General features: G+C 43.6%; 1 protein-coding gene across 4 annotated transcripts; it reads right to left on the bottom strand.

The window, feature by feature from the left end:
• Positions 1 to 10,102: 10,102 nt before the first annotated feature.
• Positions 10,103 to 75,035, bottom strand: LOC142776646 (uncharacterized). 4 transcript variants are annotated; one of them, XM_075880640.1, is made up of 11 exons: positions 74,749 to 75,035; positions 68,305 to 68,514; positions 62,228 to 64,169; positions 55,524 to 55,719; positions 54,178 to 54,242; positions 49,714 to 49,880; positions 26,603 to 26,794; positions 22,339 to 22,452; positions 19,340 to 19,449; positions 15,887 to 16,096; positions 10,103 to 11,742 (listed from the first exon to the last, which is right to left on the bottom strand). In XM_075880640.1, the coding sequence occupies exons 3-7, from the start codon at positions 62,317 to 62,319 to the stop codon at positions 26,736 to 26,738; spliced, it is 579 nt and encodes a 192-aa protein (XP_075736755.1). In that variant the 5' UTR covers positions 62,320 to 64,169; positions 68,305 to 68,514; positions 74,749 to 75,035; the 3' UTR covers positions 10,103 to 11,742; positions 15,887 to 16,096; positions 19,340 to 19,449; positions 22,339 to 22,452; positions 26,603 to 26,735. The 4 variants fall into 4 exon arrangements, with proteins under 4 accessions (XP_075736755.1, XP_075736753.1, XP_075736752.1 ...); XM_075880638.1 differs by lacking the exon at positions 22,339 to 22,452 and having other exon boundaries at positions 10,109 to 11,742; XM_075880637.1 differs by lacking the exons at positions 10,103 to 11,742; positions 15,887 to 16,096; positions 19,340 to 19,449; positions 22,339 to 22,452; positions 26,603 to 26,794 and adding an exon at positions 71,753 to 71,862 and having other exon boundaries at positions 45,478 to 49,880.
• Between the last annotated feature and the right edge of the window lie 37,881 nt (positions 75,036 to 112,916).

The following is a 112,916-nucleotide window of genomic DNA, read 5'->3' as shown; positions in this document are numbered from 1 at the left end:
TGATGTTGTGAGACGAATATGGAAAGGGGTCATGGTTCTTGGGCAGACGTTAGGCAATGCGGTCTTGTGCATGAGGTCAGAAGTTCAAGCAAGATGAGAAATTAAGCAACGTGGAATATGTAGGCTTGCTGTAGGAGCTCACGAGAATACACCAAATCAGGGAGTACAGGGTGATATGGGATGGACATCATTTGAGGGCAGGGAAGCAAGCAGCAAGATAAAATTTGAGAAGTGATTGAGAGAAATGGGGGAGGAGCGTTTGGCTAGGAAGGTTTTCAGCTACTTGTACATGAAGTATGTCGATACGAAATGAAGGAAGAGAACCAGGAAATTGACTGGTAAATACTTAGAAAACAGCAGGTGGCCAAACCAAAAAGAACTATCGGTTAAGATGAAAGTGCAGGAAACGGAGACTGACATGTGGAGAATTGGCATGATTAGGAAGTCCGCACTAGTGATCTACCGAACTTTTAAGCAAGAAATTACCAAAGAAAGGATCTATAATAATACTCAGGGTAGGTCTCTACTGTTTCAGGCCAGGACGGGAGTATTGCGAACCAAGACATATCGGGCCAAATACGAAGGGGTAAACACAGTACGCAGTGCGTGTGGAGAGGAAGAAGAAACTGCCGAACACATGATAATGTTCTGTAAAGGGCTTCACCCTATAATTCAGGATGATAGCGCAGACTTTTTCAAAGCATTGGGGTTTAGGGACACGGAGGGCAAAATAGACATTAAGCGGGTAGACTTAACTTGAAGTAGCTTATCTGATTGGTAGCTAAAGTCAAGGCACGAGTGAAAATTAAGCCCTTTACTTTAAAGTACCCGTCCAACTTTACTATTTAAAGAGAAAAAATAAATCTAGTGGTTAGTTCACTAAGCATTACGGCTGGGGGGCGTTAGCCACCGCCCGACCTAAAGGGTACAGCCACATCCATCCATCCATTTAGCCAAGAATATGCTATCTGGCCTCTGGCTCGTTGCTCCAGACCTAGTAGGTGTTCTGTGGCCTAGTAAGGTAGAGTTTCTGGCCCCACCGTTGAATTGTTTGCCCGGGTTGTGGCTTGCAAACGTTGCAGTTTTGGGCTTCCGTATTATCTAGTTCCGTCATCATGTCCTCCAAGTGGAGGACATGTCGCAGTGTGAGGAGGGAGTTACACAAGGCGCTGGTATAATTAGCTATCAGTCTTACCGGGCAGGCGGTTGAGAGTGCACCGAGGCAGCTGACGCACACCAGCACTATCCGCTTCCAGTGTAATACAGGCTAGGGAATCATAGAAACACACGGCAGAAATCAACTCTTGTGCCTCTCTCAGACACTCACAAGGCGGAACCTGCTTCGAACACTGTGGACCGAGCTAAGCAAAACCATGCGTAACGATAAATCATGGTCTCCTATTGCAGTAATGGCTACGGCATGCATGCAACTTAAAGCATTGTCACGCAACATGAATTCACAACACCATCGAAGAGAACCGAAGGCACGTGCTGATTATGTGCGGTACTAGCGCTAAATTCATGCAGACGTTTAGTTGACGCTGCAGTAGGCCTAGTTGAAGGAATAGCCACAGCTACTGCTGTGATGGAAAACGGGCTCATTAACATCTTCATGTAGATTAAAACGGCTTACCCTAAAATGGCTGGGAGTGTCACGCTATCCCTAGCAGTGGCACATGCAGTGGCGTATTTTACGATTACAGAAATGTTGTACCGATTTCCAAAGCACCTATCAATACTTCCGTCAAGGCGTAGCACCAAACACTTCATCGCACATTTTGGGAAACATTCCTTCACCTCCCGATCTGGTGGCTAGACATGACAACGCCCAAGAATAGGCATGTTAGTTTGTAAGTCGGAGGTATTTCCATCTGAACCCTGAAAAATTATTTCCCTAAACCCATGGAAAAAAAGAAAATCGAATTTACACCTGTCATCACATTGCACCCAATCAGAGGAATGGTATCAGATTGGCCTGGCGCTCAATACTCCCTTACGCTTAATCAGAGCTTGGTCTGGCACCAGCTCCAGACAAAACCATTTATAATCTCCTGTCTGGCACATCTGTTTTAGTCTGCTCTCTCTCAACCAGAGTGCACCACCTGTGGCTCACCCCTGGTGGATCTTTTTCACTGTTTGTGAATTGCACACAAAGCCCTTACTGGTAGATCCTATTCCCAATTCTTCACTATTCTCACGGGAGGCCACTCTTTGGGCAGCTTACATCACGACATGTGAGTGTCATGATGTCAGTACCGTCTTTTTTAGAGTCGGCGCCGTCTTTTCTTTCTCTTTTGCTCCTTCCCTGTCCTGTGTTTCTGGTGTTGCGCTGGAAAGAAGTGAAGATGGTAAAGAACACCAGATGTTTAAAACTTGCTTCTCATTATTATATCGTGGTTTTGGGAATTAAAACCCCAGATATATTAAAAGAAGATGCATGAAATGGGAAGGATGATATTGGAAACTGGCAAAAAAGGGATGACAGACTTCTGAAGCTATGCTGCCTTTGAGATTTTCAGCTGTTCACGCATTTCTCACATGTGGCTTCGATGCAGCTATGCACATATCACACAAGCGTACTGACTACACAGTTAGTACAACTACAACCGTCATGTACCCAGCCTTCATGTACCCTCTATGACATTTCAGAACATCTGAGTCAGTGTTAGCATCAGTTTATGTTCTTCATGCTGGTGAACCAGTGTGATGAGTTATTTCTACAGAATGAAGCCCTGTCTACCTGGAACAAGCTGCAAGATATATAACTAAAGGGCCCTTTTCAGGGCCAGTCAATCTCTGTCCGGCTTGGATGCACCAACTGATTCCCTTTATCATCAACCCTCAATAAAACTACCAAATGTTTGTACATGTACAAGCAGTCTCATTCAATATCCTAGGAAATGCTTGTCAAGCAATTTCAAGGAGAATTGTTTTTCTGATCTCATAGTAAGGCATTAGGACCACCTTAGTCACACCAAATGCCATTATTCAATGAGAGGAACAAGAGAAATATTTCACTGGGAACTATGAAGTAAACAAAAAAAACAAATGTTTTCAGATACTGCGAGATCATTTCATAAAAAAGCTCAGAAGTTACTATGTGTGGCCACATTTAATCTGTACAAGCATCGTGTGGTTACAAAATTCTGTACCAAACTTAGGTTCAGCTTTCTGGAATAGATCGCGCTGCACAAGCTAGCTCAGTGCATGCGCTTCTGTACCCTGCCAGAGAATATTTTTACCACCAGTATGTTGTAACGTGAAGCGAAATGGTGATTGTATACTCGGGCGCGTCCTGCAGGACCCCAATAAAGTTGTGTCACTTGATCGGTTGGTGTGCTGTAAGCAGAACATTTCTAAGAAAACTCGTATAGTTTGGAGGAGGAATTAAACAAGGAAATGTGTAGATAAAACACTGGATTCACTGGCATTATCCTCACCAAGTCTAACATTGTTTTTCTGGTGAAGCTTTGTGTCTGAACAGCGAGCAGGATAAGCTGGTGAAAACATGCAAAATGGGAAGTCTAGCACAGCAATCTGTGGAGTACTGCTCATTTCAATGAGCATTAATTTCTCAGGCTTTGCTCATTGTTAGCGCTAAGCCTATATTATGTCCACTGCAGGGTGGAAGCCCAACCAATGTTCCCTGTCCTGTATGAGTCAATTTCATATTATGGCTGATAATTTCTCGATCTCATCGGAACTAATCACCTGCCACCCTCTGCTACATTTCATGTGTCCTAATATAAATTAATTGATATTACTGACCTGTCATCCATCTTTTTTTTGTCACTGTCAACTAATGCATTCATTTTTTGATAAACTCTGCTTTCTTCCCATGTCTTAATATTATGCTAGTCTTTTTTCATTATTCTGAAACATTGTCTTTGCTCAGAAGCTAGAAGTTATCAGAAAGAACATAACGACATTCTACCTTCTGAGCATATGGCATCATCAATACGAAAATGTCATAAAAGTGAGAAAACATCCTATCAATATAATATGCCCTAAAATACTGCAGGAGGCAACAAATAAACTGGTATTTGTATAAAGGCAGTGACAAAAACTTTGACTACTGTCACTTATTCTGATTCTTGGGACATCTTTTTTAGCACATCATAACACATAATTACACATTTACACAATTTACACAGAGGAATTGCCACCACGTGCATTGAAGCCACCCTTCAGAATTCATGTGAGCACAAGGATGAGGTAAGCCTTAAAAACCAGATTAAAAGACTAAAGGATGCTGGATATCCCATTCATAACACCCGTGTGCTAAACCCTCCTGCAGAAAGTCAAGTTAAACAAAACAGGGCCAAAATAAAAACAGAATGACCAAAGATTTTTGCATGCTATACCGTACGTACATAAGGTGTTTCACAATATGAAGAAAATAGCGAGCCGATATGAATTTATCTTGTTATTTGCCATCCCTTGCAAGTTTTCAAAAGTGTGTGTACTAAACAGCAACAGGAATAGCCATTATTTCACCATTCGTCACGAGAATAGGTATACTGATTGCCAATATAATGTTGTGTGTGAGATACCGTTGACATGTGAAAACGTAAACATAAGACAAACTGGGCAATGCGCCGAAGATCGAGAAAGACAGCATGCTTAAGATGTTAAGAATGGCTATGGTAGTCGCATGGCTATACACTGTAAAGAATGTAAGTGCAGTTCTATGTTTCATAAAACACTGTTTTTGAAAAAAGCAAGAAGAAGAAATGAAAGAGTGACTGTGAAAGCATTTTCTTGTCAGGAAGGCTATGGATCAGTGCATCAGTATACCTTCACTCATCCATTCGGAGAGAGAGTATTCTTTTCTCAGTTAAGATTATATTATCATGGTCTCACATGTGTCGTTGTGCATGGGCACTGTTCTTGTACTCTGTATAAAAGTGGGCGTAGTATTTTCAATAAAATTCAGTTGGCAGTCAGCGCTCTTTCCTGTCCTTTTTGTCTCTTCCTGAAGTTCTCGCGCTGTTACTAGAGCATACACTGTAAAGAATGTAAGTGCAGTTCTATGTTTCATAAAACACTGTTTTTGAAAAAAGCAAGAAAAAGAAATGAAAGAGTGACTGTGAAAGCATTTTCTTCTCAGGAAGGTCATGCATCAGTGCATCAGTATACCTTCACTCATCCATTTGGAGAGAGAGTATTCTTTTCTCAGTTAAGATTATATTATCATGGTCTCACATGTGTCGTTGTGCATGGGCACTGTTCTTGTACTCTGTATAAAAGTGGGCGTAGTACCTTCAATAAAATTCAGTTGGCAGTCAGCGCTCTTTCCTAACCTTTTTGTCTCTTCCTGAAGTTCTCGCGCTGTTACTAGAGCACAAGCACGAGGAACAGACTTGCCCAGATTAAGCTATTGTTGACGAAAAGGCAGAGCATGAAAAAACTTCAGGGGCTCAGAACCTCCTCACTACCCGTCTAGTTACGGCCCTGGTCTATGTGTTCCGAGAGTGATGCACTAGTGGAGCTATCTAACTACCTAACGGTGAGGAGGGTTTGTGTATACTCGAGCTTGTTTCATGACATGGTGAGAGGTTGCAGGTTGTTGAAATAATATGCTGTGTGGGAGGTCAAGATTTTGATTGAGAGCGCTGAGTATGAGCCAGTGACATTGGGCGTTCAAGATTTTTTGCGATATTCACTCTAGCCTAGGACCTTGGTTGGTGGTTGACGTGTGCATTTTGTCACATTGTAGTCTGCCATCATAATTTTTTTGCCACTTGGCGTCGGCACTCTTGAGTTGTACCAAAGTAATTAAGCATCTAGGTACAAGTATCTTCTGTCAGTGTTTCAATGAAGAGCTGAATATGAGTAATAGCTTCCATCGATACTTCCGGCATTGGTGTACGCACATTTCTTTTGAAGTTCTCTTGAAAAAAGACATTAAAGGTATGTTTTTGTGACTTTTTAGTGTTGGCCAGAACTGCTGGTGTGTCCGAAGGGCTCTTCGATTGGTTGGGGTGTTGCCTTGTTCAGGGCCACAGAGCTTTCACACTTTTTTATATTTGCCTTCATAGGAACGCTCTTTGCATGCTTCTTCAGTACTTTGTATTATTCCTAAAGCATTGACTTCCAGATGTTCATTGTGGTGCTTTAATCTAGTGTTCAACTTCTCGCTAGCTTCATTTGCACGCAAAGCAAGAACTCAGGAGTATGGTAACTTTTGCTATGGGTTTTCCCTTCTTCAGTCTACTGTATTTTTTCCTGTGTTGTCTGAGCGCTGACAGCCTCATGCAACAAATTTTTTTGTGCACTCATTGTGTGCCAATGACTTATTTGCCTCCTCAGCTAAAGACTTCTTGTATTATAAGAGAAAGCTTTGTCTGTTCTGGTTTTGTCACTTGCTGATGGTGTATCTTCAGTATCTTTTCTCAGTGTACACTATACTTGAATGGAAGAGCAGCATGACTACCTTCAGCTGTTAGCAGGCTTTTACCTGCTGTAAAACTGATTGATGCTCCTTTCTCGGGCGTTCCATTTTGGATGGTTGGCATGTCATTGCTTCTTTTAAACTATAAATCTGCAGGTGCGCCTTTTCCTGGTTACACCTGGTATATTTCCCCAGTGGTGATGTGCTCCATATATATATATATATATATATATATATATATATATATATATATATATATATATATATATATATATATATATATATATATATATATATATATATATATATATATATATATATATATTGCTAACTTGAGAAACAAGGCCTCTTTACGTTAGGTGCACATCAGGTGGGAAGAGTACTTCCATTACTTGCCAAGATTGTAGCCCCTTCAGGTGGGAATCATATGCACTGTTGATGTGTCAAATTCACATAGCATAATTCCAAGGCACTCGATCAATATCCAAGGAAAAAAATTATGTTCTTTTGCGTGAGTTTCAGCAACTCATAGTAATTTGTATGTAAATGAATACTTCATCATTCTTGGCTGTCATGTTTTATGGAAGCACGTGTGCTTCGTTAATAACAAAAAACACGCACGCTCAAGCCACTGCAGTGGCGTGAGCGTGCGTGTTTTTTTTTGTTATTAACGATTTGCCCTATGCATTCACGCTCCTTCTTTTTTTGTGTGTCGTACTTCTCGTATCGCGCAGCCTACCGTTTTGGGCACACGTAAAAAAAGTACATAAAGAAGATGCGTTCCATGCCGAAATTCTCGTTCGCAACGAGCTGGGCACCGAAAGGGTGCCCTACGACGCCCACACACTCCGCAACACCTTACCAACCGTTCGCTGCAATGTTGTTGGGAATTCGTGTGGTCGTTGCATGAATATAGCGCGTGCGTGCGTGCGCACGCGCGTCTGTGTGTTAGATCACGCCAACTGCACATGTTGTATGATTCAGTCACCATAACGCAACTGACGACCCCCGCTCTTCCCACACGTCAAGCAGCAGCAAGTGCCGTTAACACGTACTTTGCTGTGAACGCAAAACAGATTCGAATAGGTCGCGTAGATAGCTAGCATGACACATTATACGATAAGATTTGCGTCAGATATTCGACGTCTACATGCACGCGTAAGACAGCGGTATCCGCAGCAGCTTCGTCATACGTACGGATGACACCGCATCGGACGTCACGTCTGACAGAGAAACTTGATCGGTAATTTTTTCTCACCTAAATAGTCTACCTTGCACAACTTCAACCAACGATTATGCATTTCAATGAGCTGTGCATGGTTTAATGACGAAAAGATAGTTCTAATATTGTGCCCGGCACATATATTACTCTCTCTCTAACTTGAAAAATCGGCACGTGAATTGGGGCCAGAACCGCGCCAAAAAGCAGCAGACGCAGAAATTGGCTCATATTCTAATATTATGACATCGTGATGTTGACTTTTCAGCTGACGCCGGCAATAACGGTCAAACGGCGGGCGAATAATGCCGGTCTTATTGGATGGCTCCGCCCATATTGGCTGCTACTTGTACAACCTGGCCCGATGTGTCCGTTCTAATTGGCCGGCACAGCCTATATGGGCGGAAAGTTCTGAAAGCTGGCCCAATATAAGCAATGTATTAGACTGGCACAGCCATCATTGGCGGAATGTTGTCAATGCTGGTCCAACATAGCCGTTCTATTCGGCTGGCACAACCAATATTGGGGGTACGTTGTCAGCGCTGGTCCAACGTCGCCGTTCAAGTTGGCTTGCACAGCCAATCTTGGCGGTACGTGGTAAAAACTGGGCCGTTCGTGGGCCAGGCAATGCCGATCTATTCCCAATATTGGGCCAACCTTCTGTGCTGCCTGGGTCACTTACTCTTCTGAAGGAGTAACCTTGAGCCCCCTTTACGTCCTTTACTTTTTACAATGCGTTAGGTTAAAGAGGCGATGGCCGCCATTGTAGCTTCAGTAGTAGAGCATGGGACGTGTTACTAGAAGGTCACAGGTTGTCTCGCAGAAGGTCAGCAAGTTGTCTATTTGTTTACAATTATGATAACTTCTTAAAACGTTCGCTATACTTTCGCCTGCAAGTTGTCTTTTAAGTTTCATCACAATTGTGTCTAATAAAAAAAACGAATCATTAAATATACATTTCTTAGTCGCACTCACACGCTCATGGTTGCTATGGCAGAGCAGCACTGATGCTATTACTTATCAGTGGAACAAAAGAATTTTACTGATGTAGGAAGTTGTTTGATCAGTACATACTGCGTTTTCTCGTACCAGCCGCAATGGAACGATCAATTATTTAAATTTCAGGTCAAGAACAGCTGGAAACAACACGAACAATAGATCTTATGATTTAGGGCCCCTGCTTATCAATAGCCTAATCCACAATGCTAAAACACACGGTGCGATTGCATCGCATAAATGGCCCTCATCACAAAGAGTATATGAAGAACATTTTAATGCAGATGTGTCAGAAATTTTTTTATATATTGAGGCTATAAAACAGTGAAGGAAAAGTTTGCTGCTGTTGTTTGTTTCCTGGCACGCAGCCAAAAGTAACCACAGTCGAAAGTGCGGGGGGGGGGGGTCTTACCGCCCTAGCTTCTCTTAGTGAAGGACTCGAGCCCCGCTTGCCTGGAGGGAGATACGTCTATGTTATGCTGATATCTAGTGTGCTTTCTGCTTGAGGTGCGCGCTGCAAGTTTCGAACTGCTTGCCGTTTTTCGAGTGACATTACACTTTGTTGCGGTAGCATTCATTACTTCGCCCCCCTGGAGAAATGAGGCACAGGAAACACTCGCCTACTTCTCTTAAGCAAATGTCAACGTCATGTTAGTTTACTGTATGGTTACCAGATGCAACATGAGGAAGCAACATGTATGTTTCCCAGCTGTTGTGGTTTGGCTGCCAGTTTCATGTCGCCTCAAAGTAACTGTCCTGATTGTGTCCCATCTGTGACCGTCCTGTATATATCCCACCTGTTCAGATTTCGCGGTCGCTTTTATGTTGTTTCAATATCTTCGTTCTGTGAGTGTCTTATAAGTGGTTACTTTTTATGGAAACCTCATGTTAGGCCCGCGTCCCCGTTCTCATGGTGTGGCATAATGCGGCTACTGTAAGTGAGATCTGCATAGACATACATACAAATTGCAAATTAATAATTTGTCATAAATTATACTACAGCCTAGAGCAGCTACACATCATATTTGAATATTTACAGATGATATTCGAAAAAACAACCGTGAGTGCCTGAAGAGAAATAAGATTGACAGATCAGTCTTTATCCCTCGAAGCTTGAACACAGCATTACCACTTCAAAAAATTTAATTTTTCAGCGTCTTTCAAGGTAAGAGAGACTACACTTTTTGCTCAAAATCGCACTGATCATGACAGTATTTTCTGATTAAGAGGCAATTTTCAAGGCATTTGAAACATTATAGGCTAATTAGAGAAGCTCTACATACCCACTTTAGCCTTGTGTTCTACGATATGCGAAGTTAATGACAGTGACAGGTTGCGCTTTATAGGCTAATAAAAATGAATGCAGCCTTACGGAGTTTGAAGAAGGAACAATCATAATTTCAAAACTCAGAAAACACGCACTATTGCATATTATTGCAAAAACCTTGAATGTCATTAACAACATCAACACACACTTCTCAGAGCTGCTAAAAAGTACCTCCATGCTAAAACAAAAAATTATTGCAGTAAACAAGAAATCTGACAAACACAACATCAATGCACTAGTAGAAACAGCTGGTTGGCTCTAAACTCCAATACATAGCCGGCCGCTTCGCCACAGTGGTCCAGTGGCTAAGATACTCGGCAGCTGACACGCAGGTCGTGAGATCGAATCCGTGCTTCGGCAGCTGCAATTTCGATGGAGGCGGAAGTGCTGTCGGCCCGCGAGCTCTGATTTGGGTGCATGGTAAATAATCCAAGGTGATCAAAACTTTCGGAGCCCTACACTACGGCTTTTCTCATAATCATATAGTGGTTTTGGGACGTTAAACCTTAGATATCAATCTAGCCGGCATCACTGGAAGCAATACTACAGCCCACAATCAGTAGACAGTTCACGTTACCCATGACTGCTGAACTAAAGACCATTGAATCAAACTCCAGCTGCGTTTTGCTGCAATTTTGATCGAGGAAGAAATGCTCGAGCCCTCTATGCTTAGACACGGGTGAAAATAAAGAATCCCAGATGGTCAGATTTTTTTAGTCCTTTACTATGGCACTCTAATAATCGTTTTGTCATCTTAACCCGCTAAACTCAGAAAAGATTATTCTCAATAACACAGTAAACTCAGCACATAATATTCTCATTGCACTTGACAAAAAATACAGCAAGAAGATATCACTCTCCAGTTAAAAAACATCATCATTCACCCCCGCAATCCTTGTATGGGCTCAAGTTACGGTACTTTATAATGCTTTTCACCAGTTATTAACAATGTTAAGCATAGGTATGTATAGCTGTGACATATAACGCTTGGTTAGGTATTGGCAAACTTAGTTATCACGAAGTCCCTACTGAAACGTTCCGTAAGATGCGGAGACCTCAAGTACGGAATTATTGGAATATGGAAGACGTATAATGCGGACTCCGCAACTTATGGAAAGACGTATCATGCGGAAAAACTGAAATGTGTGCATGTTATGTCTGAATCTAGTGCAAAGCAATATAATGTGTAAATTGAATAGACGTCCACATTTTGAGTACATGCAATACTGTGTACAAATCACAATATTTCTTAAATGTGCATGATGAGGGATTGAATCATCGGCATCTTTCTAATTGTCGTGATGCGGAAGCAAAATTACCTTTTAAATAAAATACATTACAAAACTACTAAATTAACATGCTAGCAATCATAAATGGTGGTTACATTGCAACACATTAATGCAGTGTTCTATGCAAGACTTAAAGAACTTATAAAGTTATTATTATCAATAGAGAAGCAATAATATACACATCAGCCCTGCTATAATTAATATATTTTTTTATTTGTCTGTATGCTCCAGCTGTGAATAGTGACATTGCAGTGTTGATCATACACAAATGAGGTGAGTGCACCGTAATTTCACGAGCTCCACCTAAGCCACAGGATGGTGGCACAAAACACAATATAACAGCAATTTTAGAACGAATTGTTTAAACATAAATAATAATCATAGCACTGTGAAAGTGTGGCGCTGTGTTTATCTCATGAATGCCTTGTGGAGATCGGCGAAATGCTGCTTGAGGCTCCGGCACCACTGTAAATTTCGAAGGTCACTGCCATAGAACCTATGTGTCCTTCATAGGCACCTGGAAATGAAAATAATTGGCACAAATAATGTAAGAGACACATGTTAGCACAATAGTTCACATGCACAAGAATTATAACACACAGAATGAACCTGAAAATGTAAGGCACACAATACTTCATGTTATGCATATGTGAATAATGGAAGAAATGAGTGTATAAATTAGTTCTGCCACATCAAAAAAAACAGCATGCTTATTACAGTGAAAATAACCAGGTTGTCACGATTTTCAATGGTAGAGAAAATTGATTAATATGTCCTTATAAAATTATGATTTAAATGCTTCCTGCACAGTAAAACTTTGGGAACTGCAAATGAAAGCTCTCAATGTACATTTATAGTGTGTGCAAGTACATCTGCTGCCTTTATACTATATAGTTTGTGCACAAAATTGGCATCTTGAACAATTTTGAGAGTTAAACCTATGCAACTTATGAATGTTAAAATCACCATGAAAGCAAGCAGGACCAGGCAGGTGCCACTAAAAATCTGTGCAAGCCAGATAACTATAACCGAACTGCACACATATAGGGGAACAAGAGTAACAGAAATTCTGCTGCTGACTCGCATGTCGCGGTATCAAACCCCGGCTCCATTTCCGATGGAGGCAGAAATGCTGTAGGCACGTGTGCTCAGATTTGGGTGTACGTTAAAGAACCCAAGTGGTCGAAGTTTCCAGTGCCCTCCACTACGGCGTCTGTCATAATCATATAGTGGTTTTCGGACGTGAAACCCCACATATAAATCAAGAATAACAGAAATAAACTGCCAGCAGAAAAGTTGGGTGCATGTGCTATTTGTAAGTGCTTACACCTTACTACTACAGCATGCTCATTCCATTTCAAATACCGATATCGAAAATAACTGCTCTATTAGGAATGTGAAAGGTAAGGTAGAACTGAACGACTCTACAAAAAGTGACCCTATTATGACATCACGTTTTATTGTAACAAAATTGACTAAGACTCTCAAATATCATTATGCAAGGAAAAATTCTTCAAACGAACAATCAAGTTTGAAGTCATAATTTTTAATATGGCTACTATGACTATAACCGAGAAATCGACCTCATAATGGTAATGTTAGTTTTTAAGGCCTATGTTCACTAGACAATGAACTATACCACAAAAAGCAAAGCGTTCAGGCAAAGCACCACACAAAAAAAGAAAGCAGTCCTTTTTGTTATTACCTACAATGCCTTTAAAATGGTATTTTTACCTCTACTTTCCACTTTTTATCTAAGTAACTGGTGTGAAACAAGTTAGCTGAAAATGCACTGTGCCTCCAAAACCTGTTGCTTGAATCTAAATTTTTAAAAAATGGTGAAGCTTGCACTAAATTAGGCTCCACAAGCCTTGGAACAGCGAGACTACATGACTCTTAAGACTACTTTGGTTACTTTTGTTTTGTTTCTGGGCCTAAGCATAAAGACAAGGGCTTAACTGAATTGCTGCTAACAAACAAATGCTTTTGAAATCGCCCGAGCGTCAAAGGATGCTCAGCCATTTGTTTTTTTTCGCACTGGGCTATTCTACACCAAACATACAAACCATACTGCCTGGCGACCATCACAGATGTACAGTTTAAAAAATGATGGTAATTTACTCTTCTGTAAATAGTTATTTGCAGAAAGGTTTTGAAGAGAAAAAAGTAGTGGCCACGTGGGTACCTTCAGAATTTCGCAGAAGGTCGTGCGGGTGTTATTTGTGAGAAAAATTTCAAAGTACTGCTTTTTCTTGCCATATCAAATTTAATCAACATATTAAGTAAAGGTGCTTCTTAAATTATTTGAAGCCGAGTAACATTAGTGCAATTTTTCCGCTACATAGGCTTTGAAGAATTCAGCCAAACTGTTTATCGTTTGCATTTCTTGTATGGCAATACAGCATTTTTTATGACTATTTGAGCCACAAATACTCACAGCACAGAAGTTATATTTCACGAAAAAATGTAATGTTAGGTCCACATTACAAATATCACTATATAATCGTTTTTGTCCACATTGAGATGCAATTTGAGCTGTGTGTTTGTCTAATTGAAAATTACTTTTATGTGTAAGTTGAAAGCAAATAAACAGTTCTTGTTACATGGCAAGTGGTATCATTACAATTTTCGTTTAATTGAGGAAAATGAATTTGGAAGTCTCCTATTGAGGGCCATGGGGAACTTCGGAACGGAAGCTGTCGTACATCAAATGCAGAAAACAGCCATGATAAGAAAACTTGAAAAATTCATTTCTACTTTAAGACAAAGTGTAATCATATAACTTGCTATATAAAGAGAACTGCTTCCTTGCTTTTGATGTGGCGAAAAAATTGCACTAATATTACTGCGCTTCATGCACTACACACAATCACCTTTACTTAATACCTAGACCGAATTTGGTGTAGAAGAGGCAGCATTTTTGAAACACTTTTTACTTTTTACAAACAACACCCAGACGACATCCTGGGAAGTCCAGAAGGCACCAACGTGGCCTAATATTTTGTTCTCAGCGATATACTTTAGCATTTTGCTGTTTTCAGAAAAAAACAGTAAATGAGCACAATATTTTTTTTTCAAAACACATTTAGGACGGTTGGCAAAATGGCTGGGATGTTTGATGCGTAATTGCCTCACTGCCAGCATTTATTCTTCCGAAGCTCAAGCTATCACCTCTCTGTTACTGCCTCCCTCACATACAATGCCTGCATAGGAAAGAAAAAGAAAGGCAGGTCCGACAAAGTTCACAAGGCAAGATATTTTCATGTTGAATAAATTCATTACCATAAACAGCAGCAAAATAACATTCATTTTAGTAGTCCAAGACACAATCTATATACCAGCATACTAAGAGCCAAGCACAAACTTTTCATTCGAACATGTGTGGTGATAGACAGGAAGCACTTATTGCAAGACTGATCAGTCTGTAATTAACTGAATGAAGTACAATGCACTTTTCAATCCAACACCACATAGGCATCTTTGCTATAGCAAAGCCATGTGTCATTGATTCATGCACTAGATGGGACAATGCAAATGTAACAAAAAAGGTGAAAAAAGAAAACAAAGAAAAAAAAAACAAAAGGGGGGATGCAAAGTAGGAGCAGTGTAGCACTACTTTTACTTTGCATTCCCCTTTTTCTTCTTCTTTTTTCTTCTTTTATATCATTAACTTTTTTTTGCTTCCCTTACCCCCAATCTCCGACAAGAGAACACTTTGTATCAGTGCAACCTAACTTGAAAAGAAGCAAGGGCTGCACTCTTCTGCGTTATAGGTTTTTTTTCAGACAAACATTTCCAAAAGGCACACACGCCTACACCAAAAGATGATGTCATTACGGACCCCTTTTTAACTAACACGCCAAGGATGACAAGGTGACTTCTAAAAAATAGGTCCTCCTATCACAACATCGGCCAGCCTGTCTGAAGCACTTCTACTGTTCACCCTGATTACCCCACTAGATGTTTCTATCTGTCGACTCACATCTTCATTTTGGATAACATAAGACGAGCTTACATTGATGAATACGCACGAAAGTTTAGTGATGTATCATGTATCAGATTGAGCAACTCTGTTAAAAAAATATTGATAGCTTGCTTCCAGGCTTTTTATACTGTAGCCTGAAACTTCGTAATGTCTTCTATGCACATGAACCAGATTGACCACGTAATGCACAACATGCTTAAGAATACTGCGAGGAACAAGATAACGACAAAACGACCAGCCACCCAAATTTTTCGCTGTACATGTTTATAAAATGTTCATGTACCCCAAACGAGGTGCTTATGATACAAGCCGAAAAAACCTACAAGTAGGGCCTTGGAGTCTTCTGGAACTAGACGGGTTGCATTTTTTCTGTAGAGGGCTTTACACCCATAAGTGAGGAACAAAACTCTTGTATAATGAAGAATGTTGGCAGCTACCAGTTATAGAAAAACCTAATGCAGCTAATCTTCCCCGACACATCTGTACATTTAGAGAGGTGACGTAGTTTCTGTGATTGTGGCAGTAACTCCAACAGGACCAGTGCGAAAATTGGCACTACTTGGCTAGACAAATGTCCAAACATGCCTGCCCGACTCCCTCTAGCCATCCTGGCTGAATCTGACACATGATTTTTTAACTGCTGGCTGGACAAAAACAAAACCACTGAAGCACTCACAATACACAGCGTGAAGTTCCTATGGAGTGGTCAACTTCGTCTTCTGCGATGAAAGAGCAGCACAGTGTACTGATAAGGCACTCCTTGCAATGGTTTTCAATGCCACACAGTGACCTTGCTGTTCCTGTCGAAGAGAGCTTCGGGAGCTTGGAGGGTGCTTGCTGTTTTGTGGGGGCTGCTGCCGCTCCTCGTTTTCTGCTCAAGGTCAACCTGCACAAAGTTGTAGACGAGGCTTTATGAGTTGTATATAATGATATACAACATTTCGCTGAACACACATTTCCTCGTGGCACACTGAGGATTTTCTTATAAAACTTTAGGCCTCGCATATGCAAACACCTACAATCGATCCGAAGATGCACTCGACTCTAAAGGAGAAAGTTTGTTATGCAGTGTATATAAAGAAAGGTCATTCAGCACAACCACAACTACAGTTGCACACGAAAACGACATTTTACACGATCCTGTTTATTTACACGGTCCATTTTATTTTATTTAGATCTAGACTGCATGAACTCTTGAACCGGGCACCATATAGGTTGATAGACACACACAGAGTTTGAGACAAACCTAGTTTCCCGTGGAGCATCCTCTTGCACTATAACAACACATCTCAATCTAGTTAGTTGGTCAGAACGAGGTGAAAACAGCTCGCACTTGAAAAGCACGGGCGGAAGGAATGACGCCTGCACCCTGTGCTCCCTGTACATTCTCGTTGAGGGTGCAGTTTTCACCTTATCCTTATGCAATTTCGCATTTATAACATTATTCGCTGCATATTCTCTGTGGCGTTAAAGTGTGTGATACCGTCAAGTGTATCCCATGTAATTTATAAACATAGAATACAAGATAGCTTGATTCAAAAATAACAAAGTGCATCCAGCGCCATGTCCTGTAGCCATTCTTAAGGCAAGTGGCAGAATGATTTATTCTTCAAAACATATCTTGCTTGTAACCACTACAAGAGCTAACTCGTACACTAGCACATTCTGTTTGCCTCTTCAGATTATAAGGTACCTTTTTTACACCAGAAAATCTTCAAGAAGAATAGAAGTGTTGTATTGTAAAGAAAGAAAAGTAGAAAAAAAAGATAACATGCCCTGTACAGGGACCAAGCCTGCGAACTTCGAATAACATGTCCGATGCTCTATCAACTGAGCTACCATGGCGGCTATCCCTCTTTTATTTTGTACGGTATATATGTGCATTTATACATGGAAGAGTCAGTCAGCGCTGCCTGTTACCATTATGGCGAGTGTGGGACACCTTTTTTTTGCCTACTGGCAATTACATTACGATTGCAATTACGTTATGATTACTTCCAATATCCCTATACTTCTTTGGCACCAATATGCATCTGTCAGTTCTCAGAAAATCTGCTAGTCACAGGAGGACGCAATAGTTCGCCCTCCCACCTAAATGCATGTACTTGAACACATGCACAACTGATCAAAAGAAAAAACAAGTCACACACCGCTAAGATTACTGAGATTCACTGTTTCAGATTCATGAGTAAAGGAAAGAACTATAAATTTAAGGGTTTGTTGTCTTTGTTGAACACATTATAATGAGAACTAGCAGAAAATGATGCCAAACAAACTATAGGGGAAGTTATCAAAAGTAACCTTAACAAAATTGTGAAAAGAAAAGTGAACAAAAACGTAACTTGGCAACGTTTTTTGACAATTGAATTGACATTACTTTATATAACATCCCTTTATTTTACTGGGTAATGTTGTCGAGTAATTCCCATTATTAGAGTGGTGAGTAGGCTGACAAAGAAAGTATATGGCATTGATACTTCTTTTGAACACCTAAAAGTTTGAGGACCTTAAAAGAGCGGAAGCTACTTTGAGTAGACCAGAATATTTAGTTGGAGCGAACAAAAAAGTACACACATTTTACCTGGCTTCTTAACCTATTTTGAGACATAAAATTGTATGCAGCCAGTAATGTTAAGTACCATTACTTTTGTCGCACTATGCACGGTAGCAGGTGTAGTTAGAGTGGTGATAGTGAAGGATTAATCAAGCACGCCACCAACTGCGTTCACATCAATGGTCGCGTATTTTAAAAATAAACCTGCTGTATAGTAAAAAAAATTTTAGAGCATTTATGATTTTATCCAAATCAAGTTAAACCGACTGGGTAAGCAAACCATTTGCATAAAATCAAAAGGCATAAAGTGATTCTTGTATTATAACTATGTGAACAATTTCAGCAATGCAGGGCAAAGTGACAACAGTTCTATTAAAAACCCCTCTCATTATAACATGCATGAAAAGCACCACACCAGAATATTTTATAGTGCATGTAATATCGAGACTACTAGACTGTCTATTGACCTTTTAGAAGAAGGGTATCTCTTTCACGTTCAAGGGGCAACCACTTAGCCTTTTCCTGAGCATTTCTGTGAATATTTCCTGAATTTCAGATATCATTAGGATTGATTTAGAGTGAACAGATTTTGCTTACGCATTGAAACCTAGTTCTGTATGTACCGTAACTGCAATTATGGGTGCCAAACCATCTCCAATTAATTTTTAACATTTAACTTAATTTTTAACTGCAGCAGCACAACTAGCTATGGGTGCCCAAAAAGTAGCTAGAAACAATACCTTTACCTCTTTGAGGCTTTTGGAAGTGTTCAGCTTCTCAGTGCTCACCTTACAACATTTTTTTTAAATACGTGTTTGTGTGCCCACTGCTCTTGCTCCTTGTACAGTGAGGAGGAACACATGGCAAGAAGAGACAAGAAAGAAGCATAGCGAAAAAAAGCGAAATAAGCGAGGACCTGTTTTATATCGTACAATGTGTGTAACATTACTATTGCGACAACATATAGACAAATTATCACGGCTACGCATCCATTGTAGAGTCATACACAGCTGCAACACCACGACTAAATTTCAACCTTGTATTGGTATAGTATCCTATATAGTGGCAAGCTAATGATATCTGCATTTGTTTGGCGCATACTAAGATGCAGTGAAATGTGATATGGTAATCTCATTTAGAATGCACGTCATGTGGCTTCATTGTATATGTGGCCACAAGTAACTCTGGTTGCAAAGACATATGGGAGAGCCTAAACAGACGTCACCGACCACTCCAATCTGAGTTTGCATTTGCTACTTGCCCATTATCATCCCAGCAACAAATGAATAATTGAATCTGCTACAGATATGTGCTAGCTTATGCTAAGGACCAAGTATGAAGGGTGTTTTGTCATTATTGAGATCAGTTATTTGTTCGAGAACACTTGCTGTCAAACACAAATACATTGCTGTCGAAGCATCAAGACTCAAATATAAAGCAAAAAGAAGTGTCTCTTTAAAAATTACAGGCCACAAGGCAAGATAAATATTTGATATACTTGGGATGTAAGGCACGCACAAGAGGTGCTGCCATATTATACTTTCCCTTGTGTTGAAACCTGCTTGCTTTACTCACCCAACACATCGGTAAAGATGCCGTGAAAACACTAAGGAGCTGATGCAGCAAGATTGAACACATGTCCAGGGATTCCACCATTCCTAGGCAGCCCTACAGCCTCCAAAGTCCTGCAACCATTTGTAAGATAAATATAGTTCTACCCAAAGTTCTTGGTTTACAGACACACATGCAAGACGCATAACCACTCTATAGGAAGTTTGCATGATAATGCGCTGGGTAGCAAAACGGATGCCAATATCAAGTATCCCGGCCTGCCGCTTCTTTCTTTCCGTTCATAATTAATCAATCCATGGTTAATAAATGTTCCCCCAATTTGAAGTGTACTGGCTGTCCGGTGAAGAATTGCAATGTACTTCGAACACAGCCCGATTCATGGCAAGTAAGCATGCAACAGGGTTTTGTCAGCTGTTCGAGAAAAGAGCATGAAGTTTAGCTAAAACCCATGTTTTTTATAAACACCATTCAATTTGATATAAAAGTTGTGAGCATAATGTAAAGGAACACGGATTCATGTTTATTCAATGATTTCTTATAATGTACTTATATGAATGCAACTAACTGAATATGAAACGATAATTTTTGCTCGAGAATTTAGAGTTATGAACACTATCGCACTTGCCAGCTGCAGCTTGTCCAAAACAGCGGCAAGATAGGCTAGTTTCTGTAGGTGAGCAGTAATGAGCAGTGCAAAGTAACAACAAGAAACACCAGTAACAACAGTATGGGGCAAGCACAGACTGCCAACTGTATACATTATTACACAAAAGTTTGCCTGAATATCAGTCAGACAACTTGTGCAAATGAAGGTCCAGTTGGGCATGAACAAGTTACGAAATCAACAATGCCTGCTTTCACTAACAGGACCCTCATTCACATAAAGTATGCACTGATAGGCCCCTACCGAGGTACGTCACAGCATGATGTCACTGGCACATGTAAAAGGTGTGGCTCGAAAAACACTCCCGCTGGTGGCTCAGCCCGGTACAGTCGTGCAGTATTCGGGGCAAGTTTTAATTTTTCAAAGCTTACACTTCACGTTACAATGTCGACATTAGCTGTAGTATGTGTCAGCAAACATCCAGCTGTGTGGTAAACTGTGTGGTAAAATATTTGCCACGCTGTCTGTTTATCTTGAAGTGAACACACGTGGTGGCCTGTGCGAGCAAAAGCGGCATAGTCTTCAAAAATGTGCACTGTTGATTGCGGCATGTAATGTGCATTGAAAAGCATTGAGAATATCAGTTCAACTGAGAATACTGTGTGTGGTGTGTGCAGTGTCAATAACAATGTGTCTTGTTTGCAAAGATGTTAGCACTCATGGCAGGGACCGGTAGATGAAAAAAACTTGATTCGACATTTTAGTCAAGGTAAATATGCACTTGATGCGACCATCTGCGAAGTGGGTACATCTCGGTGTTTGCGCTGTGTGCAGAAAAAAATTGCAAGGTCACCGGGCTGGAAGATACCAGTTGCTGAAGCTGCATGTATGAATCGCCCCGACGAGTACGCAAGCTCAATAGAGGTATAACTCGTTTTATCGAAGGCCTCATATGTCTTCATGTAATAAGCAGAGATTCTTGTTTCACATATACTCAGTACCTTTACCGCTCGAGATTCATGAAGTGACAATGCAAACAAGTTTGTTTGTTAGGTCCTAAGGGAGCAATGTAAATATGCAAATAAGTTGTAGGTGTCAGATGCAGCGATGTAACTGCACAAAAGATTACGTATATATTAGGCTACAGGTTTAGAATCGCATACATCTCAGTGGTCTATCAGGGACGTCACAAACAACTTCCTTGCCAACCAGCCCTTGCCCAGAGGTAGGGAATGGCTGGCACGGTGCTCGAAGTGACGTCACACTATTTGCAAACATAGAGAGGTTTCTTACTTAGGCAACATTTTGCACAATATAATTTTTAGATGCAAGACTGTACTCATCCACATTGATCACACTGATGTCTTTTGTTGTTACTTTGTGCTGTGAGTTACTAGGCATTTAGTCTCCATGATCTTTAAAAGCAAATTTCAGTGTTCTCTCTCATATTGCTGACAACTGTGTTGTTGCATAAATTGGGCAAAAAAGCAACACAGAAAGGCTGTCACAATAAATACACTAACATGGGTATTCTCCTGCAAACAAAATTCGGCACTGGTCCTGTCATTACCCGTCTTCCTTCTCTCTTTGCCTTGTTTGTGCTGAAACAGCCAAACACCTGATGAGTTAGATGAGAAATATTAACGCATTAAAACTATAAGTGCTTGTATCAGCAACCACACAACAGCGTGATAACCGCACCCCTGCCACACAGCAGCGAAACATAATTTGAACTTGCTGGCAGTGTATTATTTTATAAAAAGCAACTCTGGCAGATTACAAAATCGCACATTGTGCATGCAAGTTTTCTTCAAAGTCAGGCGTACAATGTAGGTGCTGGCCGGTACATTATTAGTTACAAGCAAAGGCGTCTTGCAGGTACACATGCAGATTGCACGAACACCTCACTCTCTCTACACTAGGCACGCACATTATAACTTTTAACAAGCACACGCCACTGTTTAGGGGCATAATAACGCTCTACCGTGAACGTATGCTAATCAACCCACTTAGGCGGTTGGCTAGGTGAATCGAGCCAAGTTACAAATTGTATCGCCCGCGAACGTAAACAAAATGCTGCTTTGCATCAAATGGCACTGCAGGCTTCGTTTAATCAACAACGTAGCAAGCGCCATGTGCGTCTTCCTCACTACATTTCACATATGAAAAAAATCGATCACCATACACATGCATGTTGCCGCAGTTGTCTCGAATTAGCTCCAGTGAGGTCGCGCCGATGCGCCATGGCCCTGCTGGCGTTAGCATTGTCAAAGCGAATCGGCAACCGCACTCCCAAAGGCGCGTAAGGTTGCCGTTTCACGACGCCTCGTTCGAGTGCAGCAACACACACTTGCACTGAGTGGCATACTTGGTCTACATAAAAAAGTGTCCCCCTTACATTTAGTTTCTTTCACACTGTCCTGAGGGAAGCGACCACAGGCGTCAGCCGTCACCTCGGAGTCCTTCGAGCGCCCGCCCAACCCGCCGATTCCTTGGACGACTCGCACTTGATCTGCACTCGAACAACCGCGGGAATAGGGCGCAATCTTAGCACATCACACGAACGAGGAACGGCGCTTCCTTGCGTAAATTTAACATTTCGTGCTCTCGTGTGTAGCAGCGCGAACACATAGACGCACCGAAATGGCATGCCCACGAAAACAAAGAAGACAAACAACATGTGGCTTTAGCTGTGAATGGATTTGACTTAGATATCTGTGTGAGGAAAATAAAAAAAAACATCTGTCGCTGCTATAAACTGAAAAAAATGTATGTTATCTGGCAAAATAACTTTAAAAGTGATAAACGGTTATTCAAACAACAAGTTACAACTTATGAATATTTTCCAGGTCTTTGTTTTGTTTTTGTTCTAGCAGACGACAGCTTCCTACTGCTTCTACGACAGACGTAGTGCGGTTTCACGTTCGGTGCGTGTCGCTGACGCAAAGCTCTACAGTAGTGATATCAGAGTTATCTATTCTCAATGAATCATAGGATGGCTACAAAGCAGTAACATTTTGACATAGTGCAGTGCGCAATCTTTCAAGGTATGACATTTCTTTGCTCTGAAGCAAATCGAAGCAAGCCGGCCGGCGCAATCAGCTGATGTCGCCACTACGCGAGGCATGGTCGTGCGCAATAGCGTCACGCCCCGCGCTCGATTTGTCTTCAAGCGATAGAGCTACTAAGTGGAATACAGCTAGATGCAGGGATTAATGGCGTATCACTCTAATTCCCTCTGGTGGCCGACTCAATTGCAAGAGAGCCCCGGGAAAAAACCTTCAACTGCTCAAGCTTGTGTGTGGGTGTAAAAATACTTGTTTTTATCCGCGGCGGGGCAGCACTCTATAGTTGAAAGACATGCGAAAAGCATGTGACGTATATACAATCCCAAAACATATGCACACAACACTAGATACGATCGCATATCGTACATAAATATGCCAACACATAGCGTGTAAAAAGCAAATTCATATACATTACTTAAACTCTCGTGCACTCCTTTGCGCGAATAGCTTAGCAAGCTAACGCACTCAGTTCACGTACGCGAGCACAACTGAATGGCGCAGGTTCGAGTCCCGCCAAGTCTAATTTTTTTTTGTTTTTTTTCAACGTTTTTATTGTACTGCTATCTTTTCTAATGCCTTAGGTTCTAAAACAAAATAAATGCAATATTGCGTTCAAGTACGTATGTGGGACTGTGTTTTTTGCGCAACAGTTATTAGTATTTTTATTTTCGGTATTATTTTTTTATTTATTTCATAATATAACAAAATTAAAGGTTAAGGGGAACATTGGGTCTGCTTGATTGTGAAGGGACTCGAGAAGTGAGAAAACTCAAACCAAAAAATTTATTTGAGAAAAAACTGAGCATTTCACAGCCGGACCAGTTTCTTCAAGGGTAGGCCCTAGGCATGCGCGAGACTTGCTATATGACTCATCTCAAGCTGTGGCAGTTGAGGGAAGGCAATATTCCGAGAAGCAGTTCCAAAATTTTGGTTGATGTTTTTTGATTCCTCCAAAATAAGGGCTGAACAATTGTGATCGAGCCAAACCAAGAATTGCGGGCACGAAGTCATGAGACAGAAAATGAATAATGTTGATTGTTTGAAAAATTGCCCTTAATTAAAGGAAGAGTTATGGAGTGCTACGTAGCTTAACTCGCAGTAGGAATTTTATATATACATATACATAGTTTAAAATGGACAATGTTGCACACACAGACATTGGTTAGATTTCTTTGCAGCACAGTTGAAGCATCTATGTAGAACTGAAGCATCAAGAGAAGCTCATGCGTCCTCACATTATTGCGCTTTACCTAGCTTGTATGCGTCCATGCCACCTTGATATGATATATTTTAAAGCATTTGTTTAACCTATAATCTTCTTATTCATTAAAGCTGGCCCATAAGTTGTGTCTTATGTAGCACTACAATGGAAGCGTAATCTGCATGGCGGTCTGAAACAATGCTTTTGAAAATCTCAAAACGACCCAGCTCTACACACGACCATCCGTGCATCAATGATAAGCACCATTATGTGTTTTTTACATATCAGTTGTGCTCTCATACCTAATTATTTTTCTGACCACTCCCTCTGCCCCTACCTCGTTTCTGTCGGGAAGCTGTGGGAAGTTGTGTATAGCTGTATTTATATTGTAGGAGCACATACTATCAATAAAAATTATTTTTAGGCTACAAGAAATTAGTTTTCATAGATTTTTATTTCTTTTGTCGGTGCTCAGGAGAGCTAAGCTCATGGTCGATATTTTAAAATGACACTTCTCTTTGCCAATGGTAATGAGAACAATTTCACTAATATTGACAAGTTCATTCACATTGAATTTAGTTCTCATTATTATTGTTTCTACCAAAAAACGAGCCCTTGAAGTTATGCTTTTTTGCGTGATTTGTTTTCGTGTGACAGCATGCAAGTAAAATGACTGTTATTGTCATTCCTTGTGAATGACACATTTTCTGTGTGACAGACTTTAGAACCTGATCAACTGCAGAAGTTGTATTCATTCTGGAAAAAGGCGAACAGCGGTGACTGACAACACAGACCAGCCTGCGTTATTTTTTTGTACTATATATGTCACTGTGCATTCATTTATAACTTTATAGAGCTCTGATTTCCTGCTGAAAATGTGACAACAACTGTAGAGTTTCCACATTTTTGCAACAATCCACATGCCTTTCATACACTATTGCACATTTTCGTAAGCACCTTACAAAATCTGTATATTTCCGTAAGACGTTACATTCTGCATTTTCCTTATGAAAGCTTCTGTACACTCCATACACTTTCCTTATCCTTCCATATCTTCTATCATGAACTATCCGTATGCTCCATAAGTTTCCTTATCTTTCCTTATCCTTCCATATACTCCATAAAAAGCCTTCCATATATGCCATACATTTTCCTTATCTTTCCGTATACTTCATAAAAAGCTTTCCGTATACGCCATACCATTTCCTTATCCTTCCTTATACTCCATAAGAAGCGTTCCGTAAATGCCATACAACTTCCGTTAATTTCCATAAAACTCCATATTTTTTCCGTATGTAGCATCAGGAAATGTTACGCAGTCCATATATTTTCCGTAAGATTTCATACGGAACGTTTCAGTAGGGGTATGACATTAGGAAATCACTTATTGATTGCACTTATGAAATGAACTTGCAGAAGACAATGAAATGCCTAAGGTTAGAAAAACCTTATTATTATAAAACATGCCGCAGTAAAAATAAAATGATTGTTGTGCTAGTTTTTTATCACAACAAAAAGATTTATCTTAGAAAGGCTATTTGCACATAAAAACAATACATGCGAGTCATGAAGGCAAATCAATCACTAGATCGTGAAAAAAAATAGGTATTAAAAACCTTAGTAAATAGCTCTCACATATTCAGAGATGTGCTTTGTAGATAAAATATTATTCAGCCCCAAAAACAGCGAATAACACGTTTGCGGATAAGCTGTGGCCAGGAGGACACAAAGAAAGTAATGCTGTCAGCTGCCCAATCAATTAGAATAATGCAATTTTCGTAACTGATGTAAGTGAGTATGTCTGCATTCAAAAGTTGGAGGCAGTCGTTTTCTACACAGTGCCACTTGAAACATTTTTTGAGCAAGATTATGGCCCTGGATTTCCCGTTCTAAAGTTTAATTTCGCTTTTGATGATTAGGCGGGCAAGGCAGTGAGAATGAGCAAATTATTACTTGCTCATATGACGAGCAGTCAGTTCTTGCTATCACCAGCCAATAGTTGAACGGTAACCAGTTTAATGTTTGATCATGCCATCGACCCATGGTCAGAAAATATGCATTACATCAAGGACTCTGTACTAGTGGTCATTGTTCTGCGAACAAAATCATGCAAGCCGCAACTAAACTCTGCTGCAGTATTCTGAGCACCGGGATGCTAGAACTCTTAAAAGTGAAATTATGTAAAATGTGACTGGCCTAAATATTTATGTATACATGGCCTTTTGCTGTGGTCACTAATGAGTTCAATATTGAATCTTACTCAACCGCACTGCTGACCGTGATAATTTTTGTCTGACATTGGTTCCCCCTGGATACATAACTATCTGCAAAGGTGACTTTTATCTACTTAACTTACAGCGCTCACTTTTTGAAAGGAAAAGAAAAAAGCTTACTTTTGAACACGCTGGCTCTGCGTGCTCCTTGGATTCAAGTACCGGGTGGCTGTGTGCAGTCCTCCCTCGACACTAAACAGAAGCCATGCACTGCTTCCGTACACCAGCAGCCAGCTTTTCTACGAGCCAGCATTCAGGACAGGCTTGTCCGGACGTCTTCCACAATGTCTTCGTACGACGAGCATATGTAGGCTGCGATGGAAGCGAGAAAAGAATTTAGTCACATGTGTCTCTTAGCAAATCTGAGTTTAGTGGCCTTTTGAAAATGGTGAAGAATAATGTGTCTTAAAATTAAGATGTATAAAACCCAGATATGTTACAATACAAAAAATTCGTAGGTCCCACGTACTGTGGGAATCAATAACATGCGAAGCTTGAAGGAGGAAGGTTGATATATCCCTTTAAAATGAGCACATTGTTGCGAGGCGGACGTAATTCACGCTGTGCATAACTTCTACGCCATGAATGAAAACCAGACATATCACGGGAAAAAGTTGCGCAATGTTCTTGGCGATTAGAGCTGCCACCTTTCTGCATTAGGCCGTCGCTCATGCAGATACTTGCCCGTAGCACACAAAAGTTTGCGTTTGCGAGTAGAAGAATGGTTGCATCATTTAAGCGTCTTTACACTGTGCAATTCAGCGCAGTTTGAATGGAAAGAAGACTTTTGTGATCTTTATGCTAAGTGACTTCTTTTACAAAAATCTTTCAAACTTGGGCGGAGCCAATTATTAAGCTAATGCCTTCTTCCTGAGTGATATGCCAAAAGCAAAGTGCTGCAGCTAATTAATGACGATAATTTCTTAACTCATTGATGAATTAGTTGTCTTCGGGTAATTCAGCCATAGTGCCTAGAGTATACGTACTAGTGTGCCGACCGCCGAGCACTACCAATGGGAGTCGCTTGCACTGCCAATGACGCATTCCTCCGGCGGCCACCAGACGGCGACGCACTTAGGGACCATGCTATCCGAGCGGCGGGGCACACCGAGAACGCGCGTCGCTTGCGCTTTGGATGCACTTCGGATGTGCGTTCGTTAACCCAGTCTCTTGCGGTGTAGTTGAGGGGCATTTCTGCTGTTACGCACATAGCGCATGCCTCCGCATGTTTTTGCCGTGTTTCTTTTCTGGGTGCATTGTTAACGCTGGCGTCTCTTCACGAAACCTGAATGTCGTCGCAAAAAAGGAGGCGCAAGGAGAGCTCCTTTTTTTTCATTATGTGTGTGTGTGGATATTCTCTAACAACGAGTGCGTCTTATTATTCAGTGCCCCTGCAGACCCAGAACTACAGTGAACTAGGATATTCTAGTTGAATATACTCAGATTGCTGAGCCGTGTAGGGTAAATACATAAAGTGAAAGGATCGAAGACTAACTGTGCCAGCTGTTGTTAGTGAAAAACATTTTAGTAATTGCTACTATTATAGCGCTCCTTCAGAATTCCAGTCGATGGTGTCATTAGTAAAAGTTTCCGTGAAAAGCTCACTCACACTTTGTACTATTGATTTTATTTGCAACTCTCGATTACTTTTCACGGCCAAAATTATTTCTCGCCTAAACCGGCGTCGGTAACACCCGTAATTCTACAAAATGAGCCTTTTATGTTAATTCGTTATTATTCATTGTTTTTCTTGCACCACTTGACAATGTCCGCATGGGTGCCATGTGTTTCAAAAAAATGTGTCCAAAATCCTCAACAATGAAAAAAATATAAGATCCTACGTACAGTGGGGATGGACGAAATGCGAAGCACGAATGGTAAATGATGATATATCACTTTAAATCAGAAAAACGTTATGAGGTGGAGGAAAATGATGGCGCACATGACTTCCGTCGCATGATTATCATGTTTGGATGTTTCGTTTAGCTTTGTCATCTATTCGGTCACGTGATACTAAATTTAGTATAAGTGGAGCTAGCGAAAACGGCCGCGAGCATGCTGTGAGCGTGGTATGTTGTCATGTTCTTAAATGACACGCATGTCAGGATTGTCACGTTTGCACCATTCATATATTTCGTAATTCATTGACATCACGTAACACCTAATTTGGTATATGTGGAGCTAGCAAAACAGCCGCGAGTGCATAATGAAGGGCCAAATAAAATTCAATGTAGCATTTACGCGCGCACACGCTGGGCACAGCGACACTACGTAAGCGAAACGCGAGCACTCTATAATCTGACGCCAGGTGCAACCAGCGTTCGTCGGCGCGGTTTGACGGCAACCGGCGCGAATTGTGACATGCTGCATTTCATGCCAATGCTTTACCCAGACAAAGCTGCGTCTCCCTCTTTTCCTGATGGAGGGACGCCGGACGTGCTGAAACGCACATGCGTCAAAGAAACACAGCGTGGCGCGCACCTGCAAGTATATGGAAGGACCGGCGCCTGGCGTGGCAACGCCGGTGTGACGCGGCGAAATGAACGCCGGTAAGCACGCACACCGCGTCACGTCGAAATGTATTGGCACCTTGACTGTGGCATGTAGTCGCGCTCTCACATGACACGCATCTCATGATTATCTTGTTTGTACTAACCACACACCTTCGTCATCTATTGGCGCCACGTAATATTAAATTTAGAATATGTGAAGCTAGTGAAACAGCCACGAGCGCATTAAAAGTGTGGCAAGTAGTCATGTTGTTGCATGACACGAATGTCGGGATTATCATGCTTGGATGTGTCATTTATGTATGTCGCTCATTTGTGTTGCGTAATACTGAGTTTGGTACATGTGAAGCTAGCGAAACGGCCGGGAGTGGATCAGGAGCGTAGCAAGTAGTGATGTTATTACATGACACGCATATAATGCTTATTACGTTTGCACTAGTCCAATATCTTTGTCATCTATTCATGTATTGTGCTATCAAATTCGGCATATGTAAACAGCCGCGAGCGCATCATGAGCTTGGCATGTAGTCATTTTGTTACATGACACGCATGTCATGATTTTCGTGTTAGGGTCTGGATTGATATGTGGGGTTGAACGTCTCAAAACCACCATATTATTATGAGAGATGCCGTAAGGGAGGGCTCCGGAAATTTCGACCACCTGGAGTTCTTTAACGTGCACCCAAATCTGTACACACAGGCCTACAACATTTCCGCCTCCATCGGAAATGCAGCCGCTGCAGCCGGGAATCGAACCCGCGAGATGCGGGTCAGCAGCCAAGTACCTTAGCCAATAGACCACCGCGGCGGGGCATGTTAGGGTCTGTCACTTGGGTTCACTGTGTAATAATGCTAAAACATGCCAGTTTTGCAAAATGCCATGTGAACGCAACCACCCCAAGATCTGCAGAACCATGGAATATAAATGATCACATTCATTACATACATGCCATGATTTTCATGTAACAACTAGTCAGGCATGTTCCTCATGCAGCCATGTCATGCCATACCAAGTTTGGTATGGACACCATTAGTGATACGGCCAGGAGAGCTAAGAGTCGTAGGTGGCTTCATAGATAGATATGCTCAAAGTCAACGACGTTCGCTAAGAAATGCTTCGCATTGAAACAAATCAATATGTGCTGTAGCACTCAGACCGTATTAATTATGAGTTTAAGCTATTTACATTTAATAAGTTCAGCTAGCGTCAACATCATTGGAGAATAAAGTTCATGCAAAGAACTCATCCTACCTTTCACCAATAGAAAATTCGCCTTATATTAAGTAAATAAAGTGCCATAATTAAGTCAACCAAATGCCGCGTGTTTCACTGTTGAGTTTTGTGGAACTTCAATAATGTTGACATTTTTCCTCAGAAACCACGGGCATTCATTTATTCATTGGTAACGTTGTTATCAAGCACTCGATATTATGTACCTTAATAATGATAACGGTGTGTACGTAGGTTTTTTAAAGTGCAACGAAAAACTATTGCTTTAATTACGCATCGCCTCCAAACCAGTGTTCTACAGTTCTAAGAGGGCTGGGAGAGCCCATTGGCCCCTGCCGGACGTGCGCGTTGGCAGAGAGACGGCCGCGGCCGTGGTAGAGACGCCGCCAACACCACTACTTTGGGGCTCTGGCTCTGGCTGCTCGGCCATTGGCTCGGCAGAGCACGGTCCCTGCGGCTATTGACATCTGGCGGCCTCCAGTGGAAGGCATTCTTCTCCGTGCCAACGCGATGGCTACACTTGGAACACTAGTAAGTATACTCTAGGCACTTTACTTAAGCAACCACTTCACAGATGTGCTTTATTTCAATTGCTTCATTGAAATGTTATATATCATCATACTGGCTTTGTAAGGTTTGTTCAACGAGTGCCCGACGCGCACTTCGAACATGTTTGCTTCCAAACACGTTGACGGTCATGCCGATTTCTCAAAACTCCTTCAGGTTCAATTTCCTAGAAAACGTCTTCTTCAATGCAGCTGGACTGGCTACCACTATACATAATGCCTCTTATACAGCAGATACCTTTTGAGCCTTTCATCGATCCTCTGAAGGTTTGCAATAGTATTGCGTCGAGGCTCGTATTGCTATCTGACTCATCGCACATGAAGGTACTGCTTGTTGCGTGTTGTGATGGGGTCTTTATTTGAGACGCTTTATTAGCCTTTCCAAAGCACATCGAAGAAGCGCGTCTTCCATGACAATGTGAGCAGCTCACCTTACGTCGTAAGTCTCTTGCTCGATGTCCACTTGTGATGCATCTGAACCAGCAGCCAGTCGTCGACAGAAGGCGAATTTTCTCCGAGTCAGGAAGCCATACGTCACCATTCAGCGCTGGGTGTGATTGCTGGCAAAAAAGGCGCGCCTTCTTTGTAACGGCGCTCTTGAGGACACCGCTGATGCTATTGGCTGATTCTTGCGGCTGCCAGAGGTATGTAGTTCATTCCTGTGCGACATCTTTCGTTGGTAGGTGGTCTTCTCTCTCCACTTGACCTCGATGCGTTGGTACTTGAGCAATTGTCGAAGTTCTGCCGAGCATGGCGGGTTGTCCGCACTGGACAATTCAAGCCACCGTCGTTTGTGATATTCTACCGTTATGTCGAGCGAATTCAATTTCACTAGCACCTTGCACAGCGTGGCAGAGTAGCCTAATTCCGAGACGCTGAGGCCTTTGAGCATTGTTATGATTACTTGAACAGTGTCGTGAAGGCTTTTCAGAGCTCTAGCACTCGCCGATGTAGTGAAGTGGACTGCAACGATTTTCGGGGTGCCTCCGCTTAATCATGCCCACGTCTCCGGAGCGCTTCTTTACAAATAAATGGCGTCCTCGTAACTGTTGTCTGTTGTGAGTATGCCGACCATCGCCTTGGACGCAAGGCCGTTGAGAAAAGATGAGGTCGTGAAATGGAAGCCATTTTGTGGGGACCCTTCGAATCTTAATAGGTCCAGCTTAGAAAGTCTTGAATCAGTTCGGCCAGAATTCGAACCTCATTAGGTCCAGCTTAGATTGCCTTGCACCGGTGCCACCGGAAATATGGGACGCGGCTGATTTACGTAGCAGAGAAAAGTCGGCTGGCAACTCATCGTTCGACATGGCTGGCCCGGGAGTTCGGACTTCTTGCTCCTCGATGTGATGTTTTAGAATACGGACGCTCCCCGCAATTTGGTCCTGGTACTCTTGCACAGAGTCTATGTCCGTCAGCATATCGTAATCTCTCACTTCGGCATGCAGTGCTTTGTTAGCCTCGGCGAGCTCGTTAACACTTTTATTAAGGTGTTGAAGGTTTCTGCGAAGCGCAGCCAAATCTAACTCAGTGGTGGACAGAAGCTGATCAACTGCATTAATTAACTTGCTCATGTGTCGATATCAACCTGCTCTCGCGTTTCGCAGACGTTCTGAGGTTATTTTAAAAACCGGGTAACGTTTTTGCACAAATGTCACATAGGAAGACTTCTATTGCAGATAACCGGGTTGAAGGGACAAATACGCCTGGACATCAAGACCAGACACTCATAAAAAATTGAGTGACGTTTTCGACGCTTAGGGAGAAAGGACGATGTCCCCAATGTTCGTGGCTAAATGGAAAAACGTTGCTCCTTTTTCCACGGATGAACGTGTTTCTTCCCATTAAATTAAAGATGGCTGATCCCGGGTTAGCAAAAAGTGTAGGCATAGCGAATACATCAATTCTCTACTGATAAAGAGCACACGGCACTGACAATGACAAAAACGGTCCCGCTAAGCTTGATATCGAACGAAATGGTTATAAAAACAAGCAGACGAACCTGTAGTGATGAAAACGTCGGGAAACAGAACGACGGATCTAGTAAACTTATTTCGGCAAGTGAGACGCCGTTTACTTTGAAAGACCCGTATACTACAAAAATCTCACTCGGTGAGTGCCCGCTAGGCTTGCTGAATTTATTTCTCGCACATTCTCCGAGTTTGCCGACGTTATCCACAAGGTAATGGGGCCAAAGGCCCCGAGATGTGCCTCCAAACCATAGCTGGATCGCAGCGAAACCATCTCGGCTCAGTAGCAGTGCAGTTTCGATCGATAGATGTTCAACGTTATATAAGTACCTGTAGGTGTAAGAGAGTCACAGCCGTGAAGTAGGCGGTAGCTGGCACTATCTATAGGGTCTAAACAATACTGAAAATAGGTTACTAGCGGCGATGCATTTTGAAATGCTCCCAGGCTCCCTGGCAGATATTTGGTGAGTCAGTCCATTCATTTATGATTATTGACACTGGACGCCTAAATTATGTTGACGCATTGCATGTAGCTCTACGTAGCCTAAGGACACACAGTACACATACATACATATAGAGTGAACCTAATGAACAAGAGTACGATCAACAATTCACCACAGCGGCACTAACTTGAACGTGTTCGCTCACACCTAACTACGAACGCGAACAAGTTTATATATTGTTACTGGGTTAGTGACTTCTGTGTAAACGCAATTACAGCGAAAGAACCTCAGGCGAGAATCAAAATGGCTGATTGGCACACTCGTGCGCCTGCCAGCTGATTCTGTCCTTCCTTTTCCTTTACTTCAAAACAGGACCCCCGGGCGTTGGAGCGCCGTCTCGGCGTGAGTCCGATGAAGTGCTACAGAAGTGGGGTTTCATGCGCGAAACATGAACAATGTCAACAAGTGACGAGCTTGGTGACGTATTGAAGTGCAATGGTTTTATCTCGTAGTGGACGTTGCTAGCTTGACGTAACACTAAGTAGCGTCCTGCGTATTGAGACAAAAGTTTTTCGGAGAGACCTATACGGAGACACGGTTTTCAGAGGAGGACCCGGTCACCTGGGGCAAACAGTATATTACGATGCCGGTGGTCGTAGTGAGCTTTTTGCATGTCCTGTGACCTGGTGAGACGAGACTGAACAACTTGACCAGCCATGTGAATCCGATCATCGGATTCGCGAGCGTACCCGCAAGCTGATGGCTTGAGAGGTAAGGTGGTTTCGAATAGCGATATGGGGTCGCGAACATACAAAAGATAAAAAGGTGAGAGTCCCGTGGTGTCATGTCGAGATGAATTATATGCGAAGGTCACACAGGCTAACCTGGTGTCCCAGTCATGATAATCCTCGGAGACGTACATCGAAAGCATCTTTGTGAGTGTGCGGTTGAGACGTTCAGTTAGGCCGGCCAATGATTTGTAGGTGGTAGGCAGTAGATAGCCTTGGCGCTGTGGCACACGATCGAAAGAGGTCGTCGACAACTTTGGACTAGAAAGAGCAGCCGCGGTTTGTAAGCAGCTGTCGGGGTGCACCGTGGTGTAAGATGACGTCATGAAGCAGAAAATCTGCGACGTCGTTGGCGGAACTGGTTGACATGGCGTTTGTTATCGCGTAACAGGTCACATAATCTGTGGCGACGGCGATCCAATTATTTCCCAGTGTAGTCGTCGGAAAAGGGCCAAGAAGGTCGAGTCACACGCGATGAAATGGTTCAGAGGGGACTTCGATTGGGTGAAGCTGTCCATCTGGCAGCAAAGAAGGTCTTTTCCGGCGCTGGCAAAGGTCGCAAGTGGTGACATATTGACGTACGGTGCGGTACAGTCCTGGCCAGATGAAACGACGTCGCACGCTGTCGAATGTGAGGGAAACACCGAGGTGTCCCGCTGTTGGTGCGTCATAAAGTTTTTTAAGTATGGCAGGCCGTAGATGATGGGAAATGACAAGCAGAAGCTCTGGGCCTTCAGTGCTGACGTTGCGGCGGTAGAGGATGCCGTCATTCAGCACGAACATACTGGATTCGGCGTCAAGGCTGTAAGACTGGATGGCATCGATGATGGTGCGCACTGACTCATCCCGTCGTTGTTTATTGCGCCTATCGCTGATATCAGTAAACGCCATCACGCTGCTCTCCAGGTCAGTCGCAACGGGATCCTCCTGATCCCGCTGCGAGAAAGACAGTCTGTCGGATGACGAGAAAGACAGTCTGCCTCCATGTGCAAACGGCCCGACTTATAGGCTGAGGCTAAACAATAATTCCTGAAGCCTCAAAGCCCAGCGACCAAGACGTCCAGTCGGGTCCTTTAGAGAAGTAGTCAGCCAGCAGAGGGCGTGATTGTGGTTAACGACGGAGAACAAGCGATCATATAAATATGGCCAGAACTTGGCGACGGCCCAAACTAAGGCTAAACACTATCTCTCTCTCGGTGATGAAATCATTCCTCTGAGGGGGAGAAAGCAGGCGACTGGCGTAAGCTATCACGCACTGTCTGCTGTGGTGCCGCTGAGCAAGAACAGTGCCAATACCATGGCCATTGGCGTCGGTGCGAGCTTCTGTGGCAGCAAAAAGATTAAAGTGGACAAGTATGGGGGGCGTAGTTAAGCAGCCGATGAGAGCGGTGAACGCTTGAGCCTGCTCAGGGCCCTATGAGAATGTGGCATCATTCTTCAGCAAATATGTGAGTGGCCTTGCAACGTAGGTGAAGTTTTTCACAAAACGACGAAAGTAGAAACATAAGCCGATGAAGCTCCGGGCGTCAAATGTAGAACAAGGCACCGGAAAGCTAAGGGCGGCGCGGACCTTTTCAGGATCTGGTTTTACGCCATCGGCATTTACAAGATGGCCCAGAATGATAATCTGACGGCAGCAAAATTTACAATTTTTGGAGTTTAAATGTAGCCCAGCTGTTCTGAAGACTGCGAGAATTGCAGCGAGAGAGGTAAGGTGGCTATCGAAAGTAGATTGAAAGACCATCACATTGTCTAGGTAACACAGACAAGTAGACCACTGATAACCATGCATGAGAGAGTCCATCATTCGTTCGAATGTGGCAGGGGCGTTACATAGTCCAAAAGGCATCACCTTAAACTGGTATAAACCATCCGCTGCAATGAAGGCCGTCTTCACGCGGTTCATTTCGTCGACAGAAATCTGCCAGTAGCCAGACCGAAGATCAACAGACGAGAAGTACGTAGCGCCGAGCAGGCAGTCCAACACGTCGTCGATGCGTGGTAGCGGGTATACGTCTTTTCGCGTGATCTTGTTCAGGTGGACATAGTCGACGCAGAAGTGCCAGGCACCGTCCTTTTTCTTTACAAGGACGACAGCGGAAGCCCAAGGACTACTTGATGGTTCTATGACACCTTTTTGAGCATTATGTCAACTTCCGCTTGGATAATTCTGCGCTCGGTGTGGGAGACACGGTAGGGACGTCGGCCAATGGGACTGGCGTCACCAGTGTTTATACGGTGCTGAAGGTCGATGTTTACCCTAGAGGTCTCTCGTCGAAATAAAAAATGTCGGTATTTGACAAGAGAAGGTGATAGAGGTCGTTGGCTTGCGCAGGATTGTGGTCGGATTCAATATTCTTCGAGAAACGACTCGGCATAGAACAGATGCTGTTAGCTACATGAGACTGAAGTAAATTAATCTCGGTGGTGAGAGCCGCTATTTCGCATTTGTCAGCATTGGATACGCTGGCTAAAAACACGCCACGAGGAAGCAATTGAGGCCAAAACCTGAAATTGAGAAGTGGGAGCGAGGTACAGTTGTCAGTGACAGTCACAAGCGTATGGGGAATGGCGATGTCGTGCTCCAAGAGGACGTCGTTGAGAGGAAGGAAAACATATTGACCACCGGGAACCTGTGACTGTGTGGTAAAAATGACGTCGCTCCTCAGGCAGCCACCCGAAGTGCGACTCAGGTCGCTGAATGAGAGCACAGGCACGGCGGGGCAGTGTGGTGTTCAGCGACTATCTGAGGCAGTTCTAGCTGAAGGACGCCGGTAGCACAATCAATAAGAGCAGAATGGTTCTACAAGAAGTCCAGGCCTAGAATAATGTTATAAGGGCAGTGGTCAATCACGGCTAAAATGACAGAAGCAGTGTGGTCCTTTACACTTAAGTGGCAGTGCACAGATCGAGAACCATCGGCATGCCGCCATCGGTCACACGGAGCATTTGTGCAGCTGCTGGTGTCAGAACTTTCTTTAAACGTGTGCTTAGGCTTGAACTCATGAGCGAATGCTTGCGCCGGTGTCTACAAGTGCTTGTTCAGGTCGCCATCTACTTCAACGTCTATTACACTTTGTCTAGTAAGAACGGAGAGAGGATTTGCTGCGGAAGTCCTCATTGCAGCACCACCTCCATGGGCTGCATTTCTCAGTTTTCCGAGACGATGCGGCCGGAAGCCACGGGGGACGAGAAGCGCCGTGGTTGCGGTGAACGGGACGATGGGCGACGTATTTGCGGCGAACAAGACTGGTGCCAACGTGGTGATCACGAGCGGCTGTACCAATTGTTCTTTGAATGGTCAAGAGCATGGGACTCTTCAGCAGGTGAAAATGTGCGGGTGGTACCACGGATACGGGTCATATTGGTCGTTGCACAAGGTGCCGAGGACCATGTGTTGCGGCAGTAACGAGCAATATGTCCAACGCGGTGGCAGTTGAAACATCAAGGACGGTCATCTGCAGTTGGCCACTCAGCCGGGTATCGAGTACGTCGAGAAAACCGTCGGCCGAAGGATGGCATCGCGTATGGGCGTTCGCTGACTCTGGGTGCGGTGACATGGCACACGGAATGCGCTCCGATGTTTTCAAGCTCCTGGCGCACGATGGCTTGAACAAGAGGAACAGTAACAGGAGTAATATCATTACTGCGCGAATCGAACGCCGAGGGCGCCATTGCTTCCATTTCGCGATGAACAATGCGTGTCAGGACTTCTGGCGGCGATGAACGTTGTGGTGGGGACTGGTCCTCGCAAGTCTATGTTGCAGCGGTGTTTGGAAGTCGGGCGAATGTTTGCAGATTGCTGCGACTTTTTACTTGCTCAAATTGACGACACTCTTTGATGATCGAGTCCACGAAGGAACAGTTTTTGCCCAGCAGGAGATTGAACGCGTCGTCGGCAATCCCTCTCAGGACATGCCCTACCTTGTTATCTTCTGTGATGTCGCTTTCAGCCTTTGAGCAGAGGGCCAGCACGTCTTGAACGTATCCGACGTATGATTCCGTTAGGGATTGGGCACGGCAGGTCAATTCCTTTTCGGTGGAGATCTTACGACTGGCGGTTTTGCCAAACACCTCTGGCATCTTTTCTTTGCAATGGTCCCAGCTTGTGAGTTCTTCTTCGTTGTTTTCGTACCACACCTTCGCCGTGCCTCTCAAGTAAAACGGCACATTAGCCAACTGAAGTGTGCGATCCCATCTGTTCGGCACACTCACTCACTTGAACATGGACAATTATTCGTTAAAGTCGACGCCATCGGTTCCGCAGAATGCGCCGGATCCTTGAGTGGCATGAAAACGTATGGTTGCGACGCCGTGTTCGTCGGAGACGCTGACGTTGACGCGGAAGGCTCAGCATTGGCCATGGCTGCAAAACAGATGCGGCGTCCGCTGCGGAGCTCCGTTGCCTGATGGTTACCCAGCATCTCCGCCAATATGTTACGGGGTCAGTGACTTCTGTATAGACGCAATTACAGAGGAACAACCTCAGAGTCACAACGGCTGATGGGCACACTCGCGCACCTGTCAGCTGATTCTGTCCTTCATCTTCCTCTACTTCCAAACTATATGGAGGAATTTCGACTGACCATAGTGGCACAAGTGACAGGTAAGCTTCGGTCAACTTTTTTTACGTTACGTGGCCGTACCACAACATTGGACGCACATAAATATATTGTCTCAGATTCTTAGACAATTGGAAGTTTATCAACGGTTGCACGTTGATGAACAAAATAATTACTAGAGCTTATCATGTTCGTGCGAGAACGATGACCACAAACCATGCTTAGAATGAAAATGGCATTCCGATAGCGGTGCCATCTCTCGACGACTGCGAGAAATATTTTTTTCTTGAAGCCTCTGAGAAGGCAAACACTTGCGGTGCGCTCTCCATTTCAGAGCTAACGTCTTTTTTTTTTTTGTTCTTCCACTTGTCACTTATAGAGGGCGCAACATGTAGGCTAGACTTCGTCTCCCTCGTCGCATCGACTTCGTTTAGCTGTTTCGTGTTAATGTTTGCTTATATTCTAGTTACGCGCTTACCTAAAGTGTGACCGTAGCCGTGGATACAGTACACCGCTAGCCCTTCAATCACAATGGTTGGGATGCGGTAATGGCCGTCTCAATAGTGTATACGTACATTACAAAGGGATTCGTGCAAAAGAAACAAGAGATGACCTCGCACTTGACGGCATTCTTTCGTGAGAAATGGCAGTGGCTGCTGGCGTCGCGGCAGCTCGATTACTTGAGTGAATTACCTAGCGCTACAGTGGGCAAATTTACAATAATAATATAGCATGCTGTCCGTACATGCTTCGCTGCTTCAGATCCGTCTCGCTATTTGCCTCGCGTGTCAACTTGCGGTGAATGTCCGTGTCACAATTATTTTGTTAGCGTGTGGCTGTAGTGCTCACCATTACACTGGATTTGGAATACTCTTTTCGCCGAGGTGAGTGAGAGTGTTAGTACTTACCTGCTGTGCACAGCTGTTCTAGAAGTGCACTTTGTGCAGAGGTTCACACGACAAAGGAGAATCATGTGGACGAGAGTGGCATACTGCTCGCCTGCAAAATTCTGTCGAAACTCTCAGGGCTGGCATGAGCAATTAAAATACATGCGATGGAAAAATTGGTTTAACGGCCCCGCCGCGGTGGTATAGTGGCCAAGGTACTCAGCTGCTGACCCGCAGGTTGCGGGTTCGATTCCTGGCTGCGGCGGCTGCATTTTCGATGGAGGCGGAAATGTTGTAGGCCCGTGTACTCAGATTTGGGTGCACGTTAAAGAACCCCAGGTGGCCAAAATTTCCGGAGCCCTCCACTACGGCGTCTCTCATAATCAAATGGTGGTTTTGGGACATTAAACCCCACAAATCAATCAAATTGGTTTAACGGACAGAACTTATTGGTTTACTTTTTATAAAAGTGTATTTATGGTAATGTTGAAAACGTTTCTGATGACTGTAACGCAGTCTGGCAAATAAACGCTCGATGGAACTTTGCAGCCCAATTCTCTTCGTGCTTTCACCTGCCGTGATAGCATAGCCTTATTGGGAGTCGGGTGACTATGCTGGCGGGTGCCGATTTTATTCCCAGCCACGCGGCCGTATTTCAATGGGGGGAAAATGCAAAGAACACCCATGGGTTTCTGTTCAAATCACGGCAAAAAACTTCCTCGTGTCGAAATTGATCTGCACAAGCAGCGGCCCATAAGGTGGTGGCCAGGCTAAGTCTTCACGTCCCCACGCGAGAGACCTAAGGCCCGGTCAGCGAAAGCTCTGCCGGACTTCCAATAAAATTTTCATCAACCAACCAAACCCACCACGGCGTGACTGATAAACATATGGCGGTAGCGGCACGTATAACTTCTGCAATTGTATAAAATCGTGCTTTCACGCATGGACTCGGCAGTGGTATCACGCTTCCTGGAATGTTGAAAAATTAACTGTGGGGCTTTTTCATGCGTATCTTTGAATTGATGAGCGCTATTGATGCCGTGCGAAAGTAAGAATGCGCAGGCTGACCAAGTAAGTCGACAGATAAAAAATTCATTATAATTGTACAGTCTACGTTATCGATATAGCAAGCATGTTAAGGGAAGCTGAGATCCTTGTATCCGTGACAAATTGGTAGTGTGCTACAACACGAGACACACACGGAAGTGTGGAGAGCATTGTGCGAGTTCCTGGCGATAAAAAAGAAGGCTTTTACTCTACACGAATAAAACAAAAGTATAAAGGTCACTGCTACATTGCTTGCATCAATTGTAAGGAAAAAAATCGCACGCAACTGGTCGCGGCTGGTTAGGTTCAGCGTGCGCATGCGTGCTGCATGACGCCATGGTTGAGTGGAAACTTTAACACTGAAGAAGAAACGTTGCTTCATTTGTCTTTTCCGCGAAAGGGCTCGACGGTTAAGGCACTCGAACGAGGAAAATTCGCTGCGCCGAAGGAGAAATGGAGCCCGCTTTTTTTAGAGTGAGCGTCTGGGTACCGGCACCGCTCTAAAAAAACCGCTCGTGCCATGCGCCATAGCTCGTTATTCTTTGCCCTTAGCGCATGCAGTTTTCACTGTTTTTACTGCTCCCATAAGACGAAGTGTAAAAACATTTGCACCATCCCCCACAAACGAAATTACGCGGGAATGCGGAGAAGCACTGGTGTTCGTTTGTGTTTCCATTCGTATGTTTCTCTACTATGTTTGGTGTGGAAATTGAAGACCCAGCGCTGCTAGGAGCTTGCAACCAAGCATGCGCGCACAGCGATATATGAGAGCGCATTGTAGTACACTGTTCTAGAATGGGGTAGTAGGATCAGGGAGCGCGCTCGGGAGTGGAACCTGACGTAGACGCCACGAACGGGGGGAACCAGTGCGTGGGTTTTTACAGAACGCAAAACTCATAGCCCGAGCAATACGTAGAAAGTTGTGTGCGCTTGGTGTTCACCAAAAAAAAAGGAAGCGTGGATTTATTAAGCATGCTTTTTAAAACTTCCTCTCATATAAAACAAGTGCAAAGAACATGAACAGGCCGACGTATTAAGCTAGCGTGAAAAGGAAGCTGACCCAAGAAGTGCAGATAACGGGCGCAGGAGGATGTGGCCGATTCGTAAAGTTTCGCGAACACTGTAGATGTTAAAAAATTGAATGCTTGAGTTGTTCAAATATTTGCCATTGACAATTGTCATTTGCATGCCGCAATCGCATTCACAAGTACAATTAAGCCAAGCGTCTACGGTTCCGCATGTAGTAAAACATTCGTGACATAAGCCCTGTATATATTCAATTACGAGTGGTTTCGTTCACATTTGTGCATATCCACTGAGAGCTTGAGAATTAATTATTCCCAAGACGATGCCGCGGCTGTAGATGTTGCCCGAGATAGCGAAGTTTCATAACATGGTAAAAAAGAAAGAAAGACAAGCAACAAAACATTATGGGCACAAAACACTACAGTGTTCTCAAAGTACATGGCTGCAACAAGAGAAGCATTATGAGCAACGACTGATGTTCGCATGCAATTTTTCACGCCGTTCCGGTCGCGATTTTAGCGCGCTTTTGCATAAAAATGCAGAATGGTCAGGACATAGAACTTGGCTAACTGTTGTGAGCGCTTTTGCATGTTGGATGCAACCTAGGACATTACGAAAGGTTTCCTTCACCAGCAACATCACATCTTTTATGCTGTCCCTGCAGAGTTTCTCTAGACTGAAAAAACAGTCAAGATGTCTTGCAGCCTCTATAGTGCCCTAAAAAGCTGCTGTGAGGGATACAAAAAAGCCTCCATTGTCACATATCGCAGTGACTGAAGTGTTTGTGCTTTCCGTATTATAGACTTACAAAAGAAAGGTATTGCAGGGCATGCACTTATAACGCGTCATAAACTTAATTTCGAGCAACATAACTTGCCGCATATTATATTAGACGGTCATCGCTCTTCTACTCTACCAACTCTCTGAGTTCTGCAGGAATACTCCGAAACATGCGTTCAGCTGATACTAGGGTCCCTTTTGCAATCAGAGGGTCCACTGAAGCAACCATGGCTGCCTCAGCAAGAGCATCTTGGGCACTGAGGAGACAACTATTTCTGCACTAGCGCCGTTAAGGTCAACTTTGACCGAACCTACTGTCTTAGCAAGGTTATAGAATAACAGGCAACTGTAATAAAAATTAGCAACTTCGTGAGTTTAGGTTTTTTTGCTAGGTGCGTTCATCCGTCCATGCGTGCGGCCGTCACAACAAGCGCGCGAAGCACCAGAGGGGCTTTTCAATCTTCAGGCCTCTGGTAGCTTTCTGGCAGCCAGAGCTTGCCAGAGGACAGTCAGCTACTTCTGGTCTAGACAGGAAATAACGTCGTGGTCACAATTGTCGGGATCCCGAGACAACCCGAAGCTGCCTAAATATAGCAAATCCGAAGGCTGGGACAGCCAGCGTAAACGTAAACACACTCTACCATCGTGGCAGCAAACGAAAATATGCGCCGCGTGCTATTATTTTTTTTCTGCATTGCCCGCTTAGAAATTCGCAGTTAGGCTCGCCAAAAAGCTGAAGTAATATCCTAGCTCGCACAATCGCACGATCCCTCGCCGCAGCTGTGAACGATACAGGCAGCTGGGGCACTCCTCCTCGAGGACGATGCAAGGTGTGCTGCCACGACGATGACGGCTTAACAAGCTCACGCCTTTTTAGTACGTGTATCAGTCAGTGCACAACACAACGCAAAAGCACGCAAAAGTGATCATGTCCCCAAAAGAGCTCGAGGATATATTCCTGCTCACCTATCACGTATTATGCGTCGCCAACACGCGTTGACCAGCAAACGTTTTTGTTTAAAGTTTAAACGTGCGTAGGTGTCGGTACCACGTGGGCACGTCGTATATAAAATAAACTTATCCATTGCACGTTTTCGACTAGTTTATAACTTGCCTGGTCCTGTTCTGCAGTCCTAAGTGGTACCTAACTAAGTCATTTATTTCAGCTTTTATTTGACCTACTACGTCATAGTACATACTGCACGGCATTATTAGGAAGAGTTGAGACAAGACAAAGCTAACTGCTAAATGGGTAATGAATGGAGGTATACTTTTCTGAATTTGTTCTCTCATCTTTTTCTCACGTCGTATAGTGTAATATCATACCACATATGCTGGCCCATAGATTGAAGGGTTCGCACGCCGCTCACTACCAGCGAGCGGCGTGCGACATCAACGAGCGGCGTGCGACAGCGGCGTGCGACGTGTACATCAACGGTCGCGATCTAGAGCCTTCTATCACCATCGAAGATCAATCGAGTAGTAAGGCTAGAGGTTCACCCACTCAAACATACCACATAGCGAGCTAGTACGACCATAATCTTCTTCGCTAAGTTCACAGAGAGCAGGCATGGCTCCACAAATGACTTCCGTGGTCTGTACTACTACGAAACAAGAACAATCACTCCAAAGTTGTATCTTTGTGTACGTACGAACGTGTAGTATAGAACTTTTCAGGCATTGCACGACGCAGTCAGCAGGATTCGCCGTGTTTTTCACAGGAGGAAGCTTCCCGGGAAATATAACAAAATCGATGAACAGTAGTTTCAAGGATTCGCCACCACTCGTAATGGCCTCATCTCGCAAGGCGGGACAGGCTTTAGAAGATTACGCTATGCGTGGTGACTAGCGAAGGCGAAGTCCTCAAGCTCCCACACTGCAATCCATCGAGTCTTCACAAAGATGGCGCCGAGAGCGTACCGTATCTTTCGGGCGTGTTCTAGCTCAAAACTTACCCAAAACCTTCCAGAGAGCTTCCACGAATAAATTGTCCTGGAAGTGGCTGGCGACACTCGGGCTCCCCGCCTGTCACCAGAACCATTGAACTCGAGATAAAACGAATGCCAACCGGAAGTGCGCCGCGGCAGAAAAATGAGCATGCTCTGGCTGGCTGTGGAAGCCCGCGGGTAGCCAGAAATGGAAAATCGAAGAGCCCAAGTGGCAGCCACGCCAGCCAGCCTACGCAAAAAAAGCGGCCCCACACACATCCGAGTTCCGTTGGCACTCGCCGCCTCACTTCAGTGCGTGGGGCAATCCAGCTGTTGATCCCATTACCCTCTTCTAGAACAGTGTAACAGTAGTGGCGCTGAAAGCAACGGGAGAGAACAAAGAATGCGGAGGCAGCGCTCTGCTACATCCTCCCAACGCCTGGCGCTCACGCGAGGGGAGGGCATTCACTATCGTCTGCTCTTCTACTGTGCGTGCGCGTATACTCCCGCCTCCCCTCACGTGAGCATGAGGAGAGGGCGGAAAAATGGCGCAGGTGCCTTAAGGGTGTTCACCACGCAAACCACCGCTTTGTACTCCACCATGTGCTGCTTCGCATCTAGAACTTTGTGTTCATTGAAATAAATATAACTACTCCTCACGTTACCGAAAAAGAGTAACACAAGTAAAGTACCCGTTACCGTTCCAAAACAGCAATGAGCAAGTTACTAAGTTACTGATATAAAACAACGCAAAACTGGTATTGCCATTACTGTTGACCACAAACTCAAGTACCCGTTACAGTTCCGAAATAGAGATGAGAACGTTATTGAGTTCCTGAAAAAAAAGAGCGCAGTCCCGTTAACGCTGGCACTGTTAACGCGTTAGCGCTCACACTGTTCGCAACAAATGCGGCTACACTGCTCAAACACGAAGCATTTTACCTCTAAGTAACACGTGAACAAGTTTGCGAAGAAGTACTGGTGTCAAATAAAACGCCTCACCAAAGTGCTTCCTCCACAATGCAAAAGCTATGGAAAGATGAGGTGATACTGAGATTTTAAAACACATATAAACATTTATTTGATTAGAGGAAGGGAATGAAAACATCATGAAATACGGCACGTAACAGCTGGAAATTTTCACAATAAAGTAGCTCACTTACAGTTATTTATCACCTAGAAGCTCAAACACACATATGGTCACGGCTCATTAAGACCCATTTGCTACCAATATGAGAAGCTTCGATTCGATTTGTGGGGTTTAACGTCCCAAAACCACCATATGATTATGAGAGACGCCGTAGTGGAGGGCTCCGGAAATTTCGACCACCTGGGGTTCTTTAACGTGCGCCCAAATCTGAGCACACGGGCCTGCAACATTTCCGCCTCCATCGGAAATGCAGCCGCCGCAGCCGGGAATCGAACCCGCGACCTGCGGGTCAGCAGCCGAGTACCTTAGCCACTAGACCACCGCGGCGGGGCAAATATATGAGAAGCTTGCGAATATCGAATGCTTAGGTGCAGAAGGTGGACTCCCAGGCAAATAGTTCGGGGGATGTTCCAATGGCAGACGCTAGCCGAGTCATACATTCATCTGCATTGTGCGCTTGGTCTCTGTTACCCTTAAAGCCACGTCCAGCATATTCAGTGACCTCGCCTGCTGTCCATCCAGCGTCCTGTGTTGTCCATAGTTCGGCACCGTGCTGCGCTGTACCCAGATTTTGTACATCGCATTGTGTGTCTGCCATAGAGCGAAAGCCCGGTAACGGCAGCGCACTATGAAAGAGAACGAGAACAATTAGGCGGTAGGAAAAAGGTTAGCTAGAGTGACCACGCTGATGACCCTCATGATGCGTCCTTCCAGCGTTTGTTTTGAGGTGATATGGCCAAAATAGAAGCAGAAGAGGGCGGTCAATGGTGTTATGACAGTGAAGCAGAGCAGGTCTCAAAGCACAACCCATAGAGAGCCAGCGTGCAGAGCCTAGTAAAAGAAATGATGTATGCCAATGGCTTGGGCCACGGTTGGAAAGCGGTGGTTACAGACCTCGCAGTCGTTCATGTTCTGGGTGTTCAGCCAATGTTCCAGACAGGAGACGTGCAGCAAGCCCATGTTGCCCGAGAAATTAGCAAAGCGACAAGACATTCCATGTAATCGCCCTCCTGGCAAACTCAGCATATTGATGCGCTGCTTGTCGTAAAGTTGAGACAGCCGGCAGAAGATCCGAGAGAATTGCGAGAGAGGTTCGGTTTGCTTTCGAAGGGGCGCATTGTATCTGGGCTGATGGAAGCAGGAAGCGGTAAACGCACGGGTGGAACGATTACAATCTTTCGGTGTGTTTCTTCACGTACTGGGCCCCAGTCCATGAACACGAGGTAACAGCGAGGTTGTGCGACGGAGAAGACTCAATGTCAGGAAAAAGTTCCCGGCAGGATGCACATTGACGCTTCGGAGGTCATACAGGTAGTGATATGCACGATACCGGAGGTACCGGTGCGTGATATCAACCTGCAAAGAGCGGTCGTCAACGCCAACCAAGAGATATTTCGGAATATTCGAGAGAAAGGCTTTGAGGTGGTGGAAATAAACAGAGAGGTGCATAGGTGGGGTGGTTTTCAACGAGACAGAATTCACTTCGATGAGTGGCTAGGTCATGAGGTGGGTTGGCGACTTGCAAGACACGCAGTAGCTTCTTTGGGGGGGCAAACGGGCCCTTCGCGGTGCAGGATAGCTAGTAACGAGGAAAACAGCCAGGGAGACTCATTGACAGGTGTTATGGACAGATACAGTTCCAAAGTGTCACCAGTATCTAAGATAGGTAGATTCTAGGGCAGAAATAGACGTAGCCACGAGCACCGAGCCAATTCATACATAGGGTATATTGACACGCAGGGCGGTAGAAACAGGCTGAAGTGGGAAGAGATAGGAGAACAGCTTAGGGAAGAGAGGCCGATGGTATACAGTTTTTTATATACACATCAGGGACACGGAACAACCTCCGAACAATCCGGACTACGCCTGGGAACATTTTAATAGAACAGAAGGCAGCAGAAAGGGGGGTGGTATTGGGGCATTCATTCGTAAAAGTAGAGACTGGCCAAGGGTCAAGCAGGAGTGCAAGGAAAATTTAAGGCTAAAAAGGAAAGTGGCTGGTCAAATGACACTCCTTGGTTTCGTGTACTTTTGGACGGGAGAAAAGGCCAGAGAGGAAAACCAGGCAATGGTAGACTGCATATCAAAGGACACTCAGGAGTTAGGAAGAGAGTGCGAAATAATTATACTAGGAGATATGAATGCGCACATGGAAGATATAGATGGGTATACCAACCCTACAGGCAAAATGATTATGGATATGTGTGAAAGACTTGATTTGATCATTTGCAACAGTACCGAGAAGTGTGATGGGCAAATTACATGGGAGGTAGGAAGGATGCAGTCGACGATAGATTATGCAATGATGTCCCATAGGATATATGATAAGCTCAGTGGAATGTACAGAGATGAAGGTGGCTCCAGAAGTCTTGGTAGTGATCACAAACGTATCAAGGTAAGTTTTGGAAGAGCAGTGAAAGTGGGAAGGAGACAAGATGAGCAACTACAGGAAAATGTTTATCCAGAAAGGCAGATTGAAATAGCCACTAAGAAATTGGGAAAGTAATCACGGAGTATATTGAAACAATGTGGACATGCACGAACTTAATTAGACTGTTTGAGCTAGAGCTTGCTAAGACGCGTGACAAGTCAACCCGGAAAAGAAGACAGAAACCTAAATGTTAGTGGGATGAGAAAGTCAAGAGAGCCATAGCAAAACGTGAGGTGAGCCTCTAGGGAACACAGACATGTTAAGCAGCGGGATGAACCAACAGATGATGTTGAAAGAAAATGGGAAACCTTTCTAAGCTGTAGAAGGGATGCATTTCTTATTCCTTCTGATCAATGAAAAGATTAGAAGAAAGGGAGCTAAGTGGCTGGCAGAAGTACATAAAAGAGATAGAAAGGCAGCTGCGAAATTTTGAAACCATCCAAACTCCCTAAAAAGTGAGACGAGCCTAGAGCAGAGGTTTATAACTTCAATTTGGTTAAACTTGGTGTTGTGTGCATAACACACAGGTACTTCAGGGAGCTAGCCATGAATTACTGCATTATTTCCACAAAATCACGCTACCTGTGCAAAACATATAGTAGGTTGTAATCATTCTACGACCTGTGGGTTCACTTGCAGTTGAAGGTGTGCCCAGAACCTAAATTAACAGTGTGTTCAGCCAACAAAACTCTCCGTCAAACAACACAAATAACTCACATTCACAGGCACGCCGAACATAAATGAAATCCTCCATTGCTATATTTTGCAAGGAGGCTGCATTGCCCAGCCTTGGTGCGGCGCACTGTTGTGTGGAACAATACAACAGACTGTTGTGCGGAACAATACAGCAGACTGTTGTGTGGAACGATACAAACATTTTTGTATTAGTTGCAATAACGTATACAATACCTAAAGGAAATAGTCATATGTTGGTCACGAAATAATATCTGTGGTCTTAATAGAGTAACAGGTTCTGTGGTAACTTTGCTGAAGGATGACTTCCGTAAAGAGGCTACGTCTTAAAGAGATAGTGGTATTCTTGCTCACGGAATTGCTCGGCGCCGCTACACCTTCAGCATTCTCCGAGAAAGGAGGGTCCTCATTTTTTATAGTGTACGCCAAATGGCCCGGAATGTTCTACCAAAAGCACATTAATTTTACTAGTGATATCCATGTGCGGTTCACTTTCAGCTATCACTTTGATACTGCTTACTCGCGGCATATTTGGCAAAGACCCCACTCCTAGCACCTCTTCTTCGGCCTTCCAACCCTGGTGCAAAAGTCTGGTGCCATTCGCTTTTGCCCACTTTAGCTACGCTTTGATCACCTTGTAGAGATGTTCTGTGAACTCGAGAATAAACTCGCTTCCCCATGTGGACCAATGAAGCATTAACGCTACATCGAAAACCACAGTGGTGAAAAGCGGACAAGTGGAAAAAAGTAGGATGCTACCATGATATGCGATGCCAACTCTTGCTCTACTTCGTTCTGCGTCGCTCTTCTGCCAACTGAGATTCAGCTTCTTCATCCATGTCAGCTAATCACGCATTAACTCTGCGTCATCGACCTTTTCTATTAATTACGGCCAAGTGGCATAGCGACATATTCATGCCATAGGAAATGACGCATTAACGCTACATCGAGGACCAAAGGCGTAAAAAACGGACATGTTGCAAAAAGTAGAATGCGAAGTGATGCCAAGTCTTGCTCTACTTCATTTTGCTTCGCTCTTCTGCCAACTTGAGATTCAGCTTCTTTATCTACGCGGGCCAATCGCGCATTATCTCTGCGTTATCGAACCTTCCCATTAATACGGCCAAGTGGCATAGCGACCTATTCATGCCTTAACAATTGACGTTTTCCTTGGAACAATCATGAACACTGGAGTGAAAAAAATGACGCCGAAGTAACTCACTGTCTTCTATTGCTGTCTTCCGTTTTCGACGAACGTGGTTCGACCATGTTCGATGACGGGTGGGGTAGTGGGCCGCTGGTGGTGATTCGTAGGGGGCTACCTTGAAGCAGTCACTCCTCGCTGTCTTCCGGAAAGACAAGGCTATCGAAAGCATCAAGCTGCCGCAACTGCAAATTTTTACCATTCATTAGGTTTGAAGTTTATCCAGTATTCCAAACATATACAGAATACAGACATATATTACAGGAAAAGGATCTATAGTGTAAACACTGTAGGGGGACCTTATTACTGTTTTGAAAAAAAAAAACTACTTCGTAGCAAAACGGATGCAGCATAATATTCATAGTAAAGCGTATATCAATCTAAACAAAGGTGACTCTTAGAGGTATGTAACTTAAAACACAAATATATGGGGAAAAGGCACTGTAGTAGATTAAATGGAGACACTAATCACAATGACCTGAATATACATTGAATACAGAATGCTATTTATTAAACTTTAAGTTTCTAAGCTGGTGCGTGAATGCAAAACAGAAAATGGACACCTAATATTATATGGCAATAAGTTACAGAGTTTGATTACAAAAAAGCTAGTCTTTGATAACCATAGATCACACCTTCGGAAGTAAAAAAACTGTTATGTGACGAGAAACAGGTAATTTTAGAATTGAAAAGGCCGGAAAGGAGAACAACTTTTAGAAGGCTGGAGGCCCTATCTACTTGATAAGCGAATGTGTTCTGGTTGTCAATATAGATCCCTGCAAAAATCTAAATATTTGTAGTGTCGGCAGCTACAGGTGATAATGCAAATGGCTTAATTTTTTACATGCTGGAGAGAAGAAAGATGACAACGATATGTTCGGCCCCACAAATCAAAGCAATAGTTATGATGAGTGTGAACGAATGCATAATATAGACTCATGAAAGATGTGAAATTAAATTATTATCTAGATTTTAATAGTACTTAAATACCATAAGAAGTTTTCCGCTGTAGTTCTTGACTATGTAAGTTAAATTTTAACCGTGAGTCCCGCTGAATAGACCCTTTTCGAAAAAGGGCACCCCTAGCGCCGCGGACTTGAACTTCAGTCTTCCGCCTTTGTTAGGGCACCACAGCAGACGACGCAGGCTGCGTGTTTCAGCGACGCTGATGTGCGTTTCTTGCAGCACACACTGATTCCTCTTGCGTTCTAGCAGGATGCGGACCACGCCGGGAGGGCTGCCGATGAGAGTCTGTTGCAGGCTGGATCTATGCATTTTCAGTCTTAATAGGCCAAACTTATTGTTCTACCTATTGAAGGGTACAAAATATTGCTCAATGTGCAGTGGAAGCAGCTCAGAAAGATTACAGATACTACACACAGGCACAGCTACTAATGTTCATATGCAATCTCGAAGAGTGCTTTTTTATATATACTGAGAAGCACAACATTATTGTGTGTGTGTGCAGAGGGATGACTGCTTTCTCTCTGAAGCAGTTCGCGCACTTGAAACTTTCTATTTTGCCCACTTGCTGCCAGGAGTGTCCAAATGGCAAGCTCATTGACATTGCTAAATTATATATGAAATTAGGGAGTGCTCCTACCTTCCTATTTTTGTATTTTTTATATAGTGCCATAATATCTTGTTTCTTTCAAGATGTTTATTACAATACATGCGATGCGCTTCCAGTCGCAAAAGCTTACTGCATGACCTCATCATCGTTCTTAACGTAGGTTCTGGAAGTACAGCATACCATTTTTAAAAGTCTACCTCTAGTGTCAATTGTGTACAGATTCCCATCTTTTTAACCTCATGCGCGACCATCGACCACAGTCTGGAAGCGCCTGTACCAGGCGTCCGATGTTATGCCATTCGGAAAATAGTCAACCACAGGAGTCTTCATCGCAGACGAGCACGTGTTCTTGTTCTTGTTGCCCCTGTGCTCCGTTAAAGGCCGTTTAGACAATGCAGTCAGCGCTCGCGAATTTAGGTGAAAGAATTAGAGGGCTATGCATCTGCAAGACGGAATTTTTCCTGTTCTTAAGTTAAGGTACTAATCAATTGCACTGTGTCTGACACTGTTTTAAACACTATGGTAAGTGAGGGCTAGTCATGCTTTTTCCTGCGAGTTTTTATTTTGACTTCTTGAAAGGCTGTATGAATAAGCGTATCAGAAATATAGAAAACAGTCAAGCAATATTAGTCTCGAACAGAATGTCATTGCACTAAGTGAGGAAGGAATGGGAGAAGTACTACGGGCCCCACATATCGTTCACTCATGTGTTTTGGCTATTGTCAAGTCTATCAGTCAACATTGTTACTTTCTTGCTCTTTGTTTTCTTTCTGGCAGACTGCAAGCTGAACATAGTACTCATAGGCATGCCACAAATTGCTTGCTGCACGCCTAATGATCATTTCCTTAAATGGCAGCTTTTTGTGGCTAGAGAACACTTTAAGAATTGACAAAACAATGTACACAGAATAACCCGGACTTGCACATTAGCAATACATACACTTCACGAGATAATTTCATAATTTTAAGCATATGTATACCAAACAGCCATACACAGCGTAGGAACAGGAGAAATGCTTGTCAAGCTTACAGCCACTCATCTAAAAACTATAGTTAAATCATAATCATGCACGCATGATATGGCTAATTCATACTACAGCACTGCGAAAAAAACTCAGAAAAGAATTTCTGAGCCACACCATTTCCACACCTTCATTTGTACTTGCTTAAAAGCTTGAGCCAGCAAAAGAATTTCATCTACAAATAAAAGTACTTTAATGAGGTTCCACAGTCCACGCATGAGTAGCTGCTAAAGTACGTGGTGCATGAAAGAAAGAACATACTTTTAGACTACGAATTGTAAAACATTACAGAATTCGACAGATTTTTATCAATACGGATTCATGCGATACGTCCCAATAAGTGATAAATGAATGACAGAGTTGTTAATTTATATTTAACGCTTGAAAAAATATTGAAATATTCAATTTCAGCTGACTTGTTTGAATGGCATTGTTGCTCTCTTATTATTAGATGCTACTTGTTAGCCAGTACACAAACATCAAAAACTTCACACAAAACAGGAATCAAATCATTGGGCACACGTGTATTCCAAACATTGTATATCTCGGCCTGTGATGTCATATGTTCCACAAAACTTGTAGTCTTGCTTGATTAGTTTGTGGTTAACACATAATGCTAGTACAAAAATGTGGCCAACTTTTTGAAAGGCTTTGTTGAGGTTCCGCAGTGCAAGCATTTATAGCAGCTACAATAGGTGTTGCATCAAAAAAAGAACATACTTTCAAATTATCAAATGACAAGCATTTTTTTTCATACCATCTTTTTCTTGTAAATTATATATTTTAGCAATACAGATGCTCGCAATAGTGTCCCAAGTGTGGCAATAAATGACATAGTTAAGTTCATATATAACACGTGAAATGAAGTCAACCTAAACGCTAAAATTCAGCTGACTCAAGCTTCTGCAGCAGTTGGCACCTTTATTATTGGAGGCTGCATATTTTCCAGTACAGCGCACATATAAAAACATCAAACATGGCAGGAATTAGTTCAGTCGGTGCTCGTGTATTTAATACATTGCACATGTTGACCCGCTGGATCATGCGCTCCGCATAAATTCGTACCCTCGAAATATTATAAGTCTGTTGAAGTTCAGCCTCAGTGAACTGGCCTTGGCCTCTGAGGAAAGGAGGCACAACAAGTATAGCCACTGCCTTCCCGAGATCAGCAGTAATGTCACAAAATTCCTTATCAGACATGATCATGTCGCCTGGTTTTATTTTATTCAGGAAGTGAGAATTTGCGGTTACGAAAGCATCGCAAGACCGTCAATCATATACCTTATAATGGAAACACACAGCTCCACTTGGTGTGATTGCTACAAGAAATTTCAGCGGGTAGCCACCCTTTTAGTTTGAATAAAGTGCCCTCTGCTCTGTTACAGAAGCTAGCTGCGCTGTCGGAGCCTATGTGCAATCGATAATCATGGCCCAGTTGGTGTAGTGTATGTTGAAGCAATCGGGTGACAGAGACCTTATGATGTGTCTGGCTGAAATTAATATCCACTTTTCAGTTGCTGTAGCCAGTGTCCAAAACACGCTATTAAAATGACTAGCAGCAGTCATTCTGTCCACGTAAATTACTGCGGCAAGTGATGAGTAGGAAATTCCTAAATTTGGCTTCTTTATAAAAACAATAGTCTGTCATGCATCAATACATCACACGAGCGATCAGCAGCCACAGGCAGAAGCGCAAATAAAACAGCATACATTTCTAAAGTACCACCACAGAGATCTCTCATGGCATTAGAACATGACTTAATGCTTTCGTAGCCATCGAAAGACGAAGATCGATTGCTTGGCTCGCTGTGGCGTAAGGTTGTTTAAGGGCTGCACTGAACTCCTGCATCGCAAACAGTGTGGTAGAGCTGCGTTATTTTATCATACCCGTCCATGCAGCACAGAAACCCCAACAAACGTCCACCGCTGTCAGCATCTTCAGTCTGGCAGGCCTGCACAACCAAGAAAAACATATCATGAATTCAGTAATAATAATCCATGTAAAAACTATAGAAAGCGGGATTGTTCAGTATATACAGAAAATCCCAAATTCTAGTCCTCTTTATGATTTTTTTCCTGACCTATTAAATCAGCGAAAATTTACTTACCGCAGTGGAAGATCATTTACAACAAAAAGGTCAACACACCGCATATTGCATTCTGGGTATAAATGTTTAAGCAAGTCATGATTGGTAATTATGAAAGAACAACTTGCAGCCTCAAAACAATGTCTCGAAATCCAGCTACTATTTGTGTTACCATAAAATTTGAGAGAACTGATCATGGTGAACTTTAAAAGTAGCAAACTTTTTAGTGTTTTTCTATCACCTAACTGGTGGCTTTTTTGAATGTCTGCAGTGTTTTAGTACAACCTTTTTCGCTTTGAATGAATGAAACTTTGAATGTGCTATAAAATGCTTTATCAACTGCCAGATTTTCAACAGGAAAACGTGTAGGAACACGTGCTATTTTTTTTTCTTTTCCATCAGAAGCATCAGCATCATGCTCGTGCTTTTACGTGACTGTGAGACTTAAAAGTATCATTTATGACAGATGCAATGTTATGCCTTCCACCTAAGAGCATCTTTTGATTCTGTTATTCTCAGTGATGTGAGATGGAACAGCAGTTCGAGAAACACCGTTATTGCGCGATGCAAAATAACAGTACAAGGTTAACATAATGGATAAATCTCGAAGCACTTTTAAACCAGATGCAAAGATGTGATCAACCTTGGTGTTGGGGCTGAAGTCAGTTTTTCTGAGATGTCGTAATATGGGTTTTTATTCACGCCTTCATTAGTGCACACATGACAAGCAGTCCTGCTGCTACCACTGAACAAAAAAATCTTGTTTATGGGTAGAAAGACTTGCTATATTGGTTACACCTCTAGTTGCATGCAATAAATAATCAATTTTCAGGTATTTCTTATCATACATACACTTCAATAACAATAAGTACATTTTTGGCAATCATCACTACGTTTCAACAACAATGAATATTATTTTCAGCATTCGATCATACATTCAACAACCATAAATGTCACTTTCAGCATCTGATACAGCTACAGCCCCGGGCACACTGAAGGCTACTATCATAATGAAATACTGTCATTGTCCCCCTGCTGCAGTATATTTCAACATTGTCATTAACAAGTATGGTGAATGCAATTACCACACACATTGCACAGCTATCAATTAGTGTAAATAAAAAAAGGAACATCATAATGCTATACCTGGTATGCAGTTTGCTCGTGCACCAATGCAGCGGCAACGCAGAGCAGGTCCAAGCTAGTTATACAAGCACTGGACGTAGCGCTGGAAGTACTGGAGGTCGTACTGAGGGCAGTGTCCTTGCTGTCACCGAAATCAATGTCAGTCGTTGGGTCCTTAGGCGTTGCCGGTCTTGCAGCAGATGCCCTTATGTTCCATCTAAAAATGAATTGCATTAAATGTGAATTTAAGCACACGTATTTCGTGCAATATTACAAAGCCTTTGGCAGGCCTTCCTCTCTCTCATACCATGCCTGTTGGTAAATAAAATTGCACAGCAGCACCAATTTGTCGGAAATGACATTTATTATCTTGACAATGTTTGTTATGCATCGACAAAACAAGACTTGTAGATATCTGGAAAAATGGTAGGGTAGTTGTAGCCTTGGTGCATGGCAAATGTTGCTCTTCTCACCATTCACGAAGTGCTTTAATCATACCCTTGCTGCATCACTGGGATCTAAGGAGAACTGTCAGCCTCACTGAAAACAGGCATTAAGACAGGAGGCGCTAGTAAAGAAAAAAAGAAAACTTGAAGCCCAGAACCAAAGAAAATTTACCTATGGGTGAAAAAGAGAAAAAAATGAGGCTAGTCAGCGTACAATGATTGTTGTGCGCACTTTTACAGAAAGAAAGAGCAGCAAGCAGTTAAACAACAAGGTATTTGCGTAGCTTTAATAGGATAGTAATAGCTAGATAATTTGCAAACATATTGGCTTGTTTCATAAACCAAACCTATACTTTTTTCAGACTGTAGTTTCTTGAAATTACTACAGAGTGGCGAAATTTCTGCTACTTCGCCGGAAAACCGACTGATGCGAGCAGCACAACTGGCAGCGACTATAAAACGACTTCGATATTTGCTAGACTTACGCTATGCGTGAAAATAGCACATGTGCAGTACGCACACTTACGAAGTCAAGTAAATGCATTGTTCATACAACAATGCTCGCTCATGTTGCTAGATTCTGGAAGCATGACGGCCGCACTGCCTCAAAGTTTGTTTCGCCGCCGCAACTGCTTAGATTTTATGACTTGGTAAATAGTACCTTCTGTAACTATTCAGATATGCCAAAGCGGCAACAATATTTTTGCAGAAAATGGCCGTTTTCCTATTTGACTTGATTGCAAATGGAATTTGACTTGATTGAAAAATGGAACCGCCATTGGCGTTTCCACCGCTGCACGCCATGCCGCCCCGTCGTTTAAGCAGCGTGGCGAAAGGCGGCGCACGCGCGCTCGTAAACTCACTGAACGCAGCCTATACAGCGTGATTTTTCTTCAACTTGCGGACAACGTGACTTGCCGGAAACTCGACTGAATGCTTATCAATGCAAGCGTCTTTCTCAGGGCTGCGCCGCGCGCACGTGGAAGACGTACGTGTTCCAACATTGCCCACCTCACGCGTGCGTCAGCACACGACTGTGTCCCGCTGCCTGTACAGGTGTCTTCGCCTGCTGGGCCGAAGATATTGCGAACTTAACAGTTAGCTGTCATGGCGACGCACATACAGGATAACTATGCCAAATCAATTACAGATGGCATTTCTGTATCAAAAACACTCTCCGGGCACAGCACCTTGCCGCCGTCACTGAAGCCTTCAGAGGCCTTTGTGGCCACAATGGGACTTCCAGCAGCTAACTCGTTAGATTCACTGGCGAATCTGATGTTCGCCACAACAGTACTGTTATTTTGGCCGGCTTTCAGTGGTTTGGCACATACAGGCTCTTACCCCTTTCGTGCCTTGCATAAAAGGTCTAAAGCATGCGCCGTCTACTTTGAAATTTCTGGCGCAATAGGTGAACATGATCCTGGTACGACTGCTTGTTCGGGCCAAGGTCAGTCACGCTACTGGGCGTTCTAGCGGCTAAGCTGAGACCCGACCACGTCGCGCACAGTCCCAAGCGCTCTTTCTCTTTTGAGCCTGGAATCCTTACTCTACGCTTCCCTAACAAATTCCACCAGTTGCCTGCGTCTATGGCGTTCGGCATAGCATTCCTCTTTAAGTCTTTGTTGTGCTTTTTCGACAAATAGTATAACTTCTTGCGTACAAAATTGAACGCTTTGCCCTGTTCAACAAGCATGTCGAACTCCATGTCGTCCATTGCTACCAGCAGTTGCTGACCAACAATTCAATAGCAGGACGGCTAAAACACCACCCTCAGAGTTACGTCCGTCTCCCAGACATCACCCCGCGGTCATAAAATTTTTCGGGAAAGCCAGATGTCAAACACTTCGAGTTAGACCCCGCCGATCTAACATCGGCGTGCGGCCGACTCGCAGGCTTCCACTTTACGCTTCGACTTGCGACGCCTGAAAGGCCTCTAAATGGCACATCTGGCTTTTATTTGCACGTCGGTCGACCCGTGTGGTGTTGCATTTGTGGTGATGTATAAGCCTGGCCGACGTACTCATTGAGCAGACACAGACATTTCCTCTGACACTAACAAGCATTTAAATAAAACAAAAGCAATGGCTAGGAAGTTATGAAAATAACTGAGGAAAAAGCACTATTACGCGAATGAAAAGACACTGACACAAACATGTTCCAAAGGAACGCTAGAGAAGGTACAAGTAACCACAACACGGAACGTTATTAAATTACAACAAGATGAAAATAAAAAATAGATACAAGGAATTGAATACAAAACAATGATCATGCACGGGCTTCTGAACGTCTACGTGCGTCGCTGCGCACACAACTACACCTACTTAAAAGCTGGGTGTATATAATAAAACGACAGTTGAAAAAATTCACAACAAAAAGTTTCATGCAAATAAGGCCAGCTCTTCGTACACGTTGGGGAGTTTACCGCGTTCCGCTGAAGATCTCACCAGCTCAGTAGACGACGCGGGTGCGCGGTAATGCAGCCATCTCAATACGGCGCGCGAACCACTCCATGCACGTCGCCTACGCGAGACTCGCGACACCGAGGACCGCACTTCATTCTTTTTGCATGTCAACTACCGATTTCGCAGGAGTCAAAACTCTTTTGGGACGTCCCGTCCACACTCGAGGGTATTTCTTTTTCCTCAAACTAATGTCTCTCCTTTCGGTAGCGGTGTAGGGAAGACACGGTGGCGCTGCTGCTATGTCGTTAGTCACCGGAAGTCGTCTTCCCAACACAAAAGCGCCCTTCCTTGGATGATGAGGCGCGCGGGCGAAACGAAAATTGCAGTTGTTTGAGACAGTCATGTACACTGGGCGGAACAGAGAAAGTAGTCATTAAAGGTACTACTAATGCCTAGAGCGTTTGACACCAACAAACCATCATGAATAATGAAGGCTAAAGGTGGACTAATGGTTTTATAAAGAAAAGAATTATTCAGACACCATTGTTCTTTTGCGTCTTACCCAGCACGATCGATAATATTCTGATAATAGTGCTTTTTCGTTTCTTGTATTACAATATGCAGTTTTCTACAATATTGCTTGTAGCAATCAAGCAGGTGCAAATAAATGGTTTTCTTTTCGTTCAGTGTCCGATGGTACGGTACTGATTTAAAATCGGCAGTTTCATCTGTACTTTCTTCATCAGTAGTGTCACCCAAATTTTGCTTCCAACTCAATACCACAAGTCAGATCTTTCCGACTGCTTCACTAAAATTCAGATTCTGTCGATGTTGGATACCAACTCTCCTCAATTGGCGCCCGAGACACACCAGCCGAGTTGGAGTAGACAAGCGGGAGGAAGTAACGTAGTGGCACTATGCAATATAGGCCGCGATTCACTTGCAGGTCACTTGAAGAGGAAGTGAACACTGTAGAAACTTTAGTAAAGCTGAAAAAAACCTTACATTTACAGACTGCAAAGATTGATTGATATGTGGGGTTAACGTCCCAAAACCACCGTATGAATATGAGAGACGCCATAGTGGGAAGTCCGGAAATTTCGACCACCTGGGGTTCTTCAACGTGCACCCGAATCTGAGCAAATGGGCCTACAACATTTCCGCCTCCATCAGAAATGCAGCCGCTGCAGCCGGGATCGGAACCCGACTGCAAAGATTATATCACATAGTTACAGACACATAAATTATAAGAAAAAACATCGGAAACGAACCGTCTGTAGGGCAAACCATCAGAATTTGCCAGAGGTGTTGGTGCGCACATATTAAGCCCAGTTCAAAACGCTTGGCAGAATACTGAGGCTTCTTCTTATTTCTTTGATGCTCCGTTTTTACAAAACTGTCGGCGAATCATCGCCTGATTGTCTTGTGATAGGGGGAGTGCAATTCCTATTTCAAGAAAATCAAGACTGTATTTAAGGATTCTAATTTTGTGCACGTGTGAGGGCTAAAGCCCTTCGCTTCAAAAACCAGAACGAAAATACAACTCAAATAAAACTAAACAACTGCCATATAATTAATGGCGGGCTCTGTGCACGCACATGTAACTGAAATTAATCAGTCGCGTGCTACGATTTGTGGCCATAATGTAGACATCGCTGCAAACACTTTCACCGATTGCCGACGGGACATTAAGCGGTCTCTCCCCTGTGTCCTTCAAGTGGAACCGCTCGCTCCTCCTGTGGCACCACATACGAGCTCCTTTGAAAATGTTACTGCGGAAAAAGCACAGGGCATGCCGGGAACCGTTTACAACGATTAAGGACAGGCTTTCGCGTGTCGCAAGCACCTCATTTTGAGAGCTACCAGATGCAATCCAGACAGTGATGAAAGGTTGCTGGTGATCGCATGGTTTCCCAATCCACGCCGCCTTGTCTCTGTGGTGACTCTTAGGCGCGCGAACAGCAATCGGTTTGGCCGTCAGCTAAACCGGTGGGAGAGCTTTTACTACCACGCTCGGTCCTGGAAGAGACGCAGACATGCGCACGCCGAAAGTGCCGTGAGGCAATGAAGGGGTCATCACAACAATGTTTTTTTTCTCTGCCAGTTTGTCGCCAACGTTGGGGTTGGTTCCTTTCGCCTGGGTTAACAAGAAATTAAGACCGCACATTATTCTCAGTCGCCCTGGCCCTTCGCAAGTCACCGTGCGGGCACATGGCTTCCACAATCTGCGCTGAGATGAATGAACACTGACTGAACGCCATCAAAGCAATGCTGCTTGCCGGAGCAAACGCAGTGCAATGGCTGGCATGCCTCCTCAAATAAAAGGTGAACCAATAACTGCAGCTCAACCACTCAGTTATGAGTGGTTGAGCGGCAGTTTATATTTATATAGAGTAACCATCCCTTCCCTCGGAGTGTTGAAAAAAAACGATCTGTTCTATCATCAAGAGTATACTTGCAGAGAGTAACTGTTACTTCCATGGCAGTAATAAAAACTATCCTTTACTGCTTCTACCATTATTGAGAAAGAGTAACCATTGCTCCCGTGGGGGTATGGGCAGAACACCGGATGCTCCTGTCAGTTACTTCCTAAGCCGACAACTGCAAATGGACAGTAATGGTTCCTCCCGTCGCAGTTACTTTCGAAATAGTGAAACGTGTGTAGCAATTCACTTACTCTTCTGAAGGAGTAACCTTGAGCCCCCTTTACGTCCATTACTTTTTACAATGCATTTGTTTAAAGAGGCGATGGCCGTCATAGTAGCTTCGGTAGTAGTGCATCGGAAGTGTTACTAGAAGGTCGCAGGTTGTCTCGCAAAAGGTCGGGTAGTTGTCTATTTGTCTACTTGTTTTTGTTCACTTTTAAATTATAATAACTGCTTAACACGTTCGCTATACTTTCGCCTGCAAGGTTGTCTGTTAATTTTCATCACTATTGCGTCTATTAAAAAAGGAATTTCTGATTATACATTTCTTAGTCGCACTCACACGCTCATGGTTGCTACGGCAGAGCAGCACCATTACTAATACTTATCAGTGGAACAAAATAATTTTTCTGATATAGGAGTTGTTCGATCAGTCTATACTGCGTTTTCTCGTACCAGCCGCAATTGAATGATCAAATATTTAAATTTGAGGTCAAGAACAGCTGGAAACAACACGAACGAGTGATCTAATGATTTAGGGCCCCTGCTTATCAATAGTCTTCTTCGCCATGCTAAAACACACAGCGTGAATGCGTCGCATAAATGGCCCTCATCACAAAGAGTATATGAAGAATATTTTAATGCAGATGTGTCAGAATTTTTTTATATATTGAGGCTATAATACAGTGAAGGAAAAGTTTGCTGCCGTTGTTTGTTTCCTGGCACGCAGCCAAAAGTAACCACAGTTGAAAGTGCGGGAGGGGGGTCTAAGCCCTCTAGCTTCACTTAGTGAAGGACTCGAGCCCCGCTTTCCCAGAGGGAGATACGTCTATAGTATGCTAATATGTAGTGTGCTTTCTGCTTGAGGTGCGCGCTGCAAGTTTCGAACTGCTTGCCGCTTTTCGAGTGACATTACACTTTGTTGCTGTAGCATTCATTCCTTCGTCCCCCTGGAGAAATGAGGCACAATAAACCTTCGCCTACTTCTCTTAAGCAAATGGCAACGTCCTGTTAGTTTACTGTATGGTTACCAGATGCAACATGAGGATGCAACATGTATGTTTCCCAACTGTTGTGATTTGGCTGCCAGTTTCATGTCACCTCAAAGTAACTGTCCTGATTGTGTCCCATCTGTGACCGTCCTGTATATATCCCACATGTTGAGATTCGGCCGTCGCTTTTATGTTGTTTTATTATCTGCGTTCTGTGAGTGTCTTATAATAACTCACTTTTTATGGAAACGTGATGTTAGGCCCGCGTCCCCGTTCTCATGGTGTGGCAAAAGGCGGCTGCTGTAAGTGAGATCTGCATAGACGTACATACAAAATTGCAAATTAGTGATTTGCTATATATTACACTACAGCTTAGAGCATTTACAGACCATATTCGATTATTTACAGAAGATATTCGAATTTAAAACAGTGAGTGGCTGAAGAAAATTAAGATTAACAGATCAGTATTTATCCCTCGAAGCTTGAACACAACATTACCACTTCAAAAAATTTAATTTTTTAGCGTCTTTCAAGGTAAGAGAGACTACATTCATTTCTCAAAATCACACTGATCACGACAGTATATTCTGATTAAGAGGCAATTTTCAAGGCAGTTAAAACACTATAGGCTAATTAGAGAAGCTCTGCATAGCCACTTTAGCCTCGTGCTCTACGATATGCGAAGTTAATGACAGTGACATGTAGTGCTTTATAGGCTAATAAAAATGTATGCAGCCTTACGGAGATTTGGGTGAATGTTAAATAATCCAAGGTGGTCAAATCTTCCGGAGTCCTCCACCATGGCATCTTTCATAATCATACAGTGGTTTTGGGACGTTAAACCTTAGATATCAAACTTGAAATACTTAGCCGGTATCATTGGAAGCAATACTAGAGCCCACAATCAGTAGACAGTTCACGTAACCCTTGACTGCTAAACTGAAGCCCATAGAATCAAACCACGGCTGTGTTTTGCTGGAATTTCTATCGAGGAAGAATCGCTCGAGCCCTCTACACTTAGGCACGGGTGCAAATAAAGAATTCCAGATGGTTAAACTTTCTTAGTCCTTTACTATGGCGCTCCAATAACCGTTTTGTCATCTTAACACGTTAACCTCAGAAAAGATTATTCTCAATAACACGGGAAACTCGGCAAATAATATTCTTATTGCACTTGACACAAAACAAAGCAAGAAGATATCACTCTCCAGTTCAAAAAACGTCATCATTCACCCCCGCAATCCTTGTATGGGCTCAAGTTACGGTACTTGATAATGCTTTTCTCCAGTTATTAACGATGTGAAGCATAGGTATACATAGCTGTGACTAATAACGCATGGTTAGGTATTGGCAAACTTAGTTATCATGAACTCCCTACTGAAACGTTCCGTAAGATGCGGAGACCTCAAGTACGGAATTATTGGAATATGGAAGACGTATGATGCGGACTCCGCATAAGACGTATGATGCGGACTCCGCAACTTATGGCAACACGTATCATGCGGAAAAACTGAAATGTGTGCATGTTATGTCGGAATCTAGTGCAAAGCAATATAATGTGTAAATTGAGTAGACGTCCACATTTTGAGTACATGCAATACTGTGTACAAATCACAATATTTCTTAAATGTGCATGATGAGGGATTGAATCATCGGCATCTTTCTAATTGTCGTGATACGGAAGCAAAATTACCTTTTAAATAAAATACATTACAAAACTAGTAAATTAACATGCTAGCAATCATAAATGGTGGTTACATTGCAACACATTAATGCAGTGTTCTATGCAAGGCTTAAAGAACTTATAAAGTTATTATTATCAATAGAGAAGCATTATATACACATCAGCCCTGCTATAATCAATATATTTTTTTATTTGTCTGTATGCTCCAGCTGTGAATAGTGACATTGCAGTGTTGATCATACACAAATGAGGTGAGTGCACCGTAATTTCACGAGCTCCACCTAAGCCACAGGATGGTGGCACAAAACACAATATAACAGCAATTTTAGAACGAATTGTTTAAACATAAATAATAATCATAGCACTGTGAAAGTGTGGCGCTGTGTTTATCTCATGAATGCCTTGTGGAGATCGGCGAAATGCTGCTTGAGGCTCCGGCACCACTGTAAATTTCGAAGGTCACTGCCATAGAACTTATGTGTCCCTCATAGGCACCTGGAAATGAAAATAATTGGCACAAATTATGTAAGAGACACATGTTAGCACAATAGTTCACATGCACAAGAAATATAACACACAGAATGAAACTGAAAATGTAAGGCACACAATACTTCATGTTATGCATTTGTGAATAATGGAAGGAATGAGTGTATAAATTAGTTCTGCCACATGAAAAAAAACAGCATGCTTATCACAGTGAAAATAACTAGGTTGTCACGATTTTCAATGGTAGAGATAATTGATTAATATGTCCTTATAAAATTATGATTTAAATGCTTCCAGCCCAGTAAAACTTTGGGAACTGCAAGTGAAAGCTCATAATGTACATTTAATAGTGTGTGCATGTACATCTGCTGCCTTTATACTACATAGTTTGTGCACAAAATTGGCATCTTGAACAATTTTGAGAGTTAAACCTATGCAACTTAAGAATGTTAAAATCACCATGAAAGCAAGCAGGACCAGGCAGGTGCCACTAAAAATCTGTGCAAGCCAGATAACTATAACCGAACTGCACACATATAGGGGAACAAGAGTAACAGAAATTCTGCTGCTGACCCGCATGTCGCGGTATCAAACCCCGGCTCCATTTCCGATTGAGGCAGAAATGCTGTAGGCACGTGTGCTCAGATTTGGGTGTACGTTAAAGAACCCAAGTGGTCGAAGTTTCCAGTGCCCTCCACTACGGCGTCTGTCATAATCATATAGTGGTTTTCGGACGTGAAACCCCACATATAAATCAAGAATAACAGAAATAAATCGCCAACAGAAAAGTTGGGTGCATGTGCTATTTGTAAGTGCTTACACTTTACTACATACAGCATGCTCATTCCATTTTATATACTGATATTGAAAATAACTGCTCTATTAGGAATGAAAAAGGTAAGGTAGAACTGAACGACTCTACAAAAAGTGACCCTATTATGACATCACGTTTTCTTATAACAAAATTGACTAAGACTCTCAAATATCATTATGCAAGAAAAAAATCTTCAAAAGAACAATGAAGTTTGAAGTCATAATTTTTAATATGGCTACTATGACTATAACCAAGAAATCAACCTCAACATGGCTAATGTTAGTTTTTAAGGCCTATGTTCACTAGACAATGAACTATACCACAAAAAGCACAGCGTTCAAGCAAAGCACAACACAAAGAAAGCAGTCCTTTTTGTTATTACCTACAATGCCTTTAAAATGGTATTTTTACCTCTACTTTCCGCTTTCTATCTAAGTAACTGGTGTGAAACAAGTTAGCTGAAAATGCACTGTGCCTCCAAAACCTGTTGGTTGAATCTAAATTTTTAAAAAATGGTGAAGCTTGCACTAAATTAGGCTCCACAAGCCTTGGAACAGCGAGACTACATGACTCTTAGGACTAGTTTGGTTACTTGTGTTTTGTTTCTGGGCCTAAGCATAAAGACAAGGGCTTAACTGAATTGCTGCTAACAAACAAATGCTTTTGAAATCGCCCGAGCGTCAAAGGATGCTCAGCCATTTGTTGTTTTTCGCACTGGGCTATTCTACACCAAACATACAAACCATACTGCCTGGCGACCATTACAGATGTACAGTTTAAAAAATGATGGTAATTTACTCTTCTGAAAATAGTTATTTGCAGAAAGGTTTTGAAGAGAAAAAAGTAGTGGCCACGTGGGTACCTTTAGAATTTCGCAGAAGGTCGTGCGGGTGTTATTTGTGAGAAAAATTTCAAAGTACCGCTTTTTCTTGCCATATCAAATTTAATCAACATATTAGGTAAAGGTGCTTCCTAAATTATTTGAAGCCGAGTAACATTAGTGCAATTTTTCCGCTACATAGGCTTTGAAGTATTCAGCCAAACTGTTTATCGTTTGCATTTCTTGTATGGCAATACTGCATTTTGTATGAATATTTGAGCCACAAATACTCACAGCACAGAAGTTATTTTTCACGAAAAAAAATAATGTTAGGTTCACATTACAAATATCACTATATAATCGTTTTTGTCCACATTGAGATGCAATTTGAGCTGTGTGTTTGTCTAATTGAAAATTACTTTTATGTGTAAGTTGAAAGCAAATAAACAGTTCTTGTTACATGGCAAGTGTTATCATTACAATCTTTGTTTAAATGAGGAAAATGATTTTTGAAGTCTACTATTGAGGGCCATGGGGAACTTCGGAACGGAAGCTGTCGTATATCAAATGCAGAAAACAGCCATGATAAGAAAACTTCAAAAATTCATTTCTACTTTAAGACAAAGTGTAATCATATAACTTGCTATATAAAGAGAACTGCTTCCTTGCTTTTGATGTGGCGAAAAAATTGCACTAATATTACTGCGCTTCATGCACTACACACAATCACCTTTCGTTATACCTAGACCGAATTTGGTGTAGAAGAGGCAGCATTTTTGAAACACTTTTTACTTTTTACAAACAACAACCAGACGACATCCTGGGAAGTCCAGAAGGCACCAATGTGGCCTAATATTTTGTTCTCAGCGATATACTTTGGCATTTTGCTGTTTTCAGAAAAAAACAGTAAATGAGCACAATATTTTTTTTTCAAAACACATTTAGGACGGTTGGCAAAATGGCTGGGATGTTTGATGCGTAATTGCCTCACTGCCAGCTTTTATTCTTCCGAAGCTCAAGCTATCACCTCTCTGTTACTGCCTCCCTCACATACAATGCCTGCATAGGAAAGAAAAAGAAAGGCAGGTCCGACAAAGTTCACAAGGCAAGATATTTTCATGTTGGATAAATTCATTACCATAAACAGCAGCAAAATAACATTCATTTTGAGTAGTCCAAGACACAAGCTATATACCAGCATACTAAGAGCCAAGCACAAACTTTTCATTCGAACATGTGTGGTGATAGACAGGAAACACTTATTACAAGACTGATCAGTCTGTAATTAACTGAATGAAGTACAATGCACTTTTCAATCCAACACCACATAGGCATCTTTGCTATAGCAAAGCCATGTTCATTGATTCATGCACTAGATGGGCAATGCAAATGTAACAAAAAAGGTGAAAAAAGAAAACAAGGAAAAAAAGAAGAAAAGGGGGGATGCAAAGTAGGAGCAGTGTAGCACTACTTTTACTCTGCATTCCCCTTTTTTTCTTCTTTTTTCTTCTTTTCTATCATTTATCTTTTTTTTTGCTTCCCTTACCCCCAATCTCCGACAGGAGAACACTTTGTATCAGTGCAACCTAACTTGAAAAGAAGCAAGGGCTGCACTCTTCTGCGTTATAGGTTTTTTTTTTCAGACAAACATTTCCAACAGGCACACACGCCTACACCAAAAGATGATGTCATTACTGACCCCATTTAAACTAACACGCCAAGGATGACAAGGTGACTTCTAAAAAATAGGTCCTCCTATCGCAACATCGGCCAGCCTGTCTGAAGCACTTCTACTGTTCACCCTGATTACCCCACTAGATGTTTCCATCTGTCGACTCACATCTTCATTTTGGATAACACTAAGACGAGCTTACATTGATGAATACGCACGAAAGTTTAGTGATGTATCATGTATCAGAATAAGCAACTCTGTTAAAAAAATATTGATAGCTTGCTTCCAGGCTTTTTATATGTAGCCTGAAACTTCGTAATGTACATAAACCAGATTGACAACGTAATGCACAACATGCTTAAGAATACTGCGAGGAACAAGATAACGACAAAACGACCAGCCACCCAAATTTTTCGCTGTACATGTTTATAAAATGTTCATGTACCCCAAACGAGGTGCTTATGATACAAGCCGAAAAAACCTACAAGTAGGGCCTTGGAGTCTTCTGGAAGTAGACGGGTTGCATTTTTTCTGAAGAGGGCTTTACACCCATAAGTGAGGAACAAAACTCTTGTATAATGAAGAATGTTGGCAGCTACCAGTTATAGAAAAACCTAATGCAGCTAATCTTCCCCGACACATCTCTACATTTAGAGAGGTGACGTAGCTTCTGTGATTGTGGCCGTAACTCCAACAGGACCAGTGCGAAAATTGGCACTACTTGGCTAGACAAATGTCCAAACATGCCTGCCCGACTCCCTCTAGCCATCCTGGCTGAATCTGACACATGATTTTTTAACTGCTGGCTGGACAAAAACAAAACCACTGAAGCACTCACAATACACAGCGTGAAGTTCCTATGGAGTGGTCAACTTCGTCTTCTGCGATGAAAGAGCAGCACAGTGTACTGATAAGGCACTCCTTGCAGTGCTTTTCAATGCCACACAGTGACCTTGCTGTTCCTGTCGAAGAGAGCTTCGGGAGCTTGGAGGGTGCTTGCTTTTTTGTGGGGGCTGCTGCCGCTCCTCGTTTTCTGCTCAAGGTCAACCTGCACAAAGTTGTAGACGAGGCTTTATGAGTTGTATATAATGATATACAAATTTTCGCTGAACACACATTTCCTCGTGGCACACTGAGGAATTTCTTATAAAACTTTAGGCCTCGCATATGCAAACATCTACAATCGATCCGAAGATGTACTCGACTCTAAAGGAGAAAGTTTGTTATGCAGTGTATATAAAGAAAGGTCATTCAGCACAACCACAACTACAGTTGCGCACTAAAACGACATTTTACACAATCCTGTTTATTTACACGGTTCATTTTATTTCATTTAGATCTGGACTGCATGAACTCTTGAACCGGGCACCATATAGGTTGAAAGACACACACAGAGTTTGAGACAAACCTAGTTTCCCGTGGAGCATCCTCTTGCACTATAACAACACATCTCAATCTAATTAGTTGGTCAGAACGAGGTGAAAACAGCTCGCACTTGAAAAGCACGGGCAGATGGAATGACGCCTGCACCCTGCGCTCCCTGTACATTCTCGTTGAGGGTGCAGTTTTCACCTTATCCTTATGCAATTTCGCATTTATAACATTGTTCGCTGCATAATCTTTGTGGCGTTAAAGTGTGTGATACCGTCATGTGTATCCCATGTAATTTATAAAAATAGAATACAAGATAGCTTGATTCAAAAATAACAAAGTGTATCCAGCGCCATGTCCTGTAGCCATTCTTTAGGCAAGTGGAAAAATGATTTATTCTTCAAAACATATCTTACTTGTAACCACTACAAGAGCTAACTCGTACACTGGCACATTCTGTTTGCCTCTTCAGATTATAAGGTACCTTTTTTACACCAGAAAATCTTCAAGAAGAATAGAAGTGTTGTAATTGTTAAGAAAGAAAAGTAGAAAAAAAAGATAACCTACCCTGTACAGGAACCAAGCCTGCGAACTTCGAATAACATGTCCGATGCTCTATCAACTGAGCTACCATGGCGGCTATCCCTCTTCCATTTTGTACGGTATATATGTGCATTTATACATGGAAGAGTCAGTCAGCGCTGCCTGTTACCATTATGGCGAGTGTGGCACACCTTTTTTTGCCTACTGGCAATTACATTACGCTTGCAATTACGTTACGATTACTTCCAATATCCCTATACTTCTTTGGCACCAATATGCATCTGTCAGTTCTCAGAAAAGCTGCTAGTCACAGGAGGACGCAATAGTTCGCCCTCCCACCTAAATGCATGTACTTGAACACATGCACAACTGATCAAAAGAAAAAACAAGTCACACACCGCTAAGATTACTGAGATTCACTGTTTCAGATTTACGAGTAAAGGAAAGAACTATACATTTAAGGGTTTGTTGCCTTTGTTGAACACATTATAATGAGAACTAGCAGAAAATGATGCCAAACAAACTATCGGGGAAGTTATCAAAAGTAACCTTAACAAAATTGTGAAAAGAAAAGTGAACAAAAACGTAACTTGGCAACGTTTTTTAACAATTGAATTGGCATTACTTTTTATAACATCCCTTTATTTTACTGGGTAATGTTGTCGGGTAATTCTCATTATTAGAGTGGTGAGTAGGCTGACAAAGAAAGTATATGGCATTGATACTTCTTTTGAACACCTAAAAGTTTGAGGACCTTAAAAGAGCGGAAGTTACTTTAAGTAGACCTGAATATTTAGTTGGAGCGAAAAAAAAAACGTACACACATTTTACCTGGCTTCTTAACCTATTTTGAGACATAAAAGTGTATGCTGCCAGTAATGTTAAGTACCATTACTTTTGTCGCACTATGCACGGTAGCAGGTGTAGTTAGAGTGGTGATAGTGAAGGATTAATCAAGCACGCCACCAACTGCGTTCACATCAATGGTCGCGTATTTTAAAAATAAACCTGCTGTATAGTAAAAAAATTTTTAGAGCATATTATGATTTTATCCAAATCAAGTTAAACCGACTGGGTAAGCCAACCATTTGCATAAAATCAAAAGGCATAAAGTCGTTCATGTATTATAACTATGTGAACAATTTCAGCAATGCAGGGCAAAGTGACAACAGTTCTATTAAAAACCCCTCTCATTATAACATGCATGAAAAGCACCACACCAGAATATTTTATAGTGCATGTAATATCGAGACTACTAGACTGTCTATTGACCTTTTAGAAGAAGGGTATCTCCTTCACGTTCAAGGGGCAACCACTTAGCCTTTTCCTGAGCTTTTCTGTGAATATTTCCTGAATTTCAAATATCATTAGGATTGATTTAGAGTGAACAGATTTTGCTTACGCATTGAAACCTAGTTCTGTATGTAACTGCAATTATGGGTGCCAAACCACCTCCAAATTATTTTTAACATTTAACTTTTTTTTAACTGCAGCAGCACAACTAGCTATGGGTGCCCAAAAAGTAGCTAGAAACAATACCTTTACCTCTTTGAGGCTTTTGGAAGTGTTCAGCTTCTCAGTTCTCACCTTACAACATTTTTTTATTACGTGTTTGTGTGCCCACTGCTCTTGCTCCTTGTACAGTGAGGAGGAACGCATGGCAAGAAGAGACAAGAAAGAAGCATAGCGAAAAAAAGCGAAATAAGCAAGGACCTCTTTTGTATCTTACAATGTGTGTAACATTACTATTGCGACAAAATATAGACAAATTATCACGGCTACGCATCCATTGTAGAGTCATACACAGCTGCAACACCACGACTAAATTTCAACCTTGTATTGGTTTAGGATCCTTTATAGTGGCAAGCTAATGATATCTGCATTTGTTTGGCGCATACTAAGATGCAGTGAAATGTGATATGGTAATCTCATTTAGAATGCACGTCATGTGGCTTCATTGTATATGTGGCCACAAGTAACTCTGGTTGCAAAGACATATGGCAGAGCCTAAACAGACGTCACCGACCACTCCAATCTGAATTTGCCTTTGCTACTTGCCCACTATCATGCCAGCAATAAAGGAATAATTGAATCATCTACAGATATGTTCTAGCTTATGCTAAGGACCAAGTATGAAGGGTGTTTTGTCATTATTCAGATCAGTTATTTGTTCGAGAACACTTGCTGTCAAACACAAATACATTGCTGTCGAAGCATCAAGACTCAAATATAAAGCAAAAAGAAGTGTCTCTTTAAAAATTACAGGTCACAAGGCAAGATAAATATTTGATATACTTGGGATGTAAGGCACGCACAAGAGGTGCTGCCATATTATACTTTTCCTTGTGTTGAAACCTGCTTGCTTTGCTCACCCAACACATCTGTAAAGATGCCGTGAAAACACTAAGGAGCTGATGCAGCATGATTGAACACATGTCCAGGGATTCCACCATTCCTAGGCAGCCCTACAGCCTCCAAAGTCCTGCAACCATTTGTAGGATAAATATAGTTCTACCCAAAGTTCTTTGTTTACAGACACACATGCAAGACGCATAACCACTCTATAGGAAGTTTGCATGATAATGCGCTGGGTAGCAAAACGGATGCCAATATCAAGTATCCCGGCCTGCCGCTTCTTTCTTTCCGTTCATTGTTATTCAATCCATGGTTAATAAATGTTCCCCCAATTTGAAGTGTACTGGCAGTCCGGTGAAGAATTGCAATGTATTTCGAACACAGCCCGATTCATGGCAAGTAAGCATGCAATAGGGTTTTGTCAGCTGTTCGAGAAAAGAGCATGAAGTTTAGCTAAAACCCAAGTTTTTTATAAACACCATTCAATTTGATATAAAAGTTGTGAGCATTATGTAAAGGAACACGGATTCATGTTTAATCAATGATTTCTTATAATGTACTTATATGAATGCAACTAACTGAATATGAAACGATAATTTTTGCTCGAGAATTTAGAGTTATGAACACTATCGCACTTGCCAGCTGCATCTTGTCCAAAACAGCGGCAAGATAGGCTAGTTTCTGTAGGTGAGCAGTAATGAGCAGTGCAAAGTAACAACAAGAAACACCTGTACCAACAGTATGGGGCAAGCACAGACTGCCAACTGTATACATTATTACACAAAAGTTTGCCTGAATATCAGTCAGACAACTTGTGCAAATGAAGGTCCAGTTGGGCATGAACAAGTTACGAAATCAACAATGCCTGCTTTCACTAACAGGACCCTCATTCACATAAAGTATGCACCGATAGGCCCCTACCGAGGTACGTCACAGCATGATGTCACTGGCACATGTAAAAGGTGTGGCTGGAAAAACACTCCCGCTGGTGGCTCAGCCCGGTACAGTCGTGCAGTATTCGGGGCAAGTTTTAATTTTTCAAAGCTTACACTTCACGTTACAATGTCGACATTAGCTGTAGTATGTGTCAGCAAACATCCAGCTGTGTGGTAAACTGTGTGGTAAAATATTTGCCACGCTGTCTGTTTATCTTGAAGTGAACACACGTGGTGGCCTGTGCGAGCAAAAGCGGCATAGTCTTCAAAAATGTGCACTGTTGATTGCGGCATGTAGTGTGCATTGAAAAGCATTGAGAATATCAGTTCAACTGAGAATACTGTGTGTGGTGTGTGCAGTGTCAATAACATTGTGTCTTGTTTGCAAAGACGTTAGCACTCATGGCAGGGACCGGTCGATGAAAAAACTTGATTCGACATTTTAGTCAAGGTAAATATGCACTTGACGTGACCATCTGCGAGTGGGTACATCTCGGTGTTTGCGCTGTGTGCCGAAAAAAATTGCAAGGTCACCGGGCTGGAAGATACCATTTGCTGAAGCTGCATGTATGAATCGCCCCGACTAGTACGCAAGCTCAATAAAGGTATAACTCGTTTTATCGAAGGCCTCATATGTCTTCATGTAATAAGCAGAGATTCTTGTTTCACATATACTCAGTAGCTTTACCGCTCGATATTCATGAAGTGACAATGCAAACAACAAGTTTGTTAGGTCCTAAGGGAACAATGTAAATATGCAAATAGGTTGTAGGTGTCAGATGCAGCGATGTAACTGCACAAAAGATTACGTATATATTAGGCTACAGGTTTAGAATCGCATACATCTCAGTGGTCTATCAGGAACGTCACAAACAACTTCCTTGCCAACCAGCCCTTGCCCAGAGGGAGGGAATGGCTGGCACGGTGCTCGAAGTGACGTCACACTATTTGCAAACATAGAGAGGTTTCTTACTTAGGCAACATTTTGCACAATATATTTTTTAGATGCAAGACTGTACTCATCCACATTGATCATACTGATGTCTTTTGTTGTTACTTTGTGCTGTGAGTTACTAGGCATTTAGTCTCCATGATCTTTAAAAGCAAATTTCAGTGTTCTCTCTCATATTGCTGACAACTGTGTTGTTGCATAAATTGGGCAAAAAAGCAACACAGAAAGGCTGTAACAATAAATACACCAACAAGGGTATTCTCCTGCAAACAAAAGTCGGCACTGGTCCTGTCATTACCCGTCTTCCTTCTCTCTTTGCCTTGTTTGTGCTGAAACAGCCAAACACCTGATGAGTTAGATGAGAAATATTAAAGCATTAAAACTTTAAGTGCTTGCATCAGCAACTACACAACAGCGTGATAACCGAGCCCCTGCCACACAGCAGCGAAACATAATTTGAACTTGCTGGCAGTGTATTATTTTATAAAAAGCAACTCTGGCAGATTACAAAATCGCACATTGTGCATGCAAGTTTTCTTCAAAGTCAGGCGTACAATGTAGGTGCTGGCCGGTACAATATTAGTTACAAGCAAAGGTGTCTTGCAGGTACACATGCAGATTGCACGAACACCTCTCTCTCTCTACACTAGGCACGCACATTATATCTTTTAACAAGCACACGCCACTGTTTAGGGGCATAATAACGCTCTACCGTGAACGTATGCTAATCAACCCACTTAGGCGGTTGGCTAGGTGAATCGAGCCAAGTTACAAATTGTATCGCCCGCGAACGTAAACAAAATGCTGCTTTGCATCAAATGGCACTGCAGGCTTCGTATAATCATCAACGTAGCAAGCGCCATGTGCGTCTTCCTCACTACATTTCCCATATGAGAAAAATCGATCATCATACACATGCATGTTGCCGCAGTTGTCTCGAATAAGCTCCAGTAAGGCCGCGCCGATGCGCCATGGCCCTGCTGGCGTTAGCATTGTCAAAGCGAATCGGCAACCGCACTCGCAAAGGCGCGTAAGGTTGCCGTTTCACGACGCCTCGTTCGAGTGCAGCAACACACACTTGCACTGAGTGGCATAATTGGTCTACATAAAAAAGTGTCCCCCTTACATTTAGTTTCTTTCACACTGTCCTGAGTGAAGCGACCACAGGCGTCAGCCGTCACCTCGGAGTCCTTCGAGCGCCCGCCCAACCCGCCGATTCCTTGGACGACTCGCACTTGATCTGCACTCGAACAACCGCGGGAATAGGGCGCAATCTTAGCACATCACACGAACGAGGAACGGCGCTTCCTTGCGTAAATTTAACATTTCGTGCTCTCGTGTGTAGCAGCGCGAACACATAGACGCACCGAAACGGCATGCCCACGAAAAGAAAGAAGACAAACAACATGTGGCTTTAGCTGTGAATGGATTTGACTGAGATATCTGTGTGAGGAAAATAAAAAAAAACATCTGTCGCTGCTATGAACTGAAAAAAAATGTATGTTATCTGGCAAAATAACTTTAAAAGTGATAAACGGTTATTCAAACAACAAGTTACAACTTATGAATATTTTCCAGGTCTTTGTTTTGTTTTTGTTCTAGCAGACGACAGCTTCCTACTGCTTCTACGACAGACGTAGTGCGGTTTCACGTTCGGTGCGTGTCGCTGACGCAAAGCTCTACAGTAGTGATATCAGAGTTATCAATTCTCAATGAATCATAGAATGGCTACAAAGCAGTAACATTTTGACATAGTGCAGTACGCAATCTTTCAAGGTATGACATTTCTTTGCTCTGAAGCAAATCGAAGCAAGCCGGCTGGCGCAATCAGCTGATGTCGCCACTATGCGAGGCATGGTCGTGCGCAATAGCGTCACGCCCCGCGCGCGATTTGTCATCAAGCGATAGAGCTACTAAGTGGAATACAGCTAGATGCAGGGATCAATGGCGTATCACTCTAATTCCCTGTGGTGGCCGACTCAATCGCAAGAGAGCCCCGGGAAACAAGCTTCAACTGCTCAAGCTTGTGTGTGGGTGTAAAAATACTTCTTTGCATCCGCGGCGGGGCAGCAATCTATAGTTGAAAGACATGCGAGAAGCATGTGACGTATATACAATCCCAAAACATATGCACACAACAATAGATACGATCGCATATCGTACATAAATATGCCAACACATAGCGTGTAAAAAGCAAATTCATATACATTACTTAAACTCTCGTGCACTCCTTAGCGCGAATAGCTTAGCAAGCTAACGCACTCAGTTCACGTACGCGAGCACAACTGAATGGCGCAGGTTCGAGTCCCGCCAAGTGTAATTTTTTTTGTTTTTATTTCTACGTTTTTATTGTACTGCTATCTTTTCTAATGCCTTAGGTTCTAAAACAAAATAAAAGCAATATTGCGTTTAAGTACGTATGTGGGACTGTGTTTTTTGCGCAACACAGTTATTAGTATTTTTATTTTCGTTATTATTTTTTTTATTTATTTCATAATATAACAAAATTAAGGGTTAAGGGGAACATTGGGTCTGCTTGATTGTGAAGGGACTCGAGAAGTGAAAAAACTCAAACCAAAAAATTTATTAGAGAAAAAACTGAGCATTTCACAGCCGGACCAGTTTCTTCAAGGGTAGGCCCTAGGCATTCGCGAGACTTGCTATATGACTCATCTCAAGCTGTGGCAGTTGAGGGAAGGCAATATACCGAGAAGCAGTTCCAAAATTTTGGTTGATGTTTTTTGATTCCTCCAAAATAAGGGCTGCACAATTGTGATCGAGCCAAACCAAGAATTGCGGGCACGAAGTCATGAGACAGAAAATGAATATTGTTGATTGTTTGAAAAATTGCCCTTAATTAAAGGAAGAGTTATGGAGTGCTACGTAGCTTAACTCGCAGTAGGAATTTTATATATACATATAGATAGTTTAAAATGGACAATGTTGCACACACAGACATTGGTTAAATTTCTTTGCAGGACAGTTGAAGCATCTATGTAGAACTGAAGCATCAAGAGAAGCTCATGCGTCCTCACATTATTGCGCTTTACCTAGCTTGTATGCGTCCATGCCACCTTGATATGATATATTTTAAAGCATTTGTTTAACCTATAATCTTCTTATTCATTAAAGCTGGCCCATAAGTTGTGTCTTATGTAGCACTACAATAGAAGCGTAATCTGCATGGCGGTCTGAAACAATGCTTTTGAAAATCTCAAAATGACCCAGCTCTACACACGACCATCCGTGCATCAATGATAAGCACCATTAGGTGTTTTTACATATCAGTTGTGCTCTCATACTTAATTATTTTTCTGACCACTCCCTCTGCCCCTACCTCGTTTCTGTCGGGAAGCTGTGGGAAGTTGTGTATAGCTGTATTTATATTGTAGGAGCACATACTATCAATAAAAATTATTTTTAGGCTACATGAAATTAGTTTTCATGGATTTTCATTTCTTTTGTCGGTGCTCAGGAGAGCTAAGCTCATGGTCGATATTTTAAAATGACATTTCTCTTTGGCAATGTTAATGAGAACAATTTCACTAATATTGACAAGATCATTCACATTGAATTTAGTTCTCATTATTATTGTTTCTACCAAAAAACGAGCCCTTGAGGTTATGCTTTTTTGCGTGATTTGTTTTCGTGTGACAGCATGCAAGTAAAATGACTGTTATTGTCATTCCTTGTGAATGACACATTTTCTGTGTGACAGACTTTAGCACCTGATCATCTGCAGAAGTTGTATTCATTCTGGAAAAAGGCGAACAGCGGTGACTGACAACACAGACCAGCCTGCGTTATTTTTTTGTACTATATATGTCACTGTGCATTCATTTATAACTTTATAGAGCTCGGATTTCCTGCTGAAAATGTGACAACAACTGTAGAGTTTCCACATTTTTGCAACAATCCACATGCCTTTCATTTACTATTGCACATTTTCGTAAGCACCTTACAAAATCTGTATATTTCCGTAAGACGTTACATTCTGCATTTTCCTTATGAAAGCTTCTGTACACTCCATACACTTTCCTTATCCTTCCATATCTTCTATCATGAACTCTCCGTATGCTCCATAAGTTTCCTTATCTTTCCTTATCCTTTCATATACTCTATAAAAAGCCTTCCATATATGCCATACATTTTCCTTATCCTTACGTATACTCCATAAAAAGCTTTCCGTATACGCCATACCATTTCCTTATCCTTCCTTATACTTCATAAGAAGCCTTCCGTAAATGCCATACAACTTCGGTATATTTCCATAAAACTCCATATTTTTTCCGTATGTAGCATCAGGAAATATTACGGAGTCCATATATTTTCCGTAAAATTTCATACTGAACGTTTCAGTAGGGGTATGACATTAGGAAATCACTTATTGATTGCACTTATGAAATGAACTTGCGGAAGACAATGAAATGCCTAAGGTTAGAAAAACCTTATTATCATAAAACATGCCGCAGTAAAAATAAAATGATTGTTGTGCTAGTTTTTTATCACAACAAAAAGATTTATCTTAGAAAGGCTATTGCACATAAAAACATTACATGCGAGTCATGAAGGCAAATCAATCATTAGATCGTGAAAAAACAAAATAGGTATTAAAAACCTTAGTAAGTAGCTCTCACATATTCAGAGATGTGCTTTGTACATAAAATATTATTCAGCCCCAAAAACAGCGAATAACACGTTTGCGGATAAACTGTGGCCAGAAGGAAACAAAGAAAGTAATGCTGTCAGCTGCCCAATCAATTAGAATAATGCAATTTTCGTAACTGATGTAAGTGGGTATGTCTGCATTCAAAAGTTGGAGGCAGTCGTTTTCTATACAGTGCCACTTGAAACATTTTTGAGCAAGTTTATGGCCGTGGATTTCCCGTTCTAAAGTTTAATTTCGCTTTTGATGATTATGCGTGCAAGGCAGTGAGAATGAGCAAATTATTACTTGCTCATATGACGAGCAGTCAGTTCTTGCTATCACCAGCCAATAATAAAACGGTAACCAGTTTAATGCTTGATCATGCCATCGACCCATGGTCAGAAAATATGCATTACATCAAGGACTCTGTACTAGTGGTCATTGTTCTGCGAACAAATTCATGCAAGCCGCAACTAAACTCTGCTGCAGTATTCTGAGCACCGGGATGCTAGAACTCTTAAAAGTGAAGTTATGTAAAATGTGACTGGCTTAAATATTTATGCATACATGGCCTTTTGCTGTGGTCACTAATGAGTTCAATATTGAATCTTACTCAACCGCACTGCTGACCGTGATAATTTTTGTCTGACATTGGTTCCCCCTGTATACATAACTATCTGCAAAGGTGACTTTTATTTACTTAACTTACAGCGCTCACTTTTTGAAAGGAAAAGAAAAAAGCTTACTTTTGAACATGCTGGCTCTGCGTGCTCCTTGGATTTACCTACCGGGTGGCTGTGTGCAGTCCTCCCTCTACACTAAACAGAAGCCATGCACTGCTTCCGTACACCAGCAGCCAGCTTTTCTACGAGCCAGCATTCAGGACAGGCTTGTCCGGACGTCTTCCACAATGTCTTCGTACGACGAGCATATGTAGGCTGCGATGGAAGCGAGAAAAGAATTTAGTGACATGTGTCTCTTAGCAAATCTGAGTTTAGTGGCCTTTTGAAAATGGTGAAGAATAATGTGTCTTAAAATTAAGATGTATAAAACCCAGATATGTTACAATACAAAAAAATTCGTAGGTCCCACGTACTGTGGGAATCAATACCATGCGAAGCTCGAAGGAGGAAGGTTGATATATCCCTTTAAAATGAGCACAATGTTGCGAGGCGGACGTAATTCACGCTGTGCATAACTTCTATGCCATGAATGAAAACCAGACATATCACGGGAAAAAGTTGCGCAATGTTCTTGGCGATTAGAGCTGCCACCTTTCTGCATTAGGCCGTCGCTCATGCAGATACTTGCCCGTAGCACACAAAAGTTTGCGTTTGCGAGTAGAAGAATGGTTGCATCATTTAAGCGTCTTTACACTGTGCAATTCAGCGATGTTTGAATGGAAAGAAGACTTTTGTGATCTTTATGCTAAGTGACTTCTTTTACAAAAAACTTTCAAACTTGGGCGGAGCCAATTATTAAGCTAATGCCTTCTTCCTGAGTGATATGCCAAAAGCAAAGTGCTGCAGTTAATTAATGACGATAATTTCTTAACTCATTGATGAATTAGTTGTCTTCGGGTAATTCAGCCATAGTGCCTAGAATATACGTACTAGTGTGCCGACCGCCGAGCGCTACCAATGGGAGTCGCTTGCACTGCCAATGACGCATTCCTCCGGCGGCCACCAGACGGCGACGCACTTAGGGACCGTGCTATCCGAGCGGCGGGGCACACCGAAAACGCGCGTCGCTTGCGCTTTGGATGCACTTCGGATGTGCGTTCGTTAACCCAGTCTCTTGCGGTGTAGTTGAGGGGCATTTCTGCTGTTACGCACATAGCGCATGCCTCCGCATGTTTTTGCCGTGTTTTTTTTTTTCTGGGTGCATTGTTCACGCTTGCGTCCCTTCATGAAACCGGAATGTCGTCGCTAAAAAGGAGGCGCAAGGAGAGCTCCCGTTTTTTTTCATATTGTGTGAGTGGATACTGCTCTAAAAACGAGCGCGTATTATTATTCAGTGGCCCTGCAGACCCAGAAGTACAGTGAACTAGAATATTTTAGTTGAGTATACTCAGATTGCTGAGCCTTGTAAGATAAATACATAAAGTGAAAGGATCGAAGACTAACTGCGCCAGCTGTCGTTAGTGAAAAAATTCTAGCAATTGCCACTACAATAGCGCTCCTTCAGAATTACAGTTGATGGTATCAGTAAAGTTTCCCGTGAAAACCTCACTAACAATTTGTACCATTTATTTTATTTGCAACTCTCGATTGCTTTTCAAGGCCAAAATTATTTCTCGCCTAAACCGCCGTCGGTAACACCGGTAATTCTACAAAATGAGCCTTTAATGTTGTTTAGGTAATATTCAATGTTTTTCTTGCACCACTTGACAATGTCCGCATGGGTACCGTGTGTTTCAAAAAATGTGTCCAAAATCCTCAACAATGAAAAAATTGGACGATCCTACGTACAGTGGCAATCGACGATATGCGAAGCACGAATGGTAAATGATGATATATCACTTCAAAATCAGCACCACGTAATGAGTTGGAGGCAAATGATGGCATACATGACTTCCGTGTCATGATTATTATGTTTGGATTCTTCGTTTAGCTCCTTCATCTATTCAGTCACGTGATACCGAATTTAGTATACGTGGAGCTAGCGAAAATGGCCGCGAGCATGCTGTGAGTGTGGTATGTTGTCATGTTCTTACATGACACGCATGTCAGGATTATCAAGTTTGCACTATTCATATATTTAGTAATCCATTGACGTCACGTAACACCTAATTTGGTATATATGGAGCTAGTGAAGCAGCCGCGAGCGCCTAATGAAGGGCCAAATAAAATTCAATGTGGCGTTAACCCGCGCACACGCTGGGCACAGCGACACTACGTAAGCAAAACGCGAGCACTCTGTAATCTGACGCCAGGCGCAAACAGCGTTCGTCGGCGTGGCCCGATGGCAACAGGTGTGAAATGTGACATGCTGCATTTCATGCCAATGCTTTATTCAGACAAAACTGCGTCTCACTCTTTTCGTGACGGAGGGACGCCGGACGTGCTGAAACGCACATGCGTCAAAGAAACACAGCGTGGCGCGCGCCTGCCAGTATATGGAAGGAGCGGCGCCTGGCGTGGCAACGCCGGTGTGACGCGGCGAAATGAACGCCGGTGAGCACGCACACGACGTCACGTCGAAATGTATTAGCACCTTGACTGTGGCATTTAGTCGTGCTTTCACATGACACGCATCTAATGATTATCATGTTTGTACTAGCCGCATACCTTCGTCATTTATCGACGCCACGTAATATTAAATTTGGAATATGTGAAGCTAGCGAAACAGCCGCGAGCGCATCATAAGTATGGTAGGTAGTAATGTTGTTGCTTGACACGAATGTCGTGATTGTCATGCTTGCATGTGTCATTTATGTATGTCGTTCATTCGTGTTGCGTAATACTGAGTTTGGTACTTGTGAAGCTAGCGAAACGGCCGGGAGTGCATCAGGAGCGTAGCAAGTAGTGATGTTATTAAATGACACGTATATAATGCTTATCACGTTTGCACTAGTCCAATACCTTCGTCTTCTATTCACGTACTGTGATACCGAGTTTGGCATATGTAAACAGCCGCGAGCGCATCATGAGCGTGGCATATGGTCATTTTATTACATGACACGCATGTCATGATTTATATGTTAGGGTCTGTCACTTGTGTTCACCGTGTAATAATACTATACCTTGCCAGTTTTGCAACATGCCATGTGAACAGACCGACCGCAAGATCTCATTGATTGATTGATATGTGGGGTTTAACGTCCCAAAACCACCATATGATTATGAGAGACGCTGCAGTGAAGGGCTCCGGAAATTTCGACCACCTGGGGTTCTTTAACGTGCACCCAAATCTGAGCACACGGGCCTACAACACTTCTGCCGCCATCAGAAATGCAGCCGCCGCAGCCGGGATTTGAACCCGCGACCTGCGGGTTGGCAGCCGTGTACCTTAGCCGCTAGACCACCGCGGCGGGGCACCACCGCAAGATCTGCAGGACCATGGAATATAAATCATCACATTCATTACACACATGCCATTATTTTTATGTTGCAACTAGTCAGGTATATTCTACATGCAGTCATGTCATGCCATACCAACTTTGGTATGAACACCAATATTAATACGGCCAGGAGAGCTAAGAGGCGTAGGTGGCTTCATAGATACATACGCTCAAAGTCACCCAAGTTCGCTAAGGAATGCTTCGCATTGAAAAAAATCAATATGTGCTGTAGCACTCAGACAATTATGCTAGAATGAAATTATGCTATTTACGTTTAATAAGTTCAGCTAGCCTGAACATCAGTGGAGGATAAATTTGATGCAATGAACTCATCCTACCTTTCACTAATAGAAAGTTCACCTTATAATAAGTAAATAAAATGCCATAAATAAATCAACCAAATGTCGCGTGTTTCACTGTTGAGTTTTGTGGAACTTCAATAAAGTTGACATTTTCCCTCAGAAACCACGCGCCTTCATTCATTCATTGGTAACGTTGTTATCAAACACTCGATATTGTGTACCATGATAATGAAAATGGGGTGTACGTAGGTTTTTAAAAGTGCAACGAACAACTATTGCTTTAATTACGCATCGCCTCCAAACCAGAGTTCTACAGTTCCAAGAGGGCTGAGAGAACCCATTAAACCCTGCCGCACGTGCGCGTTGGCAGAGAGGCAGCCGCGGCCGTGGTAGAGACGCCGCCAACACCACTCCGTTTGGGCTCTGGCTCTGGCTGCCCGGCCATTGGCTCGCAGAGCACGGTCCCTGCGGCTATTGCCATCTATCTGGCGGCCTCCAGTGGAAGGCATCCTTCTCCGTGCCACCACGACGGCTGCGGTTGGAACACTAGTAAGTATATTTTAGGCACTTTACTTCAGTAACCATTTTACAGAAGTGCTTTATTTCAATTGCTTCATTGAAATGCTATATATCATCGTACTGGCTTTGTAAAGTTTGTTCAACTGGTGCCCGACGCGCACTTCGAACATGTTTGCTTCCAAACACGTTGATGGTCATGCCGATTTCTCAAAACTCCTTCAAGTTCAATTTACTAAAAGTGTCTTCTTCGATGCAGCTGCACTGGCTACCATTATCCATGATGCCTTTCATACAGCAGATACCTTTTTCGCCTTTCGTCCATCCTCTGAAAGTTTGCAATAGTATTGCGTCGAGGCTCGTATTGCTATCTGACTCATCGCACAGGAAGGTACTGCTTGTTGCGTGTTGTGATTGGGTCATTATTTGAGACGATTTATTAGCCTTTCCAGAGCACATTGAAGAAGCGCGTCTTCCATGACAATGTGAGCAGCTCACCTTACGTCGTTAGTTTCTTGCTCGATGTCCACTTGTGATGCGTCTGAAGCAGCAGCCATTCGTCGACCGAACGCGCATTTTCTCTGAGTCAGGAAGCCATATGGCACCGTTCAGCACTAGGTGTGATTGCTGGCAAAAAAGGCCCGCCTCCTATGTAACAGCGCTCTTGAGGACGCCGCTGATGCCAATGGCTGATTCTTGCGACTGCCAGAGGAATGTAGTTCATTCTTGTGCGACATTCGTCGTTGTTAGGTGGTCTTCTCTTTGCACTTGACCTCGATGCGTTGGTACTTGAGCATTTGTCGAAGTTTTTCTGAGCATGGCGGGTTGTCCGCACGAGACAATTCAAGACACCGTCGTCACTGATATTCTACCATTATGTCGTGCGAAATTGATTTCACTAGCACCTCGCACATCATGGCATAGTAGCCTGATTCTGAGACGCTGAGGCCTTTGAGCATAGTTATGATGACTTGAACAGTGTCGTGAAGGCTTTTCAGAGTCCTAGCGCTCGCCGATGTAGTGGCAGGAAGTGGAGTGCAACGATTTTTGGGGTGCCTCCGCTTAATCATGCCCACGTCTCCGGAGTGCTTCTTCACTAAATAAATGGCGTCCTCGTAACTGTTGTCTGTTGTGAGTATGCCGACCATCGCCTTGGACGCAAGGCCATCGAGAAGAGATGAGAGTTGGTGAAAATAATCAGTCTTATCAGAGGCGGGTCTCGTGTACAAAGTTTTGAAAAAGGTCGTAAAATGGAAGCCATCTTGTGGAGCACCCTTCGAATCCTAATAGGTCCAGCTTAGAAAGCCTGGAATCAGTTCGGCCGGAAATCGAACCTCATTAGGTCTAGTTTAGATTGCCTTGCACCGGTGCCACTGGAAATATGTGACGGGGCTGCTTTACGCAGCAGAGAAAAGTCGGCTGGCAATTCATCGTTGGACATGGCTGGCCTGGGAGTTCGGACTTATAGTTCCTCGATGTGATGTTTCAGAATACGGACGCTCCCCGCAATTTGGTCCTGGTACTCTCACACAGAGTCCATGTCCGTCAGCACATCGTCATCTTTCACTTGGGCGTGGAGTACTTTGTTAGCCTTGGCGAGCTCATTAACACATTTATTAAGGTGTTGAAGATTTCCGCAAAGCGCAGCGAAATCTAACTCAGTGGTCGGCAAAAGCTGATCAACTGCAATATTTACTTGCTGATGTGTCGATATACCTGCTGTCGTGTTTCGCAGACGTTCTTAGGTTATTTTAAAAACCAGGAAACGTTTTCGCACAAATGTCACATACGAAGACTTCTATCGCAGATAACCGGGTTGAAGGGACAAATACGCCTGGACATGATGAGCAGAGCACTCTTAAAAAATTGAGTGACGTTTTCTCCGTTTATGGAGAATGGGCGATGTCCCCAATATTCGTCGCTAAATGGAAAAACGTAGCTCTTTTTGCCACGGATGAACGTGTTTCTTCTCATGAAATTAAAGATGACTGACCCCGGGTTAGCGAAGTGAGTAGGCATAGCGAATGCATCAATTCTCGACTGGTAAAGATTGAATGGCACTGACAATTACAAATACGGTCCCGCTAAGCTTGATGTCGAACGAAATGATTACAAAAACAAGCAGACGAACCTGTGGTGATGAAACCATCGGAATACAGAATGGCGGAGCTAGTAAGCTTATTTCGGCAAGTGAGACGCCGTTCACTTTGAAAGACCGGTATACTACGAAGTTGATTTATTTGTGGGGTTTAACGTCCCAAAACCACTATTTGATTATGAAACGCGCTGTAGTAGAGGGCTCCGAAAATTTTGACAACCTGGGGTTCTTTAACGTGCACCCGAATCTCAGTACACGGGCCTACAACAATCCCGCCTTCAACGGAAATGCAGCCACCACAGCCGGGATTTGATCCCACGACCTGTGGGTCAGTAGCCGAGTACCTTAGCCACTAGACTATTGTGGCGGGGCGTATATTACGTAGTTCTCACTCAGGGAGTGCTCGCTAGGCTTGCTGTATTTATTTCTCACAGATTCTCTGAGTTTGCCGACGTTATCAACAACTTAACGGGGCCAAAGGCCCCGAGTTGTGCCTCCAAACCATAGCTGGATCGCAGCGAATTCATCTCAGCTCAGCAGCAGTGCAGTTTCGATAGATAGATGTTCCACGTTATATTTGTACCTTAGGTGTAGGGGAGTCACAGCCGTGAAGAGGCGGTAGCTGGCACCATCTATAGGTACTGAACAATACTGAAAAAAAGTTACTAGCGGTGACGCATGTGTAAACGCTCCCGGGCTCCCTGGCCGGTATTTGGTGAGTCAGTCCATGCATTTATTATTATTGACACCGGACGCCTAAATTATGTTGACGCATTGCATGTAGCTCTACATACGTCTAAGGACACACAGTACACATACATACATATAGAGTGAACTTAGTGAACAAGAGTACAATCAACCATTCACCACAGCGGCACTAACTTGATCGTGTTTGCTCACACCTAACTACGAACACGAACAAGCTTATATATTGTTACTGGGATAGTGATTTTGTGTAAACGCAATTACAGAGGAAGAACCTCAGGCGAAAATCACAATGGCTGATTGGCACACTAGCGCGCCTGTCAGCTGATTCTGTCCTTCATCTTCCTTTAATTCGAAACAGGACCCCCGGGCGTTGGAGCGCCGTCTAGGCGCGAGTCCGAAGAAGTGCGACAGAAGTGGGGTTTCATGCGCAAAACATTAACAATGTCAACAAGTGACGAGCTTGGTGACGTATTGGAGTGCAATGGCGCTATCTCGTAGTTGAAGTTGCTAGCTTGACGTAAGTTTAAGTAGAATCCTGCGTATATAGACAAAAGTTGTTCGGAGAGACCTACACGGCGACACGGTAACCATAGGAGGACGCGGTCACCTGGGGCAAACGTTATACTACGATGCCGGTGGTCGTAGCGGGCTTTTTGCATGTCCTGTGACCTGTTGAGACGAGACTGGACAACTTGACGAGCCATGTGAACCTCATCAACGGATTCGCGAGTGTACTCGCAAGCAGATGGCTTGAGAGGTAAGGTGGTTTAAAATGGCGATATGGGGTCACGAACATACAAAAGATAAAAAGGTGAGAGTCCCGTGGTGTCATGTCGAGATTAATTATATGCGAAAGTCACATAGGCCAACGTGGTGTCCCAGTCATGATAATCCTCGGAGACGTACATCGAAAGCATATCTGTCAGTGTGCGGTTGAGACGTTTAATTAGGCTGGCCAATAATTTGTGGGTGGTAGGCGGTAGATAGCTTTTGCGCTGTGGCACACGATCGAAGGAGGTCGTCGACAACTTTGGACTAGATAGAGCGGCCGTGGTCTGTAAGCAGCTGTCTGGGTGCACCATGGTGTAAGATGACGTCATAAAGCAGAAAATCTGCGACGTCGGTGGCGGAACTGGTTGGCAAGGCCTTTGTTATATCGCCTAACGGGTCACATAATCTGTGGCGACGGCGATCCATTTAGTTCCCAGTGTCCTCGTCGGAAAAGGGCCAAGAATGTCGAGTCCCACGCGATAAAATGGTTCAGAGGGGACTTCGATTGGGTGAAGCTGTCCATCTGGCAGCAAGGAAGGTCTTTTCCGGCACTGGCAGAGGTCGCAAGTGGCGACATATTGACGCACGGTGCGGTGCAGTCCTTGGCAGAAGAACCGACAGTGCACGCGGTCGAGCGTAAGGGAAACACCGAGGTTTCCCGCTGTTGGTGCGTCCTGAAGTTCTTCAAGTATGGCACGCTGTAGATGATGGGGAATGACAAGCAGAAGCTCAGGGCCTTCAGTGCTGACGTTGTGGCGGCAGAGGATGCCGTCATTCAGCACGAACATACGGGATTCGGCGTCATGGCTGTAAGACTGGACAGCATCGATTATAGTGCGCACTGACTCATCCCGTCGTTGTTAATTGCGCATATCGCTGATATCAGTAAACGGCATCACGCTGCTCTCAAAGTCACTCGCAATGGGATCAGGAGGGTCCACCGGATGACGAGAAAGACAGTCTGTCTCCATGTGCAAATGGCCAGACTTGTAGGCTGACGCTAAACAAAAATTCCTGAAGCCTCAAAGCCCAGCGACCCAGACGTCCAGTCGGGTTCTTCAGAGAAGTATTCAGCAAGCAGAGGGCGTGGTGGTCCTTAACGATGGTGAACATGCGACCCTATAAATATGGCCAGAACTTGGCGACGGCCCAAACTAAAGCTAAGCACTATCTCTCGGTGATAGAATCAGAGTGGTTCGGGCAGCCGAACGACAGCGTTGCTCAATCGCTTTCTGTATCACTGCAGGATAGCGGCCAAACGGTACGCGCCGGGCGCGTCATCTCCTTCCGCAACCAGGGACGCGACCACGTCAGCCCGCTGTGGTCGTTGCAAAGGCTCGTGGCTTCAAAGGCTTCTGTGCCAGATCGGCCCGGATTCTGCGCATGCGGAGAGGACTCGCTGATGCCCCATCGCCCATATATACCCAGCCAACAGCTACGCCACATCAAGGTGGTTCGGGCAGCCAAACGACAGCGTTGCTCAACCGCTCTCTGTATCATTGCAGGTACTGTCCATACGTTTATCTGCACTATACAAGCTGATATACTGTGGCTGCTTGGATTGCTCTGAGTGTTTTTGCTGGTTGAAACGGTGTTGTCTAGAAATACTTGACGCATTTGGATGGCAAACAATAACAAGGAAACCGACCTTTTGACCAAGTTCGCGAAGGGCCTCGGTGATAAAGCACCAACTAACATTAAAGAAATCGCGAAGGTCCTGGTAGAAATGACGTCTAAGTTCATCGAGGCCATGAATAAGTTGACAGATACGGTAACAGCTCTTGCTTCCTCAACCAGTGATATCAAAACAGAACTTACCTCCGTCACGACTTCAATGAAATTCATGTATGAATGTTTCGAGGAATTCAAGGGTGATGTGAGGTCTATCTGGGAGGAGATCACTGAAGTCCAGAATCGGAGCCTTGAGTGTCAGTGCGAAAATGAGAGGCTGACCAAGAAAATGAAGGGCGTCAGAAGGCAACTTGTGGAGCTGAAGCAGTACAGCAGAAAGAATATTCTTGAGATGAAAGGTGATTGATTGAATTGTGGGGTTTAACGTCCCAAAGCAACCATACGATTATGAGAGACGCCGTAGTGGAGGGCTCTGGAGATTTTGACCGCCTGGGGTTCTTTAACGTGCACGCAAATCTGAGCACACGGGCCTCGACATTTCCACCTCCATCGGAAATGCAGCCGCCGCCGCCGGGATTCGAACCCAAGCTGAAAGGTTTCCCGTTTGCAGAAAACGAGGACTTAAAGGAAACCCTGAAGCAAATCACTACCCGTTTAGGCGTTGACGTTCCTTCTCAGGAGATTGACGTAATGCATCGAGTAGCTTCAAAAGGGCTTCCTAACGTTATTGTTAGGTTTAACTCAAGGTCGACTACAGATAGTGTCCTGCAGGCTGCCAAGAAGAACAGATTAAACACGGCGATGCTCGGATTTAAAACAAACGAACCAGTGTACATCAACGAGCATCTGTGCCCTGAAAACAAAGTTTTGCTTGGCAAAGCCATAAGTGCAAAGCGTGAGAGAAACTGGTTTGCCTGGGTTTCTGAGGGCAAGATTCTAATGAGGAAATCGGATAAAGCAAAGGTTCTTCACATAACTTGCGAAGATGATCTCGTCAAAGTCGTGCAGTCATTCACCGTGTCCTAATCGTTTAGTAAGGTATCAAGGCGTACCTTTACAATGAATAATGTTCAGGTTCAACAACTTGCTGGCGAAACGAGCACGTCCATATACTACTGCAATGTTCGAAGTATCAGAAAGAACTTAGAATTACCTATAGCACAGTTGTCTGAGCATGCGCAACCGTTTCATAATATTGCAATCACGGAAACATGGCTGAAAATAGGTGAGGAGGTTGTAACCGCTGATTACAAAATTACCTCACAGCCAAGAGAGTCGCGAAATCGCGGTGGTGGCGTCGCCCTGTTTATTCATAAAAGTTTTTCTTTCATATCTTTGCCATCAGTTTCGTGCAGTTGTTCTTTTATGGAAGCCTTGTTCATAAGGTTAGAATTTCCTCTCATTGTTGGTGTCATTTATCGGCCTCCCAATTCTAGTCTACCTGACTTTCTTGCTAAACTGGAAATGATTTTTATGACAATATCAACAACGTACACTGATCCCGTTGTGGTAGTTGGGGACTTTAACCTTGATACTAGCCAAGATGCTAATAAGGACTACTCATTATTGCTGCGGTCATTCAACTTCAGAAATGTTATAACCACCCTCACGCGTAATACAAGCGTATCTTCATCAATTATAGATCACGCTCTAACAAATATAGATACCGACGATCATGCTGGCGTTTTCAAACAACCCATTGCGGATCACCTTCCGATGTTTATTGTACTTAATAACTTAATCCAAAATAAGAAGGAACATCGACGACATATTATCAAGACAGACTACACTATGCTGAGAAAGAGCCTCTTGCAGATCAATTTTGATGATATATACGACAATGATGTTAATACTGAGTTCTCGAACCTGATAGGAATTTAAAAAACGCAGTGAATACCTGCTGTCGCGTACTCCCTGCACGTTCATATCAATTACCAATTTGCCCTTGGATGAATGATGACATTTTGCAACTGTTAAAAACGAAGAAATTCTGGGACAATAAATAGAAATGCCATATGACGAACCGTTACTATTTAGGTCAGTACAAGCTACTGCGCAACAAAAGCGTAACGATAATCAGGGCCCGTAAAAAACAATACTACTCACCCTGCATCCAGGAGGCATCTGGCGATACACGCAAAATATGGGGTATCATAAATGAGGTTACTGGGCACCGTCAATCACAACGTGTTACTCCTGACAGCATTGACAACAGCACCGTCGAAGCGTTCAACACCTTTTTTTCTGGTATAGGCAAAGCTATGGGAGATAAAATTCCCCGCTCTGCAGACAGTTACATTGCGTCAAACCCAGTTGTCAATACGTTTGTGATGTATGATATTGAACTTTCCGAAGTTTTTCTTATTATTAAATACCTTTCAACTAACAAATCTGCTGGGCTAGACCACATTACTGCGCGATTGTTAAAAGAAAACGTCAATATTTTGCCCCAATCTTATGCAATTTATTTATTCATTCTATACAAAACAAAACTTACCCATCCATACTAAAAATTGCAAACGCAATTACAGTTTACAAAAACGGTGACATTTCCGATCCGTCTAGCTACAGACCGATATCGGTTCTTAGCGTTGTAAATAATATTTTTAAAAAAAATCTATCAAATGGCATAAATACGTTTTTACAGAAATACATGGTTCTTTGTCCACAGCAACTTGGCTTCCGGTCTAATTATTCTACGTCATCCGCAGTGTTGACATTACCACAATCGATTAACACGGCCCTATACAACAACAAGCTAGCGGGAATTGTTTTTCTTGACTTACAAAAAGCATTCGATACGGTTGATCATTTATTTCTTTTGCATAAAGTAAAATACTACGGCATACGTAAACAAGCCCATGAGTTATTTTCTAATTACATCAAAAACAGGCAGCAGGCTGTCGTAATGACCGATATTACTTTCACACTGCAATATCTGAACACAGGGGTGCCACAAGGATCGGTTCTCGGGCCGCTGTTCTTCTCCCTTTATATCAATGACTTGCCTCATGTATTAAGCTCTTCCGAAATTATTATGTATGCCGATGATACAGCATAAATATGTACGGCCGACAATGTTCTTGAATTACAAAGACATGTAAACGCAGAATTGAAACAAATTTCTTAGTGGTTTTTTGCTAACAGGTTAACGGCTAATGCTAAAAAAACGAAGTACTTTATATTTCATTCCCGTAGGAAATTATTTAGTTATGAAGATATTCAGGTAAAAATTGACAACTGCATATTGGAACGTACGGAAACGTTTAAATACCTCAGGATTATACTAGATAATTACTTTCACTGGGCAGGTCAAATAAATGCCGTCGGTATAAAGCTGGCTTCCGGCTGCCACACGCTTTTACAAGCTAGAGGCTACTTTGATAAAAGCATTTTGCGAAGCTTTACTTTGCTTTCATTAATAGTCATTTAATCTACTGCATGGAATCGTGGGCCTGGACTTATGATTCTTATCTGGATCCCCTTCGAAGGCTACAAAAGCGTGCCATAAGAATAATAACTCACAGTAAATACAACGAGCCAAGCCGGCCGTTATTCTGATAACTAAAAATACTACCCTTCAATCTTTTGCGTGACTATAAGATCACCGTTTGTGTTCAAAGTATCATAAAATACAATAGCCCATTTGATGTCTCGTTATTTTATTCCTCTTCCCGCCCTACTAGAAGCCTGACGTTCGGTAACTTTAACTAGGCGCCAAGAAATAACGTTTATGGTGAGAGATTAATGCAATTCACAGGGATAAAAATCTGGAATAGTTTGCCCACTGAATTGAAGACATCACACAATGCTGCGGTAAAACTAAAAAATCAATTTTTGAGCAAGTTGTAAATACTTCTTTTTCTCTTTGGTGGTAAGTACTTACATTTGTATAAATATACGCTGGTGAATCTTGTAAACGTAGCATTTTTTTTCCTTCTAACTAAAACTTGTGATAGTTTGATGTTCCTTATGTATTTTAACCGATGTTTTTTGGGTGTGTCCACGAAGTTATCTGTCATAACTTTTTGTATGCGCACTTGCAGTTTTGTTTGGTGTGACCAGATTGTTTAAGAAGAGAAAGACTTCTATACACCGTATATGTGTTCATTTACAGTGTCTATATAGCTATATATGTATTATGTGTAATTGATATTTCCCGCTTCTGTCCATTACTTTTCTCATTAGACCCTACACTAGCCTCAGGCTATGGGTCCAATCAGTGTTTGTAAACCTCATGTGACAAATAATAATAAACGTTCAATCAATCAATAAAAAAATAATTCCTCTGAGGGGGATAAAGTAGGCGACTGGCATAAGCTATCACGCACTGTCTGCTGTGGTGCCGCTGAGCGAGAACTGCGCCAATACCGTGGCCACTGGCATCGGTGCGAACTTCTGTGGCAGCAAAAGGATTTAGGTGGGCAAGTATGGGGGTGTAGTTAAGCAGACGATGAGAGCGGTGAACGCTTCAGCCTGCTTACGGCCCTACGAGAATGTGGTATCCTTCTTCAGCAAATCTGTGAGTGACCTGGCAACGTCGGCGAAGTTTCGCACAAAACGACGAAAGTAGGAACATAAGCCGATGAAGCTCCAGGCGTCAGGTGTAGAATAAGGCACCGGAAAGCTAAGGACGGCGCAGATCATTTCAGGATCTGGTTGTACGCCATCGGCGTTTACAATATGGCCCAAAATGATAATCTGATGGCAGCCAAATTGACATTTCTTGGAGTTTAAACGTAGGCCAGCTGTTCTGAAGACCGCGAGAGTTGCAGCGAGAGGGGTCAGGTGGCTATCGAAAGTAGATGAAAAGACCATCACATCGTCTAGGTAACAGAGACAAGTAGACCACTGATAACCATGCATGAGAGAGTCCATCATTCGTTCGAATGTGGCAGGGGCGTTACATAGTCCAAAAAGCATCACCTAAAACTGGTATAAACCATCCGCTGTAATGAAGGCTGTCTTCACGCGGTCCATTTCGTCGACAGAAATCTGCCAGTAGCCAGACCGAAGATCAATAGACGAGAAGTACGTAGCGCCGCGCAGGCAGTCCAACACGTCGTCGATGCGTGGTAGCGGGTATATGTCTTTTCGCGTAAACTTGTTAAGGTGGAGATAGTCAACGCAGAAGCGCCAGGCACCGTTCTTTTTCTTTACAAGGACAACAGCGGAAGCGCAAGGACTACTTGATGATTCTATGACACATGTGTTGAGCATTTTGTCAAGTTCCGCTTGGATAACTCTGCGCTCGCTGTGGGAGACACGGTAGGGGCATAGGCGAATGGGACTGGCGTCACCAGTGTTTATACGGTGCCGAACGGTGGATGTTTGCCCTAGAAGTCTCTCGTCCAAATAAAAAATGTCGGTATACGACACGAGAAGGTGATGGAGGTCGTTGGCTTGCGCAGGATCGTGGTCGGATTCAATAATCTTCGAGAAACGACTCGGCATAGAACAGATGCTGTTAGCTACAGGAGACTGAAGTGAATCAATCTCGGTGGTGAGAGCCGCTATTTCGAATATGTCAGCATTGGATACGCGGCCGAAAACTTGCCACGAGGAAGCGCTTGAGGCCAAAACCTGAAATTGAGAAGTGGGAGCGAGGCACAGTTGTCAGTGACAGTCACAACCGTATGAGGAACCGCGATGTCGCGCTCCAAGAGGACGTCGGTGAGAGGAAGGAAAACATATTGATCATCGGGAACCTGTGACTGTGTGGTAAAAATGACGTCGCTCGTCAGGCAGCCACCCGAGGTGCGACTCAGGTGGCTGAATGAGAGCATAGGCGCGGCGTTGCAGTGTGGTGTTCAGAGACTATCTGAGGCAGTTCTAGCTGAAGGATGCCGGTAGCACAATCAATAAGAGCAGAGTGGTTTGCAAAAAGTCCAGGCCTAGGATAACGTCATAAGGGCAGTGGTCAAACACGGCTAAAATGACAGACGCAGTGTGGTCTTTTGTACTAAAGTGGGCAGTGCACAGACCGAGAACCATTGGCGGGCCGCCATTGGCCACACAGAGCATTCTTGCAGCCACTGGTGTCAGAACTTTCTTTAAACGTGTGCGTAGGCTTGAACTCATGAGCGAAATGCTCGCGCCGGTGTCCACAAGTGCTTGTGCAGGTACGCCGTCTACTTCAACGTGTATTACACTTTATCTGGTAGGAACGGAGAGAGGATTTGCTGCGGAAGTTCTCAATGCAGCACCGCCTCCATGGGCTGCATTTCTCAGTTTTCCGAGGCGATGCGGCTGGAAGTCGCGGGGGACGAGAAGCGCCGTGGTTGCGGTGAACGGGACGATGGGCGACGTATTTGCGGCGAACGAGAATGGTGCCCACGTGGTGAAGGCGAGCGGCTGTACCAAGTGTTCCGTGAATGGTCAAGAGCAGGGGACTCTTCAGCAGGTGAAAATGTGCGGGCGGTACCGCGGAAACGGGTCATATTTGTCGTTGCACGAGGTGCTGAGGACCATGTGTTGCGGCAGTAACGAGCAATATGTCCAACGCGGTGGCAGTTAAAACATATAGGGCGGTCATCTGCAGTTCGCCACTCAGCTGGGTTTTGAGTACGTGGAGAAAACAGTCGGTCGGAGGATGGCATCGCGAAAGGAAGTTCGCTGACTCTGGGTGCGGTGACATGGCACACGGAATGCCCTCCGATGTTTTCAAGCTACTGGCGCACGATGGCTTGAGCAAGAAGGATAGTAACAGGAGTGGTATCGGTACTGCGCGAATTGAACGCCGAGGGCGCCATTGCTTCCATTTTATGACGAACAATGCGTGTCAGGTCTTCTGGCGGCAATGAACGTTGTGATGCGGACTGGTGCTCGCAAGTCTATGTTGCAGCGGGGTTGGGAAGTTGGGCAAATGTTTGCAGATTGCGGCGACTTTTTATTTGCTCAAACTGACGGCACTCTTTGATGATCGCGTCCTCGAAGAAACAGTTCTTTTTCAGCAGGAGATTCAACGCGTCGTCTGCAATCCCTCTCAGGACATGCCCTACCTTGTTACCTTCTGTGATGTCGCTTTCGACCTTTCAACAGAGGGCCAGCACGTCTTGAATGTATCCGTGGTATGATTCCGTTCGGGATTGGGCATGGCAGGCCAATTTCTTTTTGCCGGCGTTCTTACGACTGGCAGTTTTGCCAAACACCTCTCGCATGAGGGTGGCGATTTGGGCTTGTTGGTATGGTTGCATGATGATGGATGGTAGCGCAGACAACGAACACGGACAAGAGAAGGCACATAGACACAACACAGCGCTAACTTTCAACAACAGTTTATTACACGCAGATCTCCGTGGTGTATGCGATCCACCACGCCAACGTCGCACGTGCGTAGCTCTAAAAACCATCAAATATAACCAACGCGCGTGTTCCAATACTTTACAATTTTATATTTTTCAATCTTTTTTTACTTTTTCTTTCTTCCTTTTATCCCATGTTACCACAAACCCTATCGCGAATACATGTAATCAAGTTCCTTATCTGTCAACACCACTGATGGGCTGCTCACACACGTGTCACCTAGCTCTGCAATTCTGCCGGCCTCCAATACCAACCGCGTCATCTCGTGCCTACTTCTATTGATTATAACCGTTTCCTTGAATTTCGGTGTGCACTTACATCTCTGGCAATGAAGGGAAAGAAAACCATCAGGAACAACACTATTTACTTTGTTATTGTGCTCGCGCACAATAACAAAGTAAATAGTGTTGTTCCTGATGGTTTTCTTTCCCTTCATTGCCAGAGATGTAAGTGCACACCGAAATTCAAGGAAACGGTTATAATCAATAGAAGTAGGCACGAGATGACGCGGTTGGTATTGGAGGCCGGCAGAATTGCAGAGCTAGGTGACACGTGTGTGAGCAGCCCATCAGTGGTGTTGACAGATAAGGAACTTGATTACATGTATTCGCGATAGGGTTTGTGGTAACATGGGATAAAAGGAAGAAAGAAAAAGTAAAAAAAAGATTGAAAAATATAAAATTGTAAAGTATTGGAACACGCGCGTTGGTTATATTTGATGGTTTTTAGAGCTACGCACGTGCGACGTTGGCGTGGTGGATCGCATACACCACGGAGATCTGCGTGTAATAAACTGTTGTTGAAAGTTAGCGCTGTGTTGTGTCTATGTGCCTTCTCTTGTCCGTGTTCGTTGTCTGCGCTACCATCCATCATCACCTCTCGCATCTTTTCTTTGCATTGGTCCCAGCTTGTGGGTTCTTCGTTGTTTTCGTACCTCACCTTCGCCGTGCCTCTCAAGTAAATCGGCACATTAGCCAACTGAAGTGTGCGATCCCATCTGTTCGGCACACTCACTCGCTCGAACATGGCCAACCAGTCGTTAACATCGACGCCATTGGTCCCGCAGAATGCGCCGGGATCCTTTAGTGGCGTGAAAACGTATGGTTGCGACGCCGTGTTCATCGGAGACGCTGACGTTGGCGCGGAGGGCTCAGCATTGGCCATGGCCACAAAACAGATGCGGCGTCCGCTACGGTGCTCCGTTGCCTCGTTGTTACCCAGCATCTCTACCAATAAGTTACGGGGTCAGTGACTTCTGTATAAACGCAATTACAGAGGAAGAACTTCAGGCGAGAATCACAACGGCTGATTGGCACACTCTCGCGCCTGTCAGCTGATTCTGTCCTACATCTGACTTTACTTCCTAACAATATCGAAGAATTTCGACCGACCTTAGTGGCACGAATGACAGGTAAACCTTGGTCAACTTTTTTACGTTTCGCGGCCATACCACAACAATGGACACACATAAATATATTGTCTCTGATTCTTAGAGAATTGCAAGTTTATCAACGTTTGCACAATGATGAACGGAATAATTACTAGAGCTTATCATGTTCGTGCGAGAACGATGACCACAACCCCTGCTTAGAATGAAAACGGCATTCCGATGGCGGTGCCATTTCTCTACGACTGCCAGAGATAATTTTTTTCTTGAAGCCTCTGAGAAGGCAAACGCTTGCGGCACGCTCTCCACTTCAGAGCTAACGTCTTTTTTTTCTGATCTTCCACTTGTCACTTTAGAGGACGCAACATGTAGGCTAGACATCGTCTCCTTCGTCGCATCGATTTCGTTTAGTTGTTTCGTGTTATTGTTTGCTTAAATTCTAGTTACGTGCTTACCTAAAGTGTGACCGTAGCCGTGGATACAGTACACCGCTAGCCCTTCAATGACAATGTTTGTGATGCGGTAAGAAATGTCTCAATAGTCTATACGTACAATAGAATGGGGGTCGTGCGAAAGAAACAAGAGACGACCACGCACTTGACGGCGTTCTTTCGTGAGAAATAGCAGTGGCTGCTGGTGTCGCGGCAGCTCCATTACTTAAGTGAAGTACCTAGCGCTACAATGCGATAATTTACAATAACATTATAGCATGCTGTGCGTACATACTTCACTGCTTCAGATCCATCTCGCGATTCGCCTCGCGGGTAACTTGCGGTGAATGTGCGTGTCACAATTATTTTGTTAGCGTCTGGCTGTAGTAGTTACCATTACTCAGGATTTGAAATACACTTTTCACCGAGGTGAGTGAGAGTGTTAGTACTTACCTGCGGTGCACAGCTGTTCTAGAAGTGCACTTTGTGCAGAGGTTCACACGACAAAGGAGAATCATGTGGACGAGAGTGGCCTACTGCTCGCCTGCAAAATTCCGTCGAGACTCTCAGCGCTGACATGAGCAATTAAAACACGTGCGATGCGGAAATCGGTTTAACGGTCAGAAGCCATTGGTTTAATTTTCATAAAAGCGTATTTATGGTAAAGTTGAAAACGTTTCTGATGACCGTAACGCAGTCTGGCAAATGAACGCTCCATGGAACTTTGCAGCCCATTTCTGTTTGTGCTTTCACCTGCCGTGGTAGCATAGCCTTATTGGGAGTCACGTGACTATGCTGGAGGGTGCAGATTTGATTCCCGGCCACGCGGCCGTATTTCACTGGGGGGGGGGACGCAAAGAACACCCATGTGCTTCTGTTTAGATTCACGGCAAAAAACTTCATTGTGTCGAAATTTATCTGCAGAAGCAGCGGCCCGTAAGGCGGCGGTCAGGCTAGGTCTTGACGTCCCCACGCTGAAGACCTAAGGCCCAGTTAACGAAAGCTTTGCCGGACTACCAAAAAAGTTTTCATCAACCAACCCCACCACGGCGTGACGGATAAACATACGGTGGTAGCGGTACGTATAACTTCTGCAATCGTATAAGATCGTGCTTTCACGCATGGACTCGGCACTGGTATCACGCTTCCTGGAATGTTGAAAAACTAACTGTGGGGCTTTTTTATGCGTATCTTTGAATTGATGAGTGCTATTGGTGCCGTTCGAAACTAAGAACGCGTACTCTCACCAAGTAAGTCGACACATAAAAAATCAATATAACTGTACAGTCTAAGTTATTGATAAAGCAAGAATGTTTAGGGAAGCAGAGATTCTTGTATCTGTGACAAATCGGTAGTATGAAACAACACGAGACACACACGGAAGTGTGGAGAGCATTGTGCGAGTGCCTGGCGATAAAAAAGAAGGCTTTTATTCTACACGAATAAAACAAAAGTGTAAAGGTCACTCCTGATTTGCTTGCATCAATTATAACTAAAAATAATCGCATGGAACTGGTCGCGGCCGGCTAGGCTCAGCTTGCGCATGCCTGCTGCATGACGCAATGGTTGAGTGGAAACTTTAACACTGAAGAAGAAACGTTGCTTCATTTGTCCTTGCCACGAAAGGGCTCGACGGGTAAGGCACTCGAAAGAGGAAAAGAAGCTGCGCCGAAGGAGAAATAGAGCCCCTTTCTCTATTCTCGCTCCCTTTTTTTAGAGTGAGCGTCTGGGTACCGGCACCGCTCTAAAAAAAACGCTCGAGCCACGCGCCATACCTCATTATTCTTTGCCCTTAGCGCATGCAGTATTCACTGTTTTTGCAGCTTCCATAAGACGAAGTGTAAAAATATTGCACCATCCCCCAATAAGGAAATTACGCGGGAATGCGGAGAAGCACTGGTGTTCGTTTGTGTTTTCGTTCGTATGTTTCTCTGTATGCTTCATCTGTGTGTGGAGTTGTGTATATCTTAATCCCCTCCTCATTGTGGGTATCGCTATGTTTGTTCTGCAAAGTGAAGACCCAGTGCTGCTAGGAGTGTGCAACCAAGCATGCGCGCACAGCAATATATGTGAGCGCACTGTAGTACAGTGTTCTAGAAGGAGGTAGTGGGATCAGGGAGCGCGCTCGGGTGTGGCACCTGACGTAGACGCCGCGAACGGGGGGAACCAGCGCATGGGTTTTAAGGGAACGCAAAACTCCAAGCCTCAGCAATGCGTAGAAAGTTGTGTGCGCTTGGTGTTCACCAAAGAAAAAACGAAGCGTGGAATTATTTGGGATGCTTTTAAAACTGACTTTCATATAAAACAAGTGCAAAGAACATGAGCAGGCTGACGTATTAAGCTAGCGTGAAAAAAAAGCTGACCCAAGAAGTGCAGATAACGGGCGCACGAGGATGTGGCTGATTTGTAAAGGCTCGCGAACACTGTAGATGTTAAAAAAATTGAATGATTGATGTGTTCAAATATTTGCCATTGACAATTATTATATGTATGCCGCAATCGCATTCACAAGTACAATTAAGCGAAGCATCTACGGCGCCGCATGTACTAACACATTCGTGACATATGCCCTGTATATATTCAATTACGAGTGGTTTCGTTCGCGTTTGTGCATATCCACTGAGAGCTTGGGAATTTATTATTCCCAAAATGATGCCGCGGCTGTAGAAGTTGCCCGAGATAGCGAAGTTTTTTAACACGGTGAAAAAGAAAGAAAGAGAAGCAACAAAAATAATTGGCACAAAACACTACAGTGTTCTCAACGTACATGGCTGTATCAAGAGAAGTATTATGAACTACGGCTGATGTTCGCATGCAATTTCTTTTTACGCCGTTCCGATCACAATTTTTGCGCCCTTTTACATAAAAATGCAGAATGGTCAGCACATAAAACTCTGAAAACTCTGCCGTGAGCGCTTTTGCATGCTGGATGCAACCTAGGACATTACGAAAGGTTTCTTTAACCAGCAACATCGCAACTTTTATTCTATCCCTGCAGATTTTTTCTAGGCTGAAAAGACAGCGAAGATGTCTTTCAGCCTCTATGCTGCCCTAAAAAGCTCCTGTGAGGGATACAAAAAAGCCTCCTTTGTCACATATCACAGTGACTGCAGTGTTTGTGCTTTCCGTACTAGAGGCTTCCAAATGAAAGGTATTGCAGGGCATGCACTTATAACGCATCATAAACGTACTTTTGAGCAACATAACTTGCCACATAATATCTTACACGGTCATCGCTCTTCTGCTCTACCAACTCTCTGTGTTCTGCAGGAATATTCTGAAACATGCGTTCAGCTGATACTAGGGTCCCTTTCGCATTCACATGGTCCACCGAAGCAACCATGGCTGCCTGAGCAAGAGGATTTTGTGCACTGATGAGAGAACCAACTCTGTTGTGAGCGCTTCTGCATGCTGGCTGCAACCAAGGACATTACGAAAGTTTTCCTTCTCTAGCAACATCACATCCACTATACGGTCCCTGCAGAAATTCTCTAGGCTGAAGAAACAGTGAAATGGTCTTCCAGCTTCTATAGTACCCTAAAAAGTTCCTCTGAGGGATACAAAGAAGCCTAGTTTTTTACATATCACAGTGACTGCAGTGTTTGTGCTTTCCGTACTAGAGGCTTCCAAAATAAAGGTATTGCAGGGCATGCACTTATAACGCAACATAAACTGAATTTCGAGCAACATAACTTGACACTTAATATATTACACGGTCATCGCTCTTCTGCTCTACCTCTGTGTTCCACAGGAATACTCCGAAACATGCGTTCAGCTGATACTAGGGTCTCCTTCGCATTCAGATGGCCCACCGTAGTAACCATGGCTGCCTGAGCAAGAGGATCTTGCGCACTGAGGAGAGAACAAACTCTGTTGTGAGCGCTTCTGCATGCTGGCTGCAACCTAGGACATTACGAAAGTTTCCCTTCACCAGCAACATTACATCCACTATGATGTCCCTGCAGAGTTTTTCTAGGTGCCCTAAAAAGCTCCTGTGAGGGATACAAAGAAGCCTCCTTTGTCACATATCACAGTGACTGCAGTGTTTGTGCTTTCCGTATTAGAGGCTTCCAAATAAAAGGTATTGCAGGGCATGCACTTATAACGCGTCATAAACTTAATTTTGAGCAACATATCTTGCCACATAATATATTAGACGGTCATCACTCTTCTGCTCTACCAAATCTCTGAGTTCTGCAGAAATACTCCGAATCATGTGTTCAGCTGATACTAGGGTCCCTTTCGCAATCAGATGGTCCACTGAAGCAAACATGGCTGCCTGAGCAAGAAGATCTTGGACACTGAGGAGACAACGATTTCTGCAGCAGCGCCGTTAAGATCAACTTTGCCTGAACGTACTGTCTTAGCAAGGTTATAAAATAACAGGCATTTGTAATAAAAATTAGCAACTGCGTGAGATTAGGTTTTTTGCTAGGTGCGTTCATCCGTCCGTGCGTGCGGCCGTCACAATAAGAGCGTGAAGCACCAGTGGGGCTTTTGATTTTCAGGCCTCTGGGCATCACCTACGAGCAAAATCAATGGTCACGATCTTGGGCCCTCTAAAACCATCGAAGTTCAATCGAGTAGTGAGGCTATAGGTTCACGCACCGAAACATAATACATAGCGAGCTAGTTCGACCATAATCTGCTTCGCTAAGTGCACAGAATGCACGCACGGCTCCACAAACGACTACCGTTGTCTGGACTACTACGAAACGAAAATAATAACTCCAAAGTTGTCTCTTTGTGTGCGTACGAACGTGTAGTATAGATTTTTTGAGGCATTGCACGACGCAGTCAGCAGGGTTCGCCGTGTTTTTCACAGGAGGAAGCTTCCCGGGAAATATAAAAAAATCGATGAACTGTAGTTTCAAACATTCACCACCACTCGTAATGGCCTCATCTCGCAAAGCGGAACAGGCTTTAAAAGATTACGCCATGCGTGGTGACTAGCGAAGGCGAAGTCCTCAAGCGCCCACACTGCAATCCGTCGAGTCCTCACAAAGATGGCGCCGAGGGCGTACCGTATCTTTCGGGCGTCTGCTAGCTCAAAACTTACCGAAAATATTCCAGAGAGCTTCCACGACTAAATTGTCCTGGAAGTGGCTGGCGACGCCCGGGCTCCCCGCCTGTCGCCTGAACCATTCAACTCGAGATAAAACGAATGCCAGCCGGAAGTGCGCCGCGGCAGAAAAATGAGCATGCTCTGACAGGCTGTGGAAGCCGTAGGGTAGCTAGAAGTGGAAAATTGAAGAGCCCAAGTGGCAGCCACGCCAGCCAGTCCACGCAACAAGAGCGGCCCCACACACATCCGAGTTCCGTCCGCACTCGCCGCCTCGCTTCAATGCGTGGGGCACTCCAGCTGTTGATCCTATTACCCCCTTCTAGAACAGTGTAACAGTAGTGGAACTGAGAGCAAGGAGAGAGAACAAATGATGCGGAGGCAGCGCTCTGCTGCATTCTCCCACCGACTTGCGCTCATGCAAGGGGAGGGCCTTCACGACCGTCTGCTCTTCTACTGTGCATGCGCGTATACTCCCGCCTCCCCTTACGTGAGCGCGAGGAGAGGGCGGAAAGTTGGCGCCGGTGCCGGAAGGGTGTTCACCACGCAAACCACCGCTTTTTACTCCACCATGTGCTGCTTCGCATCTAGAACTTCGTGTTCATTGGAATAAAAATCACTACGCCTCACATTACCGAAAAAGAATAACACAGGCAAATTACCCGTTACCGTTCCAAAATAGTAATGAGCAAGTTACTAAGTTACTGATATAAAACAACGCAATACTGGTAATGCCGTTACTGTTGACCACAAACTCAAGTACCCGTTACAGTTCCGAAATAAAGATGAGAACGTTAGTGAGTTCCTGAAAAAAAAAACAGCGCATTACCGTTAACGCCTGCACTTTTAACGCGTTAGTGCTCACACTGTTCGCAGCAAATGCGGCTACACTTCTCAAACACAAAGCACTTTACTTCTAAGTAACACATGAAAAAATTTGTGAAAAAAGTACTGGTGTCAAATAAAAAGCCTCACCAAAGTTCTTCCTCCACAATGCAGAAGGTATCAAAAGATGAAGTGATAATGAGGTTTCAAAACACACACAAACATTTATTTGATTATAGGAAGGCGATAAAAACATCATGAAATAGGGCACGTAACAGCTCAAAATTTTCACAATAAAGTAGCTCACTTACAGTTATTTATCACCTAGAAGCTCAAACACACATATGTTCATGGCTCATTAGGACCTATTTGCTAGCAATATGAGAAGCTTGCGAATATCGAATGCTGAGGCGCAGAAGGCGGTCTCTCAGGCGAATAGTTCGGGGGATGTTCCAATGGCAGACTTTAGCCGAGTCATACATTCATTTGCATTGTGCGCTTGGTCTCTGTTAACCTTAAAGCCACGTCCAGCATATTCAGTGACCTCGCCTGCTGTCCATCCGGCGTCCTGTGTTGTCCATAGTTCGGCACCGTGCTGCGCTGTACCCAGATTTTGTACATCGCATTGTGTGTCTGCCATAGAGCGAAAGCCCGGTAACGGCAGCGCACTATGAAAGAGAACGAGAACAATTAGGCGGTAGGAAAAAGGTTAGCTAGAGTGACCACGCTGATGACCCTCATGATGCGTCCTTCCAGCGTTTGTTTTGAGGTGATATGGGCAAAATAGAAGCAGAAGAGGGCGGTCAATGGTGTTATGACAGTGAAGCACAGCAGGTCTCCAAGCACAACCCATAGAGAGGCAGCATGCAGAGCCTAGGAGAAGAACTGATGGATGCCGGTGGCTTGGGCGACGGTTGGAAAGCGGTGGTTGCAAACCTCGCAGTCGTCCACGTTCTGGGTGTTCAGCCAATGTTCCAGACAGGAGACGTGCAGCAAGCCTATGTTGCCTGAGCACTTGCAAAGCGACATGAGACATTCCATGTGGTCGCCCTCGTGGCAAACTCGGCATATTGGTGCGATGCTTGTCGTAAAGTTGGGACAGCCGGCAGAAGATCCGGGAGGGTTGCAAGAGAGTTTCGGTTTGCTTTCGAAGAGGCGCATTGTGTCTGGGCTGATGAAACCAGGAAGCGGTAAACCCACGGGTGGAACGATTACAGTCTTTCGGTGTGTTTCTTCACGTACTGGCCCCAGTACATGAACACGAGGTAACGGTGAGTTGGGGCGATAGAGAAGACTTAATGTCAGGAGAGAGTTCCCAGCAGGTGGCACCATGACGCTTCGGAGGTGGTACAGGTAGTGATATGTACGATACCGGAGGTACCGGTGCGTGATAGCAACCTGCAAAGAGCGGTCGTCAACGCCAACCAAGAGATATTTCGGAATATTCGAGAGAAAGGCTTTGAGGTGGTGGAAATAAACACAGAGGCGCATAGGTGGGGTGGTTTTCAACGAGACAGAATTCACTTCGATGAGTGGCTAGGTCATGAGGTGGGTTGGCGACTTGCAAGACGCGCAGTAGCTTCTTTGGGGGGGGGGGGGCAAACGGGCCCTTCGCGGTGCAGGATAGCTAGTAACGAGGAAAACAGCCAGGGAGACTCATTGACAGGTGTTATGGACAGATACAGTTCCAAAGTGTCACCAGTATCTAAGATAGGTAGATTCCAGGGCAGAAATAGACGTAGCCACGAGCACCGAGCCAATTCATACATAGGGTATATTGACACGCAGGGCGGTAGAAACAGGCTGAAGTGGGAAGAGATAGAAGAACAGCTTAGGGAAGAGAGGCCGATGGTATACAGTTTTTTATATACACATCAGGGACACGGAACAACCTCCGAACAATCCGGACTACGCCTGGGAACATTTTAATAGAACAGAAGGCAGCAGAAAGGGGGGTGGTATTGGGGCATTCATTCGTAAAAGTAGAGACTGGCCAAGGGTCAAGCAGGAGTGCAAGGAAAATTTAAGGCTAAAAAGGAAAGTGGCTGGTCAAATGACACTCCTTGGTTTCGTGTACTTTTGGACGGGAGAAAAGGCCAGAGAGGAAAACCAGGCAATGGTAGACTGCATATCAAAGGACACTCAGGAGTTAGGAAGAGAGTGAGAAATAATTATACTAGGAGATATGAATGCGCACATGGAAGATATAGATGGGTATACCCACCCCACAGGCAAAATGATTATGGATATGTGTGAAAGACTTGATTTGATCATTTGCAACAGTACCGAGAAGTGTGATGGGCAAATTGCATGGGAGGTAGGAAGGATGCAGTCGACGATAGATTATGCAATGATGTCCCATAGGATATATGATAAGCTCAGTGGAATGTACAGAGATGAAGGTGGCTCCAGAAGTCTTGGTAGTGATAACAAACGTATCAAGGTAAGTTTTGGAAGAGCAGTGAAAGTGGGAAGGAGACAAGATGAGCAACTGCAGGAAAATGTTTATCAAGAAAGTCAAGTTGAAATAGCCACTAAAGATTGAGAAAATATTCACGGAGGATAACAAAACAGTGTGGACATACACGAATTTAATTAGACTCTTTGAGCTAGGGCTTGCTAAGACGCGTGACAAGTCACCCCGGAAAAGAAGACAGAAACCCAAAAGTTGGTGGAATGAGGAAGTTAAGAGAGCCATAGCAAAACGTCAGGAAGCCGAAGCAGCGGGGTGAACCAACAGATGATCTTGAAAGAAAGTGGGAAACCTTTCTAAGCTGTAGAAGGGATGCATCCCTTCTGATCAACGAAAAGATTAGAAGAAAGGGAGCTCAGTGGCTGGCAGAAGTACATAAGAAAGATAAAAACGCAGCTGTGAAATTTTGGAACCATCTAAATTCCCGAAGAAATGAGAGGAGCCTAGAGCAGAGGTTTATAACTACCGCCCAAGGTGTTAGGCTAGAAGGGGACGAAGCTATGGAATATATAAGAACAAGTGTGACAGAAAAATTTCAACAAAGATGTGCTGTATGCACCACTATAGACAAGGATGATTCAAGTGGCGCAATGGATCCAGTTCCACAACGGGAGTGGGAAAGGGCGGAGAAAAGGGTTCCTAGTAGTACATCAACATGCCCAGATGGCATTCCAATTATTCTGATAAAGACATTAGGTCCGAAGTCTAAGCAGGCTTTGAGAGAGGCAGTGAGCAAATTAGTAATCGATGGTGAAGTCCCCAATCGATGGAAACTCAGCAGGATGAGCATGATCCATAAAGGAAAGGGGGACAAAGCTGACAATACAACTATCATCCTATAACAGTGACATCAGTTGTCTATTGGCCGGCGTTGCAGATTATAAAGAAAAGACTGCAGGCATGGATAGAGGATGAGGGGGTGCTGGGGGAACTGCAGAATGGGTTTCGGAAATACAGGAGGTTGGAAGACAATCTGTTCTCACTGACGCAGTGCATCGAAATGGCAGAAAAAGAACACAGGACCCCGTGGCTAGCATTTTTGGATATCAAGGAAGCGTACGATAGCGTGCTTCTAGTGAAATTGTGGGGAATACTTGACACCCTAGGCGTGAAAGATGGAGTCACTTATCTTTTAAAGGATATCTATAAAGGTAACAAGGTATTGATAAAGTGGAAAAACCGGTATCCAAGCCTGCAGAGGTCAAACGGGGGCTTAGGCAGGGGTGTCCCCTGTCACCCTTACTATTCATGACGTACCTACAAGCATTAGAGGCCAAATTAGAGGGAAGTGCACTGGGCTTCAACATTTCTTTCGTCAAACAAGGAAAACTCATTTAACAGGCACTACCAGCATTGGTGTACACAGATGATATAGTGCTAATGGCGGAAAACAAAAAATATTTGCAGAGATTGGCGGACATCTGCGGTAATGAGGGAGATAGGTTAGATTTCATATTCACTAAAGAAATATCAGCAGTCAAGATTTTTAATGACAATGAAGGTAGTGAGTTTAGAAAACAGGAGGTCATGCTAGAGATAACAGATAAATACAAATATTTGGGTATATGGATGAGTAATGGGGCCGAGTACGTAAGGGAACACGAAATGTACGTGACGACTAAAGGTAACAGGAATGCAGCGGTAATAAAAAACAGGGCACTGTGGAATTACAATAGGTATGATGTTGTCAGAGGAATATGAAAAGGGGTCATGGATCCTGGTCTGACGTTTCGCAATGCGGTCTTGTGCATGAGATAAAGTTCAAGCAAGATTACAAATTAGGCAACGTGGAATAGGTAGGCTTGCTTTAGGAGCTCACGGCAATACACCAAATCAGGGAGCACAAGGTGATATGGAATGAACATCATTTGAGGGCAGGGAAGCTAGCAGCAAGATAAAATTTGAGAAGCGATTGAGAGAAATGGGGGAGGAGCGTTGGGCTAGGAAGGTTTTCAGCTACTTGTACATGAAGAATGTCGATACAATATGGAGGAAGCGAACCAGGAAATTGACTGGTAATTACTTAGAAAACAGCAGGTGGCCAAACCAAAAAGAACTATCGGTTAAGAAGAAAGTGAAGGAAACGGAGACTGACATGTAGAGAATTGGCATGATTAGGAAGTCCACACTAGAGATATATTGAACTTTGAAGCAGGAAATTGCCAAAGAAAGGATCTATGATAATACTCGGGGTAGTTCTCTACTGTTCGAGGCCAGGACGGAAGTATTGCGAACCAAGACGTATCGGGCCAACTACGAAGGGGTAGACACAGTATGCAGTGCGTGTGTAGAGGAAGAAGAAACGGCCGAACACTTGATAATGTTCTGTAAAGGGCTTCACCCTATAATTCAGGATGATAGCGCAGACTTTTTCAAAGCAGTGGGGTTTAGGGACACGGAGGGCAAAATACACATTAAGCGGGTAGACTTAACTTGAAGTAGGTTATCTGATTGGTAGCTAAAGTCAAGGCACGAGTGAAAATTAAACCCTTCACTGCAAAGTACCCGTTCAACTTTACTATTTAAAGGAAAGAAAAGATAAATCTTGTGGTTAGTTCACTAAGTATTACGGCAAGGTGGCGTTAGCTGCCGCCCGATCTAATGGGTACAGCCACATACATCCATTCATCCATCCATGCATTCACAAGTGAAAATTTTCACGAGTGAAAATTAAGCCCTTTACTGCAAAGTACCCGTCCAACTTTATTATTTAAAGGAAAAAAGAAGATAAATCTAGTGGTTAGTTCCCTAAGTATTACGGCTAGGTGGCGTTATCCGCCGCCCGATCTAAAGGGTACAGCCACATAGATGCATCCATCCATCCATCCGGCGGTGAGAGAGAGGACAGTGGCGAGTCGTGTTTCTGCTCTTCAAATGTGGGAGCCTTCCGCTCGTTATTGTACGTGGCCTTTCGATACGCGATGCGGCGCAGTATGTAGACTGTAATAAGATGAAGCCGCGAGAAGTCTGCCGCTGCCATGAATGCAGAATGCAGAGCTCGATGATGTGCGTGCATCTTCGAAAGGAGTACTGTGACTATTGCTAGGTGTAACCGTACTTTAGGCTGGTAAATTATCATCACCAACTGCTTGAAAAAAACCCAATCAAATGACCGAAACGCCTGATTTTCCGCGTAAACGTTTGTGCAGCTCCTTCTGGACTACGTTCGAGTGAAGCAGAGCTGAAATAATGACCACCGTTTTATTTATTTTAGGCTGCGTTGACTTCAGGTCATGTATTCGTTTTTGTATAGATAAGTTTTTTTCTTCGCAGCTCAAGGAACAGCAGGTGCCACCGCTTACGAATGATCGCTTCATGCTAAATCAAAAAATGCCTTTACGTGGCTTACAATTTTCACGCCAGATATGCAGCGACGTCACCAGTTCAGTATAATAAAGTCGGATTGCACAGATTTGAAAATTGTGCGTTGTTTGCGGGATTATATTGACACCAGAGATTGAGACCAAAACTGGGAACAATTCTACATAATTGTTTAATCTGTCGTAAGGTAAGTAGACACAAAGATGGCCACGGACAGCGAGTGATTGAGGGGGGGGGGGGGTAAGTGAGCAAAGCTTTGTCAGCGCTTTCGCTTGCCGACTTTACGTACACATTTGGAAAGATCAAGGCATGAACAGGTTAGTGGTCGGGCCCTTGAACACAGTAGGTTTATTTTCTGGCTCTGGTGTAGGAAAAAACTCATGAATGACAATTCCGGTGGCTGGTAGAGAAACCAAAGCAGACCCAAATAATACTCAGTGCACTTCCAAAGTGGCTTTACAATTGCATATTCATCTTGGTTTTTCTTACTTTACAATGAATTTTTGACACACTACAGGCATCCAAAGGTAGTATCACGCAAAATTTTTACGGAGCCGCCACAACCTACACTTAGGGTGGGGCAAACTCTGCTGATAATCGGCAGGCTTGGGCAACTTTGATTACACGAACTGAATAGACGTAAGTCTATTGCTTTAGGTGAGTTGAATTTTTCCACACCAGTTTTGTTTGGACGCAAAGGACTGCAAAGAAATTTCTGTGGGTTAAGGATCGATGGATAGCAGTTCAATATCTGTATCCTCGGCAACAACCTAAAGCTGTCATCTGAAGTTGTATTAACGTAGATTGACAAATTCTTTAAACATTTCTACTCTTTTTCCGCAGAAACCACGCCGAAGTTGGACACATTCAATGGCATGCTTTCCATTGCAACAAAAAACACAAAACTAATAAAGCATAGTGAATCGTCTACTTGAAGGAAGCCTGAAATTTTTATTTAAAGTTTTGTCAGCGTTTCCTCCAGAGCATCATGAAACCGTTTGCACCAAAAATTTACTTACACGCCGTGCACTAAGCTCGCTGCGAGCAATTATATCATGCCTTCCCTTTCACCTCTGTCTGGCCTCCTCAACTCTTGAGCCACGCTAGCATCACTGGTGAGTGCAAGTGCAGAGCTCTCATGAATCAGCTCGACGATTTAAGGTTTTTCCAATATTGGGCTCCAAAATAGCACATCGGCAGGTTGCGCACAGACTCGAAGGCCATCACATAGTGCACCCGGCAGCACGCATGCCATCTGGCAACAAGAGAGAAGTAAGAGGCATGGTTCATATCTGCTCTGAGGGGTGCTGCCACCCTACCAGCTGATCTTACTTTATCGGATTCTTCAGCCAATGGAAGTCAATCAGACACCATGGCTGCTGACGTTCTCTGACCTGGTCAAATGGCTAGAGCATGTCGTTCTGTAACTGGACGACTGAAAACGCGTTTGGCCTACTTGCAACGGTCTGAACCGATCTGCAGACATTGGAAGCTCTAAATCGTTGCGATAAATTACACTGTTTACGTAAAGAGCTAACATCGGTCTCTATATAACTCTTGGTACTTTGTCTACTGGCCGGATGTGTTTGTATAAAATCGCAAAAACTGTTTCAGAGATCCTTTAACACGTAGAGTTGATATTAATATGGGTAGGTAATTCAATTGTTGGAAGTACCCGGTGAACAAGATCACCAGTACATCAACAAGCAGCAACCATCGTCGTCTTTCTTTTTGATGCAGAAAATCTGCGCAGCTGCTCTGTATCGCAACCCCCCTGTAGAAGATCACCATCTAGGTGCGTGGTCTACACGTATGTGGTGGATGGAGAGTGATAACGTTGAATCGAGCTATGTGCACGATATCATTCGAAGCTGACGCTTACCACATCAGATTGGCTGGATTGATCCCAGACGTAACGTAAGTTTCATGGTGACAGACACAGCGTCTCCTATTGTAGCATGCGAAGTGTTTTCGAAAAAGACGTATACGCCGAGAGGGTGACCACAGAAGGACACGGGAACACAGCAAAAACGGCTCGTTTCAATTATGAGAATCGCAGAGCGGTTTTTGGTGCTCCTTTGAGGCCTATTGGCGGTTACGATTGAGTTGGAATGCGTTGTCGGCTCGCGGCGAAGGCCTTGCCGGCACATTCAGTGACCCAGTGCAGCAAAGTGTCGAAGGGCCGGGCGGCTTATCGGCCATATAGAAAACAGAATGGTGAATGGCCAGCAGTGTCGTTACCGGTGCGTCACATACGCTATGCAAATGTCACAAATGTCAAATGAATGTGGCATCCTAGGTGGTCACCCGCTACGTATTTTTGAAGCACCTTGCTTATTATCTGGCTCAGGCACTCCGTAAGAGCGTTCGTTTGCAGATGATACTAAGTTGCAAACTTGAGCTTGGTAGAGCAAGAGCACAGGACTTTTTCACCGAAAGCTTCAGGGAAGGTCTGAACCCGCTGAGTGGAATTTGGCGTGGAGCTTCATGTACTAGTATGATGCCGTACACGAGAACGTCTTCCACAACGGTAGCACAACTTTTCAGAAGGGCTCGTGTGATAGCATACCGTGGCGCATAGTCATTGGCGACAGCAATTCTTTTGTTGCCTGAGCTTGAGAGCGGGGAGGGTGCAAGCAGGTCAAGGCCATCTTGAAAAAAGGTTCAGTGGTGAAGTCGATCGGCTGGAGGCATCCAGCAGGTAAGGAAGATGACCTTTTGTGGCACTATCAGGGTTCAGAAATTGAGATGTAGCGTCGAAAAGGCTGGAAACGACCAGACCGAAAGAAAGAACGAACACGGTTGCATAAGCGAGAAATGCTGAAGTGGCTCGTAAAAGGAGCGTTATGAAGTATATTGAGGACAGTCGCACGGAGGTGTGCTGGAATGGCGAGGAGTAAGCCAGAGCCATAAGGATGCAGGATCTCGTGGTAGAGGATACTGTCTCGGACCAGAAACTTTTGTAGGGAATCATCGTGAGGCATTGATTCAACCTTCTCAATGATGGCTTGCAGAGAAGCAGCCCGGTGTTCTTCATTGCCAGGTGGAGTAGTTACGATACAGACATAACACCTACATTGCTGTCAGTATGGGTGGTTTCTTCCACGCAGTAGCGCGATAAACAGTCTGAATCTTTATGCAACCACCCTTTTATATACGCTAATTAGAAAGTGTGTTCTTGTTTATGCAGGGCCCAACGAGCGGGGTATCCTATGTGATCCTTGGGTGAGGCCAGCCAGCAGAAAACGTGGTGAGCGGTGACAAATCGGAATGGACGCCCGTATTAGTATGAACCAAACTTGGCGACTACCAAAACATGAGCGAGGCACTCACGCGGCGTTACTCACTAGTTGTGCTCGGCAGTAGATGACAGTCGCCTTGCGTTTGCTATAACACGGTCATGTTCGCGTTAGTGTTCCAATAATTTGGCTTCTGGGTTATGCCCACTAGCGTCAGCGAGAACCTCAGTTTAAGCTGAACATTGGAAAGCTGAAATTGGCCGTGTTGTAAGTAGGGTCCTTGGCTGGGCAAAAAGATGAGGCTTGATCAGCCCCCCAGAAACACGGGGCGTCCTTCTTCAGGATGTTTGCGACGCCTGCTGAACGTGATGGAGTTAGATAATGACATGAGCTGCAGCATTCATCTACAATGAATGGCTCAACACTATGGTCTTGAAGAGCAGGAGTTCAAACCTAGGGGAAGAATTCGGGCAGTGAGTGCGAAATTGAGAAGAGGAAAGCAGGTGTGGTTTC

Source organism: Rhipicephalus microplus, chromosome X, assembly GCF_043290135.1.
Source record: "Rhipicephalus microplus isolate Deutch F79 chromosome X, USDA_Rmic, whole genome shotgun sequence".
NCBI classification, from domain to species: Eukaryota; Metazoa; Arthropoda; class Arachnida; order Ixodida; family Ixodidae; genus Rhipicephalus; species Rhipicephalus microplus.
The sequence above is the reverse complement of the archived record's forward strand: the minus strand, read 5'-3'. Positions and strand labels throughout refer to the sequence as shown.

Bases quoted from the DNA above. Each gene is read 5' to 3' on its own strand.
- LOC142776646 (XM_075880637.1), bottom strand. From the start codon at position 62,319: ATGTACGTCTATGCAGATCTCACTTACAGCAGCCGCCTTTTGCCACAC. The intron at 54,243-55,523 runs GTATAGCATTAT...TTGGTTGTGCAG, and splicing joins ACGAGCAAACTGCATACCAG to GCCTGCCAGACTGAAGATGC. The intron at 49,881-54,177 runs GTATGATAAAAT...AAAAATTTGCAG, and splicing joins TTTCTGTGCTGCATGGACGG to TTGCGGCAGCTTGATGCTTT.